Source organism: Ipomoea nil, unplaced genomic scaffold (assembly GCF_001879475.1).
Source record: "Ipomoea nil cultivar Tokyo-kokei standard unplaced genomic scaffold, Asagao_1.1 scaffold0382, whole genome shotgun sequence".
NCBI lineage: Eukaryota > Viridiplantae > Streptophyta > Magnoliopsida > Solanales > Convolvulaceae > Ipomoea > Ipomoea nil.
This window is the reverse complement of record NW_017616810.1, coordinates 173615-298110: the sequence shown is the minus strand read 5'-3', so window position 1 is coordinate 298110 and position 124496 is coordinate 173615. Positions and strand designations below refer to the sequence as shown.

Below are 124496 nucleotides of genomic sequence, written 5' to 3'. Positions count from 1 at the left end.
GGATTTTCTGTATATCCACACTTCCCTCTTCCACCTTCTCACGAACAAAGTGATACTGAACTCGTATGTGTTTCGTCTTGGAATGAAATGCTGGATTCTTTGTCAAGTACAAAGCGCTCTGACTGTCACAAAATAGAGTCATTTTCTCTAATTTGTGCCCGAGCTCCTCCAATAACATTTGCAACCATATTGCTTCTTTACTAGCTTGAGTAGCCGCAATATATTCTGCTTCCGTCGTTGAAGTTGCCACAACCAACTGCAACTTCGAGACCCAGCTTACTGCTCCGCCAGCAAGAGTAAACACATAACCCGTGGTGGATTTACTACAATCAAGATTACCTGCATAATCTGAATCAACATAGCCTTTAATGACGAAGTCTGATCCTCCATAACACAATGCAATATCCGAGGTACCCTTGATATATCTAAGGATCCTCTTCACAGCACTCCAATGCTCTCTACCAGGATTCGCCATGTATCGACTGACCGCTCCCACTGTCTGTGCAATGTCTGGTCTAGTGCAGATCATAGCAAACATTAAACTACCCACTGCTGATGCATATGGTACTCGAGACATCTCCATCCTCTCTGCTTCGTTGCTAGGACTCATACTTGAGGATAACTTGAAATTAATAGAAAGAGGGGTAGAAATTGGCTTACAATCTTGCATGTTGAAGCGCCGCAAGATTTTCTTTAGATAATTCTGCTGAGAAAGCCAAATCTTCCTATTATTTCTGTCTCGGTGAATTTGCATCCCTAGAATCTTGTTTGCTGGTCCCAAGTCCTTCATTTCAAATTCCCTAGCTAGTTGAGCCTTCATCTCCGTGATACGATTATTGTTGGGGCCTACTACCAACATGTCGTCAACATACAACAACAAGATGATAAACTGATTATCATCAAATCTCTTGCAATACGCGCAAGGATCGGAATTAAACCTGTTGTATCCAAGGCTCAGAATGAATGAATCAAATCTCTTATACCAACATCTCGGCCCCTGTTTGAGACCGTATAGAGATTTGGTCAACCTGCAAACCAAGTTCCCTTTTCCTTCTTCTTCAAAACCTTCTGGTTGGAGCATAAAAATTTCTTCTTCAAGTTCTCCATGTAGAAACGCAGTTTTCACATCCAACTGCTCAAGATACAAGTCAAACACAGCACACATCGCTAGGATTGCTCGAATCGTTGTAAGTCGTACAACAGGAGAAAATATCTCGTTGAAATCAACTCCTTCCTTTTGAGCAAATCCTTTCACAACTAATCGAGCACGATACCGTTCCACTTGGTTGTTGCTATCTCGTTTGATCTTATAGACCCATTTGTTTCCAATAGCCTTCCTTCCTTGTGGTAACGGGACAAGTTCCCATGTTTTATTCTTATGGAGAGCTTCGATTTCTTCTTGCATTGCTGTAATCCACAGAGATGCATATGGACCTTTAATAGCCTCATGGTAAGTTAAAGGCTCACCATCTTCTGTTAGTAGACAGTATGCAATATTTCCCTCCATAGAATAATCTGAGTGCCAAGCTGGTTGCTTCCTCTCCCGAGTTGATCGTCGAACTTCAGAAGTTGAAGACTCAGCTTGCTCTTGTTCATCATGCTCTATTGTTGTCTCAGGGGAAACTGGAATTTCTTCTTCCTTCCTTCCCTCAACTTGTACTGTAGCTATCACTGGTTTCTCTTTCCCAGTGCTTTCACCTTCTTGTACCTTCCATTCTACAAATAGAACATCCCTGCTGATGATAACCTTGTGGGCAGTGGGATCCCACAGGCGATACCCCTTCACTCCATCAGCATACCCCAAGAAAACACATCTTCTTGATTTTGGATCAAGTTTTGATGTTTCTTGGGCGTTGTATACCACATATGCCGGACTCCCAAATGTATGTAAGTGAGAATAACTAGATGGCTTACTCGTCCACATCTCCATTGGCATTTTCAGATCAATTGCGGTTGATGGTGACCGATTGATCACATAACAGGCGGTCTTGACTGCTTCAGCCCAAAATGAATTTGCCAAATTTGCAGTCCTCAACATTGCTCTTGTTCTTTCCAACAAGGTTCTGTTCATCCGCTCTGCCACTCCATTTTGTTGTGGAGTATACGCCACTGTGAACTGTCGTTTGATACCTTCTTGCAAACAGAACATACCAAATTCATCACTAGTATATTCTCCTCCATTGTCCGACCTCAAACACTTGATCCGTTTCTCGGATTCAAGTTCCACACGCGCTTTGAAGAATTTGAAAACTTCAAATACATCCGCCTTCTGTTTGATTGGATACATCCAACATCTCCTCGAGTAGTCGTCGATGAAGGATACAAAATATTTTGCACCTCCCAGGGATATAACTGGTGCTTGCCAAACATCAGAGTGGATCAGCTCCAAGATAGCCTTGCTCCTTGCTTTAGAGCTCTCGAACTTCAATCTATGCTGCTTACTTGTAACACAATGCTCACAAAAGGGTAATGATACCTTTGTTAGCCCTGGAAGAAGATGTTGATCAGCAAGAATCTTTAGACCTCGTTCCGATATGTAGCCAAGTTTTTGATGCCACAACATCATTGATTCCTCTATAAGATTGTCTGCTGCAACGGCCGCTTCTCCTTGTAGTTGTGTTTCTCCTTTAAGCATGTATAGATTGGCTGCTATCTTCTCAGCTTTCATCACAACAAGCGCGCCATTGATTACTTTGATGATCCCATCCTGAATGTGAATTTTACATTCACGGCTATCTAATTGTCCTAGAGACAATAGATTTTTCTTCAGGCCCTTCACGTGTCGTACCTCTTGGATAGTGCGAACCATACCATCAAACATTTTTAGTTTAATAGTACCTAAGCCAGCAATCTCTAAGGCATGGTCGTCTCCCATGAACACAGATCCTCCAGAGACAGGTTCATATTCATGAAACCATTCTTTCCGTGAGGTCATATGCCATGTTGCTCCCGAGTCCATTAGCCAGACATCAGCTAGACTTTTCCTGCCTTCAACAATTGTTGCTGCTTCACCAAATAAAACTTCGCATTCATCCGATGTACTCACAACACATCCCTGAACATTTGATGTCTCGGGATTTTTGCCTTTGGTGTCATCCTTCTTGAGTTGCCAACACTCATTCTTGTAGTGCCCCTTTTTGCCACAGTGAAAACACTTGACATTCTTCTTACCCCTTGACTTTGATCTACCTCGGTTGTGACTCCCACTAGAGCCAGGCACCGTTGATCTTCCTCTCGTCACTGTCAACGCCTGGAATTGTTGTGAAATTCCAACTTTGTCTTCTTTGTTTTTGCGCCGACTTTCCTCTTCAAGAACCGCAGCTGCAATATCATCGAAGACAAGTACCTCCTTGTTGTTGACCAAATTGATGATGAGTTGATCATATGAATCCGGTAGACTTTGGAGCAAGATTTCAGCACGTTCATTCACTTCTATTTTATAACTCAAAGCCGAGAGTTGTGAAAATAGAGTGTTTAGAGTGTTGATGTGCTCAGTTACTGAGGATGTCTCCATCATCCTGAGAGTGTATAATTTCCTCTTCAAGAAGATCTTGTTGTGTAGTGATTTGGCCTCATATAAATTTACGAGAGTATCCCATACCTCTTTTGCCGTACCTTTTTCCGCCACACTTGACAAAACTTCATCAGCAAGTGCTAAGTGCAGATTGGCAATAGCGTTGCTATCCATTTCTGTCCACTTCGCATCGTCAGTGAAATCGGCCGGTCTTTCTTCAATTGCTTCTACGCAGTTATCTTTCCTGAGAACTGCTTTCATTCTCATTTTCCACAAAGAGAAATTGTTCCCTTTGAACTTTTCAATTTCGTACTTGGCCGCCATTATAAGTGGTGTTCTTGATTCAAATCCTTAACAATATATCTAAATAGTATTGTATAATATAATAATACCGGCCTTGAGAATTTACCAGTATTTATTCTAACATAAACAATACAAAAAGATATATCTATGAACCAACCTGAGGCTCTGATACCACTTGTTAAGATCGAAACTGGTTCACAACACCAAATTTACAATAGCAACTTGAACTGGAAAATATTGAGAATAAATTCTAGTGTAAGATTTAAAATAAATCATACACAGAGCAAAGAAAATTGAAGAAGAATTTTTTGTTTTCTGTATTGGCAAAAGGATAAAACAATAGGAATTACAAATATAACTCTCTATTTTTCTCTACAGAATTTTGCTATACTCTCTGTATATTTCGTATGAGATGAGAAAGAATGGGATGGGATAATCTGATGAAGGATGCTGCCTATTTATAACACCAGGAAGGTCTAGAGAATTCTTAAGCATTTAATATAATATTAAATGCCTAGAACTTGCCATGCAAGAAAAACTTCTCCTGCAAATTTCCCCAAGGCAAATCTAGCCCCTTAGGAAACCTCCTCCCAAGTCCCTTAGGCAAACCTCCACCCAATTCCTTTGGAAAATCTCCTCCCAAAATTATCCCAGGCAAACTTCTGCCCATTCCACATTATGAATTTAATATTTACAATATATATATATATATATATATATATATATATATATATATATATATATATATATATATATATATATATATATATATAATTACGTTAAAATGCGGATGGTCCGCCCAGGTGCAATGAGATAAAAATCATTGATCTTGCCTAATGATTAAAAAAATGCGGTGGCAATTTGGTCTTCTTGCATCTAGCCATTTAGGTCAAATTTAAGATGCATGGTTTTCCTTCTTAAGGTGTGTGGTTTTTGTGCTTAAGCAGCGTGGTTTGTGTGCTTTAGGTGTGTCAGTTGTTGAAACTTAAGGTGCGTCAGCCTAAAGCTTTAGGTGCGTTATTTTCTTTCTTAAGGTGCGTCGGTCTAAACATTTAAGTGTGTGGTTTTCCTTCTTAAGGTGCATTGTTTTTCTTCTTAAGATTTTTTATTTTTCTTTTTAAGGTGCGTTGTTTTCCTTCTTAAGGTGCGCAATTGTTACAATTTTTTTTTTCATTCAACAGTATAGTGGTGTTTTTTCAGTTTTGGTTCCCAAATTCATCAAAATGATCTAATTCAAATGAAAAAAAAAAATATGATAACAATATAATAACAAATAATGGAGTTGTTATCTTTGGGAGTAAACATGATTTAAATGCTGTAGGAACTTGGAAGTTTACTGTATGAACTTCTACTGTCTTGTTTTCTGGCGTTGCAACTTTGGTAAGATTATGAAGAAAATGCATGATTTAAACGCTAAAAGTGTATTATAAAATAATTAAAAGTGCACTGTACAAATAATAAAAGTGCACTTTGATAAAAGTATACGATGAGAAAATTTAAGGTTCATGGAGAGAAAGTTAAAAATACACATTTCGAATTTTAAAAGTGTATCATGAAATAGCTAAAGCTGCACTATAAGAATTATAAAAGAATATATATGTATAGTGAAAAACGTGTATCCTTCAAAATATATATTTTTAAATTTTCTTATTATGTGCTTTAAACTATTTTTATAGCGCATTTTTAATACTCTTACAATGTGTACTTTTAATTATTATGTAATGTACTTTTATTTTTCAATATTGTCAGGGACGGACCCAAAAAATTATTGAGTGGGCCAAAGTTTAAATAATATTTACAGGGTGTTTGATTCATTGTAAGAGAAAATTTCAATTCTGGTCCATTGACTATTAGGGGTCTATTAATTGCAGCACTTGACTATTAAAACTGTTAATGTAGTACCTTGACTATGCGATTTCTATCAATTTTGGTCACTCCGGCCAAATCAAAGGCGAATTTCCACCGGAAATATTTTAGTCAAACATTTCTCCAATTTGGCAGGGGCAAATAAGACTTTTCACGTGCTAATATGGTATGTGTATCCGGGTTGTTGACACCCGACCCGTTTCTATTTTATAAACCCGTTAACATCTCCACTTTTCCTCATACTGTTCTGCGTTTGGTATCTGTGGTTCACCGAATCGAAGAAGACTGAGTTGCAACGAAGAGGAAGCACTAAAGTGGTTCAACGAAGAAGGAGATTTCAGGTCTGCGTTAATCCGTACGGGGGTATGAGTAGTGTGAGTTATTCTTCTTCTTCTTCTATTGGTAATCAGTACAATGAATTTGGGGAAAGGTTCCCAATTCTCCATTGTAGATGTGGTCACCAACTCAAGATTCGAACCTCATGGACTAATGACAATCCAGGTCGACGATTTTGGCATTGCTCCGGTGGTGGTGTAAGGAAATTATTGTTTTTTTTTTTTTCAGTGTTCGTGTATACACAAATTCATTTTGTTTTCTGTTGGTTTGTGAATTTTGTATAATCAGAGTCACAGGCATGTTGGATGTGGATTTGTGGAGTGGTATGACCCTCCGATGTGCTACCGTTCCAAGCGAATTATTCCGGGATTGCTTAAACGCATAAATAGACTGGAGGAAGATGTAAGAACTCTAGACATGAAGAAGATTGAAGGCGACAAGAAAGAGGTTGGAAATGGGTTGAAGAAGATTGTAGGAATAATGCTTGTAATTTTTGTATGTTACATTGCTACCAAGTACTGTGGCAGTAATTGCCTTTGATTTGTGCAGTGGCTTTTGAGTTGTAATGGTATGAATTGGTAATGAATTGTTGTTTTGGTAAAGAATTGGTCTTTTGGTAATGAATTGTTGTTTTGGTAATGAATTGGTCATTTGGTCATTTGGTATTTACTTTGAAGATCTGGTTATCAAATGGTCATTAACTAATTGCATCTCTATCTTGGTAATGAAACTTTGCAATTCAGTATGCATTTCAAAGAGGTAAAAACTTAACATTAGCACATTTCAAATTCGACTGTCAATACATACCCTTAGAAACCAAAACAGACAACAACATAGCTTTGTGCATTGACTATACCAAAAACCCACTACTGAAGCAGTCTACCAATACATTCTACCAAAACCATAAACATAGCCAATACTACTGAAGCAGTCTACCAATAAAGCTAATTCACTCAATGTTGATAGGGTCATCATTGTTTCCATGGAATTTGGACTTGAATGTTGTCTTACTCCTTGTATAGTAGGGCTTCTTCCGGTTGGACTGCCTTTTCTTTGAGGCCCTGGTGTTGCCTCCTTGTTCAGAACACACCTCCATCTTAATTGGAACTGATTCAGTAACTTCTCCTTGCTGCTGCCTAGGTGGTTGATCAGTAACTTCTCTTTCCTGCTGGCTAGGTGCATTAGCACTGCAATCTCCTTGTTTGTGGCTTGGTCCTTGATCACTACCTTCATGCTGTCTTGGTGCTTGATAACTACATTCTCCTTGCTGCTGGATTGGTCCTTTAGCAGTACCACTTTGCTGCCTAGACACCTTTGCTTTCTTCTTGATGGGGATTTGCTTGGTGGAATAGATGACCTTTTTTTTTTGCTTCAAGTAAAACAAAAACAAACAGTGTTAGTACCATATGGTTTCAAAACAGTACACTTTCAAATTATGTAAACAGTAAAACATTGTAAAGTACCTTTTCTTTATGGTTTGGATTGTCAGGACATTTTCTAGCATTGTGACCAGCTTTCTTGCAAATTGTGCAATGCAGTAAGATATGCTTTCTAGACACTTTGAAGCCATCTTCACTCAGTTTGTTCTCCACCTCTCCACCAGATCTCAATCTCTGTTTTTTTGGTCTTCCAACCCTTGCAGTGTAGATAGGTGGCAGTGGGGGTTCTCTGCTAACCATTGGCCATTCTTCAGGGCCTGCCATGGGGTTAATCGAGCAACTGTAAATCTTAAGATAAGTTTCCTTGGAATAGCAGGGATGGACATAATTATAGTGTGCTCCTTGGCCATATTTCTTCCAAATACAGCAGATTGCATGCTTGCAAGGAATCCCAGTCAAATCCCAAACCCTACATGAGCAAGTTTTCCTTTCCAGATCTACCTGATGTTGGGGCCCATATAACTGTTGCACCTCAAATTTGAAGAAGTCACTTTGAGTGGCCAAACACCCTGAAGCATGCCTCTCTATTTTCTTCAATTTCCCCACAATTGATGGACAAATCATTGACTTCCATTCAGCTGCTTTTTGTCTGTTCTCAAAAAACTTGGCCATTAACATTTTCCTTATACTCTCTAGGCAGTCTATGATGGGTTGGTCCCTAGCACCAAGTAATGCTGCATTGAATGACTCACATATGTTGTTAACCAACATATCACAGTGAGTTTGGGTTGAGAAGTGAGACCTAGTCCACTCTGTGGGAGACTTGTCACCCAACCACTGATAAGCTGCTTCATCTAATTCCCTAAGCTTCATTAGTGCAATTGTATATGAATTTCTAGTTGTTGCCCTTGCACATTGCCACAGAGCATCCTTCAAAGCCTTCCCTTGGAAGCCTGCAACTTTCATGTTTGCGTGCAGATGCCTCACACAAAACCTGTGCTCCACACCAGGTATAATTTCTTCAAATGCAGGCAGCAATCCTTTCTGCTTATCACTTATAAAGGTAAACTCCTGTTCTCTATCCTTTGTTATCCCCAAGTCTTCAGCTAGGAAGTTTAGAAACCAAGACCAAGACTCCCTCCTTTCCCCTTCTACAATAGCATAGGCAAGTGGGAAAATACTGTCATTAGCATCAACACCCACTGCAGTGAGGAGCATCCCACCAGTTCCACTTCTCAAATGACAGCCATCCAATCCTATTAGAGGTCTACAATGTCTGAATCCTTGTTTGGAGGCATCCTAGCAAATGTACATCCTTAAGAATCTTTCCTGGCAAGTAATCCCATCTTGCAAGTCACTCAGCTTCACTTTATACCTAGTCATAGGGTTTGTCTTATCCATTTCAGCACAGTAGCTCCATAGCTTCTTGAAGTTGTCTTCAGCATCACCAATTCTCTGTTTCTTGGCTTTCCACATTGCCCTGTAGGCTTGTTGATCACTTAAATAAAACCCCTCTTCACTTGTTACTGTATCCCTAAATTTTTTCATCATCCATTCAGGGTTGTTATACAGTTGTTTGGCCCACCTCTTTGCAACCACAGCAGCTTTTACCATTTTGTTCTCCCAAACCCAAGAACAACCTTCATGCACATCAACCATGTACAAAATCCTCCAAGCATGTGAGTGAAGCACTTTCCTCAGTCCTATTCTCCAAGGACAACCATCCTGTGAACACTCAACTATAACCCTCAAAGCATCATTTCTAACAGTTCCGATATCTTTCCCATTTTTGAAACCATAATTCTGCACTGCTTCTCTAAACTGTTTCTTAGAAGCAAATGTCATGCCTAATTTAAACTCTGGATCACTCATGTCAGTAGCTTCTCTGAACACAGGCCATTTACTTTCCCCATCACTGTCAGATTCAACTACAGATGCTTCATCTGAAAACTGAATATCATCCCAATCATATGACACATTTTGACAGTGTTCTTCCTCTTCTTCTGTTACCTCTGGAACAATCCTGGGGGGTGATGTAGAAATGTGTGCTTCATTCATATTCACCTCTGGGTCACTCATGGTTAAATCTGGCTCACTCATTGATAACTCAGCCTCACTCAAGGATAACTCTTCCTCAATCATGGGTAAATCAGCCTCACTATTCAAACACTCAACCTCAACCTCTAACTCACTTTCCAATTCACCCTCAAACTCAACTTCAGCTGGAAAAAAGTCATTTTCATCCATAGTTTCTACCCAAATCTCCAACATTTTTCCTTCAGTCTCTGCTTCTCTTAGACAGTTTTCTACATCAATATCATTTTGTAGTAACTTACAAATACCCTGTCCACCATGATAAATGTATGCTCCTATTGAAGAATACCCTAGATCTTCAATCTTATCCTTAAAAAATTGTATACACAGATCCTTAGCTAGCACCTTCTCATAGATTTCTACATCACCCCCCATGTATTTAGTTTCTCCTTGCCAATTTATTACACCATTGTGGAAGATAAACACATCAAAAGGCCAAGATCATCCCCTGGAAAGCAGCAAAATAATAAAATAACTACTTAAAGAGCATATAAGTACTCCTAAATTAACAGACATAGTGGTCCCACTTAGCTTAGCATATACACAGAACACAACAAAGGCATAAACAATTTGGTCCCCACCAACAAAGGCATATATGAACACATTCCACACCACCCACTCAGCACTCAAATGAACACCCAACTTTAAGCTACATATGGTCCCCACATGTAATTTCCAGAGAATGCTAAAAGCACAATAACAACAGCTGAAAACACTGAACTCAAAAAACAACTCCAATCTCAAAATTGGTCCCCACATGTAGTATAACGAGCATATTTAAAGCACCACCTACCAAATTCAAACAACTTCAGTAAATGAAAATGAAATACTAACCACTGACAGCCATTGAAATGCCTCGTATGCAGCGCGTCCTTCTTCCTGAAATACTTCCTGGTATGCACCACGACTGTTTCTTCTTTCGTCGTTTCACTGGAGGTTTCTCTCAACTCAACGTCGTCTTCACTGGTCCTTCCTTCCTTCTTCGATTCAATTAGGTTATTCAATTAGGGTTCAGAGGTTGGGTTATCGGAGGGAAAAGTGGATATTTGAACGGGTTTACAAAATAGAAACGGGTCGGGTGTCAACAGCCCGGATACACATACCATATTAGCACGTGAAAAGTCTTATTTGCCCCTGCCAAATCGGAGAAATGTTTGACTAAAATATTTCCGGTGGAAATTCGACTTTGATTTGGCCGGAGTGACCAAAATTGATAGAAATCGCATAGTCAAGGTACTACATTAACAGTTTTAATAGTCAAGTGCTGCAATTAATAGACCCCTAATAGTCAATGGACCAGAATTGAAATTTTCTCTTCATTGTAATTTAGCTGTAATTGAATTACAATTCAGTGGATGCCTCAATTACATTGTTTGGTTGGAGGGAATTGCAATTCCACAGAATTGCAATTCCCTCCTTTTGTTGAATTGCAATTCAATGAATTTGAGAAAGGAAAAACATATGAAATGACATTACTAACCTTAGTTGTTATTACTATTATTATTACACAAAGGTATTTTAGTCTTTATACCACTTATTTCATTCTCAATTCCAATAATTATATTTCTCCCTACCAAACACCGTAATTTGAATTCCTACTTTATTCCCAACTTATTCTTTTCCCACCGAATTACAATTCTTTTCCCCTCTAATTCCTTCCTTCCAACCAAACGCCCCATTAGTTCCGCTTTTGAGTTTACATTTTTACTATTTAGGAGTTTAGTATTTATATATATTCTACATTTGAGCTTATTCTTTTGATTCAGTTTTCAGGATTTATCGATAAATAATGCACTATGTAATTTTGTTTAATTGTACTCTATAGTGTTAAAAATTGCACGTACTCTATAGTGTTGCTAATTGCACTTTAAATTTCAAATTATTTATACAAATGTTGCCGCTTTTTATTTTTTCTAATTGCTTCAGATCCATTAGATCTCTAGTTATCTCATGGGGAGTACTGGGTTTCATATGGGGTTAGGAATGGCAATGGGGCGGGGGATATATCCCCCCCTCCCCCACCCACATTCCCAACCCATTCCATGTACTTGCGCGGGTAATGAAATTCCTACCCCATACCCGTCCCGCGTAGATTTTGCAGGTGCGGGTAATTCCAACCTACAACTATAATTATTAATATTACACTTAAATCTAATAAAAATTTTATATTACAATTCTGATTATTACATGGATTTTTTTTTATAAGTTTGAACATATATAACTCTAAAATTTAATAAAAACCAATGAAGTTAGCTCTTAATTGGAACTAAAATTGTGTTGGTAGTAATAATTGTATTAAGTGTTTACTCATTATGTTATTTCTGTTGTTCCTATTCAATTTTCATAAACAAAAAACTAAGAAGTTTAATTCATTATGCATTTTTAATTATAAAATATAATAAACTTATATAATAAATTAATACTAATAACAATATATATAAGTGCGTCCCCGTCCCCATACTCGCGCGGGTATACAAAATTCTCCTCATACCCGCACCCATTACCCAAATTGCGTGGGTATTTTAAAATTCGTAGGGGCGGGAAACCCATTGGGTGCGAGTAGAATTGTCATCCCTATATGGGGTAAACATAAAGCAAATTATAGTTGATTTTGAGTGAATTTGCATCCAATCTGTTAAAGATAGAGTTAAGTTAAAAAAATCTCATCTGCATTGACTAAGGGTGCACATGTAATCTAATCCAATCTGTTAATGGCAGATTTGGAGGATTAGATGTAGAACAAATGACATATTTTAAGGTTAAAAAATAAAATAAATTATAATACAAAATTTTAAGCATTCAAAAATTAAAACCACAAATTTTCAAGCTTACTATTCAAGAAAAAAAAAAAAAAACTAAACATTCAATTTTAAAAAAATACAAATAGTGGGCTGGCTACTAGGATGAGAATCAAATGACGAATTTTAGATTTGAATTGCACTTTTTGTTTTTTAATTTAGGAGTGACTAATAGAGATAAGTAGTTATAAGGAGTGAAAAGTACTTTCTTATAGAAAAATATGGTTTGCTAACAGGTTGTAAAATCTTTGGCATAATTAATAATTGATAATAAAAATCAGTATTTAGTTATATTTGGAATAAAAATTCATATTCATAATTGTATTATTGTAGTTATTATTTCAAACCAAAAATAGTAACAATTACGTCAATTTAAGCAACTGTTTAAATGGCTCTCTCAAGTCTCAAATACATGCACAATCTAATATAAGATTTTTTGGATTTAATTTGCAAAACATATTATTCATTATATACACGGGTTCATGCACTCTGCTTTATACCCACCATATTTTCATTAAAATCACACTTCCCTTTTATAATAATAATAATAATAATAATAATAATAATAATAATAATAATAATAATAATAATAATAATAATAATAATAATAATATTATTATTATTATTATTATTATTATTATTATTATTATTATAATATATGCATTAAATATGGAATATGTGTGTGTGTCTGTCTTATATATTAATGATTTATTGATTGATTTATTTATTTATTTATTTTGATTCCAATTACTATTTAGTATTTACTACCAAACAAAGTAACTCCTTCTGCTTAAACGCATTATCATTACCAAATGTTTGATTCTTATTATCGTCTCGATTCCAATGTTTTTGAACCAAACACACCCAAAATTGTTCCAAAAAGAGTGGCCGAGTAACTGGAGCATAATTTTCGTACTAACAAAATCCAAGTTTGATTTTTATAAATATCTTTTTAGTTCATCCTGTTGCATAAAGTTGTTCTAATGTAATTTACTTTTCTTAGGTATAATGACTTCGAATTGCCGAATTTCTCTCATCCCTAAAAAATAAACTCAAAGCGCAAACAAATAATTTTGAGCATCGATTACTAGAATACAACTATGTTATTGCTAGAAAATAAAAATATTGTATTTTACATAGGAACAAATGTCTCTATAAGGACATGAATATTGTCACCATAATTACATTGTGATTCAAGTCTTCATCCTTGCACATTACTTGCCTCTCACTAGGAAAACATCATATATGACAACCACAACTCTAAGAGCATTATCACCCATAGACTTTTGTGAAGTCCACTGGTTGAGAAAGAAAAACAAAGTATTCTGCATGGCTTCGCGTGCTGGAGACGCAGGCGGGGCTGTGTGTCTTTTTTTTTTTTTTTGGCCTAATCTTTTTTTCTTTTTCTTCTTCTCTCCCTCCTCCCTCTCTCCGTGCCACTTCAAAAACAGTGTAAAATTTTATGCTAATGAGTAATGAGGGGATGCTCTAATCAAGACAACACGGAACATAATTTATGTAATACATACACACATTAAGATTTAAGATAATAATTACTCCGTATAATTTTTTCCGTCGAAAAAAAAAAAAAAAACCCTTTTTCACAATCAAACTCAGATAATATAATTCTTCCTTCACTAGCCGACTAGGCTAGCTCCTAGCCTTGGTCTAGTTCTACTAGACCCACTATAATTCTTTAGATTGGCCAATATTCCGGCACATTTAGCTCTGCCACATGCATTGACAAATTTATTCATTAGTTAATTGGATATAATAATCTAATAAAATATAATTTTTTACTCCGTAATATCTATATGATTTTATTAAATATTATATTAAAAATAATTACCAATAATACACATTACAATCATGATATACATAATTGTATTACATATAATTAGTGTAAGAATTTGAAATTTATTTCCAAAAATGATTTCCTCAAAAATCCACAAATTATTGCATCTTCCGGCACACCCATGATTTGGAGTCATTATGAGGAAAAAAAAAAAAAAAACCCTTTAAACAATACATGTTAAATAATTTAAATTAGTTTTTTTTTTTATTTGAAAAATAATTTATATTAGTTTAAATCCACATACTATTATCCTATAAAGCCTTTCAAACTCCAACTTCCCAACTTAACGGGTACACTTTAAAAATCAATTTGTTATTCATTTATTAACCATTTTAAGTGTATAAATACTCAAAATGCATCTCCACGGACCACAATTAGGAAAATCTAAACCCATTCAAAACCAACCCTAACTGATAGTGTACTCTACCAAAAATAATGCCTCGAAATGTCATATTAATGCAAAATTTTCAACAATCAGTACTGATGTCAATCGTCACAGTAAAATGTTGTTATATATAATAGGGATAAGTTTTACACGCGCATTACGCGACTGATTTAATAGAAGAAGTTCATTATAGTTGGCACTAAAATTATTGTTTAATTTATAATTTTCTAAAAACAATTGCCTAAATACTTATTGTAGTTGGTAGTGTTAGGTAGTAGTCTAGTAGACACTACTTTTGGTTAGAATTAGTCTAAGTTTTCTTAATTCGCTTTTGGATAGGTTTGTCATTGTCTTCGTCTTCATTGTTTGCCCGCTTATGTTTTTTTGATAGTGTCTCATGTGCAATTGGGTTACTGGTGCTAGTTTGCAAAAGAACAGATTTAGTCCAATTTGTTTTGTTACATTAAAGAAATAGATGCATGGAATCGCTAAGTTAAATCCCTTATACTAATATTTATTGATGGATGGTATACTAGGCCGACTAGATGGACCGCCCTCAAAGTAACCAGGTCGAACTAGCCAAAGAGATACCCAGCACGAGACAGTCAAGGAGTTTGATAAGATTATGCTTATTAATTATTCATAATGCAATAGGGATTGTGCTTATTATTCATAATGTAGTTGAATTAGATTCTTTATTCCCAATGTAACAAAGACTCCCAATATGGGACAATATATGATTTCTATTCTTTGTAAGGCTCTTAGCCTAAAATATGCATAAATATAATAGACCCCTGTACATGAGGAGGGAGAAGCAATTTACACTATTCACAAGCAATATTCAGCAATACAATACTCGTATTCTCTCTATATTTTCTATAGTTTCATATATTCGTTATTTTAACAGTTGTGTTGGTCAGCCATGCATTGACTGCCCAAAAGTCATAAAATCAATATTTATAAAATTGACCCCGTCATTTTTTGACCATTGATCATCCTAGATGGATGGATCAAATTAGTCCATACTTATCCCAATAAACCTATTTAACACACACACACACACACACATATTCAAGAAAATGATTTTCAAGTCTCCTTATTTGTAATCTTTGATGCTCAACTTTAAATGCTATGTATATAGTCTGATTAATTAATTGAACAAAGTTTATGTTAAATTTTATATTGTATTTTTAATACACTCTAACATATTCATAGTATATATATATATGTTCAACAATTATGCCAATCCTGATTGGGATTATGTTCGAACCTAAGACCTTCCTTATAGAAGTCAATGATAAAGTTAAAAATAATAAATAGTTAACGGAATATTACGTTACTAAAGTTTACATTAACGGAATGCAGATGCATTTAGAAAAAAAAATACTAAAATCAAAATAATATAAACTTTTCATTTCAATAACCAATTGGACCAACATTTTTTAATTTCTCTCTAATTTTATTGGCTCTTATTAAATTTATAATATAAATTAATAGATATGAATTTTCGTTGTGGGTCCTGAATTATCGAATCAAGTTGAAATATATATTGTTCTAGAGAAGATAGGGAGGAATGGAGGGAGATGTTATGCATGTGGTAGATAGCAATATTTATTAGTAGGGAGTATGATGGCAGAAAAAGTCATATAAAATGTGAAGTCACATGTGGCCGGTGCGATTCTGCCATTTTCCTGCCCAAGATTTTCGTTACCAAAAACCCCCTTTTTAAATGTCAACTTTATTCAGATCACTGAACCACACAAATTTTATGTAACGATTGAGCTAGCCTTGACCTGGTCACTGGTCACCTTTTCCGTCGCGTTTACTATTCCAACTCCATAAACTAATCCCAATTACTGCGCCCTTCCCATGCCAAATTATTCCTTGTTTCAAAATCATTTTTTGTCTTCACATACTACGAGTTAATAAGGTGAAATCAAATCTGAGTATGGTCGAGTGGAAGGGACTCATCCATCATTAACCAAAGGTCAGTGGTTTGATCATTGACTTTGGGTGTGGAACAACCTTAAATCTTCAGCTCAGTGTCCCACCAATAGAGGTGCCTACAATTCAGCCAGGACAGTGGAAACCATAGGTACACCTAAAAAAAAAAGGAGCTGAAATCATGTTAGATCTTATCAAAATAGTATACATAATTGTATCTGGTAGTATCGAAATTGATGCGGATTGGTACTATAGAAAATCATGAGCTAAGTAATCAACTATGAGTTAATTAATAAGCTGAAATCACATTAAATTGTACAAATCTTGATATAAAAAATGGTTTAGTGTATATGGTGCTCAAATAAAGCCTAAAAATAACTTAACTTCAAATTACTCAAAACTTAATATAACTGGTGAACCAAATTAAAGTATAAAAATAAAATTACTTGTAGCAATTACACAAGAAGTTATACAATGAGATTGGTAGCTCAGTAATAAGGCACGTGCATAGGAAAACCAGTATATGTGTAGATCAGTTGGTTACCTACGTAAGTTGTAAATTGTCTACAATTATCCTCTTAAGCGTTCAAACTCAATTTTTTGCTAGTATGATTAGAGTTTGTTTATTGTATAGTAGTCTCATTTTATATACTTCTTGTTTGATACTTTTATAATTCTCCTTATATTAAAAAAAAAAAAAATATATATATATATATATATATATATATATATATATATATATATATATATATATATATATATATATATTTAGGTAGTTTTGTATGTTTTCTTAAAGAGAAAGAAAATGGGAGCATTAAAAAAGTCTGGATTCTGGAACCGGCCATGACGACCGGATCCATTTCGGCGCAATAATCATTCATTCATACATTAAATAACGCTAAGAAACGTTCCAATGTAAGGGTCATTTTCGTCACAATTGATGTCTCACTGGCTTCTGCCGGAAGGGGAAGACCGGCGGTTCCTTTTCTTATTTATTTCATTCCAGAAGAACCCCAATTTTGGCCAATCATAATCATTTTAATTATTGCATCATCATTATTATTATTATTATTATTATTATTATTATTATTATTATTATTATTATTATTATTATTATTATTATTAAATAATCAGTCAGTTAATTAACCACCTTTCAATCCCCACTTTGTTATTTTGGGAGGGAGATGGGGGAGTTGACATTTGGTTAGAGGTTGCTTGGATGTGGGGACTAACCGACTAAGACAAACAAGATTAATAATGACACTCATTTATTAGTTAAAGGGTATCATTCATCTATTAACTATGATAAAAAATTTTGAAGTAGCTTCATTATATTTTATATTTTGATCAAGGTTGCAAAATACACTAAACGCTAATCGAGCGTTAGAGGCCCACCTAGCGCCTAAACTACTTAGACGGAAGACTAAAAAAAAAAATTGTGCGTGTTTGTATTGTAATTAATATATATATATATATATATATATATATATATATATATATAATCACATGAGTCTTGGAATTGCAAATAATAATAATAATAATAACTTGGTCGAGTCAATCAAGTTAACTCGGTTGACTCGACAGAGTTAGGCGCCTAGTCGGTCGGCTGACAAGGTGGGGCCTAAATGGGAAAGCGTCACAGTTGGACAGTGCCTAGGCGCGATTTTACAATCATGATTTTGATATATATTCATTTGTAGTGCTCACTACTCGAAGATGCACTCTCGCCAAGTAACTTTAAGTGGCAAAGGACCACAAAAAGGTAAACCAATCTAGGTTGTTCATAATTAATCGACTCAAACTAATAAAATCGAGCTGTAAGTAGTTCAATGACAAGTCAAACTTGAAAAATTATTGTTACCTAACTAATTATATGAGTAACTACATCTTAATTATAAATGAGATTTGTCTTGTCAAGAAGATGAATGTGTTAATTTTGTTTGAAAGAATTACGGCTTACAAATAAGCTATCAGATTTATTTCATAAATAAATGATATTTTATATGGGAAGTTTAAAATCTCACTTCAAACAAAATATGGGAAGTTTAAAATTTTGTCTTCACTGGGATCATGTTGTAGGCATGAATACTGGTCTGACAAATTAATTTTATATAATTAAAGATAGTCTATTATTTCATTTAAATTTCTTTTAAAATAAATATCCCTCTTGAAGAACATAGAAATAATGCGCCCTGCCTAACAGACCATCGGGTGGATACGTTAGGCAACAACTACGAAAAGCAATTAATTGTATTCACATGCATTATTTTCCCTTTTTAATATTTTAAAAAAGAAATTTATATTTTTTTATTTTCGAATTATAAGACAATAACAAATTCAGTCTTTATATTATAATCGAGAGGGTGCTCTCAATAATCAAACTCGTAACTTTCAAAAATCATATATATTTCATCCACTTAATTAGTCGCCCCGCCATTTTGAGGCATATAAACGTTACTACTTTTAGCCCTTAGATTTTAATGTAATTTCTTATGTTCTTCCATTGACAGTTTGTTAAAATTTACTGTTACTCTTCTAACATCTTAGTTGAGTATGTGACTAGTACCAAAATTTTACATCTTAATTATTTCTCATTTTTCACCTAAAATCATACTCAAACTTCATGGCTAGTAACAAAAAATGCAATATATATATATATATATATATATATATATATATATATATATTAAATTGATGGAAAAAAAAATTAGTGTAATGAAGATCAATTGTTTACATTTTAATTCATCAAGTCATGAAGTTAAAGTGCGATTTTTGGATAAATTAAAAAGAGAAAAGAATATGAAGTAAAATTATGTTAGCTACTAATTCTAATTAATTATTTTTTTTTTAATGAATAACAATAAATTTCTACAATTTTATTTTAAAAAGGGATCAATAGCATCACTTCACTAACAGTTTAAAAATTAAAAATGGTGAAACTTATAATATAGAGATTAAATATGCTAAGACTTTATATTCCGAATCATAGGTGCAATTATTTTTCAGATTTAAACTCTTGATTTTTTTAAAATATGTATTTATTTTATATTTATTTGGTGTTGTAATAATATTATAATTATCATCTGCACTTCTGAACTAATTAGATGGCCGCGTGGACTTCCATAATGACATTTTTGCAGAATCACCAATGATTAAGGAAGCCTTAAATATAGCAGCAATATTTGACAATTTCACGTTAGAATAAATAATAAATAAATAAATACAGTATTTCTTCCGTCCATTTATGTGGTTTACTAATTTAAAAATACTCTAGTTTTCTAAAATATTAAAATACCGAATTTTCTGTTCAACTGAATTATTTATAAAATTTAATTAATAATATTATTTCTTGATTTTCTTCACATAAGAAAAGAATTTAAAACTACAAAAGATGTATTTTCCTTGCAATTTCTTTTGGACTCTGTTTGTCACACTTCATTGAAAAGTTGTAAGTTAACTAAAAGCTAAAATAATAGTTGTTATAAGCGGAATATAATAAATAAATAAATATAAACACACACACACACACACACACACACACACACACACACACACACACACACATATATATATATATATATATATATATATATATATATAGCATTTTTGTAGTTGTCTGCACCAAGTATATTTTTGTGATGTACTAAGTGCATGTGATGCACTAAGTGTTGATCTATGGTCCACATTCTCCACCCTTAAAAATTTGCAATAATGTAGAATGGATTGGATAAAGTATGTTATTTTTGTAAAATAATAGATTTTTATTAGCATAAAATGGCAAGGGTTTTTTTTAGCCATGATGAAAATTAGTGTATATATGAAAATATGAGCTTATTTTATGGTTTTATTTTTTTTATTTATCAAATACAATTAAATAATTATAATTTAAAATAATTTATAAACCCTTAAATAATTCTTACGAAGTAGAGTCTTTGATACATAAAACTCATTTAATTTGTTGATAATTTTTTTATATATGAAAATGCTTAAATGCACATGAGTTTTCATTCATTACCATCACCTCCAACCTACCCTTACTTGCCACCACAATAATTTGTAATTTTTTTATATTATTTGAAATGATTTTGGATCATGTGGTGATTATAATTAAAAGTGAGATATGTACCAAAAACCCATTCCCAAAATATTTAAACAATATAAAATTTATGTTAACGACGTATGAGTTTTAAAACTAAACACAAAATTAAATTAATAACCAATTGTAACCTTAAGACATTTCTAATGGGGGAGATTAAATAGAAATAAAGGGAGAAAAAATGAGATAAAACAATTAGAAGGGAGGGAATTGAAGCATACTCTGTAGAGACAACTTTGTCTCGATCTGTAAGAGTATGCTCAATTACGCATGCCGCTCATACGCCACAATTTACTCACAGAGTTGGGGAACGGCCGACCACACCTTTGCTTTGTGTGTGTATATATATATATATATATATATATATATATATATATATATATATATATATATATATATATATATATATATATATATAAACAATAGCCTCATTATGGTTGTTATAATTTTATTATTATTATTATATTTTTAAAATTCTATTTTTATATTTTGATTTTAATTTATTTTTAATTGTATTAATTGTTGTTATATTTATTATTTAAAATTTTTATATGTTACTAAATGTTAATTTGTTCGGTAGATTGATTTTAAATATGAATTTTAATTTATGAAATTATATTTTATAATTCAAAGAATTTTTATTTTGTCATTTATAATATATAATGTGTTGGAGTGAAAAAGAGTAGGACTCACCGAAAAGGGAGAAAAGGGGAAAAGGGTTGAAGAGAAAATAGGAGGTCAGGGAAGATTATAAGGTGATGTCGATGAATTGGACCCACCAAATGAGAAGATAAGAGAAGGACCATTGTGGATGACCTTATAATTAAGCTCCCATTTTGTGTAGCAATTATGTGATCAAGCAAGAAGTTTAATGAATAGTCGTGAAATGGTCGAGTTCAATTCTTGTCAACATTTTTTTGGTTGAACTTGTCACGCATGGCCTTCTTTGTGTATTTTCCCTCTCCGGTATGATTTATAAGTTATTACATATGAATAAGTTTATTCAAGGAACACTTCATAATGTAGTGTATTATATACAATATATTCAACATTTTAATTTTATTTAAAAGAATAAAAGATTTTTTTTTTTAAAAAAAGGTAGTGTGGCCTTGGAAGAATTTCAGGATACCTTGCTTGAGAATATATGTGTCCCGTTTTCCTTTTCACAAAGATTAATTCTTAGGCTATCTGCAACGCTGTAATTCTTAGGTAATTTGAAAGTGACTCCGTGAGATTACTTTTAAAAGAGATGAGATAATTGTATGCATGGTGAGTGAATGGTGACTAATTACAATTTTTTTTTTTTACCATTTTGAAAGGGAGAGAAAATTGTATGAATGAGAATAGTCTTATCCTGAAAAATTAGACCTGTTTGATAAATAGATGTTAGTTGTTAGCGGATTGTATTAATTAGAGGATATAATTAATTGATAACATTAGCTGATTGTAGAAATGTATTTGGTAAATTAGCTATTCGTTGATAGCTGTTTGGTAAAAAACTGGCCTATAGGCCAATTTTGACTTATTTGACTACTATTAATTGTTTAATTTAGTTAAAATATCAATATAAATGTTTGGTTAATTAGCTTTTTGCAACTCCAAAAGGTTAAAATTCAAAAAGCTACCCTAAGCAACTTTTTCAATTAGTTTTTTGAGAAAGGAAATTATACCAAACAGCTATCAGCTAACAGCTAATTTACCAAATATTTTTCTACAATCAGCTAATGTTATCAACTATTTATACCCTCTAATTAACACAATTAGCTATCAGCTACTAGCCATTTTACCAAATAGGGCCATAATTTCTTTTCTAAAAAAAAACTAATTGAAAAAATTGCTTTGAGTAGCTTTTTGAATTTTAACATTTCGGAGTACAAAAAACTAATTAACCAAACATTTATATTGCTTTATAAACCAAGTCAAACAACTAATAGTAGTAAAATAAATCAAAATTAACCTATAGACTAACTATTTTACCAACATGACCATAGTTGACCTTACAATTGCATTTTAAGTTGATGCTTAGTCACCAAGGATTAAATTCTTGCTTTAATATTTTGGCTAAAGTATTATAAAATGTTACATAAAAGCTTACTTGTCACGTTTTGCTTGAAAGAAGTCCATTTGTGACGGTGACGAGAGTGGGAGACTTTGAGAAGCAACAAAGAAGGCCGCATATACGCTAATACGCAGCTCTTATTAGAAGCCACTATGAGCCGAGCCGCGTGGCGTCAGAGTATAAACTGCGGCCGTCAATTTCTCCCATTCGCCTCGCATCTACGCATCCACGGTGTTTGTTAACGCAATATTATTTTATTCATTTATTATTATTATTTTTTTAATTTAAAAAAAAAAAGAAGAAGAAAAAAGAAAAAGAAAAAGACGAGAACCACAATACAAAAACGCCCACCTTTTCGTCGCCCCTCCCAAACATCTATTTAAGCCCTTTGCCTAACCCCTATCCCCCACAACATCTCATTCCTATCCTATCTAAAAACCAAATTTAGCAAACACGAAACCCATACTAAAAGCCATATCAAACAAGCCAAAAACAAAAAGAGTTTTTTCTGATCATTTTTAGCGACGTTTCAATCTTTTGGGGTCGTTGCAGCTTTCTTTAGCAAGTTTGATTAAAATCAAAGGGTTCAATTCGTCACAAAACAAAAAAAAAAAGAAAGAGAAAAGATGGTGGTGTGTATGGTTTCTCGTACGGGACGGAATTTGCAGAGGTACAACAAAGGTCAGCGTCTCGTCGTCGGGTATGTTCTTCAATTCGTCACAACTAGTTTTTCGTCGATTTCCTCAAATACCATTTGTCGCAAATCGTTTCGCCGCGCATGGGTGTTGACTTTCTTTCTGTTTTTAAAAATTTGTCGCAAATGCAGATGCATACCTTACAGATACACAATTAACGACGAATTGGAGGTCCTGATGATAAGTTCACAAAAGGGTCAAGCAATGATGTTCCCCAAAGGAGGCTGGGAGCTAGATGAATCCGTCGAAGAAGCCGCCTCTCGTGAATCCATCGAAGAAGCCGGAGTTCTTGGCATTGTTGAGGTTCGTCAAATTTGAAAAAAAATCGTCACAATTAACATTCCTTGTTGTATATATATAAAATCAGATCTTAACGTTATTTTATTCTAATTCCAGCCTGAGTTGGGGAAATGGATAGTCAAGAGCAAGAGCCGCGCAATCTATCACGAAGGCTACATGTTCCCTTTGCTCGTGACCGAACAACTCGACCTTTGGCCTGAGAAAAATCTCAGAAGAAGAGAATGGGTAAGTTCAATTCCCCTGTCACATTTTCAATTTTTAAGTTACCAAAAAAATAGCTTTACGTTACGTTCATCAAACTAACTAAAAATTTTGCGGGGTGCAGATGTCTGTGACGGAAGCCAGAGAGGTTTGCAAACAAATATGGATGAAAGAAGCATTGGATATGTTAGTTGAAAGGATCAATTCTAGGGAGGACCAAGAAGCTGTATTTCCAAGCTCTCCTTGACCCAGAATATAATTATTGAAGCAAATTTTATGGGGAAAAAAAACAAAAATTTTGATTCAGTTTTTTTGGGTTCTATTTTTATTTTTATTTTTTACTTTTTTTTTTTTTGAATGAAAGTGTTGTACATATGCCAGCACTTCTTAATTACAGCCATCATAGGAAAGATGTTTAAGTTGTCCCACGAATCTCCATACTAAATTCAGGGCAGATTCAGGGAAGTTTAATTTTCTTCTGTACTCATGCTGACAAATTTCATATAAAACAATCAAAAGCTGTTGATTACTCACTTCCTAACTGTTTGATTTGATTAACCAATTAATTAGCTTTGTAACAATTTATTGTTTTAAAATGTTAAAATTTAAAAAGCTAAAATTTAAATCAGTTTTTTTTTTTTTTTTAAAAAGTCATTTCGTATGTAATTAGCTATCAGCTAACAACTAATTTATCAAACATTTTTCTATAATTAGCTAATAATTATTTATCAAATACCCCAATAACCTGCAGTTATAATTGTACTAAATTATATTATAATGTAACAATCTTATCGTGTTTCATATATAAATGTTTTATTCGGACAAACTATGGGCTTAATAACATATCTGGCCACCTTATGGGAAAATTTGATCATGGGACCTCATCTTGTTCCCTTCTTGGCTATGTTTTGGATCTTTGCATTAATGTGGAAAACTTATTATGCATAGAGAGATTTTCATATCAATACTTGGAAATTATGGTTTATCATAGCTCATACATAAATCACCAACATTATACAAGAATTTTCTTACTAACTATTAGAATCAGTTTTTTTTTGTTTTTTTTTTTTTTTGTTTTTTTTTTTTTTAAATGTACCCATTTTTCTTTAGGTTGTACAAGTATTATCAATACTTATCATTATTATAATATATCAGGTGATTGAGTCATATAAGGTATTATCAACACTTGTCCTATTATATTTGGCATAATAAGACATACCACACTTGTCCTATTATATCTGGTACAATAAGACATACCATGTGTGATTGTAACGAAAGAGAGCAACTATTATCACCCATGCCTTTTTTATTATTTACCATATATATACAACCAGAGTTAATTCCACCAATGATCCTTTAGTGGTAATTTCAAATTTAGTCTCAGACTATCATTTTTGTCATTTAACATTCTAGACTATTATTTTTTGGACACTTTTAGTCCTTTGCATGACTTTTCCTATTTTTAGTAAGGACATTTTTGTCTTTTCATAGTTTTCTTTTGTTATTTTTTTGGTTTCAACCGATTTAATTGGTTTAGAGCTTTATGTAACATCTTATTTTTAGTAACCATATTTTTCAACTGGATTTTAGTAAAGTCCTAAACCAATTAAACCGGTTGAAACCGGACAAATAGCAAAAGAAAACTATGAAGAGACAAAAATGCCCTTACTAAAAATAGGAAGAGTCATGAGAAGGACTATAAGTGTACATCCAAAAAATAATAATCTGAGATGTTAAATGACAAAAACGTTTAGGACTAAATTTAAAATTACCACCACAGACAAAAGACCTCTTATGAGATTAACTCTATACAACCATGTATATTACTTTGTATTTTAATTGTTCCGAATATTATCAACACTTATCTCTTTTCCTAATATCTATACAATAAAACAAATCAGGTGTGGTTGTAATAAAAAAAAAAGGTAATAATATTAATTCACACCTTAAAAATTCCAAATAGACTGAAGAGTGCATATATTCATTCTATAATAAAATAATATATACAGATGTAGAAATGAAATGATTATAAATTGACTGATACCTGCAGAATGCATCCAAAATGTTGTCCCTCGGCTCCAACAGTGTTAATCGTTTTGTTTTTTGAAATGTTGTGTGCATTTTCAAAGCCGGTTGTATGTTTTCAAGGTTTTGCCGTCCAACTCTCCAACTCCTTCGAGAAGGACATATACAAATTGATAGATTCATGTTTGCTGAGTTATTAAATTATCGAATCGTGATTTACATCTTTTTAGATGTTTTGTTAAGTCGGAATATAAGAAGCTTTTAAAGTTGAGATTCAACCTTTTAGAAGAAAAATATTTACAGATAGTTAATGTCTATCTTATCATATGGGATAATAGTTTTGATATTAAAAGGAAAAAAAAAAAAAAAAAAAAAGAAATCACATGCATTAGAGATATGGCTCTCTTGCTAAGCACCTTGTGCATAGATAGCACCCGGGTTCGACTTTCCTATAGGATTATAGGAGATTGTGAGTTCGAGCTTCAGTGGAGGCATACTCTCATATGGAAGATTGTGAGTTCGAGCCTCAGTGGAGGTGTTATCGGCTCTTTGTGCTTCAGTAGGTTAATTGTAACTTTGTTTTTTGTACGGTTGTACCAATACGTTTAGTTGAATTGGAAAGAGAGAATTATAAGGAAATGAATTTGTAATTTTGTGGAAAAGAAATAATATGGGAATAAATTAAGAATTTAAAATTTATTGTTTTGTAGGTATGAATATAATTACTAGAAATTGAAAGGAAAAAAGCGATATAAAGAAAAAAAATACACTTGTGTAATGATAATAACTACAACAACAATTAAATGCAAATTTGTTAATACACACTTCTTTTCCTTTTCCATGCAATTCCATGGTTGGTGTGAAACTGTAAAGGAAAAGAATTGCAATTTATGTATACCAAGCAGGCCATAAAAAGTGAGATTGATTTCAATCATCAATCATAGTTCATCAACGACCATAGAATTGGGGTTTTAGTATATGTACAAAGTGGTTCAAGTGTGAAGATACTCTCAAGTGAAAAATGAGATGATATATGAGTCATTGATCATTAATAATCTTATACTACACGTCTACATTTACTTGCCAATTTAGTTTGGAAAAAATAAATATTTTCTTTTCTCCCTTTTTCTACCTTGCTTTTTTTCATTTTCCATTTTTCAAAAAAAAAAAAAAAAAGTAGGTTTCATAATTTTTTTTTTTTTTTTTTTGCAAGTATACGCCGAACTACTGAAGTTTACAGCGCGTTTGGTTGAAGGGAGTTTAAATTCTCTTCCCACTTAATTCCCACCTAATTTTAAAGGCCACAAAATTCCCTTGTTTGGTTGAAAAGAATTGCAATTCTCTCATTTTCATTGAATTAAAATCCCATGTCCCCCTGGGATTTTAATTCCTTAAATTTTAGGAAGAAAAACAGATAGTGATGAGTCAAAATTGCCCCTCCCTTTTTTAATCTAAAATTAATGCTTGACAACACAATGGACATTTTGGACTTTATATTACTTATTCCCTTTAAATTCCCATGTATGCCAAACATTGGAATTGAAATTCCCAGTAATTCTATTCTTATAAACCAAACACTAGAATTTAAATTCTCACTTTATTCCCAGTAATTCATCTCCCATGAAATTGCAATTCCTTTCCCACGTAATTCCCCCAACCAAACGCCCTGTTAATGGTAATTTAAAATCGAATGGTTCCGACAATAATACTATTAATGATCTTACACTACACGTCTACACTTGCCAATTTAGTTTGGAAAAAAAAAAAAAAAAACTCCCTTTTCTACCTTGCTTGTTCATTTTCCATTTCTTCCTTTTGTTTTTTCAAAACAAGTAGGTCCACTTGAAATATAAAAACGTTTTGAAAAAAATTAAAGAGTAGAAAATAGTAATGAATAATCTTGTAGATACATACTTAACCCGTGTTTTTCCATTATTTTACAAATGAAAAACAACTTTAGTTTGAGTAGAAAAGTAAAAAACATGGAATTTAATATTTTTCATTTTTAGATGGAATTATGAAAACCAAACGTTGAACACAAATTTCATTCCCCCACCCCCTCTATTTTTTCTGGAAATATTGAAAAGTTTTCATTCAGTGAACATGCCTTAGTATCTCGCAATTGCCTGGTCAACCAATACAAAATTTGGTGCATTTAATGTTTGGACAATTCTCATACATTGCTTCCTAAATCTTGTGTTTTGTCTTCATTCCATTTCATATCAAACACATGTTTCTTGCCAATTCTAAGATACCAACATTGGATCTATGCGAGTATATTGACTTGTTTATTTAAACTCACATCCATATAATCAAATTGACATTCGAATTTTCTGAATGAACATGACATTTTAAATTTAAATCTAATCTCATACATAGTACGAACGTCCGTGTTGTTCTTGGATTTTTCTTCAAGATGCATATATACTTCATAATTTGAAATAGTTGTAAAATTATGAAAATAGATTGCAAATCTTGTTGTTTCTATATTTAAAAAAATAAAAATGAATCTAAATTTAGAATAGATTAGGTCATTGGGACCATCTATATGCAATTCTGTATACACCACACAGGAAATGTAAACTGCATTGACCAGGATAATATTAATAGAACTTATAATTTTTAATACGTGAATTATGCTCCACATATTCGACCACCATTTTGATACAAATGTGACAAGTTTAACTCATCTATTATCTTTTTATTTTAATTAATTTTTTTTGTACTGAATTCAGTTTAGTAAAGGCCCAAAAAACTTGGATTGAAGAAGCCCAAATTCACCTCACTCAATAGTTATGTTGTGGAACTGTGTTCACCATGTGCATGGTGAACACGGGATACATACATAATTTCTAAGCTGTAGATTCATAATTTAGATTCATAACATCTATACAGTAAATTCATAATTTTTGTACTGCGATTGCGAAGAGAGAAACGTCGTTAACAATAAATAAGAAACAAATTTATGAATCTACAACATAGAAATTATGAATCTACCCCTGTGTTCATCATGCGTATGGTGAACACGTTTTCCACAGCATAATTTGCGCACCTCACTGTTCCTCTTAATTTCAGGCTTCACATTGTTTTCACTTTTTTTGCGTTGCCCACAATTTAATTGCAAATTCAAATCGAAAACTCACTTTAATTTAACCTTAAAAAGTAAAACGTAACAAATAATTTGACCGTATTTTTACAGGAGGACCATGGTCCTCTTTTAAACCCTTCTATATGTTATGAAAAACGAAAAATTGAAGACAACAATAACAGAAATTACAGAGAATATAGAGAAGAAGAGATTTCTTATTCACATCATTACATAGGGTACATCTTACAAAGAAAGATATAGGCCACCTATTTATAGGCAACAAATTTGATTCTTAGGCAACAAATTTGATTCTTCAATACTAATCTATGGTATACTTGGCCCTTTATTTATCCAGGAATATAATAACTGAGATAATGGACACACACTATTAAAATATTCATAACATATACATGCACTATATAGATTATTTGATAGCCATAAAAGTTTGAATTTTTTAAATAATTTAAAATGTGAAAAAATTATTCTCACATGGATGAAAATTGTTAGTAAAATAATAGTCGTAGATAAAAATTGGTAGGAAAATAATAGTCGAGGACGAAAATTGGTAGAAATTAAATATGTGGACAAAATTATCATTTTGCTAATACTCGTGAGCCTAAAATTGGTATTTGCTCGTAGAATATGATTACATGTGGTACGAACAACCTTTTAAAAAAATATATTTTTTAATGTGGGGGATAGTTAGAGATGTTACATCTTACTATTTTTTCTCTTGATCAAATTTAAGAATATCGGGTAGTGATTGTGAGTTTCTCCTACCATTGAAAACTTAGGAACATATACCACTGGATGTATATATATATTGATGGAATTAATTAAACCGGGGATCCAGATTAATGAACTCGAATAGATAAATAAATGTAACGAATATGTGATTAAAACGATAATAGGGATATGAATATAGGTACGAATATAGTCATGGGGACTGATACTGTATTAATTGAATATATAACGCTATTACAGAGGTTCAGGACTTGTAATAACAAGATAATAAGAAGTAAATTAAAGACACAAGATGCCTTGATTAGGACACCGAGGAGAAATTTTATAGCTCGCGTCGCCATAACAACTCCAGGAGACGCGGGTGTCGCAACTATCGCCGCGCGACTCGGCCAAAGGGCGGCCGAGCCCAGGTGATCGACCCCACGGGGGTGCATGTTCCTCGTGGGTCGCTTGCCCGGATTCGTTGCTTCGAGTCTGGTTCGCCCCAGATTCATCTGTCATTATTCCATCATATACATAGTAGTAGTTATAGTTTATCATGATGATGAAATTATTTTGCAATTCACCGAAAAACTTAATTTTAATTTATATTTTGCATGGTGCAAATTCCAACATGCAATTGATTAAGGCCTTAAGGGTCAACGTAATTATGAGACAACTCAATTTAGATATTTATATTACTCCTAATTCAAAATATTAATGTCGTAACCAATTAACGTCTTGATTGTCCCTTCGATTGTAGCGGGAAAGAACCATACATAGTGACGCTAGAACCGGGAGAGAAAGAGGAAGAAATCATCACTAACTGTCTCAGCGCAAAACACTCCCAGCCATCCACGTGTCTCCCAACCTCAACTGAAATTTTTTCCCACTATTTCGTCCCAAAGAATGCATGAATATGGAAATGTGAATGCCAACGTATAAAAATGCTACTTATCATCTTCATCATATTTTGATTTACTTTCGCATTGATGCGATGTTAGCTAGAGCGCGCGAAAGGAAGGAAGAGGGAGTTGATGAAGCTGTTTGGTGAGGTCGTGTAAATGATCGAATTGAAGAATTGGTAGTGAGCTGAGGGAGAGATCAGATCGAAGATCAGAGAGAAGTAACGAAAATGACGTCGCCAAGAGGTATGGACCCGGCGGGGCTACAGTCGACGCTGATGCGGCGGGCTTCGCGCAATACCACCATGACCACCTTCTCCATGGGGGAAGTGTTCGACAACGAAGTCGTGCCCTCCTCCCTTCAGTCCATTTCGCCTATCCTCCGCGTTGCTACAGAGATCCAAAACGAACGGCCTCGAGTTGCATATCTCTGTACGTATACAAACAAATTAAATGAATGCGATGTGAAATAAAGCTTCTGATCTTCTGAATTCCAGTTTTGAAGCTGACTGTTCGTTCCTATTTGGTTATTTTGTTACGCTTATTATTCATCAGGTCGATTCTACGCTTTCGAGAAGGCGCACAGATTGGACCCAGGCTCCGGTGGACGTGGTGTGCGTCAATTCAAAACCGCTCTCCTTCAACGATTGGAGCGTGTATGTATTTCATCTGCATATATGCATTGCTATCATATCATCACTTCCTCATTTTCCTTTCACTTGCTTCAATTCGGATAATATCACCTTAGATTATTCAATTCTCAACTTCTTTAATTTAAATTAGTAATCCTTTAATTTCAGGACAATGCATCAAGTCTTGCTTCTCGAGTGAAAAAGACTGATGCGCGAGAAATAGAGAGTTTCTATAAGCAATACTATGAGCAATATGTTGTGGCACTTAACAAGGGTGAACAAGCAGATAGGTATGCAGAGACTTATACAATAGTTTCCCTTTCACTATGCAATCCCAGCTTGTTGGAAAGTGTACTTGCTGTTAATTGTTATAATATTTTGGCAACAGAGCTCAGCTTGGCAAAGCATACCAGACTGCTGGAGTGCTATTTGAGGTTCTTTGTGCTGTCAACAAGACTGAAAAAGTTGAAGAAGTTTCTCCTGAGGTTAGTTTGCATACTTATTGTTCAGATATATTAGTTTGCCTATGATGCTTTCATGCTTTTGTGAAAGAATTATATTCAGAGATCATAACGAATATTAATTATTGTTTAAACAGATTATTGCTGCAGCAAATGATGTTCAGGCAAAGAAGGAAATATATGCTCCCTATAACATCATCCCCCCTGATTCTGCCGGAGCTTCACAATCTATCATGCAGCTCGAAGAGGTGAAATTTTGCATCCAAACATATAGGGTACAGATTCTATTAAACAAGTTAGTCTGAATGATGATGAAAGTTTTTTGCTTTCTCCAGGTTAAAGCTGCTGTGTCAGCTCTTTTGAACACAAATGGATTAAGTTGGCCAGCCTCTTTTGAGCAGCAAAGGCAGAGAGCTGGGGAGCTCGACCTTTTAGATTGGCTAAGGGCCATGTTTGGGTTTCAGGTACAATTCAAATTGGTCATCCAAAAATGGGTACTCATCATTTAGACTGAGTTCCATTCTTTACGAATGTCAAAGTTTCATTGCTCTATTTGATGCATACAGAGAGACAATGTAAGGAACCAACGGGAACATCTAACTCTACTGCTTGCCAATAACCATTCAAGGCTGGTTCCAAAAGCGGAGCCACAAAACAAGGCAAGAAAAACTTATCATGTTAAGCTGCAAATATTTTTTGTGCTTTAATTTGAAATTTACTACTTCTGGTTTGCTGCACTAGCCAGTATATTCAGAATCTAAATATTGAATGCTCATTACAAATCATGTTTCCATTTTTATACCAAGATTTATGTTCGGTGTTATTTACATCCTTAGAACATGTGTTGGAAATTTGAGCAAAACTGATATTGTAAGTGGCTATTTTGTGATACAAATATCGGTGGGTTTATTTTCGATTTGGATCGGGTCAAAGTGAATTTGGGTTCTACTAAGTGAGATGAAGACATTGATATATTGTACGTATGGGTGAATGAGAAATTGATTTTCATAGTAGAGAACAAGTATATCACAACGAAAGAGTTGTGGGAATCCTTGGACCATAAGTACAAAAGCAAAGATATCGGCACAAAGAAATTTGTTGTTGGCCAATTCCTTGACTTTAAGATGGTGGATTCCAAAATTGTGCTAAGTTGAAGAGATTCAATTAATCTTTGGATCTGTGATGAAGGCATGGTGATGAGTGAATTCTAAGTTTCACAAGATAAAACGAATTTTGATTTAAAAGTTGAGGACTCAACTATTAAATCACAGCAAACAAGAACACGGGAAGAACACAGAATTTTTGGAGGAAGAAGAGCAGAATTTTGGGAAAAAGAATTTTCGTAGTTTTTTTTTTTCTCGGTGTATATAAAATACTCTGCTCAACCACGATATATATAGGAGAAGTGGTCAAATTAGTCGTTAATATAGGAGATGTGAAAAACGCAAGGTACACCCGAGAAGTGGTTTCCACTTCTCGATCACAACCTAGTAGTCATTCTCAGACAATGCCGAGAAGCTCACTTCTCAATCACTACCAAGAAGCTCATTTCTCGATCACAACTGAGAAGTTCTCAGACAGTGCCAAGAAGTGTACTTCTCGGTCTGTACGAGAGGTGGTTTCTCGACCCACATCGAGAAGTTACTTCTTGGTTTATACCAAGAAGTCACTTCTTAGTCCCAAGTGGCTGAGAGATATCTCTGTTTACAAGTTGGAAAATTTATTCAATGGACCATAAGTATAAAAGTGATGATATTAGCTCAAAGAAATTTGTTGTTGGCCGATTTTTTGATTTTAAGATAGTGGATTCCAAAACTATGATGAGTTAAGTTAAAGAGATTCACTTAATCTTCAACTAGATCCGTGACGAAGGCATGATTGTGAGTGAAGCCTTCCAAGTGGCGTTTATAATCCACTTATTACTCTAGGTTGGGAGGACTTTAAGATACTTTAAGCACAAGCGAAAAAACATGAACCTGGAACAATTTATCCTCCGGCTCCGGATTGAGGAGGGCAACAGGAGGACGAATGAGAAAGTTCCTGTCACGGGTGGCGCTAAGGCCAACAATTTGGAGCATGACAAAAACTCCAAGAATGGTAAAAAGGATGAGAAAAAACTTAGTCCTAAAGGAGAGACGTTTCTTAGAACAAGTTTCATGAAAAATGCTATAACTGTGGCAAGATGGGCCATAAATCGTCTAATTGCAAGGTTTCGAAGAAGAATAATAAGCATTCTCAAGCCAATGTAGTTGAACAAAGCAGGCAGAAGGAAGTGAAGATTAGCCTATCGGCCATGGTGACTGAGGTAACCCTCATGGGCTCCAACTAGCGCAAATGGTCCATTGATAGTTTGATACCGGTGCAACAATGCACATTTATTGCAACCGAGAGCTATTTACCACCTTCTAGATCATTGATGGCAAGGTGGCAAGGTGGGGATGCAAAACTCATCTTAGTCGGTTGTGGAAGGCATGAGCAAGATGATTTTGAAGGTGACCGAAAAAAAAATTCGTCGCCTATTCCTGGGTCACCTGAGTCCCCTCTCCTCAGTTGACTTTGTTTGGACCATTGCTTTTTGTTTTCCGGTCAGGTTGTATCGTACCCCTTCCGGCTCTCTTTTTTGTGTGTTTTGTGATTTGTGTTGGTGGGTATGGCTGGTATGCTACTGCCTCGGGATCTTATGATGAAGAGGGTGATTGGTGAGGGGTTTGTGACTGGAGGTCTCTACGTTGACCTGTAGACGGATGGAGTCCGTTGCGTGTTTTGGTGTTATCTTGTTTTGTGTTTTGGTGCTGTCTCGTTTTGTCCTATCTCGTTTTGGTGCTGTCTCACCTTTGCTTAGGTGATGTCTCTCCTTTTTTATGCTCGCCATTTGGAGCATGCTTCCCTTTTGTTAGTCAAGATGCTTCCCTTTTGCCATAAAAAAATTGTGTCCTCCAGTTTGGAGTTTGTCTTCTTTACCTTGTGTGTCCAAGCTTGTTCGGTCCACTTTGTGTTCACCCGGAGTTGAGGTATTGGTGGCGTCCAAGCTTCGTTTTATGGGGAGTGTCCAATCCCAAGCTTGTTCGGTCTACTTTGGCTTCACCCGTTGTTTGTGGTATTAGTAGCGTTCAAAGCTTCTGTTGCAGGGGGAGTGTCCAATCTCAAGCTTGTTCGGACCACTTTGAGTTCACCCGTTGTTCGTGGTATTTGTGGCGTTCAAAGTTTTAGTTTCAAGGAAGTGTCCTAATGGATTTGAGTTAGTTCGTTATTTAGTTATTTTGTGTTATCACTTATTTGTGTAACAAATTGGGCATGATTAAAATCTATGCTCCAACTTAAGGGGGAGTGTTATGGAATATAGATATACTATTTGGAATCTCAATAGATTAGGCCGTCTTAGGGATTTAGGTAGGTAGGCATAGAAACTTGTGTCCTATTCGTAGTCTTCTAGCACCTTGAGACAATATATGACAGCACATTAAAAAACTCTCCCTTTACTTTTGTATTCTCTTTATAACTTTTATTGATGAAAGATGAAAGCTTTAGAATGGTTAGAAGCAATGGGCTAGGGTCACTCAATTGAGTTATAATGCACATGTGCCAAATCACACTAAAAGATTGAATTCAACCAATTAGCTAGTCTAACTCATAGCCTTATAAACCCATATGTTCTCTCTTATTTTATTGATGTGGGACTCTTAACACTTAATGGTGATTTATGTGCAAGCTTAGATATCCTACATGCCGCATGATACCTTATGCACCTTAATCGAATGGTGTTGTCAAATGTAATAATCACACATTGAAAGAACTGATGAATGCGATATTGATAAGTTAGGGCTTACCTCAAAATATGTGGGGCGAGGCTATTCTAACAAATAATTACCTTTTAAATAAGGTATTCCGTAAGAAGCTCGATAAGACCTCTTACGAGATGTGGAAAGGTAGGAGGCATGTCTACCAATACTTGAAAGTGTAGGGATATCTTGCCAAAGTATTGGTACCAACACCTAAGAAAATAAAAATAGGTCCTAATACGGTGGATTGTATTTTTATTGGCTACGCACATAACAACCATGCTTATCGATTTTTAGTACACGAGTTTCACGCTTTAGATGTACATAAGAACACAATAATTGAGTTGAGGAAAACATCCTTTTTCGAAGATGTATTTCCTTGTACGTCCAACGAGGAACCTAGTACGTCGAAACAGACACTTGACGGAGCTATGGATAATGAGAGTGGACAATTTGAAAAGGAACCCAAGCTAGAGCTTAGACGTAGCAAACAGGCTAGAGTAGAAAAATCATTTGGTCCAGATTTTCTAACTTGTTAAAATATGATTCTAATATTCTAACATGTTTATTAGAAAATAAATCAAATTTTCTAACTTGTTTGTTAGAAAATGAGTCTCGTGCATACGTAGAAGTTATGACTTCTATGGAAGGACCAATGTGGAAAGAGACCATTAAAAGTGAATTTGATCCTATTCTCCAGAATCACACTTGAAAATTGGTAGATCTTTCTCCGAGCAGTAATCTCTTGGGATCCAAATGGGTCTTTAGAAAAAAAAAAAAAAAACTGATGGTTTCATCAAGAAGTATAAGATTAGACTTGTAATTAAATGTTACAGTCAAAGTGAGGACCATGAATACTTTGACACTTATTCTCCGATGACGAGAATAAATTCCATTAGAATGATACTTGCCATGGTCGCACTGCAAGACTTGGAAGTGCGCAAGATACTCGGAAAAGAACTACCTATGTGAGAGAGAAGTGGATTGCTTCAAAAGAGAATTGATTTGGCTCAATTCTTTAAAAGCTCTTGCAGAACTAGGAACGTTGTTTCATGGCCAAAATAGACACACCCATGAGAACACAACAATGTTGGAAGGTTCTTGTGTAAGATATATCATCGTTTATACAAATGATAGTACGGTTCAAAGATATCGCGTTTTACCAAATAGTCAGTAAAGTAGATATATCTTTAAAGGGAATGTTCAAAGGATTGCACATACCTATCTTATGCAGAAATCGACCGTTGAACACAGTCGTGTCATTTTCTAGTCCCGAAAATCAATTTTATTCATTGGAAATGTTAGCAAAAATGACATTGTAAGTGGCTATTTTATGGTACAAATATCAGTGGGGTCACTTTCGATTTGGGTCGGGTCAAAGTGGATTCGGGTTCTCCTAAGTAAGACGAAGAAATCGATATATTATATGCTCAAAATGAACAATGAGTGAATGAGAAATTGATTATCAAAGTAGACCCATTTGAATTGGAAAAATGGAGATGGGAAGGCTTGGAATAAGACTTTGTTCCACATTGGAAATGAGAAGTGGGATTGCACTAGTATAAATACAAATCCCTTTTTAAGGGAGTTTGAATTGTGAAGCATAAAGGTTCTCTCTTGTGGTTTTATATACACTCTGGGAAATAAACTTTAAAGTTCTTTCTCTCAAAGTTCTATGTTCTACCTGTGATAGTGGAAAGTGTGTGTGACACACGACTCGAATTTGAAACCTTGACCTTTCGTATTTGTGCTTGTTAATTTTGGGATTTTATAAATTACCCAACAATATGTTAGATTACTTAGTTATCCTGTTGGTTAATATTCTGTATTTAGTTATTGAAATTGTGCAATTCTCAAGATATAGTATGAAATTATGTTTTCTTTTTTACTTAAGAGTTATATTATGGCTGTTTAGTTGAATAAAAAAGCCATATATTAATATAGATACACTAAACTGTATATAGTTTTCCTTAATGTGTCTTGACTTTGTAACTTGCTCCACAAATCTCCAGAGTATAGCTAGAAAGTGTACTGAAAAATGTGGTTTTCACACAGCTTGATAATCGAGCTGTTGATGCACTCATGAACAAGCTTTTCAAAAACTACAAAAGTTGGTGCAAATATTTGGGGAGGAAACACAGTTTAAGGTGAGGTAGTAGGAGTTTCGACTTTCAACCAGTTTTCTTTCCAATGGACTTCTTTCACATCCATATCTTTCTGAATTAAACTATTATACAGATGTGCATGGGGCTATAGATATGAAAGTTTATATTGTAAATAAATTCATTTAATGTGCCTCTTGGTGATTTTAGGCTCCCTCAAGGAGAGCAGGAAGTGAAACAAAGAAAAATACTTTACATGGGCCTTTATCTTCTAATCTGGGGTGAGGCAGCTAACGTTCGCTTCATGCCAGAGTGTCTATGCTATATCTTCCACAATGTGAGTTGTAGTTATCTTACTCTTGGACTGGCACCATTTCAATTTTCAAAATATACAGATAATTATAAAAGAATGTACAGTAATTATAAATTAATACATGTAATATCATTTTGCAAATATTTGTTTAGATGGCATATGAACTTCATGGTCTCTTAGCCGGAAATGTTAGCATTGTCACTGGTGAAAACATCAAGCCTTCTTATGGTGGGGATGATGAATCTTTCCTGCGGAAGGTCATTACTCCCATTTATCATGTGATTGACAAGGTACTATTTATACAATCCTGTAATACTTTATTAATTATTGGGCTTATCTTGTCAAAGATAGTGAAATGGTGATTATATTTCTCCAGGAGGCTAACAAAAGCAGAAATGGAAAATCACCACACACCGCTTGGTGCAACTATGACGATTTGAATGAGTATTTCTGGTATTTAAGAATTCAAGTTGAACAGTGTATTTCTTGTTTAAGAATTAAAACATGCAGTGATTGCTTGAATTTTTTTTTTTTAATGCTTTTACATATTATTATAATTTGGTTGAGTTTGCCCAGGTCTTTAGATTGCTTTTCTTTGGGCTGGCCAATGCGTGATGATGGAGAATTCTTCAAATCTACACGAGACACATCTAAAGTACATTCACACTATTTATCCATCAATTGCTTCATATGGATGATAATATTCCTCATTACTTTATACGACTGCTATCCCAGGGCAAAGGAACTCCCGACAAAAATCATGCAAAGATGGGTAAATCGTATTTTGCAGAGACCAGATCATTTTGGCACACCTTTCGAAGTTTTGACCGCCTCTGGACATTCTTCATTCTTGCTTTACAGGTAGCCTGTTCAGACATTAATTTTGCTGAATCGACTGCCCTTTTGCTAATATCAGTAGATGCTTATGCCAGTAACTATTGGACTGTGCTGTTTTTTTAGGCCCTGATTATAATTGCATGGGATGATGTTGAACTATTGGATATATTTCGGAAGGATGTGCTATATCGTCTGTCAAGTATTTTCATCATAGCAGCCTTTCTTCGATTACTTCAAAGTATGCCCTTCTTCTTTGCTGCATTAATTACATTCAAGCATAATAAGGTTTATTAGATTTTTCTGTATGTCTGTAGGCACTAGCTCTCTTTCTCCCTACCTTTTAGTCCTAAGATTTGATGCTTTGAAAAAGGTGTAGGAAGATGACAATTAGAGTTCTCATTAACATACACTCTGTATTTGTTTGCCAACTATTCTGTTTTCAGGGGTTCTATTTCTATATGTTCTAGGCATCTTCCATAGCCTTTTCTCTCAGCTAATATATAATAAACCAATAATACTTGAGACTGAATTCTTGGTTTTGGAATTCCTGGCAGAACAAGTTTGATATGGTGGTGGTCTTGAATCTAACATATGTAGTTTTTAGTCTTGAGTTGTGTTGATTGGAAAATTAATTTTCTTTTCCATTCTTCTTAATCTATGAAACTAGGTATTTTGGACCTTATTTTGAACTTTCCGGGCTATCATAGATGGACGTTTACAGCTGTTTTGAGGAATATTTTGAAGATCATTGTTAGCCTGGCTTGGTCTATCATCCTTCTACTGTGTTACGTCATTCAAAACAACTCCTTCAAATTTGTTGACCAGTTTAGGGATATATTTCCATTTCTAAAGAGAGTTAAGGGCATTCCACCACTCTATCTCATGGCTGTGTCTATATACCTGCTACCAAATTTACTTGCAGCAGCTTTATTTTTGTTCCCAATGCTTCGACGTTGGATTGAGAGCTCAGATTGGCTTGTTGTAAGATTTCTTCTATGGTGGTCACAGGTATGCTTTCCTAATGCAAACATAGTACGTGCTTTTATGACTATCCATCTATGTGCATATAAACATAGAACGAACTTAACATGCATTAAATTTGAAGTAAAATTGTATAAGATAGATAGACTTGTGTGTTAATTTCTTTTAGTATTGATTACTTTGTAACCTTATATTTGACCTCAATGACTTTTTCTTTGTTTTTATCCTTTTTTCAGCCTAGAATCTATGTGGGAAGGGGGATGCATGAAAGTCAATTTGCACTGATAAAGTATATTTTATATAAATTCTAAGTACCTTCTTTTCTTCTGTTTCATTTTGGCATCTGCCCTCTTCATTATTTTTCTTCCCTTGCCAGGTATACTTTATTCTGGTTGCTGCTTCTGTGTTGCAAATTTTCATTTAGCTATTTCGTCCAGGTAGTTGCCACATCTCTTTGGTTCTTTCCTTGGACCAGGATACATATATAGTTTCTACTAAGTATAGTCTCTTTGTTGCACCAGATAAAACCTCTGATAAAGCCAACAAAAGATATAATGAATATTCATCATATTCAGTATGCTTGGCATGAGTTCTTCCCAAATGGTATTTGTCCTAATTTGTTTCTTCTTTTAGTTCATTTCCATTGACCTCTTTAATTATTCTCTTACTAAAAGGTGTTGTACCAATGCAGCTGATGGAAACTATGGAGCTGTTGCTGCCCTTTGGGGCCCAGTGATTTTGGTATATTATCTTCTTTCTTTTATTTTCTTTTTCTCTCTTATATTCAATTTTGTTAAAAAATTTCATACCACCTGTTTCCCATAGTGTAAAGAATAGAGATTAACTGTGCTAAGGCAATTGTGTACTCTTGCAAATGTTATTGCAGGTGTACTTTATGGATACCCAAATTTGGTATGCAATTTTTTCAACCCTGTGGGGTGGTGCTATTGGGGCATTTGATCGGCTTGGCGAGGTAATTCATTATCAAAAAAAAAAAAAAAAAAAAAAAAAAGAGTTGCAAGCATGTGTGAATTGGGATTAACTTGGTTATTTGAAATTGTTTAGAAGCATAGTAGTGAATTCTGTAGAGGTGAAGCTATTGCCAATTACATGAATATATATCCTTCACAGGCCATGGTAATCATTTGAAAAGTAGTCTTTTAAATCATAATTACTTTATCCTTGTAGATCCGAACTCTTGGCATGTTAAGATCAAGATTCCAGTCTTTACCTGGAGCCTTCAATACATATTTGGTTCCTTCTGAAAGAACCAGGAAGAGGGGATTTTCTCTGTCAAAACGTTTTGATGAGGTTTTCTCTTGTCTTTTTATTCTTTTATATTCTTTAACAAGGTTTAAAATGGCAACAAATGTCAAATTACATGAGATATGCATGTTCAGGTTTCACCAAGCAGAAGAACTGAAGCAGCCAAGTTTGCTCAGTTATGGAATGAAGTAATTTGCAGTTTCAGGGAAGAAGACATTATAAGTGATAGGAAAAGTCTCTAAACTCAATTCTACTGTTCTTAACTTTATCCCTTTTTGTATTTTACCTTGTGCCTGCCTACACATGGAACTGAAATAGGTGTTTGATTAAAAAACTCAGAGAGATGGACCTGATGCTAGTTCCTTATTCATCGGATCCTAGTCTGAAAATAATTCAGTGGCCACCCTTTTTGCTTACTAGTAAAGTAAGTGCATTCTACTATAGCACTTGAGAGATTTTTGCATGGACCTATTAATGTTGAATCTGAGTGTTTTAACCTTCACAGATCCCAATTGCAATAGACATGGCTGCTCAATTTCGGCCAAAAGATGCAGACCTTTGGAAGCGTATATGTGCAGATGAATACATGAAATGTGCAGTTATTGAATGTTATGAATCTTTAAAGCTTGTTTTGAATACCCTGGTTGTGGGGGAGACTGAGAAAAGGTTTCTTCATTGTCATTTCCGTAACCAGTCAACTTGTTCAGCATCTTTAAATTTACTTACAGATCTTACATCAGTATCTTCTAACCCTAACCCTAATTCTAATTTATATGTGATAGAATAATTGGAGTCATCATCAAGGAAATTGAAATTAACATTTCAAGGAATACATTCCTTGCAAATTTCCGGATGGCTCTGCTCCCAGATCTTTTTAAGAAACTTGTGGAGTTAGTTGAATTATTGGTGAGTAAGTTTGGATACAAGTTCTCTGTTGTAGATGCAATATTATTCATATACAACAAAATATATACTCTACTTTCATGTTACGTTGCAGAAAGTTGGTGATAGATCCAAGAAAGACAATGTTGTTCTAGCACTGCAAGACATGTTGGAAATAGTTACCAGTGACATGATGGTGAATGAAATCCGGTTGGTGAATTTTGTGCAATATAGAAGGAACAGTTTTTATCACCCTTAAACCATAGTGCTTGTTCTTGACTCAATTGCTTTCTTTGCTAATTTCATTTCAGTGAACTGATAGAACTTAGCAAGGATTCTGGAAAGCAACTCTTTGCCAGTCATGACTCAGGACCAGCAATAATCTTTCCCCTTAAAATGACAGCACAATGGGAAGAGCAGGTATCTTAATTGTTCACTGGATGGTGATAATATTTATAAACACATGCTCATGTCTAACTAATAAAGATCATTTTTATCCTTATCAAAGATCCGACGTCTCTGTCTCCTCCTGACTGTCAAAGAATCTGCTGCTGAAATCCCAATGAATCTGGAAGCTCGGCGAAGGATTACCTTTTTTGCAAATTCATTATTCATGGATATGCCACGTGCACCTCGAGTTCACAAAATGCTTTCATTCAGGTGGATATATACTGTAACTCCTTCCCCTCATGCATATGAGAAAGGATACTAGGTCCCCCCCTCACCTCTATTTATTTTCTAATCATAGGATTTGTTATATATGCAGTGTAATGACTCCATACTATAGTGAGGAAACTCTATACTCCAAGAGTGACCTTGAGATGGAAAATGAAGATGGTGTATCAATTATTTACTACCTCCAAAAGATTTATCCAGGTTTCACTTCTCATTTCTTGTCTTATATTATCTTCTTTTTAGAGTAGTATTTCTTTTCTTTGATTTCTGTTGTTTCCTTGGCAATCATTATGATATGAAATAGATGAATGGAATAACTTCATGGAGCGTCTTGGATGTAAAAAGGAGTTTGAGATCTTGGAGAATGAAGAAAACATATTGCAGCTACGCCATTGGGCTTCCTTAAGGGGACAGACTCTCTGCAGAACTGGTTAGTCATTAATGTTTATTTTCATATTCGTTATTTCTTACTGCATTGCATTGTTTTTTACCAATACATATTGGGCTTTTCTCAGTTAGAGGGATGATGTACTACAGAAGGGCTTTAAGGCTTCAAGCTTTTCTTGACATGGCTTCAGAGAGCGGTAAGAACTGTTATCGATACATCATTGTTTTAAAGGATTGAGGATGCTTGACATACATTTTAATGCAGGCAGAGCTATTTCCCGTTACTTCCTCTTGGCCAATTTTCTGCATTCTAATTGTCATCTTTAAATGCACAGAGATTCTTGAAGGCTACAAAGCTGTCACAACTTCATCTGAAGAAGACAAGAAAAGTCAGAGATCATTGCATGCACAATTAGAGGCTGTAGCTGACATTAAATTCACATATGTTGCAACATGCCAGAACTATGGGAATCAGAAGAGAAGTGGAGATCGTCGTGCAACGGATATATTGAACTTGTTGGTCAAGTACGTTTCTGAGTGATAAACTATAAACTTCTACAAATACATTTCAGTCAAAGGCTGTAGTTGATTGTTTCGTCATACTTTCTTTGTCACAGCAATCCATCTCTCCGTGTTGCTTATATTGATGAAGTTGAAGAAAGGGTTGGTGGAAAAGTTCAAAAGGTTTATTATTCTGTTTTGGTAAAAGCTGTTGATAACCTTGACCAGGTAGTGGTTGTTCTTGTCCTAGGATATATACTTAATTTGTTAATTTGTTGTATTCTACTTCTGACTTTCTTTTCTGTCATTTCTGATTGAAGGAAATCTACAGAATAAAATTACCAGGATCAGCAAAGATAGGAGAAGGAAAGCCAGAAAATCAGAATCATGCTATCGTCTTTTCTCGCGGTGAAGCCCTTCAAACCATTGACATGAATCAGGTGATCTCTCAATCCTCTTGATTTTTTTTAATCATTAGAAGGATGTTGTCAGGTTTTTAAATAATTATTGCTTCTTCCTATTGTAGGATAATTACTTGGAAGAAGCTTTTAAGATGCGTAACCTTCTTGAGGAGTTCAATGAAAATCATGGTGTACTGCCACCTACAATTTTGGGTGTCCGGGAGCATATCTTCACTGGAAGGTTGGAGATTTTTTATTTTCCCCCTTGAGCTTTTGGGTCACACCTATACATACAATCCGATTTTAATTATATCTGATGAACTGCAGTGTTTCATCTTTGGCTTGGTTTATGTCGATGCAAGAGACCAGCTTTGTTACTATTGGTCAGAGAGTTCTTGCAAGGCCTTTGAAGTATGTTCCTTCTTCTTTAACCACTTACCTATTTACTTGTATTATCAAAGTGTGCATCTTGTATACTGAAGTGATATCCAGGTGACTGTCATATACATGGATATAATTTCTTTCTTAAATAGTGTTAAGAGCCCCACATTGAAAAATAAGAGAGAAACATATGAGTTTATAAGGTCACGGATTATACTAGCTAATTGATTGAATTCAATTGTGGTTTGACTCATGCACATTATTATATCAAAGCTTGTTCTGTCCATCTAGCAACGCACTCATTTTGTTGTTATGCTCTCTACCTTGTACACAACTAACGTATCTATGGGCTTGAATTTACTTTTGATTAGGGAAAACCAAAATTTATTTGTTAAAAGGATAATTTGATGTTGTTGTTATGCTCTCTACCTTGTACAGCTAACGTATCTATGGGCTTGAATTTACTTTTGATTAGGGAAAACCAAAATTTATTTGTTAAAAGGATAATTTGATGTTGTTGTTATGCTCTCTACCTTGTACAGCTAACGTATCTATGGGCTTGAATTTACTTTTGATTAGGGAAAACCAAAATTTATTTGTTAAAAGGATAATTTGATGATCTGCCTTTGGTAAGATTTATCAGAAAAGATTGTCACGACTTAGACCTAAATATTTAGTGTTAATTGTTCTTTATTTGTTGGATTCAGGGTTCGATTCCACTATGGACATCCAGATGTCTTCGACAGAATTTTCCATATTACCCGTGGTGGCATCAGTAAATCTTCTAAGGGCATCAATCTTAGTGAAGACATATTTGCAGGTAGTATCTTAAATTTAGTTCTTTTGTTCATACAAAACTTCAGAAAATTTCTCATTAACATGTTTAATTTAATAGGTTTTAACTCAACACTGAGGCGTGGAAATATTACCCACCACGAATATATCCAAGTGGGAAAGGGACGAGATGTTGGTCTTAACCAAATCTCTCTTTTTGAGGCAAAAGTTGCATGTGGTAATGGGGAGCAGACACTCAGCCGTGATATCTACAGATTAGGACATCGTTTTGACTTTTTCCGAATGCTATCTTGCTATTTCACAACCACTGGCTTTTATGTCAGTTCAATGGTAATTATATTGTTTTTCATTAATCATTGGTATTGCTACCTTTCTTAACTTGGCTGATTTGGAGTGGAATTGCTACTGTAATTGGAAAAAGGGGCTCACAAAATGAAACTAAGGCTTGTTATTATCTTAATAGATCACTAGTGTTATTATATCTATAGCCTTTTTAATAAAAGAACAGGAATAATAATTATGATTGCAGGATATTGCTCTTATAGATTACCTGAAACAGTTGTACATTTACAGTTACATTTGATTTGAATAGTAGATTGCTTGGAATTTGGAAATTCATTCTAATTCTTCAAACTTCTTTTATACAGTAATTTGTTTTGGTAATGATATGAGTGTGTTGTTTATGTTGCAGATTGTGGTCCTTACTGTTTATGCATATTTGTATGGAAAACTATATCTTTCATTGAGTGGAATGGAAAAGGCAATAGTTAAATTTGCAAGATCTAAGGGGGACGATGCTCTTAAGGCCGCCATGGCTTCACAATCAATTGTTCAGCTTGGTCTATTGATGGCTTTGCCCATGATTATGGAGATTGGACTAGAAAGAGGGTTTAGAACTGCTCTAGGTGATATGGTCATTATGCAGCTTCAACTAGCAGCTGTATTCTTCACCTTTTCTCTGGGAACAAAGCTTCATTATTTTGGTCGCACTATTTTACATGGTGGAGCTAAATACAGAGCAACTGGGCGTGGTTTTGTGGTGCGACATGAGAAATTTGCTGAAAACTACAGAATGTATTCAAGGAGCCATTTCACTAAAGGTTTGGAAATACTGATTTTACTCATATCTTATCACATGTATGGCGCAGCAGCTCCAGATTCTGTATCTTTCTTGTTCCTCTCTTTCTCAATGTGGTTTTTCGTAGTTGCATTACTGTTTGCTCCTTTCCTTTTCAATCCTTCGGGATTTGAATGGCAAAAGATAGTGGACGACTTTGATGACTGGAGTAAGTGGATTAGTAACCGAGGTGGAATTGGTGTTCCTGCAACCAAAAGTTGGGAGTCATGGTGGGAGGAGGAACAAGAGCATCTCCAGCACACTGGATTATTAGGACGTACCTGTGAAGTTCTGCTTTCCTTACGCTTCTTAATTTACCAGTATGGCATTGTTTATCATCTACATGTTGCCAACAACAACAAGAGTATCTTGGTAATTAAGTACATTTTCTTCTGCCTTCTGATCGAGTTTACTTATGTTAGATCGATTACTGACCCATCATGAATCACATTTTAATGTTCGTTTCCGGCCTATGGTTATTACAGGTCTATTGTCTGTCTTGGCTAGTTATTGTTGCAGTCATAATCATATTGAAGGTAGTATCATTGGGCAGGAAGAAGTTCAGTGCAGACTTTCAGCTAATGTTCAGGCTTCTAAAGTTGTTCCTTTTCATTGGGTTCATAGTAACCCTAGTCATCTTCTTCACATTCTTGAGTCTCACTGTGGGAGATATCTTTGCGTGCTTACTGGCTTTCATGCCAACAGCATGGGCTATTCTCCAGATAGCACAAGCATGCAGGCCAGCGGTGAAGGGCGTGGGAATGTGGGGATCTGTCAAGGCATTGGGAAGAGGGTACGAGTACATAATGGGGTTGATTATCTTTACCCCTGTGGCTTGTCTCGCATGGTTCCCATTTGTGTCAGAGTTCCAGACTAGGTTGCTTTTCAACCAAGCCTTCAGTCGAGGCCTTCAGATTCAACGTATTCTTGCTGGTGGGAAGAAGAACAAGTGATCAGAATAATAACTCAGATCAGATCACCACCTCTATGCTATATATGCTTAGATGGTGAGTGGTGACAATACACTCATTTTTAGCTAGCTGCAGGTAGGTGTTGCGGGCTTAAACCACATCTGCCTCAAAATAAAACTCCCATCAAAGGGATATATGGTCAAATAGGTAGAATGATATTTTGTACAAAGTTAAAAATTTAGATTTTGTCTTTGTAGTATAATCTTTTTAGTCTAATTTTTATACAAAATAAAATGTACCATAATGTATATTTCCTTTTCATTAAAAAAAAAAAAAAAAGCATTCTAATTGCGTCTTGCTCAGTTTTGTTTTCTCTTTGTCTGGTTTCTCAAGTCGTGTTGTTGGACAGGGTCGGTGGTGACGGCACAAGCCCCTAATTTTTGGATCTAATTTTTTTTTTTTTTTTATATATGCAATCCTTTATTTTTATACTTGATAATTATGTTTTTATAATTAATTCTTAATTGTAATTAAAAATAAAATTTTAGAAGTGATTGATATTGAAATTTTAATAAATAATTTTGTATTTAAATATGTAAGAAAAAATCACTTCTAAATTAAATTAAATTAAATTTTGAATTATATTTTTTAAAAAATTTTTATACATTATATTTAAAACACATTTTTTTATTAGGACTCAATCACCTTAACTATAGAGATTTCTATCCAACTATACTTCTATTATTATCTTTTAGAAATTTTTGTGATTATGTTTCTTGCCTCCCAAGTCCCAAGTCCCTAATTTTTTATGGAACGGCTCTGCTGCTGGAGTTTCCTTGTCTGCACCTCTTCGATTCAATCAATCGCTTGAGGTCTTCACAGGTTCGTCGTTTTCTCCTTCTTCAAATCGGAACTTTTTCTCTTTCTTTAAATCGGAGCTAAAATTGATGTATGTTTTTCAAATTAAACACCTAAATAGGTAAATATTATAAATTTTGTTGATTTCTATAAATTTCGATTACATTGCCTTCATGCCCTTCTGTGAGAATATAGCGATTTGCTTATTTAATTGCCAAAATCGAAGCTAAATTTGCTATGGTGTTTCACTTTAATTCATATTTGGATTGCGAAAGAATGAAGTTACAAATTGTTTATTTAATTAAATTATACCCTTTGGATTGCGAATGATGTTTTGTATCTTTGTTTTGCTTCATGCCCTTTGCTTCAAATTGCTTATTTAATTAAATTATACCTTTTGGATTGCAAAAGAAGTACTATATCTTTGGATTACTTAATGCCCTTGGCTTCAAATTGCTTATTTAATTAAATTATACTCTTTGGATTGTGAAAGTGCTGTATCTTTGGATTGCTTCATGGCCTTTTGTGAAAATACTTCTTTGCAGTAGAAACATGTTCATTCGTCTACAATTTTTATGCAAAATTGAAAGCTGTAAAAATTTGGCCTCGTATTCCTTTTTTTTTTTTTTTTTTTGCAACTAATTTAGTGGTAAATTATTCTTAATTAATTGTTTTTTATTAGTTTAATTTGTGTAAATATTTCATTTTGATAGGGTGTTAATGTGTAATGGCTTGTTGTGGCTAGGACCAAAGAATATCCCCATTTTGCAATTTAAACCTAAGCTGTAGTAGTAAATGTAATTGTCTATAGAGTTGGCACAAAAATTAATATTATGAAATATGAAATGTTTATCTCCATTTTTAGGAGAACATATGGCGCTAAGAGAAGTATATGAATGAACTGGGAATAAGTCTTAACTGGATTTACTTGGAGTATTTAAATTGTAGAAGTGTGTTACTAGCAATTTGTTTTCTTCAACTCAGCCATTTTGCAATAAGAGGACTTTGGCTCTGTAATCATCTGCTTTATTTGATGTCATGGTTCTCACATGCTAATCAATTTCAAGTTTTAGCTTACTTTGTAATTTTTCCATCATTAAAAGTGCAAAGGAGTATTCTGTACTATTTAGCTACTGGTTGTGAAGAACAAGAAGGTTGTAGATGCAATTTAAATGACAAAAAAATCTGAATTTATGTAACGTTTTTGAGTTTTTGAACATGGAGTTATACTTTCAAGATGGCTTGTTAAAGAATGAAATATAATTTGGGAATCGGGATCCTTCTAGTTTGTTTTATGAGGGTGGATTAGTAATTTTGCTTGCTGTAAAACTATAAATAATACTCCGTATTCCGTAATACTAACAATAAAGTGATGGACAAGCCCTAAGGCCCCTAATTATTCTTCATTTCTCTTGCTACCGTATCTCTCAACTTATCATGATGGATGTTATTGGCTTCAATTGTCACAGATAATGACCGCACTCTCCTAAAGATCATAGAGAAGAATCTTTGATACTGTTTCTACATGGAGGTATCAAATCTCTTTTTCCTATCCATGTCTATGCAGTATATACATAACTTTTTGTAAGCCGAGTAGACTTAATCTTATGCGTTTCTCAATATGTGGGGATGATTTTGGACCATCTCAATTGCTGGAATTGATTTCATCTTTGGCTGTTTTCAAATCTTTATTTGTCGATTGAAATTGTTTACGGATGTTTGTAACATGAAGCTTGTAATTGAATAACTGAATAAGTGGAGAAAATCTTGATGAATTTGAGTCTGCTATCATATCGCAAGCATGAGATACTCTAGTTTTTGGTGAAATATGCGGATAATTGGGCCATGCATTCAAAAGTTTAACTACCCGCACTTTAATTGCAGAATCATCCTTGTTAGGAAATATCAATCCATTATTAGTTATAAGAAGTGTAATTTATAAATACTTGGATAAATAGATTGATTACTTCTTCAATTTGGTTGAATTTACAAGACTTTATTTGACAGTTGGGATTTGATTATTCTTCTCATTAAAGTCTAATGTAATACCTAATTAATTGCAATTTGTTACGACCAATGAATTCCTATAATTTCTTATTTTCATTTCTATCTTCTTGATATTACCAATGATTGAATGAGTATATTCACTCCATTTCAGTTTCATAGAACATATTGTTTTATTTAATTCATTGTTTTTCTGATAACTACACATTTTGGTTGCCATGTCTAGAACAAGCACAGTTAAATGAAATGTGATATTACATTTATAATGTTGATGGAGTATAACGATAAGCAATGTTATTTCCATGTGTACACTTGTTGAGGCCGGATTAATTCTGGTGCCACTTTGCCAGTGGGGCACCACATGCACCAAAATGTCACAAAATTATCACTCTCTGCATCAAGAATTATATATGATATACTCTGTATATGTTATGGTATGATTTGAAATTACTTTAGAAATTAGGGCTTGATAATACATGTGACATTGATGGTGAGTGAAACATAGTCCAAAATACTATTTCCTACCTTATGGTGGAACTGTGGGAGCTTGGGAGGTGTTTTGCCTGACAATTGACTTTATGAAATTTAGCTGAAAGATTTGAATAAAAGGTCATTTAACAAAAACGATGTTGATATGTGATTGATTTATGAAGCAAACAGTTTGGCCTTGAGCCTTGTGCATTCAGACCCACAGAAATGGTGGTTATGGTTTGTTTTCTTTTTAATTTGTTTGTATTTAGTAAAAGGCTGGTATTTATCATTCAGATGTGGTTGGTGCTCTTGTAAGAAATGAGATCCTTATAGTTGCTTAAATAGGTTTCTTTATGCCTAAGTTCTTAGTTTTAGTAATGTGAATCTAACTGGTTCAGGTTGGGTTGCGGCTGCTTCTTAGTCCACTAGGTTCTAACATTGTTGTTCGAACAGCAAGGTGAGCTTTTACAGGTCTTTTTATTTATTTATTATTATCTCTGTTTTATATTTATTTTGTATTTACCTATCAGTATTCAGTACAAGGCATGATTTTCTTTAAGGTGATCCATTTCTATATACTTAACTGTGTATATTAGTAGAGTGATTATCAAATATCAATGTTGCTTGCTGCAATGATCAATAGAACTCCTGATAAAAAGTAGTAGAGCAAAGAAATTATCTATGTAATTCTAATTGCTAGAATTAGAATATTCATTTCATGCATTGAAGATTAGGCAACTCTTATTTATGAGGCTTCACCAATGTGTGGTTTCTGCAGCTGTTCTGTAGGTGTTGTTTTACCTGTTTATTCTACATTTAGTGCAATTGAACGAAGGGATCAAGAGGAGCAAAAGAAATGGCTCATGTACTGGGCAGGTTGGTGGTGTTGTTTAATCTTCTTGATGAATGTTGTAGTGGGTTACAAAATTATGTTGCTGGTGTTGGTTATTTTTTCATTTATTTATTTTTATGGCTATAGTTTGTTGCTTTATTAAGTTATTAACATCTGTAGCTAGCAGCAGTTTTTCCCTCGCATTATACTCTGGGTTTTTTTTGGGTGGTTTGGAGGGAGGGGGGGGTTATTTTCATGTTACCACAGTTTAAGCGATGAAAGGGAGCAGAAACAATTATATAGTTACTGTCTAGTCACTAAATATATAAAATAAATCAAGGAAAATAAATGGAAAGGATTAGCAAGGCTAAGTAACCTTAGTGAATCTAAACTAATTCACGAGCAGTTGTTACCTGCAGTGTTTTGACAATTTTACTATGCAGTTTGTAGTGTTCTTTCTTGTGTATATCTCTTAGAACTGAAGAAGACTGTTCATTTTGCTTGCAGCTTATGGATCTTTTAGTATGGTAGAATTGTTCACAGATAAGCTTCTTTACTGGTACATGTTATATCCTGTTTTCCTGTCCCTTAAGCTATTGTATTTACTATTCTATGATTTAGTAATTAGAAATTTCAGTTTTCTGACAATCCAACCTTTAATATGTGGACAACTCGTTTTCAATATAATCAGGTTTCCACTATACTATCATGCCAAGTTTGCATTTCTTGTTTGGCTTCAACTTCCATCTATTGATGTAAGTCCAGTCAATGCTCTCTTTTTTTATGTGTTACTATGTGAAGCCACTTGAAACTTGTAGAAGTTGCTTAGGAAATTTACGTATGGCAGGGTGCAAAGCAAGTGTATATGAATCATCTTCGGCCTTTCCTATTGGAGCATCAGGCTAGGCTTGACCAAATTGTTGGATTTTTATATGGTGAAATGGTAAAAATTTACACATTTTGATCCTTTTATGATATGTTGCATGGTCCATATTTAGCAAACTCAGAACACTTCTCTTTATCCTATAATGTTTTGAATATTTCTCTTTTTACATATTAAGAAAACCCTGTTCGACATTTGATTAGACTTACATTTGCAACCTTGGATGACCCGTTATGTTTCTGGATTTTCAGTCTAGGTTTGTCAGTCGACATCAGGAGGAATTCGTGTTTGTGAAGACAATTCTGATGAAGATTTTAGCGTCTGGTAAAGGTGAGGAAACCTTGGTATTATGCAGGAAGCCTTATGCTCAGATTCAACCTTGCACGTTGAATCGGATATGTGTCACACCCATTAATCCCCAACCTCTCTTCCACCCTTTCAAAATAAATACATAAATACGGAGTAACAAATATTGAATTTGTTTCAGATAACACTCGCCGAGAACAAAGGCAAGAAAGTGCTGCAATTGAAGGAGCAAATAGAGAGGACGATGTAGAATCCGAGGATGATGATTGATTAAAGAGTTCTCAATCAAACTTAGCCAAGTAGTTCTTTTTAGTTAAATTTTTTTTACAGCCAACTGAATGGATAGATGCACTTTCTGGGCTGAGGTGAAAGATAATTCAGTGCAAAAAAGTGCAGAGATCCTTTGAATGTGATGATTTATTGTTCTAATGTTCTACCCAACCATATGTCTTTCTACTAGTTTATTTTGCCAAGTGAAATTAGGTATAGTTTCAATGTAAAATTTCCCTTTACTTTACTAATATAAATAGTTGGTTTTGGATTGTATTATTGGAAACTCTGGCGAAGCAGGGTCGTGTTTATGTTTAGTTCTTCAGCATAATTTTAGCCAATTTTTTTTTATTGAATGACTTAATTGTAATTTGATGGCTAATTTGAAATTTTTTTATTTAGAAATTTAAAATGCATTGTTAATATTAACAGAATTTGTTAGTAGTGAATTAAAACTGTCACTACACATATAAATTTTGTATGTGACATGGACTTAAGTCTTTATAATTAATGGATAAAAACTAGTGTACTATTTTTTTAAAAAAAATATTTGTTAGATGGTGTGCTGCTAGCTGTGACATATAAATTTTGCATGTGACATGGACTTAAGTCTTTATAATTAATGGATAAAAACTACTGTACTGTTTTTTTTTTTTTTTTTTTTTTTTTTTAAATATTTCTTAGATGGTGTGCTGCTAGCTGCATACTTTCATGATGTAGCTAATCAATGTCTTAAAATTTACAAGCATATAGAGATCAACACATCGAAGGGAGGATTGACCCAGCAATAAAGTTGTCTTTTAATCGTTGACAACATATCGAAGTCATCATATTTTGAACGTTGACAACATATCGAAGTCATCATATTTTGAAATTTTTTTAAAATACTCTTTTAGAAACATCGATGAATTTGAGCCCTTTTCTATGTAAAAATAATTTCTTAACAAGAAAATTTACCACTTAATTTTATTCTCTAAACACATTTAGTAATTCAGATATCTCCTTAGTGGTGTTGATGTATTTCCTCATCACTTCTTCAGCCCCCTTTGGGCCATTTTTGTCTACTAAAGGGTAACATGGAAATGCCACAAGTCCCATGGAGCAAAATAAAAAAGATAAAACCATCAACCAATTCTCACTTCCAAAGGCCTAAACCCCACATTTTTATTTCATTGTGATATAGCGCACTACTGCACTAGCCACTAGTACTACGTTGCAACACGAGCACGTGACAATATAGATTATAGGTTCGCGTATTTTTTTTTTTACGCGATTCACTACAACATACATCTTTATAATTTATAATGTACATTATTCTAACTCATAAAGTACATTATTGTACTCTAGAAGTTTTATTATTTTAACACATAAAATACATTATTCTAACTCATAAAATTTAACGACGTTATTTTGGACCGTGATCCACACAATAATTTGCTATTGAGTGCTAGTTAGATTTAATGGCAATACATATATTACTCTCTAATCCAATATCTTTAAGCCATTATTCCAACTCAATAAAAGTTCATACTAAATAGTCCAAAGTTCTGCAAAATCAAGAGAAATGCCAACTTTATATTGAAAAGTTACCCAGTCATATGAAATTCAATCCATATACTAAATCAAAAAGTGGCAACACCCATACTTTCAATTCTATCAAATTTATTTACACAAATATCTCTATCTCTATTTACATATGGATTCAGCTTCTCCTTCCTTTATCATCTTAGCACTATTGCTTTATTCATGTTCGTGGATCAGTAAACCATACAACTCATTTACTAGCTAAGACTATGAGTTCTCAGTTTGATTTGAGGTATGAGGTTCTTTTTTTTTTTTTTTTCAAGAGAAAAGATTAATGCATTAAATCAGAAGAAAGACAATCAACAAGACAGAGGCGGAGTGTCCAGCCACTCCCTGCAACTTGACTCAGAAACGGCTTCCCGAACAACAATGTGGACAGCACAATTCGCAGATCGTTTAACAAAACGGAAGACTACACCATTAATCATGGATGCAGTTTCTGTTACATCATCTATAATAAAACTAAAAACCGAAATAAACAAATCCGAAGATAAAACATGAACAACGAGCTGTGAATCAATTTCAATATCAACGTCTCTCATTCCTATTCCGTTAAGCCAACTAAATTGAGGTATGAGATTCTATTCCTCACTTTTACTTGCCATTCCTTTTTAATTTTATGAATTCAGCTTTATTTTATTTTTTTTTTTTAAAAAGGAAAAATTTACTGAATGGCTAAAATTTCAAATAACAAATTCAGAATCCATTTTTACCATCTATAAGCTTATTATCTATCTAGAAAGCACTGGAGTTTGGGACCATTTTTTATGATTTATGTATGAGTCACCTCCTGGGCACCCCACGGCGTTCTCCTGCTCCCTACCCCACCCTGCCAAATCCCTATCTCCTCTACTTTCTACACTCTCTGCTCTGTCCGTTTCTCTCTTCTCTTCCATAGAAATTCCCTTTCAACTACTTCACCGTCGTCTTCACAAGGATCATCTGCCGTTTTAGGTAAACCCCTTTTGCATTGCAACTTCATCTTTAGTTTATCTCTGAGTAATTTCTGTTTTTTTCTGTCTGCTTTCTACTGTTTTAAGTCATTTCATGTCAGTTGATCTTACTGAGCATCTGTTTTGTCGTCGTTGGCTGTTTGTGGTGCCAAGATGAGGGCTTTATAACGGGTTTTTATCTGGGTTAGGGTTTTAGGAAACGGGTGTGATTTTTGTTGCTTTGAAGTGGAGTTTTGTGTGTATATCCCAATGGGTTGAGGTGAGTTTGGGCAAAAGTTCAGTTCATAAATTTCTGTCAAATTTCAAGGTTTTTGGATAAAATATATTGCAGATAATCAGCTTGGTACTGAATTGTACACAGGTTTCTGGTTTTCTTAGTTGATTTTGTATTAAGAAAAAAAAGAATCTTTTGGTGAAAACTGAGAACCCTTTTGTTTGTTCTAGGAGTTGGGACGGATTTGCCCTTCAAAATGAGTCACATGTATCATGTATGTGGTACTTTTTTGTTTGGGTGAATTCCCGCCAAGGTAAAACTGTAACTGTAAAAAATTAAAAAATAAAAAAAATAAAAAAATAAATTTGCCATTTTACCTAAAAATGCTTTACTTCCAAAACTCTCTCCCCAAACCTCCAAAAACAAAAAAAGTGAAGTTCCACCTAACCCACTACCCAGTACCCATTGTCAGAACTCTTTGTTTTGATTCTTATCCCTTTAACAATTTACCCATCTTTCTTCCACCCCAAAGCTCAAATCTTTTTCATATCATTAATTTTTTTTTTAAGCTGGATTTTTTCAGAACTCAGAAGTAGGGTTCTTGAATTTGAAGACACTTTCAAGGTTGATAATTAGAGTGAGGGTTTAAGCAGCAAAAAGGGATGCAGCAACCACCACCAATGATCCCAGTCATGCATTCTTTTCCACCCGCCAATATCACCACTGAGCAGATTCAAAAGGTATTTCATATGTATAGTTAAAACTACTTTTATAATCATTACTATTATTATTCAAAAAAGCTCTTAAGTTTTATGCATTTTTTTTCAAAGTGTTGTAGGGGATTTCTTGCTATAGTATGTGCAAGTTTCTCGATTTCTTTCTTTTTAAATTTGTGTTAGCATGTGATTGTATTTTTTTTTATTTTTATGTTTAAATTTTTTAATCTCTAATGAAAAGAAGTAGATTTGAACTAATTAAGGTGCATGTGAAATTTTAAAACAAAATTGTGCAAAATCCTAAAACAAATGGAAGTTTAACGACAAGTTATTCGGGGGACCAAATTGATAACGTTTGAAACAATTTGAGGGACTGGACTTCTAAAAACTGACAATAAAGGACAATTGCATAATGAATAACAATTGAGGGACCAAAAGTGCAATTTTCCCACAAATGTTTTAACAATAATAATAATAATAATAGATTGCATTAGATTACATACAAACTAAGAAGGCTAGACATGCTTATATAAGGATATAATGAGCCTAACTAATGGGCTAGGTTACAACTAGAGTTATGGTTTCTATTTTCTATATTTCAAGACTATATGACTTGATCATTATTAGAAGGTGATGAATTTGGGGATTTAGTCACATGAATGGTTGCTGAAGTGCTAAGGTTGTCTTATTTGAGCCCTTATGTTTCAGGAGTATCATACCTTAAAATATTGTAAAAAAGGGGAAAAGGAGAAGAACAAGTTGCGTGTGTTGTGTCCAACAATTATGATATTTGGCCGTTTGTGGCACTTAGAGAGTTCATTAATAAATTACTGATTCATTCATTCATTAATATTTTGTCTCTTATAGAATTCTTTTTCATGAATCTTATTGTTCATGTTCCGAACAAACATGACCGAGCTTACTTTACTGGCACTTATGTGGCATAGGTCAAGAATTTTACGGGATGCTTCCTTCTAAAGTGACCTTGGACCACCTCTCATGTTACTCATTTATGCTCAAAGGGAACTAGTAATACTTTTACTATTCTTAAACTTGCGTTTAAGCAACCTTTCTGAACTCAAGTTAGGGATAGTTTAACTATTCTAATAGAAACTTTTACACGGTTGTGATCAACTTAATCGGTTTTTGTTGAGTTTGACTCATATTCCTAATCCCTATATAAGACAAACTCAACAATCTCCACCTTGTCGAATATGCTCTGGCCAGTGGAGAATAGCTTCACTCCCGTGGACGTAGGCACATTTCCGAACCACGTAAATCTTGCCTTCTTTACTTTCTGCCATTATTATTGTTTATTGTTCTTGTTAATCTCAACAGTTTTGAAGATGAAAAGAATGAGCCAATATGGTTGTCTTCAGTGACCTTAGACCTTAGTTCCCATTTTTGAATAAATATTCAATGCTTTATTAGCTATAAATGCAATTCGAACATTTTTTGACATGTCTTTTCTATTGTGTCTTTTTGATGACTAGAGAAATTGTGTATATGCACTCTTGGTTGCGTTTTCCCCGGCTAAATATGATACAGAACTACTAGTCTCATTTCTAATATGAAACCCAGTAGTTTACTCCAGCCCCGTGGCACGTCAAATTGTTAGATCCCGGATTGATCATATTGGTTTTTCCGCTTGTGTTAACTTTGCATATGTTCTTATTTGCAGTATCTGGATGACAATAAGAAACTTATCTTGGCAATTTTAGAAAATCAAAACCTTGGGAAACTCGCTGAATGTGCCCAGTAAGTAGTGCTCTCTCTCTCTCTCGTGCTCTAATTGTGATACTTCGTTAATGCTAGCTGGATAATATGTGGGATTGTCAAGATTTTTTATTTTATTTTTAAATACATTAGGTTTCCTAGTTTAGGCTAGACTAATCCTAAGCCCCCAGAACCCCTGTTGGAGATTGTCTAGAGATTTTGTAATTCTAAAGAGTTGGAGTTTGTAGGTATCAAGCTCAACTTCAAAAGAATCTGATGTACTTGGCTGCAATTGCGGATGCCCAACCACAAGCCCCGACGATGCCCCCCCAGGTGAGCTATGAACTCGACAACTCGGTTTCATCACTTAAAAACGTTGAACGTATGCTTATTTGTTTGCCAAACTCTTGCAGATGGCTCCCCATCCGGCAATGCAGCAGGGCGGGTTTTATATGCAGCATCCTCAGGCCGCAGCGATGACACCACAACCGGGTATTTTCCCCGCAAAGATGCCCTTACAGTTCAGTACCCCGCACCATCAAATGCAGGAACAGCAGCAACTACAGCAGCAGCAGCAGCAAGCCATGCAAGGGCAAATGGGCGTGCGACCCGGGGGCGCTGCTAATAATGGCATGCACCCGGTGCCGCCCAACGAGGTCACTCTCGGAGGCGGTGCCGGCGCTTGCCCTCCCCCGACTTCCGCTCCAAGCGATGCGAGCGGTGGCAACAAGCAAGGCAACCCCTCTACTGGCACCGACGCCCAACCCGGCTCAGCCATGGGCTCGGAAGACGCCAAGTGATGATGGTATCGGCTAAATTATGGCATAGTTGGTAGTATAAGAGAACACAAAAACCGCTAGCTTAGCGTCTCTACTGCGGTGCAAGAAATCGAACTACTAGTCGTGTCGCCCTCTCCTTAGAATAGCTTTAGGTAGGGTTTGTTTCTCTTCTTCTTCTTCCTCTTCCAAGTAGAGATGTTGTAGGATTTACACTTCACTCTCTAAGTCACTCTGTGTTGTAAATTACACCAAGAAAAAGCTTGTGGTTTCTGCTTAAACTACAACAGATTTCTCTCAACCCCCAGCAAGTATGTATTAGATTGTACACTAAAATTTATCATTATTATTATTATTATTATTATAAGTATGTTCAGTGTAAATATGAACAACTAAAACACTTTCTTACCTATTCATCTCTCTTATATTTTATCGTTAAATGAATAATTATGTAGCATAGTAAACTATATATTATCAAGAAGAACTCAACAAAGAGTGGATTTAACTAACAATATAAGTGAAATAAGGGATTAAAACAATACACGAGACTCAATTTTGACTTCTTAATACTAAGAAGTTTTATGATATTAGTAAGATTAATTTTGCTTTGAAAAACAAAAGTCAGGATGGCCGAGTGGTCTAAGGCGCCAGACTCAAGTTCTGGTCTTCGTGAGAAGGCGTGGGTTCAAATCCCACTTCTGACATTTTAACATCTCCTAATATCAGCCTCTTCTAGTATTAGTAAGATTAATTTTGCTTTGAAAAACAAAGGTCAGGATGGCCGAGTGGTCTAAGGCGCCAGACTCAAGTTCTGGTCTTCGTGAGAAGGCGTGGGTTCAAATACCACTTCTGACATTTTAACATCTCCTAATATCAGCCTCTTCTAAGTATTAGTAAGATTAATTTTGGTTCAAAACACAAAAGTCAGGATGGCCGAGTGGTCTAAGGCGCCAGACTTAAGTTCTGTTCTTCGTGAGAAGGCGTGGGTTCAAATCCCACTTCTGACATTTTAACATCTCCTAATATCAGCCCCTTCTATTAGTAAGATTAATTTTGGTTTAAAATACAAAAGTTAGGATGGCCGAGTGGTCTAAGGCGCCAGACTCAAGTTCTGGTCTTTGAGAAAAGGCGTGGGTTCAAATCCCACTTCTGACATTTTAACATTCCTAATATCAGCCCCTTCTGTGTTTTACTATTACTATTTAAACCCCTTCTCTACACATTAATTACAGAATCTGCCGCTTTTCTGTGTTTTACTATTACTATTTAAACCCCTTCTCTACACATTAATTACAGAATCTGCCGCTTCCAATTTCAGCCCTTCCTGGATTTAACCATTCCTATTTTAACCCCTTCTCTTTACATTAATTACACAATCCGCCTCTACGGTTGCATTGAAACAACCATCAACATTTCGACAATAGTTCGCTGAAAATAATCTTTTAGTTAGAACATATTATTTTTGCATTGAAATTCTGATAATAGTTGGTAGAAAACTTGACCAGAAAATTGTGCGATAAAACTAAATGTGATACAAATTATATACTAATTTTTAAAAATTTAAATAATTAAGTAACAAATTCGATATATGTACCATAGTCAAGAGACCAAAAGTGAATTTGAACTATTCATATATGCAATTATCCCTTCCCAATTGTTCCAAAGGTGGTTATTCTATTTCTTATTTGTTATTGCATCTATTTGGACAATCAAATGTAAAAGAATGAAATTTGCAACATCAACTTAGAGTTAAGAAATAAGTATGACCAATAAGTAAGAACGAATTTTACAATTACTTAATAACTCATGAATAAAAAGTATAAATTTTTTAAGAATAGACTACATTAGAAACCAATCACTTTGTGTTCATGATATATTTGTGATCATATTTAAAATATTAACTTTTTAAATTGTAACAGATAGAAAAAGTATAAAATAAATACCACATCGGGGAATAATGAAAAGATTTTTGAGCTGTGAGTAAAGAATGGTTAAATTGCAGTCATAGTCTGGGGGACCATTATCACTTACCTCCTCGCCACCCCACGGTGTTCTCCTATTCCCTACCCCTATCCCTATCTCTACTTTCTACACTATTCAATCTTCATTTCTCTCTTCCTTCCATACAAATCCCCTTTCAACTACTCCAAATGCTCCAGGATATGGGTTCTGAGGGTTCATCTGCCGTTGTAGGTAAGCTTTAACGACCTCAAGCTTCTTTACATTCCAACTTGAATCTTAATTTCTGTAAATAATTACTGTTTAAGTCATTTGATGTCAGTTGATCTTACTGCACACCCTCTTTGTTGCTGTTGTTGTCTGTCTTTGGGCTATTTGTGATGCCAAGATGAGGGCTTTTCTTCATGGATTTTTACCTAGGTTAGGGTTTTAGGAGACGGATGCAATTTTTGTTGATTTTAAGTGAAATCTCATATGTATGCCCCGCTGGGTGGAGGTGAGTTAGGACTAAAGTCAAGGATTTGTTTTAAAAGCGGAATCGAATGGAGTAGTTCACAGATTTATGTTGAATTTAGAGGTTCTAGGACAACATATATTGCAGATAATCAGCTCAGCACTGGATTGTACTTAGGTTTCAGAGTTTCATAATAGTAATGCAATTTTTACCTAATTGATTTGCTTTCCTTTTACTAATTGGTGAGTTTTGGTTTTTATATTCTTATGTTGGGTTCAATTTTTACACAATAATTATTTTATTTACCAACAGTTTTCTCTGATGTAATTACAAATGCAAAAAATTCCTTTCAAGATATGATATTTCAGAACATCTTTGTATTTGTACTTTATTTACTTCCCGTCCAAAGGCAACATCACCAAGAATGGTACTTTTGCATTTGGACTTTAAATTCGTTTAGAATACAGAGGATTTTATTTTTATTTTTAATAATTTCCTACCCAGAAGGATTATCACTAGGTCCCGAATTTTTGTTGCTTGTCAATGCTTCATTCTCAAATTCCATAGAAGTAATCATAATGATTCATTTTTTCCTTTCTCACTAGGAGCTTAAACAGAATAGCATTCTCAAAGATTCAAATTGCTCTGTGTATAATATGAATACAGGTATTTATGAGTTGCCTTGTGTAAGGAAGAATAGTTAAGATGTTGAGTGCAAGGTGGTGGGTGAAAAAGAAGTGGGAAAGGGCATATCTTCATTCCCCATGGGGGTGGAACCCATATAAGGTTTAAACACTTTGGAATGAAGTGTGGCAAGAATGACAGCTTAGCATAGCAAAAGTAATTAGGTGTCCTGGTCCACGAGTGGGGTCTTGCCATGTAGGCCAAGTTAATAGGAAGTCACCATTTGGAGCTAGGTGGGGCCATTAGCAAACAATTTCAACTCTTTTAAAATGAGGAAAATGACAATTCAACCAATTTCCAAGTTCTAAGTGTCGTTTGACATTCCGGTAAGACTTGGTCATTTCCTCTTCTTCTGACCTTTCCCCCTACTTGTAACTGTCCTTAAACCAATTCCTGGATTACGATCAGGATCTCTGGAGATAGATAGTTCGGTAAAATTATCTCATAACTGTATATAAGAATTAAGATAACAATTCAAAGGAAGTGCTGCATGCTAGATATTGCATTTTTGCTTCAAATTTAGATGCCCCTAGCTTAGAATACTTGGTCATGTGAGATCAGTCCCTATCAGAAGGTTAAGACTAAGTAGTGGTTTTTTATTTTATAATTATCTACTCACTAACAACAATAGAGGCAGAGGAATAAAGGACAACCACCATCTAGACAATAAAATCTTAATTATAAGAAAGGAACATTCTACCAGTTAATAAAATCAAATAATTTTTGTAATAAAATTTAGAAATTCTTTTGACAAATTAAAGTTGTGAATAAAAGACTTAACACATTTGAAGGATCTTTAAGCCATTATGAAAGAATCTATAAAAACAATTTGCTTGGTCAAAAGTTAAGCTTCAAAAATCTTGGAGAATCTGGAATATCGTAGGTGAGGGGCAGAGGCACACAGTAAATGGAGAGGAGAGAAGCAGGGCAGAGGAATGAAGGAGCAGCGAATGTCTGAAGCCTCTAAAAGTGGGAAACTATGGTTAATTGTATTTGCCTTCTAAAGAAACAAATACAACCTTTTATACAGACTGCTGTCTGCTGGGAAAGATATTGCAGTGGGGACCCTTTTAATTCAAAGCGATCCATTAATGAACACAATAAAATCTATCCAGCTCCTAATTCAAAACCATCCTAACATTTAGGTTGTATAATTTCTGTGTCCTTAATAGATGTTGTCATAGTAGTGCTTTGACTGCTTTCTATCTTCATTAAAGGGTGCCTTTAAGGTGAGAATTTAAAGTCAAAAACTTGTGCCTGCCCAAGTGCCTCTAGCCCTCTAACACTAACATGTATAAGAAATTATAATTTAATCTCCTCAAATTCTCTATGTACCATCATCAACTCTTTCTACAGAAGTGTTTCACACCCTAGCTGCTGCGAAGCCATTACCTTTGGTTCTATAAGCCACTACATAGTATGTGGTTTTAGTTTAATTTTTTAGAAAAGATTCTTTGTAATAACTAACAAGTACTGATAATTCATTAACTGATTATAGCAACTTCGTATCAGCCACACATTTGAATTTATGTATAACGAGGTGGGGACAACTGGTTGCATATTACATATTTACATGTCTAAAATTCTGAAGACATCTAACTCTTGGAGCACGGGGGCCATTTTGTTCCTAAGGTTTGGGGTTGGCCATGGACTCAATTTTCTCTTGGAGGTTTGTAAGGGTGTACTGCCCTATTCTTTTGTTACAACTTACAACCATAGGGCTTGCCTGTCTCTTAATTGTTCTTCAAAAAATATAGGGAAACTCATTGTGGCGATGTGGCTATTGTTTTTCTTTCAAGCTGTTTTTTGTTTCTAACACTAATGCAGTCAGAAATAAGCAATTGTATATACTCATAGGGCATTATTACTAGTTTTGATTGATTGAATTAATCATAAGAACTTTCACATGATTGGTTCTTGCATTTGTGTAGCACAAACCCTTTCTCCCAATGCTTACCTGGCTCAGTGTTTCAATTAAATTAATGTTTTCTTGCTTCATTTGATATAAATGTAAAATTGCTTAAGTTTTTAATTGTGGAGTTCTAAATGAATTTTGAGTGAAAAAAATAAAAATAAAAATCATTTTGACTGATATCTTGAACTATGGCATGTGGATGGTAATGGAGGCATCATATTGTGTGATCTTCTGATAATTATTCCTGCATGATTTTGTGTGCATTTCCAGTTCCAAGAAACTTCAGATTACTAGAAGAACTTGAGAGGGGAGAAAAGGGAATAGGAGATGGAACTGTCAGCTATGGAATGGATGATGCTGATGATGTTTACATGCAGTCTTGGACTGGAACAATAATTGGTCCTCCAAATGTAGGTTCTTAGTTGACCCTTTATTTAATCGGTTTCATTTGCATGTTGCACTTCTGTTTGAAATATTCATGAAAGTCTTCGCTGCTGAGTTGTAAGCTTTGACTGCATAATGACTTTATAGTTAGTGGATAAAAGCTGTGCTAATAAGTAATAGCATATGGTGCTTTCAGACTGTACATGAAGGGCGAATCTACCAGTTGAAGCTGTTCTGCGGACAGGATTATCCTGATAAACCACCCAGTGTAAGGTTTCAAACCAGGATAAACATGAGCTGTGTTAATCAAGAAACTGGTGTGGTATGTAGTATTCACTGTTTGGTTAATATCATATTATGGTGTATTGGCATGATGTATGGGAAGTTGCTCATGGTTGATGCAATTCTCAGGTTGAACCGATTCTTTTCCCCATGCTTGCTGATTGGAAAAGGGAGCACACAATGGAGGATGTATTATTGCAGTTGAAAAAGGATATGATGTCTCCCCAAAATCGAAAGCTAGTTCAACCTCCTGAAGGTGCGTCACTGTGTCTTTGTAATATCTGGTCCAAATTTTAAAATATCCGGGGAAAAAATGCATGTTAGAAAAACTTGCCAGCATTACAGATCATATTTTTGTTCCACTCATGGCTTGTATTTTGATGCATTTCTGGGAAAAACACATATTTCATACGCGCCCTCTTTCTCACACGCTTTCAACTTCAGCAGGCAACGAAGATGGGCGGGTGGATCAAAAAGGGATTGTGCTAAGGTGTTGCATCCTCTAATTGTGAGTATACCATCGAACATCGAGATGTACATAGCCTTTAACAAATAATCTCTTGGAACCCTTAATATATATTATATAACTATATATATGTAAGCATATGCTGCATGTGTACTTGTACCTGTGGATACTGATGTGATATTCCAATTCACCTTTATCATACACAATGGCTTGAGAGATTCAATATCAAATTTCAAATTCTATTGAATAAGCTGAATGTTAGGTTCTTTTGTACTCTAGATTTTATTGTGTTGTTACACGAAATGTTATATATACACATTTCACATGCAATCAAATCACAGCTTGAGCTATTGTGCAGAACCTTATGAGTCTTTGGTTCAAGTTATACAACATAACTAAGGAAATGTGACATTTTAAGGCTTACATTCTCATGTTTGGTTCAAGTTATTTTACTTTCTCAAAGGAATACAATATTTCCAAGGAATGTAACATACCCTGCACATTGAATTTTGAAGGGAATGTAATTCCTTCACAATTCTCAAGCAATTTAAGATTTTCAAGCATATTTATTCTTTTGCTATTTTAATTTCAATTATTATAAAATATATATATTATGTTAATTTATTATATGTATCATATTTAATTATTTTTGTAATTATATATTTTATTTTATTTTTATTACATCATGTTAACTTATAAAGTAATTTTGTTTCTCAAATTCAAGCTTTTAGTTAATTATTTTTAAATCATGTACTTATATATGTTACCATTATTTTATTTATTTATTTTAATTTTAAAGTTTATTGAAATACATGAAAATATGTTTGGTAAAATTAATGTAATATAAACATGTTTGGTTTAAGAATTACTCTGTGTTTTTTATGTTGTAATTTTTTCTAAAGGTATTGATCACATAGTTTTTGGTATACTCAAGGTTTTATTTGGTAGACTTAGCTAAAAATTAGTAGTTAATGAGCTAATTGATTGAAATTAAAGTGTTTTGTAAAATTAGTTGTTGAATGAGTTGTTAAGTGCATAAAGACTGATAGTGTAAATACACGGGTGACCTAGTACAATCTAAATGACTACTCCGAGAGCCGATTGTCTGCAATCGGGCAGCTCTGTAAGTAGCCTCTTGATCCTTCTAAAAGTCCCCTTCATCTTGTTCGCCGTGGATATTTATAGCCCATCGCCGGGGACAGCGTCCGGCTTATCGGCATGTACTCCACGCGGCATCCACGTGCCAAAACCTGGTGGCCACCCTCTGTCGACGCCTGGCGCTGCCACATGCCCCTCTCCAACGATACCGCTTCCACGTGGGGCAAAGGTATGAAGGTTGAACAGAACACCGGTCGGGAGGTGAATCAGCCGGTCGGGCTCGAACGCCTCCAAGCAGAAGATCAGCACAAGGTTACATGGACGACCGTTACCGACTGTCTTCCCGCTGCAGCGCTCGGGCAAAAGAACTGTACTGAATGACACGGAGAACATCTTAGGTTGGTCGGGATATATCCTACCAAGAGCCCCCAGCCCTGGCCGTTTCGGGCCATCCGGGAGAAACCAGTGCGGGATGAGAAGACCACGTCACCCGGGCCCTCGGCCCCGACCTCCCAGCTGCCCTCACCCGAGACACGTGTCACTCCGCAGTCACCTTGGGATTCGGAACAGTCACCACATGCAAGTGGCTGGTTTTGCCGCCAAAAGGGGTCCTATAAATAGGCCCTTGCAAGGTTCATTTCTACTTTCACTACGCTGTGGAAATCAATCGGAGCTTCTCGAGCCATTAACGTTGTAGATCGATCGGATTCTGCACCTCCTCAACCGTTCACCAAGTTCTATCTATCGGTAAGTCCTTTCTTTCTACTTTCGTTTAAGTTTCTTCTATTTTTCATATAACGCTCGTCCCCGTCGAATACATAAAAGGATAAGATGAGATATTATGATTTTGATTTAGGAATGGTATATGCTGTCATTTTCTTAAATTAATAAGGATAAAAAAGAAAAATATATATATTTTAAAATGTTACTCCAAGTAGCGTTTCAATCATAGTTTACCAAACAAAGCTTATAGTTTATTTGTGATTTTTTTTAAAAACATCCCCTTTGATCATAATATTATTGTGGCATGACTATTTTTTTTTTATCTTTTATCAACAAAACTGTTTAAATTTCGTAAAGTACAATGACATTTAGATTTTCAATTATTTATATAAAAAAGATCAAAATGTCTTTGTATTTAACGACATTTCAATAATTACGTTGGTGCCTTAGTGGCCTGGAAGACAAAATATTACAATAATATTAAGACAAAAAAGGAATGTTATGAAAAAAGAAAAACTAAAAGTGATCTGTCACTTATAAATTTAGGACAAAAAATAAAATTAACTGTTTTAATGCGTGAAATTAGTTTGCTTTTGAAGTAACGTGAAAGCACAAACTAAATTAAAGCATATCTTTATCTGACAGCTTTTTCTTCTTCCTTTGGAATGGATTACATAAACAAGGCAATCAAAAGGGGAAGTAATCCAACCCACAAGTGATTTAAGTTTTTTTTTTTTTTTTTTTTTTTAAGGAAAAGATTCATTACTCAAGTCCGAAGACAACATTAAAGATGATAGGGGAGGATTATAAAATCACTCTGAATAATAAGGTGTAGAAACGACCTGTCTAGCTAATATATGGGTAACTCAATACGCTAGTCGTTTGCAAAAGATACAAACACATTACATTAGAGAAACTACTCCACAGATTTTTGATATCCCTAATAATCATATGGAAAGAAGAGACTCCTCTACTAGAATTAATGCTTTGAATTGAATCACCTGTAGAGAGTCTGTTTCAAGATTCCCTGATGACTACAATTTCTGTTTTCCTGAGTTAGTCGCGTCTCTCCAGTCCCTCAATTTTTTTTTTTTTTTAGCTTTTCTGGTGAAGATCCTTGCAAATTGAACCGTGGAGTTATTCCATACCTTCTCATTTACCAACAAGCTTGTCCACAAAAAGATAATTTTTCATCCCAAAAATCTTCACACTTCGAACCAATAGAATAGTGTTTTGTTTTCAGAACCTTCACACCTAGACTTAACAGGATAGTGGAGGAATAAATCACTGTGACAAATAAGCTTAGCTATTTCTAATGAATTGTCATCTAGTTTGCACATGAATTTATTTCATGATATATGTGTCTAATAGTTCAACTCTAACTTCACGATATCAACACAATAATAGATTTAATAAGATGAAACTTAGGGTTTGGTGCTCGCCTACTTCACTTCATTTCTCAATAGCCACTTGCGACAAATACATCACATCCTCTCTAATTATTTTTATTTTAGAAATTTAATTAAAAGTTTAAAAATAAAAGATGAATTCTTTAAAACCATTTTACTTTTTGTAGTTAAACACCAGCCAGGAAGCCATGTTTTTGTTGAATAGTGACTCTAATTATGTCGTAATCGTGACAAAATATTAATTGATTAAAAGGTGATGGGCATTTGCCTTTCGTAGACACAAAGCTAGTCTTTTATGTCCATCATCTTTTTCTTAGTTTCTTCCTTTTTCTGGAATGCATTATCCAAAAACCCAAAACCAAGGTCACCACCGCCAAGTCGCCAACACGTTAATTGTAGGATTCCCCATTTTAAGGTCATGTCCTGCCCATAATTTTGTCGGTATGGACAATATTTGAGGTTCTTAATAGAAGAAATTATGAAATACTAGTAGTATTTTTTATGTGTTCCTGTCAAAAAGCAATCCTTATACTATGAATCAGGGTTCACAATGCATTATGAATACTGACCGGTACATGTGTATGTTGTCTTATGTTTTGAATTTTTTTGCTTTGTGTTATGAAATTTTGTACCTTAAGATTATGAATTCTGTACCTGAAACAAATTAGTAATTGTATCTTATGTTATGAATTTATGTGTCTTGTGTTATGAAATTTCGTGCCTATGAATACATATTATGTACCTAAATCATATTTGAAAAACAATAAAATATATAATGTGTATGTGACTATGTGCCTTGTATTGTGATTTTTTGTATCTTGTGGTATGAAATTATGTACTTTACGAGTATGAATTCTATACCTTGTCGTTTCGATCCAAGGTTCATAATGTTATTTGGACCCTTGGTCCATGATATAAATTTTGTCGTAAAAAAGGAGAGAAGCTAATAGCAAGAAAGAAACTAATGCATTAAGGATTTGTGTTTGGGTTCGGTTTCTTGTGAGCAAAAATATTTTACAGTTTGATATCGAGTTTTAAAGTTAAATTTACTCAATTTATCTTGACAAATTATATTATGAACCTCGAAAAATTAATGTTACAGAATATATTATTAAAAATATTTTATTGGTGATATTCATCATATTAATATGTTTAGAATTTTAGTTTTTTTTTTGAGTACTACTAACTCTGTTACAATGCATTATCTGTTCAAAACTACTTTCCCAACCTACTGAAGCACAAAGAGTCAATATCGCATCCACTGCGGCTTGAACCTACAACCTCCCATATGGTCTGAGAGAGCAACTTGATGCCGCTAGACCACAAGGTCCTTGGCAATATTGACAAAATGAACTTTCTACATTGTGAAAATAAATCTCTAGTATTTTTTTAATGAACCTATTTTTGATTTATCAATATTATGATGTAGTTGTATTATTATATTATTATAAGGATGAACATTCAGTATTGTAAAAATGAACCACCAATATATTGTGAAAATGAATCTCCTATATTTCATTAATGAATCTAATTGATCAATATCCATCATGTAATTTAGTGGCATTACAATTGTGAACATGAATATGTAGTATTTTAAAATGAACATATTGTGTTTGCTTAGCTTAATGAACTTATTTAGTGTTTATTAGTATATATAATAATATATTGCATTAGTATTGTAAAAGTTAACCTAATTTAATATAGTGACTTAATATAATCGTATGTTAATTTAAAATATTAAAATAAAAATATTAATATGAGTGTCATTTAAAATATCTTAATTAGAGTATTTTAATGATATACAGAGTATTTTTATATATTTATTTTTTGTATTAAAAGAAAAATGAAAAATAAATTTAAGTTGAAAAAGCAAAGAATTTAATTTGGTTCATCTTACCAGATACACCATAGTCTATGCCTTTATGGTATAAGAATTTATTTACCTCTTCATGAATATATGGAAAGTACATGAAATTTAAGATATAGTTCAATGAAATTGAAAATTTGAGTTATCAAAACAAACAAAGAAGGAGAGAGACAGCCTGTTGATTATGGGGGATTTATGGGAAGGACAACCAACGGAGTCTTTTTTTTTTTCAATGCTACTAGCTCTATTACATTGTAATATCTGTTCATATACTTTCTCAACCTACTAAAACACAAAGAGCCAATAACGCCCCCACACTGAGGCTCGAACTCATAACCTTCCAAATGGAAGTCCAACCCGGATACCATTAGACCACATAGTTAATGATTGATTGTATTAGCAGAAATTAATGATAATGACTTGTAATCGATCACACCTTTTAGTTAAACATTTAAATATGAGATCTCATCCATGTTATTTTGTTTGTTTGTTTGTTTTTTTTTTTTTTTTTAATAAAGTAAACGTAATTATTTTATAGAGATTATGTACTATCCCGTATGTGTTGAAAAGGTTTTAGTCTAAAGTTAATTTCAATTTCTTATGACGTCACATAATCAAAATGTTAAATTGTATTTATAACCCAAAAAAATAAATAAATAAGGGTCAAATAGGCCATTAGGCCATCGAACTGCATACCATAATGTAATTAGTTAGGCCACCGAACTTTAAAGAAGTTATTGAATCCCTAAACTAACCAATCTCATGCAATTAGTCTAATTTGCAGGTTATAATAGGTCACCACAAATTTAAAATATTTTTAAAATATAATTATTTAAAAAAAAAAAACAGATTCAGCTTCGTCTCTGTCTCCGGCCATAGATTAATTAGATAGTTTAGGGATTTAATTATAATTTTTTTTAAGTTCGGTGGCCTAATTGTATTATCGTGTGCTATTCGATAACCTATTTAAACCTTATTCTAAAAAAACAAAAAAAAAAAAAAAAAAAAAAGACAAAAAACATAAGTGCATGTTTATGTATGTTATAATAAATATTTTTTACAATCTTGCATAGTTTATTCTTTTCTTTTTTAAACTCTGAGTCGTGCCCGCAAAAATAAATTTATAATTATAGTAATCGTCTGTTTATGGCTTACCCATTATTCTAAGTTATTGGGTTAATTATAGTTTTGAAGGCCGTTTTAGGCTTCACACTCGGCTCTCTTACGATGTATGATATGTGGACTAATAAATGACTAATCTTTGAAGTAAATATAGGATTACGTACGGCCATTTTAGGCTTCCCTTTGCTTCCACGTCTACTGTAAAGCTTGGAGTAGACACCTAAATGGGGCAATCAATTGGATCCATACTCCCTAATTATTAAATCAATACTCATTATTTTATACTAACTTCTCGACATTATTATTTTTTAAAATACTTATAATTCTTTATAAGGTAGTATTTGTTTTATACTTTTTAACATTTTTAATTACTAATATACTGCCAATTAAGAATTAACCACACAATTTAGCGATGTGAAATTTTTTAATAACTTGATTTTGTAAAAAAATTATGTAGCTGAGTTGAGTACTAATGATTGAAGTAAACTTAATAAACAAGATATCTTTTTGTACATATTTATTAATATTGTATTCGCTATTATATTTTTTTAAGTAAATATTGTATTCACTATATTCATTAATTAATTAATGTAATACATTATAGAAATAATTTCACTTTTGAGAATTCAATTAAAAAATATTTTCAATTTTTTCATCTTAAGTTAATGATATATAATTCGACCACATTTAATTACTTATAACTTTTTCAAATCAATCAAATTTAATATGAAAATATTATCAGAGCAAATTACACTTTTTGTCCTATGACTATAGGGGGCGTGTTAATTTCGGTCCGTGACTTTTAAAACTAACAATTTAGTCCTTTAACTATGCTTTTTTTAGTAGATTTGGTCCTCCCGGCCAAATTTCGCCGGAAAAAGATAACCCATTTTAAATTATTTATAATTGGGGGCAAAATGGTCCTTCCACATCATTTCTTCTTCTTCCATTACCACCGCCGTCCTTTTCCTGCCGCCCCGCCATGGCGCTATTCTCCCCCTCCGTGTCCCTGGACCTCTGTCAGTCTGATCAACTTGGATCAGTTGTCCCAAAAATGATATTTTCCGGAGTAATTTTCATTAACTTATAAGAAGATATATATAAAGTATTTGTTAAGTAAAGTAATTTGGACAAATATAGCAACCTTCGTTTTCTTCTTAAGGTACAGACAGAGACGCAAAGCAACTCACACTCCTTATATAACAAACACAGACACCACCACACTCCACAGCATCATATCATATCACACCACGCCTCTGTTGTGGTTCCTTAAAAACTCCGAGAATTATATTCTCAGCCCACAATATAATAACCAAATCTGTTTAATTTCATCTTCATTTTCCAATAATAAGCTAAGCAAACAGCCATGGCCGCCCAAGATTCTACTTCTTCCTCCAACACCACTGTTTACCATGATGGTATGTCAATTATCATTTTCCTCGAAAATTTATTATTTCCAGAACTTTTTTTTTTTTTTTTCTGTTTTTAATTTTGGAGGGTAGTATGTATAGATTAATTAATTGATTCGAGAATTTATATATTATTTTGACAATATTGTTATGGATTTTTTTTAAAAAAATTATTGGCATGTAGGAATGGGAAATTCTTCTGATCTGTCGTCCCCACTGCAAAAGCATGTAGAGTTCTTCGATATCAACAAGGATGGTATCATTTATCCATGGGAAACTTATCAAGGTTTTTTTTTTCCTAATTAATTATTTTCCCTAGATTCGATTTTTTTTTTTTAATGATTTGAGTATATTAGAAAAATTCTACAGAACCCGCATGAGATTAACTCAATGGTTCAGTAGGCAGTATTTGGGAGAGAAGTGATTAAGGGAATAACATTTTGTTAATAGAATAATGATTTTACATCTATTATTTATATATTTACAAACAGTCATTCTTTTTTGTTATGGTCCAATATTGCAAAAATTTATAAATAATTATGTTTATTCAAATTTTTATTTTAATTTGTGTGATTATATAATTATTTATTAGGTTTTCGAAAAATTGGATGTGGAGTGCCTCTCTCGACTTTTGCATCCTTGTTTATAAATTTAGGTCTCAGTCAGAGAAGTCGACCGGTAAGACACATACTCTCTCCATTTAAACGTATATGGATATGCATAGAAAAGCTTATTTGATTGATCTTGTTATTGTGATTGTATATTCAATATTTTGAAACACTCATGATCATCATTTTCAAAAATAGAAAATGGTCCATGCTCCAATACCATGTTATATCTTATATAATCACGTCTATATAGCGAATTTTTGTAGGCAAAGGCATGAGTTCATGTGATTTGTGGGCGTAGTTTTCCAATAAGTATATTGCCCCTAATATATATCTCAAAAAGTTAGGTAAGATATAATCACGTCTATATAGCGAATTTTTGTAGGCAAAGGCATGAGTTCATGTGATTTGTTGGGCGTAGTTTTCCAATAAGTATATTGCCCCTAATATATATCTCAAAAAGTTAGGTAATCTCATGTAAACAATATTTAGGGTAATGAGGAAATTTTGGAATTACTATTTAATAGAAATAGGATGAATTGGGTAAATTTTACTTATGATCTGTGTATTATACTAAAAAGATTTTGTGTGATAAACTTATAATTAAAAAAATATTAATAAAAATTAAACTCGTAACTTTTAAATATAAAAATCAAAGCTCAATTCACTTTCTTACCTTTATTCATACGAGAATAGCATGTCGCAATAACAATGTGACTTATGCTTGAAAATGGCCCACAACGAATCAATACTGCAGGACTGTGGGCACATGTGAGTGCTGTAAAATTGAGATATTTATTTATTTTGATCATTAAATCTAACTTGATTCTTAGGCCAGATTAAAAATACTAAGAAGGTAAACTAACTAGCTTCATTTGTCCATGCATAAGTCATAGCTAATTAGTTTAAACTCAGAAAATCAATCAATAGACAATTCTCACAAAGAATCAAACTTAAAATTTTGTGATATTTAACTATTCGATCGACGTGATTAGGATTGTCCCAATAATAATTTATTTTAATCGTTGCATCTATGCTACGTGACACACATTTGAAAATTTGAATGATGTGGAGAAAGCATGGTGTTAAAGTAGTTTAGAAAAAGATCATTATATTCTTTCCTTATGAATATAGTTGTAGTTAGGTCATATTGCACACAATCTCTCATTCTTTTCTTGTGTGCGACACATTGCATGTTACTACTCTGATGAATATAGTTGTAGTTATGAGGGTCCACAGAATAATTTGCCGGTAAATCTTACTCTGAAGTAATATTGCGTAAATCACACATGAAAGGTAAATCGTACTAAAAAAGTATTATTTGACAGATTTTACCAATTACGTGTTGGCAAGATATTATATATAGTGTGAATAGTAGTAAATGGTTTTTTGCAGGGAAAGTGGCCATCCCCTCTCCTCCCTATTGAGGTGACAAACATCAAACTTGCCAAGCATACTAGTGATTCCGGTGTCTATGACTCCAATGGAAGGTAATTATAAATATTAATCTTATATTATTGTAAAAAGTATTATATTCTTTAATATTCATATATTTGTAACCTATTTTGTAAATAATTATCATTTTATTTACGCAAATGTCATTTTACTCCTCATTCTTGATTATTCATAATAATGTGCACGATAATTTTAAAATTTATATTCTAAAAATTGAAAACGTACAATTTTCATAATTATTACAACTTTGGAAATTAAAGCTAATACAATTTACAAAGTTGTCAATTGTAAATTAAAGAGGTATTTGGTTGGAATAAATTCCAATATGAATTAAATGTTTAGTAATTGGAATGAGTTTGAGTATCATAGAATAGAGTTATAGAGGTATATTTCACGTACTCTACTTTTTTACTTCAGAATTGCACTCTAATATTTTTTACTCCGTACTTATATGACATATACAATCAGTACATATATATGTATGGAGTAATAGTGTGTAATACGTACTCCATAAAAATACACTTAGGACATGTTTTCTTTTTTTTTGAATGCTACTAGCTCTATTACATTGTAGTATCTGTTCATATACTTTCTCGAGGCTCGAACTTACAACCTTCCAAATGGAAGTCCAACCCGGGTACCATTGGACCACATAGTCCTGGTCACTTAGGACATGTTTAGTTCATGGAAAATGTTTTCTAAAGGAAAATGTATTCTTTGAACTTGAGGAAAACTAGATTTTCCTTTGTTTGGTTAATGGAAAACATTTTCCATTGGAAAATATTTTCCTCAAAAATGAGGAAAACATTTTCCAGGTCCCCCCTTGGTATTTTGTTTTCCATGGAAAACAAGTAGGACGACAATTATGCCCTCACCAACTTTTCATTATTATTATTATTATTATTATTATTATTATTATTATTATTATTATTATTATTATTATTATTATTATTATTATTATTATTATTATTATTATTATTATTATTATTATTATTATTATTATTATTATTATTATTATTATTATTATTATGTAGGGGTATAATTGTTTTTATACTCATTATTCCTTACAATTCCAAACTCAACTAAACAATGGAATCGATATTCCCAGTAATTTATTTTCCACCAACCAAACAATGTAATTAATCTTCCCGGTAATTTCTTTAATTTCCCTGGAATTTCAATTCTATTTCCCTTCAAATATTTTCCGCGAATCAAACGGGGCATTAGAATTTTGAATAACATATTGTAGGTTTGTTGAATCAAAATTTGAGGAGATGTTCAAGAAACATGCAAGATCAAATGCTAATGGCTTAACATCAAAGGAATTGGATGAAATGCTGAAGGCTAATAGGGAGCCAAAGGACTATGGTGGATGGTAATTCATTATTCTTTTATTTCTCTCATCATGAACTTGATTTTGACAATGATTATGAAATCTGAATAACAAGATATAACATATGCCTTATATATTAATTATTATTTGTTTAAATTAGGTACAAGGTAACATGAAAACATAATGCATTGCATATATATAGCAGCATAATATTGAGTTTGGTTTGCAGGGTTGCGGCATTGTCAGAGTGGAAGATACTATACCTAGTAGGCAAAGACAAGAATGGGATTTTGCCCAAAGAAACTATAAGAGGAGTTTATGATGGAAGCTTGTTCGAAAGAATGGCAAAGGAGCATGCATCTAAGAAGCAACCCTAATTTTTTTAATCCTTGATTTTATTTTATTACTTGAAGATGAATTTAATATAATGAAATGAACTTGAATTGAAGGGTTGAGTGAATACTTCATAGTAATTTTTAATATTTTATTGATTTTTATTTCAAGTGGTAAAAATTCCCCAGCTTAGAAATGGAGTTTATGAATGTATATATAGTGTGTATTATACTTTTGGAATGTACAAAGTAAATTTTTTTTAAAAAAAAAAGAAAAAAAGAGTACATTTGGTTGATTGACGAGTAATAAAAACTGCATATCTACCAATAACCTTATGATCTAGTGACACGGAGTGATTCTCCTAAATGGGAGGCCATGTGTTTGATCTCTAATGGGGGCGGTATTGACTCTTTGTGCTTCAATAAGTTGAGAAAGTAGTTATAAACAGATACTACATTGTAACAGAGTCATAATGTTGAGCATATAATATAACATAAACATAAATGTGCAATTCAACTAGTAGCTTAGGCTTTTAGTTGAAATGGAGCACATGCTTAAATTTGATATCAGAGTCATACCAAAGGTCTACGTGTTGCTTGGAACCCATCACTTGTGAGGGGGTTAGCTTAGGTTTTTAGTTAAGATGGGGCACATGTTTCAATTAGTAACACACTTATAAAAAAGAGGCCTATATGTTCATATATATACTTAGAAAACTTTTCATATCTAGTTGTTATATTGATTTTTAATTAATTCGTGCCCAGCTATTTCCAATCAAACAAATTTGAAATGAAATTCTATATTTTTCTTTTGTTCTAATATAGTATATGTTCAAATATACTTTCTCAACATATTGAAACACAAAGAGTCAATAACATCTCAACTGCGACTTGAACGCATGACCTCCCATTCGGAAGAGTCACTTCATGCCACTCGACCATAACGTCATTGACCTGTATTTAATTTATTTACGGGAATACTTACAATAGTTACATAAAGGTGCTCTCTGAGAGAGGTAATTCATAATGTGAAATTCAAACTTGAAATATAAATTTAAATTAGTGTTTTACCCGTACGATGCACCAAAAAAAATTGTGTTATTATTACGAATTTAAATAAAAATTAAAAAAAAAATAAAAAGATGTTAAAATATACAATATATTATCACGAAAGTATGAGTATTTAAATGGCAAAAGTGAATATCTGGGACTAAATTTGAAAATGTCACCAAAGATAATGGACATCCGCTAGAATTAACTAATTGCGAAAATAATAAAAAGAAATTGAAGAGATGAAAATATTATTGCCTAAAATGAAATTTCAGCAGAAAAATCATTAGAATGACCAAAAGTGTTCAAAATATGATAGTATGTGGTGTTAAAGGACAAAAACGATAATCTAAAACTAATTTTAGAATTGTTACTAAAGACAAGGGACCTTCGTTGGAATTAACTTTAAAATATATTTTAATAAAGGAATTTCGATTGTTAACATTTAATATCATGTACTTCACACAATTAATTGAAAACAGAAGTAGATCTATGCTTCTAACAAATATTTAAATGCAGTATATTGATTGACTTACTGTCTCTATATTATATTTTAAAATTATTAAAGTATTTTGATCATCATCAATAAAGATAAGAAGGAATAGAACAACGCTGGGCGTCATAGTTTGGACACGACTACACGAGTATGAATAGTGCTTAATTAATGACAACATTCCAACACCCTGGCTGGACCTACTCTTTTGCAAAGTTATTATTACTTAATTGAATAACTAAGCATGCATATGGTTCCTTTAATTTGCTCTAGAGACAAAAATTGCAAGTGGGTAGAGTATGTCTCACGCTTGGATGGTCACAAGCTCAATTTTTATCAACATCTTTTTAGTTGTAGAGAATCTTTTTAATGTATGGCAGTTTTTGGAATTTTGGTGGTCCGGACTTGTAAATAAATAAGACCCTATTAAAATTATAAGTGCGATCTTTAAAACTAATTCAAACCATAAGAAATTAAGAATCTGACTAACTTAATATCTCCAAAGTCCAAACAAATAGAAAAAAAAAAATTTAAAAAAAAAAAACATCTTGAAACTACTTGGCTGGCTGGTGGTTACCTGCTAGGCTGCCGCTATCGTTTGGAATGCAAGTAGAATGATCTATCAGGAAGAAGAATCAATTTCTCAGGCGGTATTGGTGGTGAATTGGTCAATGGTACAAGTTTCAAGTTATCTCTACAGATTCAGGATAAGACATCATATGTGTCGTTGGGGAAACAAAACGGTTTTGTCATGCGGCATACTCAATTACTTAGGTCCTAATTATTATGAGAGATAAGTGATTTGGGGAAGAAATATATGAGTTTCAGAATTAATTGCAGAAATTTTTTTTATTTCTTAAGTAGTTAAGTCAAAAATAAATATTAGACCCCCTAAAAGTTGAGACTATGTATTTTTGCACATTTTGCACACCCTAACAGGGCGTTTGGTTGGAGGGATTTTAAATTCCCTTCTCACTTAATTCCCACCTAATTCCAAAGGCCATTAAATTCCGTAGTTTGGTTGGAGGGAATTGCAATTCCCCCATTTTCATGGAATTAAAATCCCATGTCCCCCCTGGTATTTTAATTCTTGGGAAAAAAAGATAGTGATGAGTCAAAATTATCCCTTCCTTTTGTAACCTAAAATTAATGTCTAACAACAATAATGGACATTTTTTACTTTATACTACTTATTTCCTTTCAATTCCCATGTATACCAAACATTGGAATTGAAATTCCCAGTAATTCTATTTCTGTCAACCAAACACTGGAATTTAAATTACCACTTTATTCCCAGTAATCCAACTCCCATGAAATTACAATTCATTTCCCACATAATTCCCCCTCCAACCAAACGCCCTGTAAAATCTGACCTATCTAATGTGATTTATGGACTATTATATAGAAATAATGTTTACCCATTACATATACCAGCAGATAATATCGTAATCCAAAAGAAAAAAAAAATTACAAGTTACATGATTAATAGATTAAAATTATATTTTTTATTGGACCTGAAAGGGTATTGTCGTAACATACCATAAGAAAAACACTATATTAAACAACTAATATTATTCTTCCCAAAATGTTAAATCTCCAACTCCAAAGACACTTCACACTCATATCTCAACACGACAAAGTATTTGAAAATTGAAAAGATGTAAATTATGGTAATTCAACTGAACTACAGAGACTAGATCTTTGCTTACTATGCACAAGGAGCCCCATGCGGACAACAATTAATATTATTTGGAAGAATATAAGAAGGAACCTTCGTTTTCTGCTGTTGCCACAGGTACACAAGCACCTCACTTGCTTATATAAACATACATACACACCAACAGATCATATCATCACAACTGCAAAACCAGACAACCTAGCTAGCTTAGCTTGCTGCAACCTCTGTTGTTTTTCCTTAAATATTTCCAACCAATATATATAAAATAACCAAATCTGTTTCATGGCCGCCCAAGATTCTACTTCTTCCTCCAACAACGCTATTGTTTACCATGATGGTATGCCGATTATCCTTTTCTTGAAAATATAATATTTCTAGAAAAAAAAAATACATTTTTTTTGGGGGTAGTATACTAGTATATATAGGCATATAGCTTAATTATATTAATAATTTAATTGTGATTCAAAAAGGTATATATTTATTTTGAGAATATTATATTGTTGTGGGAAATAAAATATTTAAGAAAATTTAATGCAGGAATGGGAAGGCCTTCTGAGCTGTCCCCTCTGCAAAAGCATGTATCGTTCTTTGATATCAACAAGGATGGCATCGTTTATCCATGGGAAACTTATCAAGGTTACTTTATTTTATTTTTTTATTTTTATTTTTTATTTTTAATACTTTGGATATACTCCATATTGTTAGGGAAATTTTACAAATGTCAGCTAGGCAGTAACATTTTGTTAATAAAAATAATAATTTGACTCATATTATTTACAAATTTTTGTTTAAAGTCACCATTCCCTTTTCTAATAGTTGGATATGAAAGAAGTTGTATAGTTAATTACGTTTAATTGAATCATTATTTTTTGTGATTATATAATTATTTATTAGGTTTTCGAAAAATGGGATGTGGAGTGCCTCTCTCCGTTTTTGCTTCCTTGTTTATAAATTTTGGTCTCAGTCAGAAAACTCGACCGGTAAGATACACACTCTTTTTAAATGTATATGAAGATGCATAGCGGTAATTGTGATTGTATATTCATTATAAAATTTAATTAAATATTCAACAATATAAAATTCGATTATAACTGAGCTAAATATTCATTCATTAATGTTTATTGTGAGCAGGATTTACAATAATTTGTTTATTTTTTCAAATTAAAAATTAAATTTATAGTTTAATGTCATTTTAGAACAGTATCTTGCTTTATTCAATTATTCGTACGAATAGGATGTCGTTTTAACTATATGTGGCTGTTGCTTAAAAGTGGCCCACAATGAAGTGATAATTAAGGCACTTACTATACACAACAAAAATGAGAGTTTCCACTAAATATCAATCATTATTGGTCCACACAAACACAACAAGGTAGCTCAAGTGGCAAATGAGCTCTCTTTGTGAGGGAGAATTCCGGAATAACCCGGATTTGATTTTCACAACTCACAATTGACGATTCCCTTTGGGCCAGCTTCTGTGCCTCTCAGAGCGAACCGGGTGGACCCGGACCACAATGTGTGGTTGACACCATTATTGGTCCACACAACTATGCAGATTATACTATCAAATAATATTTTATACTAAAATGTACATTGTATTCAGGAAAAGTACATTATTTGAGTACTAAAAATATATTATTTTGTATAATGTACATTCAACACACAAATAATATACTTTTAATATATTAAACATGTACATTTTGTTATTGTTCACATAGCATTATATGGACCATGGTCCATACAATAATTTTCCACTAAATATCAAGCTAAGCCTTTTCTTTTTTTCTTTTTGGAAAAAGAGAAAATTGCATATTATTAATCGTTTGAAAAAATAGTTTATTATTATTTTTTATTTACGAAAAAATTTGCAACTGCTACTCAAATATATATATTTAAAGTAAAATTTATCTTGTGACCCTAACTAGTTGGCAAAGAACTACGGGATATAAAGAAGTAGAATAACATTCAAATTGAGAAAAAATATTGCTACCTTTAATTCATGCTCATTGCACACAATCTCTCTCATTCTTTCTTTGTTGTGAGTTGTGACACAAAATTAAACCTGCACCTTAGACCTACGTGTTACAACAATATGTTTGTAAACACACAAACCGTCACCAATTATTGACTTAAAAAGAAAAAGAAAAAACTACTCATTTTGAATATAGAAAATTACAATTTTAGTCTCACAACTATTATATTTTTATAATTAGTTATTAACATTTAATTAATTTGATCATTTAGTTCCATGATTTTGTTAATATTGCTGCATTTGATCATATACGTTACAATTAATATTCAATTAACTATAATTTTTAATATATTAAAAGTATATAATTTGTATATTGAATGTACATTATTTAATAATATACAAAATAATGTACTTTCAACACTCAAATAATGTACTTTATGTACACAAGTAATGTAATTTTAGTATATTAAAAATGTAATTTTTTATTTACGGTCGACATGGCGGTGTATATGATGGTCCATGGAATAATGATTGAAATACAATTTAAATAGATAGTCTTTATTCAATGTGTAATGAGTGTGCATTTGTTTTTGGTTGTCCTTGTCTAAGATTCTAGCCATTTTCTGACTTTTTCTCCTTTTAAGTATTTTTTTTTTTTTTTACTTTTGATTTTGTCTGGCCAAAAGTACGTAGAATATATATCCACCTTGATATTTAATTTGTACCTAAGCAATGTGAAACCTTGATAGCATTATGTGAGTACTATATACGGCTCCTTGGAATGTCATAAATCACTTGACACTTGTGATTGTGTGGTTTAGAACTTACTGTCCATGTTGTGAAAAATCACCCTTTTTCACTGCATGGTCACATCAACTCTCTAATTGATCTTAGTTTATATTGTAATTTGAATTTATAAATTTTAAACTCTTTAGGTCTTCAAACCTTTAACTCTTTGGTTTGTCAATTCTTCATAGCTTAATGACTATCTAAGTATACACCTTCGAATAGTTACGTTTACTTTGCGTGTAATTTTGCTATATATTCTGAAAAAATTAATTTTATACTTCAAAAATTCTTTGTTTTTTAAGTATGTATTGACAAGAAATTATGGTGTGAATATATAATAATTAATGGTTTATTTCAGGGAAAGTGGCCATCCCCTCTACTCCCTATCGAGGTGGAGAACATCAAACTTGGCAAGCATACTAGCGATTCTGGTGTCTATGACTCCGAAGGAAGGTAATTCTAAGAATAATGATTTTTTTTTTTTTTTACAAAAAAAAAAAAAAAAAAAAAAAAAAACTTTTTAATTAAATTTTCACTTTTATAGTGTCATTGTAATATTGAATTTTGTGTACTTAATTATTATGATTTTTTGTATGTTAAGTTATTTTAAGTCAACCAATTTACATATAACTTATGAAAATAAAAAGTCGATCTGATGATGATTTTAACAGGAAAAATAACTTACAAAATAATTATACTCATTAACATTATAATAGTATTGTATTATTCATTAGTCAAATCCATTTTTCTTTTTTCTTTTCCCAACTATTTATTTTAAAAAGTCTATAATTCTCAGTTTCTCACATTTCACTTCTTGTCTTAAATAAAACTTTTAATATAGCTTTATTATACTAATTTTATTCAATTCACTAAATCTAAATTAAATATTATAAAAAGGTGAATCGTTACTCATTTGAGTAAAGTCTCGTTACCTATATAATACTTGTAATTTAAAACAAAAAGTAGTATTATATTATATTTATGGAATAGAGCTACTATTCTTATTTCACAATTTTTTTTTCCATTATTTTCCATTCTTCATCTAATATATAAAAGTAGGACATGTAAATAAAGTAATACTCTATAAAAATACACTTAGAATATTCGATCTCAATGGATTAATGGTAGTTCGGAGAATGTATAATGAATAACAAGTTACTCAAATTATATACCAATAATATAATAATGTGGTTGACACATTTTGTAGGTTTGTTGAATCAAAATTTGAGGAGATATTCAAGAAACATGCAAAATCAAATCCAAATGGTTTAACATCAAGGGAATTGGATGAAATGCTCCAGGCAAATAGGAAGCCAAATGACTATGGTGGATGGTAATTCATTCTTTTATATCTCTCTTCATGAAATTCTTTGACAAAGATAATGAAATCTAAATAACAAAAAAAAAAAAAAAAAAAAAAAGGTATAAATTAGGTACAAGGTAACATGAAAACATAATTTTCTGAATATTCTTGATACTTCATTAAAATAAAAAGATCTGTAAGGGCACGGGTGATAGTAATAGTTGTAACGATAATCGTCTTCAATAAGTATTAAACATACGTCATATAAAAAATCTCAGATCAATTCTAAAAATAAGTATTGAGGATTTATAATCTGTGAGATGTTTATTGCTTAATATGGGGCCGGTTTGGTTTGCAGGATTGGTGCATTATCAGAGTGGAAGATATTGTACTTCATAAGCAAAGATAAGAATGGGATTCTGCCCAAAGAAACTATTAGAGGAGTTTATGATGGAAGCTTGTTTGAATCAATGGCTAAGAAGCATGCATCTAAGAAGCAAGTATAATTATATTGTTTTTTTTTTTTAAATAAAATAATATTTTTATCCTAGATCTTATGTTATTAGTTATTACTAGAACATGAATTTAATGAAATGAACTTGAATGAGTGTTTAACTACTGCATAATATTGTTTTAATATTTTTTTTTCAGGTGGTAATAATTTCCTCTTCTTAAAAATGCATGGAATAATTTATGAATATATATGTGTATTCTACTCTTGCAATGTATGATGTTGGGGATTAGTTTTGTCCCCTCATGTTTTGTGCATTGTTTTGGTTTGATTAATAAAGTTATGTTGATGTTTTAAAAAAATAAATGCAATTACATTTGGTTGGTTGGTTCACAAGTAATAAAAACAAACCTATGTGTTCATTTATTTTTTGGGTATGGGTTAGGTTAGAAACCTTTTAATATCTTGTAGTACAAAATTTAAATTTTTTAATTGTTAAAAAATTACAAATCATAATAAATTAAAATATTAAAATTTAATCTTCATTATTGATTTTGATCAACAATTAAAATATTTTTCATATCAATTTATTTATTTATTTTCTTATAGAAGTTGTTCATAGGAATAAAATTTTCTATAGATCTCAATATATAATGACATTTAATTATATTTTACAATTACATATATAACAACATAAGTGTGTCGTGAAGTGGTAGTAATTGGAGCATGTTATCCGATTCATCTCAACTAAAAGCCTAACTCAATAGCCATATATGGACCATAGTCTATTTTTTTATCAGGCGACGTAGTCCATTTTTTTATCAGGCGACGTAGAGATGTTTCGAACCCATAACCTTTGGCATGGATGATTTTGCTCAGCTGATACTGAATTGAAATATGTGTTTCATCTCAACTAAAAGTCTAAGTTGATAATTGGATTGTACATTTATGTTTATATATTGAGTTAATTCTAATTTTTGTCTTAGATTTATAAGTGTCAAACCATTTTTAGTTCTTTTTTTTTTTCAAAACATCCATGTTTGGTCATAGTATGGCATGACCATTTTTTGTCATCCGTCAACAAAACTATTTAAAATAAATACAAGGGCATTTTGATCTATTCAGTTCTAATTGTTACATCCCCCCCCCCCCCCCCCCCCCCTTTTTTTTGTCTTACATTTATATGTGTCATTCCATTTTTTTTCCAAAACATCCCACGACAAATATAAATCTAAGACCAAAAAAGAAAAATGACTTAACACTTAGAACTGAATAGACCAAAATACCCTTGTATTTAACATTATTTAAACAGTTTTGTTGACGACAGTGAACAAAAAATGGTCATACCACAATAATACTATGACCAAATTAAACGGGGTGTTTTGTAAAAAAAAAAAAAAAAGTGGGCTGACACCTATAAATCTATGATCGAAAATGGGATTAACTATTTATATATTATATGCTCAAGAGTAGTGGACTAATAGGTAGGTCTTGTTACTTGATAGGTCAAGAGTTTAATTTTTTGTGAGTGGTCATTTATTTTGGATAAGTTAATGTAATCTATTGGTGGTATATATAATAAATTTTAAATACTCGTATTAATAAAATGATACATATGTTGGCACATAAACACCATATTATGATTGATGTGACAGTGATAACGTCATTTAGTAATTAAGAAGAAAGTACATTCAACAATCACACAGAACCTATGAAAAATTACATAAACTTTTAATTTCACTTTCATTGGATAAAAATCTAGTGTATTAAGAAAAATCATCAACAAATATCACAAAATAACAAAATCCATCATTTAACGGCTAGACCTGACGGGTAAAGGTAACCAAACAGTGGCATTAATTATCCCTTCATTTACTTTATGCCTGCAATTTCTATATCACAAAATAACAAAATCCATCATTTAACGGCTAGACCTGACGGGTAAAGGTAACCAAACAGTGGCATTAATTATCCCTTCATTTACTTTATGCCTGCAATTTCTTTGAAGCACTTTGGTAGAGAACACTCAAACTGAATTACAGAAAATCGTATGTGTAGAAAGATTGGTAGAGATTTTTGCATTGGGGATGTAGCTCAGATGGTAGAGCGCTAGCTTAGCATGCGAGAGGTACGGGGATCGATACCCCGCATCTCCAATTTTTGCTGAAAAGGTTCCCTTCTATTTGGTCTTCTTGAGATGTTAAGGCTGAAGATAGTATTTTTTAATCCAACGGCCATATATACACACTGGGGATGTAGCTCAGATGGTAGAGTGCTTGCTTAGCATGCGAGAGGTATGGGGATCGATACCCTGCATCTCCAAATTTTTGCTGGGAAGGTTCCCTTCTATTTGGGCTTCTTGAGATATTAACGCTGAAGATGTATATATAACCCTCCCAACGGCCATATATACACAGACGTAAGGTGGGACGTTATTACTATGGGTTCGATGTGTACGTATATCATCTTCGCATAAGTTTTTTTGCTGTAAAATTTAAAAAAATTTAATGTCATAAGTTATTGAACATTTTGTTTGAGTTAGAAATATAGCGGAAGTCTTTAAACTTATTTTAATTTTGTTTGGCAAATTAAGTGCATAAATAAAGTAAATAAGAGAGAGATTTAGCCAAGGACCTTGGGGTTTAGTGACATGCATCAAGTTGCTCCTTTATATAGGAGGTTGTGGGTTTGAATCAGGCGGACTGTACTATTTATTTTTTATGCTGTATTAGGTTGAGAATACTGCATTGTAATAGAGTCAGTAGTACGCAACTCCAATTGTAGTTTTTATAGAGAAAAAACTAGTTGTGATTTTAGAACATATAGAAATGTTGGGTTTTTCAGGTTTTTTCTCTTGCAAATACGTGATTTTTGCAGGAGAAGAAAAAAAAAAGGGAGGGAGGGGGGGAGGGGAATGCGTGTTTGGAGCGCACTACGCGCCCGCGTGTTTTCCACACGCCAACTGGGGCGCTTCAGAATAGCCGCCAACTGGCAACCACTCTAAAATGGTTCTATCTTTTTTTTTTCTTTTACTTTTGGCCCGTTGCAAATTCTTTTTTTTTTTTTTAAATTTGTTAAACCATTGTTAAATTTTGGCATGTTTCCTTCTTTTTTTTTTTTTTTTTTTTTTTTTTTTTTTTTTTTTTTACCGTTGCATTACAACGGCAAAATTCCTTCTTTTTTTTAAAAAAAAATTCTTTTTTTATAAATTTGTTAAAAAACATTGTCAAATTTAATTTTGTTGTTAAATTTTAACAATTTTATAATAATAAATTTATTTTAATTTTTATATGTTTAATTTCAATATAATAATTATAATTTTTATAATGATAATAAAAAACGATAATTAAAATATAATGGAGTAAATTGGTGGGTCCATAAAAAACATAGAAAAAACTTAAAATTAATAGGGAGAAGGGTTTTTAAAATTGGGTGAAATAGTGGATGATGAGTAGATGTGGGGCTCATAAAAAACTTGAAGAAAAAACCAAACTATTTAATTATCTCCTTTCTTACAAGGAGGAAATTCAATTTAAACAATAAACAGTATTTTAAAGGAATATTGAGTGCATACGCTAACGTTATATATATATATATATATATATATATATATATATATATATATATATATATGAGTACTACCTTACAATGTAATATTTGTTTATAATTACTTTCTTAAACACAAAAAGTCAATATTAATCTCACTCTGAAATTCAAATTCATGACCTCCTATTTGGGAGAGTTATTTCATGTCACTAGCCCACTAGTGATTGGCTACATTATTTAATTATCATGCACTTCACGCCATTATTTAAAACAAAAGTATATATTTGCTTTTGGAAATTGGAACCATAAAGTAAATTGACAAACATTTAAAAGCATACAATTTATTGATTTATATACTGTGTGTATTTTTATTTTTTATTTTTTATTTTTGACAAAAGAAATCAACAATCACTATCTAATGGTATAAGTGTATTGTGTTAATCTACTTTTGTGTAATAGTCCACAAACAACGTAAGAGGTAAATCGTACTAGGAAAATCACATGCGACGAACTTAACCAAAAAAGTATTGATAAAATCAAAGTCATAAATACGAGAATCATGATCTGTCCACTTAGTCACTCCTAGCTTAGTGTTAATTGGTATATTTTTAACTTTTTAAAAGTTGTTGATCTGGAAAAGAAAAGTATAGCTAGGTAAAAAGGAACAGAACCGCGTATGGAGGTGAAGATAGAGTATAAAATTAAAGTACTTTATTAATGACCAAGACTACATATAATAATAATAATAATAATAATAATAATAATAATAATAATAATAATAATAATAATAATAACAACAACAATAACAACAAGAACAACAATAACAACAATAACAACAATAATAACAATAATAATAATAATAATAATAATATAATAATAATAATAATAATAATAATAATAATAATAATAATAATAATAATAATAATAATTGTAGAGGTTCTTCTCAAGAGTCTCTAAAATTCATATCATCAGTAATGTCTTGAGAAGATGGTTTCACATAACACTTCTCTTGTAAATCGTAGAGATAGTTTCTTGGTATTATTCAAATCTTGGAGATTATCGCTTGTAGTTCTTTCTCATGTGTTCAGTTGAAGTATCTTTCTAAATAGCATATATATAATACACTAGAACTTGTAAAACAAGTAATCCTAAGATATTCCATGTAGCATGAATTACTGTCTTACCCTTGATGTATTTCAGTCAGAGATGGTATTCTTGTAAAATAACCTCAAGATGCGTAATTGCTCTACCAGCGTAGAAGAGAAGTCAATGTAGTTCCAACGGCTACTTTCCAAAGACTATGGTGTAGACTTTAATTTGTTCTGCTAGATCTTCAAACAGTATACTAACTAGTACTTAGACCTAACCTATCTATTTTGTCATAATAATTCTATCAATTACAAGTTGGGGTTTACAATACTAAACATTAACAACAATTCATTTTCAGTATAATACATGTTTAATTTGATATGCTGTATACTAAAAACGAATATGTATTAAAATATAACGAATATATATACTAAAACTAAACATATATTATACTAAAAATAAACTTGATAATATATTAAAATAAACTTGTATTAGCAAGATGAACCTAAAGTGTACAATATAAGTTGCCACTAATTTATAGGTAGTAATCAATGAAAATAAAATAAAAGAATATCTTGTTAAAATTTTATAAGTAATGCCATTACCATGGAGTAAAATTATTGCTAGAGAAGTCTATTAGCCTTCTTAGTTTGAGTCGATCAATTATGGACAATCTAGATTAATTTACTTCTTTGTAATCCTTTAATTAAGGACTAAAATCACAAAGCAGAATTTGGTTGATACTTACTCTCACTTAGTGCAATAGATTTTTTTTTTGAAAAAATCAATCTGTCAATTGTATTAATTGATGAAAGCTATAATAGTGTCAGGAGGGATAGAGTCCCAATACATAGAATGTTCCTGAGTAAAAGCTAACGAAGCTAAAGTATGAGCATGTAAATTAATCTGTCTAGGCACATAGCTTATCAAAATAAAATTAAATAAAGACATCATTGTCTTGCACTGGTCTATTATTAACCCAGCATACGAGTGAATGGGTGTAACTTGGTGATGTATGGTGGATCGCAGAACCATACAATCCGTGAGGAGATTGGCCGAATTAATGCTCCTTTCAACTAACCAGGACAATGCCTCTTTAAAAGCCATAGCCTCCGCCATGAGTGGTGAAAAACAAACGGGTGATCTGCCATTCTTAGCTGCCACAAACGAGCCCCCGGGCTCTAATAACACAACTCCATACGTAGCCTCCCCGGTTTCCTGCCGATACCCCGCATCTATATAACATCGCATGTGATTGTTGGACAACACTGGTTCGGCATGTGGGTGTACATCTTCTCGCGTGGAACAGCCGTGTACCGCACCATAGGCTTTCAGCAATGTTGCCGCCCCCTTCACAACAGCCCGCGGCCGTGACATGGCCCCTTCCCACACGGCTGCATTGCGGCTCCTCCAAATATTGTATAGAACTCCCACCAAAAGCTGTGTTTGTTCCTCGGTTAGAATCGTCATAGCCCCAGCTAACCATGCCGCAAACGAATCTGTAATAATATTCGTGATAGGTAATTGTGTTATATTCCAAACTAATGTAGAATATTCACAATAAACTAATGCATGCAACACATCTTCATTATTAAATCTGCACATAGGACATGTCGGGTCAATCTCCACCCTCTTATTAATTAGATTCGTTGTAGTGGGTAAAATATCACATACTGCTTTCCATAAAAAGGTCTTCCATTTTGGTGGTACTTTCAATTTCCACATCTTAACCCATTTATCAAAATCACCTGGGTTATTCTCATAATCACCAACAATACGCCTGTAGGCATTCTTTACTGAATAAATTCCTTTTGGGTCACCTATCCAGTACCATGAGTCATCATAATCAGGGCTAACAGGAATCATAACTATTCTGCTCACATCCTCAGGGATAAATAAATCAGATAAAATATGTGGATCCCATGTTTGTGTTTGTGGGTCAATCAAACCTGCTACTCTTGTTTCTCTTAACTCCTCAGGCATAATTGTTTGTACCAAGGGACTTGGATTATCCTGCAGTCATGGGTGTCCCCAAATTAGAGTTGTCTCACCATTTCCAATCATGCGTCTTATCCCAGCTACCACTATTGGATGTGCTGCCATTATACTTCTCCAACAAAAACTTGGACAATTACCAATAGTAGCATCAACAAAACTAGAAGTGGGGTAATACCTGGCTTTATATATTCTTGCCACCAGAGACTCTGGGTTTGTCAAAAAACGTCATGCCTGCTTGCCCAGCATAGCTAGATTAAAAGCCCTCAATTCCTTGAAACCCAAACCACCAAACTTCTTGAGGATACATAACTTATCCCATGCCTTCTAGTGAATCCCCTTATCTTTGCCACTTCCCCACCAGTATCTATTCATTGCTCTCTCAATGGATTGACAAACTGTTTCAGGCAATAAAAAAACACTCATTGAAAAAGTTGGCATAGATTGAGCCACACTTTTCAATAAAACTTCCTTACCAGCCTGAGATAATAACTTTGTGCTCCACGATCCAATCCTCTGCCTGATCTTTTCCTCCACATAGGAAAAAACTGCTCTTTTATTTCTGCCCACAAACGATGGGAGGCCCAGATATTTCCCAAAATTACTTGCCTGCACTACCACAAGATAGTCTGCCACCTGCGTTCTGACGATGTGGTGGGTATTTCGGCTAAAACATATGTTTGACTTGTTATAATTCACCACTTGTCCAAATAGTTTCTCATACCTCATCAAACAATCTTTAATCACCATAGCCTCATGAATATTTGCTCTAAAGAAAAGCAGGCTGTCATCCGCAAAGAATAAATGAGACACCGGGGGAGCACCCCTGGCCACTCTACATCCATATATAGATCCTGCCATCTGTTCCTTCTGCAACAACATCGAAAGTGCCTCAGCACAGATAATGAATAAATAAGGAGAAAGAGGATCTCCCTGCCTGAGTCCACGAGTCGGTTTGACCCGTCCCTCCACCTCCCCATTCACCATTACAGTATAGCTCACTGTTGTCATACACAGCATTATTAGCTTAATCCATCTATCACTAAAACCCAGCACCATCAACATTTTTTCCAGAAAACCCCATTCCATTCTATCGTATGCTTTTGACATATCCAATTTCAGTGCACTCCAGCCTACTACACCACACTGCTTCCTGTTCAAGTAGTGGCCCACCTCAGCTGCCACCAAGATATTATCTGTAATTAACCTTTCAGGAATAAAAGCACTTTGGGATTCCGAGATAATATCCCCCATCAAAACTTTCATTCTGTTTGCCATCATTTTTGCCATTATCCTATATATGACATTGCTTAACGCAATTGGTCTCAAATCTGTAACAGTCTCCGGGACCTCTTTTTTAGGAATCAATACTATATTCGTATCGTTCAACCCTTCTGGAAATACCCCAGAGTTCAAAGCATGCAATATAAAATCAGACACATCATCCCCCACAATAGACCAAAAATGCTGATAGAAACCCGGATTCATTCCATCCGGGCCTGGTGCTTTATCCGGGAACATACAAAAAAGTGTTGTTTTTACCTCTTCTACCGAAAAAGGCTGATTCAACATCTCATTATTCTCATTCGACACACGGGGGGCAAAATCAATAAAAAGGGGATCATCACAGCTCAAATTATCAGAAGCAAATATGCTCTTAAAATAATCCAGAATCACCGAATGCATATCTGTATCCTCCACCCAATCCCCACCCTCATTCTTAATACTAGCAATAAAATTCTTCTTTCTACGGGCAGAAGCATACCTGTGATAGAACTTGGTGTTAGCATCTGCACCCCGCAGCCAGTGTTGTTTCGCTCGCTGCCTCCAAAATACATCCTCCTGGGCCTCCAATTGCTTTAACTGATACTCATTCTGCTGGAATTCGGCCAATGCGGCCGGATTCGTTACATCACAGAACTTCTCTTGCCGCTTTCGCAACTGCCCTATTCGGTGACCAAATTTATGGAATTTGTCACCCCCCCCCCCCCCCCCCCCCATCGCATCAACTTTATACCACAAAACTGCTGACAGTGCAACAAGCCCTCCGGCCTCCCCTCCTGCCATGCTGTCTCCACCACCTCCTTGCACCCCTCATCCAATAGCCATGCATTTTCAAATCTAAACCTCCTCGGTCCTCTTACTCTACGCGTACTGAGAGCATTCATATTAAGGAACAGAGCCGAGTAATCTGATTCTCTAGTCTGCAGATTCTCCACCCATGCATTCTCATTCACACCACCCCACTCTTCCGTAATAAGCACCTTATCAAGCCTCTCCTGTATCCAATTCACCGTGCCTTTACTCTTGTCCCATGTGAACTGGCGGCCCCACATCGGCATCTGTATCAAACCACACGCATCAACGGTTTCCCCAAACCCTCGTAAGAGGCTATTCGGGTATGGATCCCCCCCCCCCCCCCCCTCCCCTCCCCCTCTTTTCATGTTGATAGAGAAGATTATTAAAATCCCCTATCACCACCCAGGGTAATCCAGATCTTCCCCTCAACATACACAGTAGCTCCCAGGTTTCCTCTCTTCTACTTCGATCCGAACACCCATATAAACATGTCATACGCCATAACTTGCCATTCATACTAACCTCAATATCAATGTGGTTGAACGAATAACTCAACAACCTAGTCGTGTTGTTCTTCTTCTAAAGGAGCGCCATACCCCCACTCAAGCCTTCATTATTCACATAAAACAACCCCTCATAACCAAGCCTGACAGGGACTCTCTCCGCATGACTCCGTGCCACCTTGGTTTCCATCAAAAACACAAACTCTGGCTTCTTACGGGACACTAGGTCCACTACTTCTCGAACTGTGCGTGGATTTCTCAAGCCACGACAGTTCCAGCTTATCGTACTCATGATGCTGGGCGGGGCTGGACACCAGCTCCCGCCATGAACAAGTTTTTTGAACCATCAGTGATTGTTATCTCATCATTCCCACCATCCTCTCCAATCTCCGTCCCATGCCTACGACGCTTTGCCGTAGCCACCACCACCTCATCCTCAGACATACTCGTGGGTGTGACTCCCCCACCTCCCCGACCCCCGTCTACTGCCCCAATCAACCTTTCCTTTACTACCAATGGACGTGGCTTCCCGCCTACCGGCACGAGCCAGCTATCCCCAACCGCTCTAGGAGCGCTCCGGGACGCACCAGCCCGCATATAACCCATAATCATGTAATTTTTTTTTTTTTGGTAGAATAATCATGTAATTTAGATACCATATAAAAAGACATATTTGTTTGGCAAAGTAATTAAAATTATTTGTAGTGAATATAACAACCTTCGTTTTGTGCGGTTGGCGCAGGTTCACACGCAACGCAACTCATCACTTTGCTTATATAAACAAACACACAGACATCATCGCAACTGCAAACTCAGAAAACCTTGCCGCCGCCTCTCTTGTTTTTCCTTAAACATTCCGAAAATTACATTCTCCGATCCTCCCACAATATAATAACCAAATCTGTTAGTTTCTTCTTCATTTTCCAATTATAAGCAAACAGCCATGGCCGCCGCCCAAGATTCTACTTCTTCCCCCAACACCACTGCTTACCATCATGGTTTGTCATCAATTATCCTTTTCTTCGAAAATATAATGTTTTTTTCTGTTTTTATTTATTAATTAATTGATTTGAGAATTTGTATGTTTATTTTGAGAATATTGTTATGGATTTTTACAAAAAAAAATATTATTCGCATGCAGGGACTGGAAATTCTTCTGAGCTGTCCCCACTGCAAAAGCATGTAGTGTTCTTCGATATCAACAAGGATGGCATCATTTATCCATGGGAAACTTATCAAGGTTTTTTTTTTTTTTTCTAATTAATTATTTTCTCTAAATTTCTTGGATATTTTAATTTTTTGTTACTAGAATAATAATAATTTTACTTTTATTATTTTTAACAATTTTATTATAGTTCGGTAATTAATTATGTTTAATTAAATTGTTATTTTGTGTGATTATATAATTATTTATTAGGTTTTCGAAAAATTGGATGTGGGGTGCTTCTCTCAATTTTTGCATCCGTGTTTATAAATTTAGGTCTCAGTCGAAAAACTCGACCGGTAAGACACAAACTCTCTTTACACGTATATAGAGATGCATAGAAAATATTATTTTATTGATCTTGTTATTGTGCTTTTGTATAGTAGCAAGTATTTCTTTTGTAGTATATGGAGATGCATATATAGAAAAGATTATCTTATTGATCTTGTTATTGTGCTTTTGTAGCAAGTATTTTTGAAAGATATTATAATGTTCAATTTTTTTTTAAAGCTCCCACCGATCATGTCACCAACTCATCTGGAATGGTAATAGAGATGTCATCATACTATATAATAGTTGGTTAATGTTTAATTATTTAAAATAGAAAATGATCCATTATTATTTAGGTAACTTTTATGCACATGCACTAATGTGTTGATATCAGTGAGCCAATATTTGTTTTTGTATCTCACGGAATCTAGTTTTATTATTTAGGTAACTTTTATGTACACTTTTATTCAATATTTGCTGTTGGGAAAGAAAAAGTTTATTCTTTCCTTTTATGAATATAGTTCCCCATTCTTTTCTTTTGTGCCACGCATTGCACGTTAGTTCCTAGCATATATACAACATAATATTTTATATTCTGTGACACGAAATCTGCACTTTTTATTTTGTGTGACACATGTTAGAGTGCGTTGTGAGTTGTTAATAACCTTTTACATAGTTGTCACAACATGTTTGTGTCACACATTGCATGTCACCTATTATTCACTTTATAAAAAAGTTATTATCTTTGGCCCTTTGGATATATTAAAAATTTGAGAAACCTATAATATTGAAAGAAAAAAAATCATATCCCAATTGTTATAAATACAAATGATTGATCGGTGTCGTGTTATTTTTTGTAAAAAAAATAAATATTACGGAGTATTTACAAAAATGTTATCACTTGTTTTCATTTATAATCGTAGCTACGATATCCATCCAATATTGACACTTTAGGTGTTAGGCTAAATTTATCATGAAATTTGGGCATTTGCAAGGTGACATGACACCTTTTTTTTTTTTTTTATAAAAAAAAAAAAAAACAATTTTTTTTAACCACCCAGAAAATGATGCCGCTCTTGTTGCTGCGGCAGCCTTTTGTACTTTTTAAAATTCTTTTATTTATTTATTTTTGTTTTGATTTTTTTTTATTTTGTTTTGATGTGATGTGAAAGTGGAATTACTTTTAAAAGTTAGAGAATATTGTAGGGTTGTAGAGAAAATAGTTAAGAAATTATAAATTTGATAATGTGAAAAGATGAACTACTTTTAAAAGTGAGAATATTGCAGGAATAAATTCAGCCTTATATCAAATTTAAATAATATAATGACTGGAATGTCATGTCAAACATGATTTTTCATATAAATCCTACAAAACTACTCTTAATAAGATTCAATCAAACTCATGATTAAGGGATCTAATTTTAAGGTTCTTGAACATAATTATCATGTATAGGAAGTTGTGAGGTTTATTTCGTTCTATTTAAATGCAGCAATTTGTGTGACAATATATTCTCTTGTATTCTGTATTTAATTTTGTACCTCAAAAATTTATTTTTTAAAAAATATTGGCAAGAAATAATAATAATAATAATAATAATAATAATAATAATAATAATAATAATAATAATAATAATAATAATAATAATAATAATGGTTTGTTGCAGGGAAAGTGGCCATCCCTTCTCCTCCCTATTGAGGTGAAAAACATCAAACTCGCCAAACATACTAGCGATTCTGGCGTCTATGATTCCGAAGGAAGGTAATTTTGAAGAATAATATAATGTAAATTTGTTAACAAAAAATAATTCCTAAATATTAACATTTGTGATGTTTCGTTACATGTTATTACATTATAACTTTTACATATAACTTATAAAAATAAAGAGTTTGATAGTGAGAGAGAACATTGGATAAGTTTATAAACTTCATATAAGGTCCAATGCTTGAAGGGGCCCATGGTTAGGCAAGCCCAATAGTGGTTTTTTTTTTTTTTTTTTTTTTTTTTTTTAGTAAAAACAACACAAGATTAATTTTATAATTATTAAAAAAATTAAGTTTATAATATTTATAAAAGTATAAAGTTGACTCTGCAACTTTTTCTCTTACTTTTTAGACGAATTGTTCATTATTCATCATACCTTAACTTAATATATCATGTCCCTTGTATTCACTTTACCTGGTGTCTATAAAATGATACGATCATCTCGTTAACAAGAAAAATAATATTTTTCAATTATAAATGAATTATACTCATTCACATTATAAAAATCATTGTATTACTTATTAGTGAAATCAATTTTTTTTGTTTATTTTTTTAAAACAAATTTCTATAATTCTCAAATTTCACTTTTCTTTTTTGTCTTCAATGAAACTTTTTAATAGATTTTAAAATATATAAATTGTAATATAAATTAAATATAATAAAATGTGAATTGTTAATAGTTTGAGTCGAGTCTCATTATCCCTATGACTCTATGTAATACTTGTAATTTCAGATAAAACGAGTGTTATAGAATAAAGTTAATATTATGTTTACCCCACTTTTTACTCCATTTTTCTTTTAACTCTCTAGTACCTACTTATATGACATACATGGATCTAGAAAAATTGGAACCACAATTTTTTCTTTCATTGCCTTTTTTTTTTTTTTTTTGTCTAATAAAATCAGTACATGTGAATACAGTAATACTCCCTACAAATATATATATATATATATATATATAGAATTAATATAATAAATGTTTATTACATTTTGTAGGTTTGTTGAATCAAAATTTGAGGAGATATTCAAGAAACATGCAAAAGCAAATGCTAATGGTTTAACATCAGAGGAATTGGATGAAATGCTCAAGGCAAATAGGGAGCCAAAGGACTATAAAGGATGGTAAATTCATTCTTTTATTTCTCTCATCATGAAATTGTTTGAATAAGATATTGACATCTAAATTTAAAAAAAAAAATGCAGACTGCAATATATATTATTATGGAAAGCACTTTTTTTCTCTCTTGAATTTTCCGGATGTGACTTTCAATCATTAACTGCTGATGAATTGGTTGACCATACCACTAGTTATTTAAAAAAAAAAAAAAAAAACAAGAAATTTAGTTGTTCAATAAAATAATATCACATGCCCAAGGGGAAGATTTTTAAAGGGGAAATACTGAAGGGTGTGTAGCATTCAAAGGAAACCATCTTATGGGTCTCAACGCATCTGGTTGGCACCATTAATCCCCTTTCTAAGACTGAACTTGGCCCGACCTACGCCCATATCTACGAATTGATTTGTCTCGGTGTTGCACTACGCTTACTTCACTGTTACACATCTTGTGAGTGTTGTAAGTCAAGTACGCTCAATAACATAATTATTTGACTATCTAGTTGTCATATTCTACTTAAAATCAATTGGTGATAAGTAGGTGAATATTAACCATTTAACAACATCCATCCATGGTAAATCACAACGTCACTTGTCTCGATTAATATCTTCTACCTCCCAAATTTACTTTTCGCTTTTCTTTCCAAGTTGTTCCCCTTTCTCATATTCTATTTTAACCGAGACAGTCGTTACTATTTCTCTTCATTTGTGCATATCCTTATAGAGAATTTCCAACTTCTTGTGCAAAATTTCAACGGATTTTGAGCATTAATCTGATAAATTGAATTTTTATCACGACCTTTAATTTAATGTTTAAAGTTTAATATTGAGTTTGGTTTATAGGGTTGGTGCATTGTCAGAGTGGAAGATACTATACCTCCTAGGCAAAGACAAGAATGGGATTTTGCACAAAGAAACTATAAGAGGAGTTTATGATGGAAGCCTGTTCGAAATAATGGCCAAGGAGCATGCATCTAAGAAGCAAGTCTAATTGATTTTTTTTTTAATCCTTGATCTTCTGTTTTTACTAGAACATGAATTTAATGAAATGAACTTGAAGAATTGTTTGAATACTTGTTCATATTTTTTTTTTTTCATATTTGACTGATTTCTTTTCAAGTGGTAATAATTATTTATGATGTGTAATGTATATTCTACTTTTGCAATGTACAAAATATATTTGTGCATACCTCTAAAAGGCTCTTTATATATATATATATATATATATATATATATATATATATATATATATATATATATATATATATATATATATATATATATATATATATATATATATAGGGATGCACTCAGGTGTGAATAAGTGCTCAGGAGGGAAATGCGAACGAATCAGCGCGCGACACGTGTCCAGATCTAATAACTTAAAAAAAACGCGGTGACATTTTCGTAAATAATTGAACATCGAAGTGCAAGTAAAATCACTTACAAGTGCACCTACTTTCACCTAAGTGCATGTAATTTTGGCTTGTTAGCATTCACTTTCCGCAAATATTCATGCACCTGGGTGTGTTTATAACTATATGTGCAACTATTTATAACTATAGGTACAACTACTTATAACTATAGGTGCACCTACTTTCACCTATAAGTGCATGTAATTTTGCGTTGTTAGCATTCACTTTCCGCAAATATTCATGCACCTGGGTGTGCTTATAACTATATGTGCAACTATTTATAACTATAGGTGCAACTACTTATAACTATAGGTGCACCTACTTTCACCTATAAGTGCATGTAATTTTGCCTTGTTAACATTCATTGATCTGAGTTCAGCGGGTAGTAATACCCCTGAAAACCACTCGCAAACATTCATACACCTAGGTGCAACTACTTATAACTATATGTGCAACTACTTAGAACTATAGGTGCAACTACTTATAACTATAGGCGCAACTAAGTATTGATGCTCAGTGTAAATTTTTACTTGCACCGATAATACATTGTACATGCACTTGTAATACATTTTACTTGCACTTCGATGTTCAATTATTTACGAAAATGCCACCGCGTTTTTTTAAAAAATCAGTGTTTCTCATCCATTAGATTTGGACACGTGGACGGACAGAATCCATTCCTATTTCGCGCTTGGGCGAAGCATTCGCACCTGAGTGCGATTATATATATATATATATATATATATATATATATATATATATATATATATATATATATATATATATATATATATATATATATATATATATATATATATATATATATATATATATTGATGGATTATATGAACCCGGGGGTCTGGATTATACAACTCGCGTATATATCAAATGTGATAAACGAATAATGAAATAATAACGATTGGGATGTGTATGAAAATGATATTATATTAATGAACGTGTAACGCTATTATAGAGATTCGGAACGTGTAATAACAATACAATTGTAGATAGGAAGTAGGAGATGCTTGATTAGGACACCGGGGGGTGTTTATATACTCCCCGGTTGCTACGGGCCCTGGGCCCGCGGGAGGAGCCGCGAGACTCGCTCCACACGAGGACCCAGCCCTTGGCCGAGCACGGAGCTCGATCGAGCCCACGGGGCCGTGGCCGAGCTCGTGGGGTCGGTCAACGCCGAGCCGACCCCGGGGTGGTTGGCCGACCTCGGGGCGATTCACCACGCGTGGCGGGTGGTCCGTGGGTGTCGGGTCCGACCCGCTCCGCTCCGATTCTGCTCCGTGATTATTCCATCATATATATATATATATATATATATATATATATATATATATATATATATATATATAGTGGTGCAAACCCACCTCTTAAACAAATGTAGGACAAATGCTTTTACAAAGCTTTTGTACCTTCATTTTCCAACTCAAATGGGTCGACTTTGAGAATCAATTTTTCATTCACTTATTATCCGTTTTGTCTGTTTTGAGCTTACAATATATAAATATTTTTGTCTTACTACGAAAAAATTGAGTCCACTTTGACCCGACCCAAATCAGAAATGGATAGGACATATATTTATACCACAAAATAACTACTTTTTATGTCAATTTACAAAAGGTTTTATGGTTGAGTAATATGGCTCTGGTCCTTCAAATGAAAGGTCTCAGATTCAAACCCTAGTGTGAAAAAAAAGAAAGAAAGATAACCTCATACATAACTATGAGTTTGGTTTTAAAAATTTTACTACTTGTGGGGAGATGAGGAATTCAAATGGTAGGTGCCAACTCGAACATAATAAGACAAACTAGAAATTAAGGGAAAGTTCTATAAAGAATCGCACATTCGCACAAGACATTTTTTAGATGAAAAGTATTCCTGGTTCCATTTTATGGGTTGAATTCAGTTAATACTTGACTAATTTTTTTTTTTTTTTTTTTATGTTCATTTATCATTTAGAATCACAAGATATAATTTATTTAAGGAATAAGGGTCAAATAGGCCATCGAACTGCACCTAATAATACAATTAGGCCACTGAACCCAAAAAACTAACAATTGAGTCCCTAAACTAACCAATTCCTAACAATTCATCCAATTTGAAAGTTTCTAACAGATCAACAACCAAATTAATTATTTTTTAAAAAATAAAATTTAAAAATTAATTATTAAAATTAAAAAAAAAAAAAAAAAAAAAAAAAAAAAAACAGAAACGTCCGGCCTGTTTCTTCGTCTCCACGGCCGGAGACGAAGAAACTCTTCGTCTCCACGGCCGGAGACGACCTTCGTCTCCGGCCGTGGAGACGAAGAAATCGTCGTCTCCGGCCGTGGAGACGAAGAAACTGGCCGGAGACGAAGAAGTTTCTTCGTCTCCGGCCGTTTCTGTTTTTTTTTTTTTTTTTAATTACTTAAATAATTAATTTTTAAATTTTATTTTTTTAAAAATAATTAATTTGGGAGGATGACCTGTTAATCTGTTGGAAACCTACAAATTGGAAGATTTGTTTGAAATTGGTTAGTTTTGAGACCTGATTATTGATTTTTTAGATTCAGTGGCCTAATTGCATTATCTTGTACAGTTCGATGGCCTATTTGACACTTATTCCTTTATTTAATGACACTCTTAAATACGGAGTAGTAACTATTGTTTCCTTTAGAAAGAAAAAAAAAAAAAAAAAAAATAGACCATTCTCTTGAGAAATGTTTTTGTGTGTTATAAATTGAATTGTAACGGCGTGGGCAGCGGGCAGCGCCCTCGTCTACACGCGAATGGCGCATTAAAAGTTGCAATGAAAACGAAATCTGCGTACAGCACAAGATAATAAAGCCAAAACACAAGAATCCCTTTCCCCGAATCCTCTTCAAACCAACAAGACCAGCCCCACTTCTCCGTCCAAACAGTACTCTCATACAGAGGAGGAATGAGGGCCTGATCGAGGGGTCAGCAGGCAGTAATGGAGAAAGCAGAGCAAGAGTTAGAGCGGAGGAGCAAGTTCTTGAGCAGCTTGATACAGAGGAAGAAGGCGGTGGAGGAGGAGGAGCAAAAGAAGCAGGAGAATGAGGTCCTGAATCTCCGCGTCAGGGCCTCCGACATGCCCTTATCGCTTCAGAACAGGGCGTTTAGCTGCGCAAGGAACTGCCTTCACTCCATGCCTTCTGCCAAGCTTGACAGCAAACGCCTCGCTCTTGCTCTCAAGAAGGTACCTAATCTGCTTATCCATGGCCATGGATGGGTTTAATCCACTTTTTTAACTTTTTGTTTTGGAAACAATTTTACTGGGCTTTTCTAGTTCAGCTGCATTGTTACATAAAGATTGAATTTTTCAGTTTTGGGGGCCGGAGGGTGCTGACTGCTAAGGCCTAAGGGTTTGAGTTGGACAATGGTAGTGTAGATTTTCTTGGATTTCTTATGGTACTGGATTGGAGGTGTCCCTTCTTAGTTGCTTTACTTGCCAACAAAAAAGGCGAAATTCCCTCGCCCCGGGCCCATAGGATAGTCGGGGTTAAATTACGGTGATTCTGTGGCCCATTAGTGGGAAGGTTAGTGCCTGGTGCACACACCCCCTATACTATACTATAGTTGCTAGGCTCGATTATGTGTCCTTTCCACAGTTTACAACCCAGGAACTAATTGAACTGATACTCTTAGTTGCTTTTCTTGTCCACGAAAAGGCGAAATTCCCTCGCCCTAGGATCTATAGGATAGTGGGGGCTAAATTACGGTAATTCCGCGGCCCATTAGTGGGAAGGTTAGTGCCTGGTGCACACACCCACTATACTATAGTTGTTAGGCTCGATTTTGTGTCCTTTCCACAATTTACCATCCAAGAACTAACTGAACTGATGCTCTTAGTTTCTTTCCTTATTCTCTAGTTTGTTTTCTTTGCACATTGCATTCGACTTCATCTGAAAATCCTAATTTTAGACCATCATGAGATTCAGCTTGTGCACTTGATGCCTATTAAGCTTCAGCTTTGTCAGTAATTATTGTTGATTTTTTTGAATTGTCCATAGATATGATGCTAGGAGTTTTCATGGATTTGGATGTAGCAATTATGTATGCAGAACCCCTCAACTGAAGGATATTCGTTTGCTTTGGTTTATCGTCGTAGTTCATCGTACTATTTGAATTGTGCCAAACATAACAGTTGACATTGCTGCCAGATTTCCTAGTGCACATATTGTGAAAGCAACTAAAACACAGCTCCATCTTTGTTATCGAATTCTTTTCTGATTACCAAAAAAAAAAAAAAAAAATCTTCATTATAGAATGACTATTTCCCGATAAATCTTGACTGTTGGATAGTAAGCACTTGTCTCTTAATGCCTGATATAATATGAAACTTATGAATATAGAGCTCAGTTACAGTTGTTTCGAGTATCTTTTAATGTTGGGCATTGCTGAATAGAATTCTAACGCTGTTTTCAGGCATTGCAGCAATCTGAATCAATAATTAACGTTACTCGTTTTTTGTTGGCTCTACAGGAATTCGACTCGGAATATGGTCCAGCTTGGCATTGCATCGTGGGGACTAGCTTCGGCTCATACGTCACGCACTCCCTGGGCGGGTTCTTGTACTTTTCGATCGATAAGGTTTACATTCTTCTATTTAAGACTGCTGTGAAACCTTTGGATCAATGAGCGTCGAGTGCTGATCTGTTGATTCCCACGCCCCCGCCCCCCCTGTAATTTCGAAAAACGTTAGTTGGGGAACTTCTTGTTTGTGTGTTGAATTTGACATCTCCAGAAGCTGAAAAAAGCCAGACATCTAGAAATGAAATTTGGAAGCTAATGCATACACTAATGACTAACCTGTCTGAATTCTAAGGTTTTGTGTATCTTTGTTTGAATTCTTAGATTTTTGGAGTACCATACTATGTATTAGATTGGTAGAATTCTTGTGAATACATATTTAAGGTTTTATGATTATTGCTGTCTGTGCTTTCATTCTTTGGTAGATATTGCATTGCCATTCCAATGTATTCTCTCCTTTTTTTTCATAAAGTCACTATTTTTATAATCAGTCCGCATATGTGAAGGAGCGTGTTGAGCATATAATACATCTCCAAAAAGCTGTTCAGGGCAACTTTTTTGAACGGCTTTTTGAGAAAGTCATTTGGCTGGTATTAATTTACCAAACATCTTTTTACAATTAGCTAAGATCACACAATATTACAACATGAATAAATCAATTCAACATGGAAATGGAAAAGCATATTTCCTGACCCAACTTCAGCACAAGAGAATATTTCTTTTATATGAATGAACTGAAGAAAAATACAGTGCAGGCACAACACAATACAGTTCCAAATGCTTCAAAGAAAAAATGACTCTAAACCCTAAAATAATTACAGTGATTATCACATATCATCACTGCCTTGATTTCGATTCAACAACCCAATGGGAGCACCACTTAGCTGCAAAACTACTTGCAACCCGAGCTTCGAATCGCATGCTGCCCCATAAACTCACTTAGGAACCAAAATTGGGGGCGCCCGATGTTAGCAAAGAACCCGAGAAACCAAATGAATAGAATCTATCGACTCAAGGAATAATACAAATAAGCACGTCAATCAATATCCTTCTACAAGAAAGCTGCACACCACAGTGTCAAGCCGACTATAAGAGAGGAGACGAGAACATTGCTGTCATATAAGTACTGTGATCGACATCCAGAGGTCGTAGAGTTTGATGATGGCGCGAGAGAGGTGCCATTTGTGAAGGTTCCATTTCTCCCACCACTAAATGTACAAAAGGTTAAAAAAAGAATTAGTATAGCTGAGACTTAAGAATCATAATAAACTAACGATTAATCAAACACGAATACATACCTTCCTGGAAATATACAAGAACCGTGACCTGCATAGGACAGAATTATCAGCGTTCCACTAGTCCTCTAGACCAAAAAATCGAATACTAATTCAAGAATACGTGATCAACTAGAAAGTCCCATTTTATCAATACCCGTGGACCGAATAGGCTCTGATACCATGTTATAAATTGAATCCAATCAATTAGCTAGTCTAACCTAATAACCTATGACCTTAGACCTATATATCCTCTTTTATTTTATCAATGTGTGACTCTTAACAATTTTTAAATTTGTTTTTTTTTTAATGTTTAATAGTACTTTTTTAATGTAGTTTCTAAATATATAAATTTTATATACTAATACTAAACTTAACATTATGAAAATTTGAATTAAAAATAACTTCAGTCAAACCATGTTAATCAAACCAGACACATAAAATGGGACGAAGGGAGTATTACTTACTTGGGTCACTGGTAGTGATGGTGCCGACTCCATTGAAGTTGCAGGTTCCATCGGCCATGCCCATCCGATGATAATACGCATCGAAAGCATATGAAGCATGCCCGGCTACAGTATTTGGTTCAAAGCACGGGTTTCCTTGCAACAAAGGCGAGCAGTCCACTTTCCCGGGGCCACAAGCCCAATCCAATGCTGCTTGAAGCATCTTTTTGTCAGCATTGTCCCGAGCCACACAGTACGTTTGATTCGTAGTGTCGTTTGCCAACACGGTCCCGGAACCCGTCAAGTGCAGGGTATATACCGGCATTCCACTGGGGTAAAAGAGCCCCCAGTTCTGTTCGGAAATAGCACCGGGCCTCTGGTCTTCGTTGTACAGCTCGTAAATGTAAGTACTAACTGCAATCCCGGGGTGCTTTGGTGTCCCGGTGCTATTAAGAACATGCCTAATCAGGTTACTGTTGTAAGTGTTAGCGTTATCGAGCGTAGCATCGGGCTCGGAGGAGTCGCCCTTCGAAGGCCAACCCGATTCGGTCACCACAACGGGAATATTCGTGAAGTTGAGATCAGCCATAGCGAAATACGCCGCATCAACTATCGCATCGAACACGTTAGTGTAGTGTAGGAGCGTGTTGGAATCGACGGCTTCTTTATTAGGAGGAAGGGGGCGGAAAAGAGCGTAATCCAAAGGGATTGCGCCATTCGACAACCGATAAGCATAGTAGGGATACACATTGAGCATGAGATACGAGCTCGTGGATTGGAGAAACTTGAGCAAGGGGACCATAACCGGGTTCCACGAGCGATTGAAGAAGGCTTGTGAAGGGGGGAAAGAGTCGAGGATAATTGAAAACGGGTGTGGAGTCGAGACTTTGATTTGAGAATCGAGATTAGCAGCAACGAGAGCAGAATGAATGAACTTCATGGCGGATACCAAGATAGGGGCGGCATTTGGAAGGGTGGTTAGGACTTCGGATCCAACCGCTATGGCAGTTATGTTGGTGGCGGGGATATGAGTAAGAATATTGCGGGAAACCCAGTTGGCTGCAGTGGCATTCGACTGCCCAATACCTAAGATCTGGTCATTTGGAACCGAGACGGTGACACGGATTCCAGTATTAGCGAGTGCCAGTAGCATAGCTCGGTCAGTATCGAAGAGTCTAACATGGTGGATTTGCTGTGCCTTGAGGAGGGCTACCACCTGACTCGGATTGGGCATATCAGAGAGGTCCGTACCTATATTTACCCCAATGAAAGACTCTGCACAATGAAAAAAATATTACAGTTATTTGCGGTTTAGCGCCATTACACCCTTATAAGATGGACTCATCCTCTTTATTATGTTCTAGAACTAGTAACAATCAAATTTATCGATGATCAATAGCATACAAACTATCAAACAATGCCTCTTAGTTTTCTAACCCCACCCCCATCCCTTCTCCGAAAAACCCACCTAGTTGTGGCAAATTCCTTTTTTTTCGATTACGGGGAAACCCAGCACCACTACCTGAGGGTGTGCACTGGTAAACCCTACCTTGTAACCCTAGCCAGCAAAGGACCGACCACAAGGAAGTAAATCAGCCTAAGTTGTCCATAGCTGACCAGCTCAAACCAAGAAGGTTAATTGGCCACTCCCAATGCCATTCAAATTCAATGGCACATTGAGTGAACTTTCTTCAACCAAGACAAAATCACATTTCGAACTTTCGGGCTAAGCTACAACTACCCATTACATTAGAAGAACCACGAAGAAACAAATTAGCGAGTTCCCATATACATCAACGAACTAAAACCACGTGCACAAAAGAATCATCAGACATCATGGGCAACACAACATATAATACAAGAGGTTGCCTACTCCATGTGTTAGAATTGTAAACCTCGAACTTTATGAAAAAAGACAGAACTACCCTGCAAGTGCATGCCCCAGATTCCATGAGTCCACTCACCCCTATTAAACAATGTTGTGACTGAATTTTATATACCAATAATTAGAAGAGAAGGCACATGAGCTGTACCACATCTTGAGAGAAACTTGGTGGCCAATTAGTCGGTTTCAACATACAAAGAAGAACTTATGAGAAAGACACCCAATGCTTTGAAAAGAGCATAGAAGAATACCAATGAAAAAAAGATTCTCTCTTTCTCTACAATAATCCACATTTTTTACAGTCCAAAGTTTAAACAGTAATTTAAGGTTTCCTCTAGGGTTTTGACTTTTGCAGCTCTGAACACCTTACCTCTTGTTCATACAATAATGGCTTATATATCAGAAGAAATCATTCAATAAATTCTCACTTCTCAGTAATATATACCCACAAAATTTTTAAGTGCAAAGAACAGCTGAGTTCAATGTGTGAAATTCCTAACTAAGAGCTCAAGAAAACTAAAATGCATAAAAGAAAGTATACTAAAAAGGGCAATTTTTTTTCTCTCTGTATCTCTGTTTAAATTTATTTTTTTTCCTTCAACAGATAGGGGAAAAGAAAAGAATGATAAAAGAACAAAACCCATAAATGAAATGATAAAAAGATTGCAAGAAAAGAAGAAAAGCACTGACCTTCACCAGAAGAAGCAGCAGAAAATACTGAAAGAGGAAGAATAAGAAGAAGAAGAAGAAGCAGCAGAAATGCAGACTTGGGCATCCCCATCATCTTCTCCATCCAAAGCTTCAATCTTTACAAAACTACATAAACCCCCAAATTGCAAAAAATGGATCTTTTTTACTTAATGGGGAGATGGGTTTGGGGGGTGGGGGGATTTGTACTTTTATTGAGGAAAATGGGAAATCTAGCTATGGAAAGTGAGACTGAGAGAGGAAAGTGAGTGTGGAAAGGGAGAGATTAAGGGGGAATTGTTTTTAGATTTAATTCAAGTTTTAACGTCTGTTGGGTACAGATCATCATAGGCTTTGTCAGACAGATCGACGGCTGAGATCGATTCATTGGATGCCCCTTCAAAGTTCAAACCCATTGCATGAAGTACTAGTTAGCACTGCAACTCTGCAAGTAAATGAGTATCAGATTTCAAAGAAATAATTATTTCCATTTTAGCCCCACAACTACTAGAGTAATAATATATTTTCTAATTTTCACATTTGATTTTCAAGTTTCATTTTCTTTTCTTTTTTCTTTTAATAGGTTATCTTGCCCTTTAGCACACACAAAGATTTTCACCACTACTAAGTACACTTCTAGTGCAATCTTGCCCTTTAGCACACACAAAGATTTTCACTACTAAGTACACTTCTAGTGCAATTCTACCTTATCGCCAGAAACAAGATTAAACGTTAATTGAGTGACCATTTGAACTGCTTAACAAGGCTTCAAGTTTCATTTTTATCATATTGAGTCATGAGTGTATAGTCCCGTGGGAGTAGCTCAAGTGGTCGACCATTCAATATTTAGTCTTGCTTCTATAGATAATCAGTAGTAAAAATGATCTCTTTGTGCGCATTAGTGTACAAATAACGAGAGAAACTTAGAATTATTTGAGCAACTCGAGATTTACCTCATTTGTAAGCCTTGAGGTGAGTTTATGAGATCCAGATATACTGAGGTGAAATTAGAAAATTTGGATTATTAAAAAAAAAATGAGTGTACAATTTTTATTTTTTTATATGGAGTATCATATTTAGTCCTTTTTTTATGGAATCTTTACAAAATAATTAAAATGCATCAGACTTTAAATTGAGAATCATATTGGCTTGAACATTTCATTACTCCTAGAGAGAATAACGTTATAATTTAGAAATAGAAACATGATGGATCTTAATTGTCTTTTACTACAAATTTGACCAGATGAGCCAAATATGACAATAATAAATAAATAAAAGTTATACACTAAATGTGTCAAAAATAATACTTGAGATTAAACGTGAAAATAATATAATCACAATAGGAGCCAAAGTGAAAATAATCATTGAATATAGTTACTAAACAATGACTTCGATGAGAGAAGGAGAAGAGAAGATTAAAGAAATTAAGTTTGCAATGTTTTGAAGTTGTGGGACACACACAAAAATAACTGAGTTTGTGTTAGGTGTGTTAGGCACCTTAGGAATAGGGTGGTCGCCAACTTGGTAGCCACTCTAAGTAGGTTTTTTTTTTTTTCCTTTTTTTTTTCTTTATTTTGCTTAAAATGCGGGAAAAAAAAAAAACCTAACTTTAAATTAATTTGTTAGAATTATTCTAAATTATTTGAGTTAAATTCCGTTAATCGAATAAGATACATTCTGGGCAAGGAGTTTTACATAATAGTTGCTTATTATGAGTTGGAATATATATTAAATTTTTCTTATATATTTTAAATCCTTACATGCATCCATCGCACCAATGAAAAAAAAAAAAAAAAAAAAAAAAAAAAAAAAAAAAAGAACTGTGCGCATGAAACAAAATAACATAAAAAAGTGAATAGATTGTGTTGACAGTGGAAAGAGACGTGTTAGAGAACAAAGATTTCGAGGCCCAAGAAGTTGATGACGTGGCATGTTGCCATTCAACGGTCATATTCCAGCTCAGAACGGGCATTTCCATTTATATACTCATTTACGTTACATTGCACCACTCTTTTTTCTTTTCCCTTTTTTTTTTTTCATTTTATATTAGAAAAAAAAAAAAAAAAAGAAAAAACATGTCACATTGTCACCATGTGGATCGCATATAATTATTGAATGAGTTTTAAGATAGACGAAGGGTGTCAGTGACTTTGTGGTCTAGTGTCATGAAGTGACTCTTTCAAATGAGAGATTATGGATTTAATCTCTAGTGAGTTGTGTTTCACTAGGTTGAGAAAGTAGAAGACTAAAAAAAATATAGAAGAAGGGTTAAATAGCAATTAAATTACACACAAAAATTAATTGAGTTATTCAAAGAGTTGAATTAGCTATTAAATTGCACACAAAAATTTATTGAGTTATTCAACTTTTTTAAAAAAATTATAATAAACTATTTGAGCAAGTTAAGTACGTGCAATTTGGTGCATTTGGAAGATCAGAAGACTCAAAATTCGTAAAACTACGCGGAGTATCAAGTTCTTTCCACCTCTTATTGTTGTCCATCTCACGAAAAGTATCTAGTCACACCTCCCCCCCCCCCCCCCCCCTCTTATTATTATCCAGAAGGTGGGTAATACAATAGTGGTGGGCTCGTTACTAGACTATTACAACCCCCCCCCCCCCCTCTTCCCCCCTCGGGTGCTTAGAAGGAAGGCCCAGACAAAGATGAGGAAAAGGAACAGTTCCAGGGTGCACGACCTCTTATTATTATCCAGGAGGTGGATAATACGATAGTGGTGGCCTTGAGACTAGACCATTACATCTCCCCCTCCCCCCCGTGGGGGTGCTTAGAAGGAAGGCCCAGACAGAGAAGAGGACACGAAACAATTTAAGGGTGCATAGAATGTCATGTTGGGCACAAATATAGGGAAAGCACACTAAGATGCGGTGGACGTTTGGACAGATCTAGTCGGGAAGAACCCCATAGAACTCAAGGAAATAGTTTAAAAGGGGAGAGAATGGGAAAGTTAACGAGGCTTTTTAGGGGAGTCCAGATGGATTCAAGACTTTTTTTCCGATGGTGTTCTATTATACCCTTTAGACTACGCCGAGTATCAAAAGTTACCTGACTAGTCAAGAGGGAGGATTTTTCCTCAACCTCGGGGTGGGTGAGAAGGGGCTTGTATTGTTGGGCGACCTCACTACTAAGATGTTTGTGTGAGTAGGGGCTTGTATTGCGCAAGGTTGCAAAACTCGGCCGCCTAGCCGCTAGGCGGCATCGAGCCTTAGAGTTTTGGCCTAAAGGCGGCCAAAACTCGGCCGAGTGGACCGATTTCGTCCGATTTTGTCTGATTTTGACTGATTTTGTTCGATTTTGACCGATGTCGTCTCTCATTAATTATTGATTTTAATATTATTATGACATTATGACTTATAAATTATCATTATTTCATTTATTTAGATGTGTTATTTGAGTGAACGTTGAAAACAACCTCATTAAAATTGTCGAACTACAAGTCTGTTACTATTTTTTTTTTTTTTTTTGGTGCCCGCCTAGCGCCGCCTAGGCGCCACCTAGACCGCCTAGGCACTAGGCGCTGCCCGGCCGCCCGACTAGCGCCTAGCGCCTACTGCAACCATGGTATTGCGGCATCCGATACCGCAACAGTTGGTAAATTCATTTTCCCTCTCTCCTTTCTTGTTGTACTATATGTGTAATTAGTAAATCACTACACTTAAAGAGTATGCAATCAAATCATCCTAAAATATGTGTAATTGAGACATCTTTTAATTTTTTTCATATAGAATTCAATCACGGTGCATACATGATATATATTAAGAGTTGTCTTTTCCTCTACCATACTTGTTGGGAATAAAAATTAAAATGTTTTAGAAAAATGTTATGTTCTAGCTAATTGAAGAATACTTTGCTTTTTTAGTGGTTCAATTGTACACTTTTTAAGTTCAATAACTCAATTGCACACAAAAAATAAGTTTAGTGAATTTTGAATGACAGAGAAAAACTCAACCACTATTTGAGGGTGTGCATGCATTTGTATGAATTTGTAATTCTAGCCGACAAAGAATTATTACAAATAGAATAAATTAACTCGGGTGGCAAGAATTAATTAAATCAATAATTAAAAGATATATAATAAAAACAATAATATTGTATTAAGACTTGTGTAATGTGATTACAAATTGAATTGAGATATCTTGAAAAAACAATTATGACCGAATTTATACTAATCTTGCTCCTCAACCACCTTCGCGAGAAAGGGTGGGTAGTTACACCTGCTTTGACCACGTCCACGCCTTGCCCCGCTTGGTTGCCAAGCTCCAGCTAGCCAAGCAGAGCACCGAGCTTGCCCTTGGTGCCCGAGACCAAGCTTTGGGCTCGACCTCTAACTGTCGAGGCCAAGCGCTGGGCTCAGCCATTGGTAGCCAAGGCGGCTCGGCCTTGGGGGCGAGCGTGAAGCTTGGCCTACGTGGTTGAGGTTGAGGGCTGGGCTTGGCCTTGGTGACCGAGGCCGAACACTGGGCTCAGCCTTTGGCAGTGGAGGTCGCAATAGTTATGCCATGGACAAGGTGGACCCAGGTCCCAAACTACGCAGTTTGCGCGTGTGAAAATAATAGTGCCGTTAGTGGCACTCTCTCTGCAGCCAATGATTTAAAAAAAAAAATTATTGAAAACAACTCAGCGAGTAAATATTTAGTTATGTAATTGTGAATACAGAGTTATGAAATTGTGAATATAGAGTTCAAAAATTGTGAATATAGAGTTCTTCAATTATGAATATTGAGTTCAACAATTTTGTATATTGAATCTAAAATTGTGAATATTCAGTTCTAAAATTGTGAATATAGAGTTCAAAAATTGTGAATATAGAGTTATGCAATTGTGAATATTGAGATCTGTAATTTGATGTATTGAAATCTAAAATTGTGAATATTCAATTTTAAAATTGTAAATATAACCCAAATCTATCTTGCAAGGTGAATTCGAGTCCATAGCAGAATTTGGCTCTGGGTCGAGCGCAGGCTCGGTCTCATGGCTCGAGGTCAATTGGACCCATATTGCTCCACCTCATTGGGTCCATTTATTTCAGACACATCTCTAATATATCCATCAAATAAATCAGTCTAGGCGTCTAATATGCTCAAAGAAGGAAGACCAGTAGTATGAAAATGGAAAACCAGTCCCTATATTTGACTTGGTTAGTGTATATATGCAGCTATTTCCGCCGCAGGTTTCATAGCTAATGACATGGGATTCGAGAACACTGCCGGCGCTGCAATGGGGCAAGCGGTGGCGCTGAAGGTGGAAGAAGACAAGGCAGCATTCTACCAATGCAAAATCGCCGGCTACCAAGACACCCTCCTGGCAGAAGCCAACCGCCAGTTCTTCTACAAGTGCCAAATCTACGGCACAATCCTCCTCCGCAACCCCGCGCCGTATCCGGGAATACGAGCCGACGGCCATCTCCGGCTTCTCCTTCATAAACTGCAGCATCTCGGCGGCGGAGGATATCAGAAATGTCCCCACGTTCCTAGGCCGGCCCTGGAAAGATTACGCCACCACGGTTTTCTTGTACTCCGGTATGGGAAGCCTTATTGATCCCAAAGGTTGGTCGCATTTCTTGTCCCGGCGACAAGCCGCCGGGCACGATTTACTACAGCGAGTATAAGAACTCCGGCCCCGGATCGCCAACCGGGCAAAGGGTACGCTAGAAGGGAGTGCATTCAAGAATGAGATTTGCTGAAACTATCAAGTTTAGTGTCGATGCTCCTATTGATGGTGAGAATTGGCTTCCAGGAACGGGTGTTCCCTATACTACTAAAATATTAAAGGGAAAAGTGTCAAATTGGCCCCCTAAGTCAAGTTGATAGTGCAATTGGGTTTTTTAAATGAAAAAAACTCCATTCAGTGACGGAGCCAGGATTTATGTTGAGTGGGGGCGAAAAAGCAAAAATAAAATGAATTAAAAAAAATGTTCAAATACAATGTTCGATCAAATGCAAAATATCAAATACGAATAAAATTGTTAAACAAGTATATCCTAACTGATACTGCTAATTCTACGTAAGCAATATAAAATAACACGAGACCAATTAAAGCAAGTAAAATCTTTATTGATCCCGGTAAAGGCCCTAAGTACAATCTACTTGGCTGCTCTGAGTACCGACTGACTGCGGTCGGGATTCTCTAACAACAACCTATCGATCGTCCAAAAGTCCCTTCCACTGTAGCTACTGTGGGTATTTATAGCCACTAGGCCGGGGACAGGATTCCAGCCGTTCGGCATGTCCTCCACGTAGCCACCACGTGTCATCCTCCCGGGTGCCCTGCCTGTCGATGTAAAGAGCCGCCACGTGTCCTTCGTCAGCTCTTTCGCCGAAGGGTTACCGCTCGGTGGTCGACAACGTCGCTCGGGCAACTCCGGTCGGTCTACGACCGGGTTCTTCTTGTGGAGCCCGACCTGTTACCTGCAAAGACAAGGAGAAAGAGACAAAGGCTCCTCGGTCGTGGTGAAGCTATGTCGGTCGGGATATTCCCTACCAAGAGCCCCCCAGCCCGGGCCTTTTTGATCAGTCGGGAAAAAACGGGACGGGATGAAGAAGCCCAACCGTCAGCCACCAAGCCGACCTGCCAGCTGTCATTCCCTCCTACGCCACGTGTCGGCCTCTGCCGGCCTCGGCGATCCCATCCGTCGCCTCGGATTCAGCGCGGGTCGTGTCAGGCAAGTTGGCCCATTTCCCACCTAAATGCCCTCCTATAAATAGGCCCTTGAGGCCCTCATTTGAACTTTCCTCACTCTTTTGCTTCAGTCGGTATCCTCTAAGAATCCCGAGCAGAGCATCTCAGCAAGGCGATCAAGCAAAGTAAAACTTCAGACCTTCCTCAAAGTTTCCTCACTCGGTAAGCTCTTAGTTCTTTACTCTTTGTTTACTCTTTACTTAGCGTAGAAGTAGGATAGCACTAACTTCGAGCTAACTCCCCGAACCCTGTACTAACTCCCGACCGACCTTTAGGTAGAAATATGTTGGACTCGGATAGTCAAAACGCCTCGATCGCGGATTGCGATGAGGAGGTCGAGCGTATCAGCGACGAGGAAGTGGACATTATGTCCTACACTCCCGAAGCCAGCCCCGAGCAACGCCAGCCCCCGATCGAGCTGTCGAGCATAACAGCGCATCAAGCTCCTCCGGGACATCGAGCTCTAGCTCCAGCGGATCGGGGAGCTCCAGCGAAGAAGAGGAAGGGAGGACCACGCTAAGCGGGCGGGGCTCTCCGATTGAGGGCGTTAGGGAAACGCCTACCCGGGTGGTTGGGGACCACCCGGAAGCTGCTCCTCGAGGGGGCGATCGAGAAAATACCCCCGAGCAGACCGAAGAAGACCCGGCCGGGCCGGCCACACCAGCCGTCGAGCTCGAATTCTTGAACAGCGAGAATGTCGAGCAAGAGATGAGCTTGCTGACCAAAGGCGAAGCGGCTCGGATTGCCGAAATACTCCGGGGTCGGGTAGAATTCGACACGAGCCGGCAGCTGGGAAACGTGATTGACAGGCATCGGGGCAAGTGGATCGGGATGCACTACGACTCCCTGATGGCCCCGATCGCCATTCCCTTCACCCCCCTCCTGAACGCCTTCTTGGCCTATTACCGGGTCGTCCCGACCCAGATCTGCCCGAACGCACATCGGATCCTCGCCTGCTTCCCGCAGATATGCACTCGGCACGAGGCCGAGTGCACGATGGAGTTGTTCAACTTCATCTACCAGATCAAGGTTCTCCCGGGCCGCTACGGGGTGGGTTCCTGATGCTGCAATCCCGAGCAGATATGTGCTCCATCAAAGGCCTGCCCGGGAACAACAAGGGGTGGAAGAACTGAATTTTCTCCATCAAATACGACCCCTGGATCCTCCCGGTCGATCGCACTTGGAGCAGCCACTTCAGAAAGCAAGTGGTGCCGGTCGAGACGCAAATGCTGAGGGACACGGTCAGCCGGATTTCGAGCGAGGTGCACGAATACACCATCTTCCGGACGGCTGAAAGTCTCGAGGCGGCTCAACTCCCGCCCCCCACATACGAGCTGCCGGAGAAGTATCTGCCCGTGCCGATGGGCGTGACGGTCGCGAAACCGTCGAAACGAAAGAAGAAAGGTTCAACTCGAGCCGTTCCTCCCGACCTAGCTTCATTTCTTGATCAAACTAACTTTGCTCTTTTATTGCAGCCATGGCAGAATTCGGCGATGAAGACACCGCCCTTCCCCCGCCCACGAAGATCTCCCTCGGCGGGAAGAAGAAGGCCAAGACCAAAGCAGCCGGGGAAAAGGAGATTCCCACTGCCCGACCCCTGAGTGCCTCGACCGTGTCGACGGGCGAGGGCTTCATCGTCGAGCAGCCTGACGTCTTGGTCACCCGGGGCAAGGAGAAGGTCGCCGACCAGGGCGCGATCGAGGTGGGCAGCCTGAAGCGCCGCCGTGAGCAGCACAGCCCGAGCCCTTCGGTCGGGCGAGAGAGGGAGTCTACGTCCGTGCTGGCACGGATCGGCAACGCCGCGCCAGCCCGAGTGGATCTGGGGAAGATGACCCCGACCCAGGTGGCTGAACGGATCGGCCACGACCTGGCTGAGGTGAGTTTCCCAACTTGTTTTGCAGATTTCCCGGGCAAGTGTTTTCGATCGGGCTAACCGAACGTTTCTTGTTTTGCAGATTTCCCGGGCCGCCCAGCTCCTACAAGGTCGAGCCATGCTGGCCGAGGAAGCTGATCACCACAAGAAGACGGCCGCCCGTCGCTTGAAGGAGATCAAGGACCTCCAAGCCGAGCTGGAGAAGACCCAGAAGGCCCTGAAGAAGGGCGACGAGGAGCGGGTTCTTGCCGAGAAGGTCGCCAGCCGGGCGATCGGGGAGGCCAATGAGCTGAAGGCTCAGCTCGAGAATCCGAGCGAGCTGGCGCGGGCGGCCTTCAAAGACAAGGACTCGGGCTCGGCCTTCCTTACAGCAGCCCGGGGAACAGAGATCGGGGAAGAGCTGATCGTCTCATTCGGTCGCTGGGGCTTTACGGTCGGGAAGCGGAAGATGCTCGAACGAGTCCGTTCCCGGTTGGAGCAGGCCCTAGACGGGGAAGACCTTCAGCTGGTCCTCTCGGTATTACCCCCGGACCTCGCCGATCCCGGTCCTTCTCCCTTCGCCCCAAAAGCCAAGGCGTCTGAAGCTGGGGCATCAACGGCGGCCACCCCGAGCGGAAAAGAACCGGCTGCCGGAGCTCGGGAGACGAAGAAGTAGAATAGGCTCCTTTCTTCTTCTTCTTTTTTGTTAAAGGACCATTAATCGGGAGCCCGGTCCCGAATTGTACCGGGCAACTTTTGTTTGTTAATAAAATTTATTTTTTGTTCTATCTTGCGTCGCTCGTTCTTTCTTTTCGCACTTTTATCTTTAATCGCGTAAGTGCTGATCCTTAATGCTCGACCTCGCGGCCTTGTGGCCTGATCTTGCACTGGTTCGACCCACTCGACGCCCGACCTTACGACCTTATGGCCTGGTCGTGCGTTTGATATTACGACGTCAAATCTGGCCAACCGATCGGGTGTACCCGACCCCCGGGCCTTTGTCGAAAAATTTTTGGAAACAAGCCTCTACGGTCGGGAAGTAACCGAGCGACGGGCCTGCGAAAAATTTTTGAAAACAAGCCTCTACGGTCGGGATGTAACCGAGCGACGGGCCTGCGAATACTTCCTTATCCCAGCCCCCACACTATTGTGCGCTCGAGGCACGAGTGGGTGCAATAGTGGACAGAAGTTGGACAGATCGGGGGATAATGCTGAGAGCTCCTGGCTTCCCCGATCAGTGGCATGAGATGGGTGTCCACCAATGTGGAGCGCGTTTTGACCGGTCGATAGATTTCGCCCGGTTGATGAATGTTGAACTGATCTGCATGTACCGAAGGTGAAGGAAAATAACCGATCGGGCCGCCGCATACAGACGGTCGGGCAATCATCGATCGTATATACATTAAACTTTCCCGCTCGCAGGCGGTTGAATTAACTTTACAACCATAAATTTACATAGAAATGACGACCGGGACTAACTCGCAGGTCAAGCCCCCACTTCGTCTAAAAATACAAAAAATAGGCTAATGCCTAAAAAGAACGAGGTGCTCGGAATTCCAAGTCCCCTCGATTAGCCGACCAGTCGTTGTCTCTAGTCGGTATGTACCCGGCCGTATGACAGCGTTGATGATGTACGGCCCTTCCCAGTTCTGAGCTAGCTTTCCGCCCTCTAGAGGTTGGCTGGCCTCCCTTCGTCGTAGAACGTAGTCTCCGACTTGAAAATAACGAGGGTTGACCCGAACATCTTTAGAACTCTTGACGCGCTTTTGATACTCGGCTATGCGTCGAGCGGCTAGCTCCCTTTTTTCGTCGATCCCATCAAGGTCCACGGCCATCGCGTGCTCGTTCTCTTCCGCACTATAGGTTCTCTCTCGATCGGTCGGAATCCAGGCCTCAATCGGAAGTCGGGCCTCGGCTCCGTAAACCAGGGCGAACGGGGTCTCCAAAGTGGCTTCCCTCGGGGTCGTCCGATAAGTCCACAAAACATATGGCAACTCATCGGCCCAACTACGACCGGCCGAGTGTAACTTCTTTTTCAGACCTTCCAATATCATCCGGTTAGCATTCTCCACTTGTCCATTTCCCTGTGGGTAAGCGACCGACGACCGGACGTGAGTCGTCCCGATCGTGGCCAAGAAATTCTGGAAGTATTGGCTCACAAACTGGCGACCGTTGTCGCTAATGAGATGCACGGGCACGCCAAAACGGGAAATGACATTGCGCCAAAGGAAGCGAGCACATTGCTGAGATGTGATCGTGGCTAAAGGCTCGGCTTCTATCCACTTGGAGAAATAATCTATGGCGACGATCACGAACTTTCTCCGACCGGAGAGCTGAGGAAAGGGGCCCAAGATGTCTACCCCCCACCTTGCGAAAGGAATTGCGGTCGTGACTGGCTGGTAGAACGTTGCCGGTCGTCCAGGCATCCGGGCGTACAGTTGGCACGTCTTACATTCCCGAGCTAACTTTTCACAGTCTAGCTGGAGGGACGGCCAATAGTACCCGATCAACATGATACGACGGGCTAGGGATCGACCCCCTTGATGTGAAGAGCAAATTCCCGAGTGTAGCTCCTTCATGACCAACTCAGCCTCAAATGCGGTCAAGCAACGCATGAGGGGGCCTCCATACGATCGCCTATACAGACGACCGTCCAAAACTTGGAACCTTGGGGCTCTTAGCTTGGCTTTTCGAGCACGCTGCGGGTCGTCGGGGAGGCGATCGTGCTCGAGATACTCCTTCAGATCGGTGATCCAATTGTCATCTACCGGTTGGATGGGATTGACCGGTAGACGGTGAATACTGTGTCTTGGGATCACCAAGATCCGAGCTATCTTCGAAATGTGCTCCGGGGCGTCTTGGGCCAGTTTAGACAAGATATCCGCATCGGCGTTATCCAACCGGGGTATGTGTCGGACGGTATACCCCCGGAACTGAGCGAGCTTTTCCATGGCAAGGTCTCGATACAACTGCAAACGCTCACCATTGACTTCATAGTCCCCGAGGACTTGCCCGACCACGAGCGCGGAATCTGTCTGAGCTCGAATGTATTCAGCCCCCAAGTCCCGAGCGCACTGCAAGCCATTAACAAATGCTTCGTACTCGGCTTCGTTGTTGGTCGGGTGGAACTGGTACATAAGAGCAAAATAGATCTTGAATCCTTCCGGGCTCGTGACCACCACTCCTCCTCCTGCCCCTTTTTTGCTACTCGACTCATCTGTAGCCAGCGACCACCACTCAGCCTCGGGATCCGCAACCTCAGGAGGCCGGGTATCCCGGGCGGTGCACTCAACCAAGAAATCCGCAAGAGCTTGACCTTTAATAGCCGGTCTTGGTCGGTATTCGATCGCGTACTGGGTCAACATTAACGCCCATTTGACTAGGCGACCTGATGATGAAGCAGTTCGGAGGACTGGCCCGATTGGCTGATCGGTCAGCACGCGAATTGCTCGACCTTGGAAGTAGGGAGCCAACTTCTTTGCAGCAATGTATAAGGCATAGACGACCTTCTCTAACCGGGAGTACCGGAGCTCGGGACCATGTAGCGCGTGGCTTACATAGTACACCGGTCGCTGGACCCCTTCCGGATCGGTTCGGCACAGAACTGCGCTTACTGCACGATCGGAGACGGCGAGGTACACGTCTAGCTCTTCTCCGAGCTCGGGCTTTGAGAGCACGATCGGTGACATGAGATACTCCTTCAGCTCGTCAAAAGCCGCTCGGCATTCTTCGTCCCAGACGAATCCATTAACCTTCCGCAATACCTTGAAGAAAGGTAAAGCGCGCTCGGCTAGTTTGGAGAGGAACCGGCTGAGGGCTGCCAACCGACCGGTCAATTGCTGGACTTCCCGAACGGTGGAAGGTGGCTGCATGTCCAGAATCGCTTTTACTTTGGCCGGGTTAGGCTCGATTCCTCTCTTGGTCATCATATAGCCGAGGAACTTGCCGGTCTGAACCGCGAATGTACACTTGGTCGGGTTCAGCCGCAACTGGTACTTCCTCATGATCTGGAAGCACTCCCGAAGGTCCCGAGTGTGGTCGGATCGGTCCCGACTCTTGACCAACATATCGTCGATGTAAGCTTCCATCGTTCGGCCCAACAGATCAGCAAAGAGCATGTTGACCATCCTTTGGTAGGTCGCTCCTACGTTCCGGAGGCCGAACGGCATCACTCGGTAACAATATAGCCCATCCGGGGTCACGAAGGCTGTCTTGCTCTCGTCTTCATGGTGCATCATGATCTGATGGTATCCCTTAAAGGCATCCATGAAGCTCATTAACTCGGCCCCAGCTGTCTCGTCGACCATCTGATGAATGCTCGGTAGAGGATACGGGTCGAGCGGACAGGCTTTGTTGAGGTCCGTAAAGTCGATGCACATCCTCCATGCTGGGGGCTTAGGAACAAGGACAATATTTGCCACCCACTCAGGATAGACCACCGGACGGATGTGCTCGATCGCCGCCATCTTTTTGACTTCTTCTCTTACAAACTCGCGGCGATCGGAAGAGAGGTGTCGTGTCTTTTGCACGACCGGCTTAGCTGCGGGATCGACGGTCAATTTGTGACAAATGACCGACCGATCGATCCCGGGCATGTCTTCAGGCCCCCATGCAAAAATATCGGCGTACTCCCGGAGCACGGCCAGAACTTCCGCTCGGAGCTCGGGAGTGAGGGCTCGGCCAATCTTAATCTTCCTGTCCGGGCGGTCCTCGGACAGGGGAACTTCTTCAATTTCTTCGGAAGGCTCAGGCTGCTCCTTCCGTTCCTTAGCCTCCTCCTTGGCTATAGTGTTCACCCGGGAAGACGGACCGGAGTCACGTCTATTGACCGCTCGGGTGTAACACTTCCGGGCGGATTGGACATCGCCACGGACCACGCCGACCCCGTTGGGGGTGGGGAATTTCATGCATAGGTGAGGCATAGAAATTATCCCACCGACCTTCATAATGGCGGGTCGGCCCAAGATAATGTTGTGGACGCAATGGAGGTTGACCACAACAAATTCCAGCTCCGTTTGGATCGACTTTGGAGGCGTGCCGATCTCGACCGGGAGCGTTATTTTTCCCTCGGGGTAGATAAGAGCCCCGATAAATCCTGACAGTGGTACACCGACCGGAGTCAGCTCCTTCCTGTCAAGGCCAAGCTTCTCAAACACGTCCAAGTATAGGACGTTCACGCTACTGCCCGTGTCAACCATAACCCTTTGGACATCCGTCCCCTTGATGTCAATCGTGACCACGAGCGCCTCCATGCCGTGATCACTGCTGGTGGGTTGGTCCTCGAGGGTGAAGGTTATGGGCTCCATCTTCTGCCTCTTCCCGGTCTCCCGGGAATCCACTACTGCGACCGGGCAATTTGTCCGCGGTCGGGAAGCATCTTCCAGCCCACCAAAAATGACATGGATGGTTGGTTTTCCGGACGGGCGGCTACCGGACGGAGGGTCAGGGTCCCGTCGGTCATCATGACGATCGTCCCTTCGATCGTCTCTTCGGTCCTGGCCCGACCGATTAGAACGGTGATGAGATCGTCTGTGATCCCTCCGATCGGTATTTCTCTTGCTGTCTTCTCTCTTTCCCACACACTTGTCCAATTTTCCCAAATTGAGCAAATCTTCCAATAATTGGCGCAAGTGGGTACACTCCTCAGTGTCATGCCCGGCGCATCGATGGTAAGCACAGTGCTTACTCTTGTCAGGGCCGTCTCGATCGGGATGGGGGAGTTTGATGAGATTGCAGGACTGAGCGTACTGCATGGCCTCCGCCGCGGATCGGTTTAAGGCCGTAAACTCGCCAGGCCTGGTGCGGGATCGGGGATGGTCATCTCCCGACCGATGTTCCGCCCGGCCGGCCGGTTTACGGGACGAAGAGCCGACCTCCTGCAAGCGCTTGACGGCGTTCGCCTCACCTGCGTTGGCGTAGTCAGTGACCCTTCGGAGGGCCTCCTCATATGTGGTCGGGGGTGGAGGATAAAATCCTGGTATAGATACCCCGCCCGGAGGGAGATGTGAAGCATGTGAGTGGCGGTCGCATCATCCATGGGCTCGACCTCCCCGACCGCCGCTTTCCACTTGATGAGGAAGTCGGTCAAGCTTTCCCCTTCGAGCTGCTTGGCCTTTTCGAGGTACATATAGGACTTCCTCACCACTTTGGAAGTAATGAACTTCCATACAAACTTGATCGCCAGGGTCTCAAATTTGTCGATTGACCCCGGCTACAGGGTTCGGAACCATTCTGCCGCCCGACCGGTGAGGGTTGAGTAGAAGGCCCTGCACATCACGGCGTCTGAAACGCCCTTCAGCATCATATTGCTGAAAAAATCATTCACGTGAGCCTCAGGATCTGTCCGACCGTCGTAACTCTTTTCTCCCGAGACCTTTAAGTCGAGCGGGTAAGGCTGAGCCATTACCGCTGCTGTGAAAGGCGTCTGGTGTAGGGTCGATCGGTCGGCCGGGGGTGCTGTAGGATACGCACTCCTGAGCTGCGCAACTTCCGCCTGGAGGTTTGTAGAGCAATCCTCGGGTTTCGTTGAGCTCGGCGGCTTGAGCGGCTTGGGCTGTATCCCGAGCACGTCGCCGTCGGTGAGATCTCGACCCGCTATACCCGGATGAAGCCTCGTGGCTAGCTTCCTGCATTTGTACGTCCTCTTGCCCGCGGTTCGGGTCTTGGGGTCCCAAACGCTGGCGCATCTCTGGTCGGAGACGATCGAAAGCTACCGCTCGGGCAACCTCTTCAGGGTCCTCCGCTTGAACGGCCTGAGCTGGTGCCTCCATCGCATCAGCACCCCCGACCCCAACCGCGAATGAGCCGAGCGTCGAGCCCGGGAAGTGGACTGACGCTGCGGCTCTACTTGTGCGGTCGGCTGTACTGGAGGGCGGCGGCTGGAGCTGTATAGGCAGGCGTATATGGTGGATAACCAACCGGGGAAGTGTAGCACATCGGTTGGCCTGGCCAGTACCCATACGGTGGAGGTGGGACCGGGTATGGATACTGGGCGGGATACATCATCGGCGGCTGCTGGTATGGCAGACCGGGTGGTGGGTATCCCGGTTGTATGTAATTCACCGGCTGCTGGGGGCCGGGTATGTATTCGACAGATGTGGTGGTGAAAGATTGAGGTTGAGGTCCATTGTTTGACCCTGCTGTTGGGTAGCGTAGTGGTCGGAGGAGCTCGCCGCATCCGCCTGGTCGTCGGCGAAGTTGTTGTGTGCCCACGGATACATGTCGATATGGTGATCGGGTGCTCGTCAAGACGTTGGTTTCTTGCACGGGTCCCCACAGACGGCGCCAAAATGATACTGCTAATTCTACGTAAGCAATATAAAATAACACGAGACCAATTAAAGCAAGTAAAATCTTTATTGATCCCGGTAAAGGCCCTAAGTACAATCTACTTGGCTGCTCTGAGTACCGACTGACTGCGGTCGGGATTCTCTAACAACAACCTATCGATCGTCCAAAAGTCCCTTCCACTGTAGCTACTGTGGGTATTTATAGCCACTAGGCCGGGGACAGGATTCCAGCCGTTCGGCATGTCCTCCACGTAGCCACCACGTGTCATCCTCCCGGGTGCCCTGCCTGTCGATGTAAAAAGCCGCCACGTGTCCTTCGTCAGCTCTTTCGCCGAAGGTTACCGCTCGGTGGTCGACAACGTCGCTCGGGCAACTCCGGTCGGTCTACGACCGGGTTCTTCTTGTGGAGCCCGACCTGTTACCTGCAAAGACAAGGAGAAAGAGACAAGGCTCCTCGGTCGTGGTGAAGCTATGTCGGTCGGGATATTCCCTACCACTAACTAACATTAACTCATTATTCCAAATAAACAACTATGTCAATTAATATTAACGAATTTCCAGTAAATGCATTCGTCATTGTATTAACATAACCATTAAAGTAGTGAAAAACAAATGAAAAATAAAATGACAACTAAACACGATTACAAAGGACATATTTAATATTAATATTGCAAATGGCAACTAAATTACTAGATGGAAAAAGGAAATGGCAACTAAAACTAAATTACTAGATGGATAAAGGAAATGGCAACTAAATTGCTAGATGGAACAACTAGAGGATTTGAATTGCTGCCTTTTCATGTCATATAATAAAGAAACAAAAACATAACCATCTAAACTAAATTAAACTTTGTTGAAATCTTGGTATGTTTAATATATATCCAATTTATATGGGGTAGGGTACTGGGGGCAGCTGCCCCCACTGCTCGCATTGTGGCTCCGCCACTGACTCCATTCAAGTCTTCTAAATCGGTAAAATTGTTTAATTAAATCCAATATGACTTGTTTATCAGGTTTAAATTGATATGATGCTGACAC

The 124496-nt window shown here is 35.9% G+C and overlaps 9 protein-coding genes, 1 long non-coding RNA gene and 5 other non-coding genes across 22 annotated transcripts; 14 read left to right on the top strand and 1 right to left on the bottom strand.

Moving 5' to 3' along the window:
* The first annotated feature begins 23018 nt into the window (after positions 1–23018).
* LOC109171875 (nudix hydrolase 17, mitochondrial-like) lies at positions 23019–24358 on the top strand. Its single transcript, XM_019320958.1, has 4 exons — positions 23019–23329; positions 23456–23627; positions 23721–23849; positions 23950–24358. The coding sequence occupies exons 1-4, from the start codon at positions 23256–23258 to the stop codon at positions 24070–24072; spliced, it is 498 nt and encodes a 165-aa protein (XP_019176503.1). The 5' UTR covers positions 23019–23255; the 3' UTR covers positions 24073–24358.
* Positions 24359–30785: 6427 nt separating this feature from the next.
* LOC109171878 (callose synthase 5-like) lies at positions 30786–47185 on the top strand. The gene is made up of 40 exons (XM_019320962.1): positions 30786–30998; positions 31122–31222; positions 31367–31488; positions 31587–31683; positions 31797–31907; positions 31995–32123; positions 32226–32318; positions 37494–37585; positions 37751–37877; positions 38006–38143; positions 38230–38306; positions 38430–38508; positions 38589–38714; positions 38814–38928; positions 39358–39698; positions 39908–39960; positions 40048–40108; positions 40193–40274; positions 40363–40412; positions 40558–40644; positions 40860–40982; positions 41072–41166; positions 41277–41361; positions 41443–41603; positions 41720–41843; positions 41935–42029; positions 42131–42239; positions 42328–42479; positions 42586–42695; positions 42799–42924; positions 43010–43078; positions 43217–43406; positions 43499–43610; positions 43703–43822; positions 43909–44024; positions 44111–44194; positions 44872–44984; positions 45060–45289; positions 45651–46448; positions 46562–47185. Exons 1-40 carry the CDS (start codon positions 30797–30799, stop codon positions 47027–47029), a joined length of 5763 nt encoding a protein of 1920 aa, XP_019176507.1. The 5' UTR covers positions 30786–30796; the 3' UTR covers positions 47030–47185.
* A 548-nt stretch (positions 47186–47733) lies between these two features.
* On the top strand, positions 47734–52920 carry LOC109171874 (HVA22-like protein k). Of its 2 annotated transcripts, none has more exons than XM_019320956.1 (9): positions 47734–47869; positions 49315–49376; positions 50719–50777; positions 51099–51196; positions 51660–51711; positions 51844–51907; positions 52000–52095; positions 52287–52411; positions 52442–52526. In XM_019320956.1, the coding sequence occupies exons 2-9, from the start codon at positions 49371–49373 to the stop codon at positions 52488–52490; spliced, it is 549 nt and encodes a 182-aa protein (XP_019176501.1). In that variant the 5' UTR covers positions 47734–47869; positions 49315–49370; the 3' UTR covers positions 52491–52526. The 2 variants fall into 2 exon arrangements, with proteins under 2 accessions (XP_019176501.1, XP_019176502.1); XM_019320957.1 differs by having other exon boundaries at positions 47741–47869; positions 52287–52365; positions 52523–52920.
* Positions 52921–54981: 2061 nt separating this feature from the next.
* On the top strand, positions 54982–58898 carry LOC109171870 (GRF1-interacting factor 2-like). 3 transcript variants are annotated; one of them, XM_019320949.1, is made up of 5 exons: positions 54982–55149; positions 55976–56102; positions 57760–57836; positions 58043–58127; positions 58208–58898. In XM_019320949.1, exons 2-5 carry the CDS (start codon positions 56025–56027, stop codon positions 58592–58594), a joined length of 627 nt encoding a protein of 208 aa, XP_019176494.1. In that variant the 5' UTR covers positions 54982–55149; positions 55976–56024; the 3' UTR covers positions 58595–58898. The 3 variants fall into 3 exon arrangements, with proteins under 3 accessions (XP_019176494.1, XP_019176493.1, XP_019176492.1); XM_019320948.1 differs by having other exon boundaries at positions 54983–55149; positions 55932–56102; XM_019320947.1 differs by having other exon boundaries at positions 54984–55149; positions 55946–56102.
* On the top strand, positions 56109–57529 carry LOC109171881. The gene is made up of 2 exons (XR_002052664.1): positions 56109–57220; positions 57417–57529. It is a non-coding gene; the product is annotated as an uncharacterized LOC109171881 (long non-coding RNA).
* A 292-nt stretch (positions 58899–59190) lies between the features above and the next one.
* TRNAL-CAA lies at positions 59191–59274 on the top strand. Its single transcript has one exon. It is a non-coding gene; the product is annotated as a tRNA-Leu (tRNA).
* A 67-nt stretch (positions 59275–59341) lies between these two features.
* TRNAL-CAA lies at positions 59342–59425 on the top strand. The gene has a single exon. It is a non-coding gene; the product is annotated as a tRNA-Leu (tRNA).
* A 68-nt stretch (positions 59426–59493) lies between these two features.
* Positions 59494–59577, top strand: TRNAL-UAA. Its single transcript has one exon. It is a non-coding gene; the product is annotated as a tRNA-Leu (tRNA).
* Positions 59578–59641: 64 nt separating this feature from the next.
* On the top strand, positions 59642–59725 carry TRNAL-CAA. Its single transcript has one exon. It is a non-coding gene; the product is annotated as a tRNA-Leu (tRNA).
* An 848-nt stretch (positions 59726–60573) lies between these two features.
* LOC109171876 (ubiquitin-conjugating enzyme E2 variant 1A-like) lies at positions 60574–64964 on the top strand. 2 transcript variants are annotated; one of them, XM_019320960.1, is made up of 5 exons: positions 60574–60763; positions 63853–63992; positions 64163–64288; positions 64378–64504; positions 64696–64964. In XM_019320960.1, exons 1-5 carry the CDS (start codon positions 60721–60723, stop codon positions 64752–64754), a joined length of 495 nt encoding a protein of 164 aa, XP_019176505.1. In that variant the 5' UTR covers positions 60574–60720; the 3' UTR covers positions 64755–64964. The 2 variants fall into 2 exon arrangements, with proteins under 2 accessions (XP_019176505.1, XP_019176504.1); XM_019320959.1 differs by having other exon boundaries at positions 64693–64964.
* Positions 64965–72271: 7307 nt separating this feature from the next.
* LOC109171872 (probable peroxygenase 5) lies at positions 72272–84193 on the top strand. Of its 2 annotated transcripts, XM_019320951.1 has the most exons (8): positions 72272–72318; positions 79596–79628; positions 79829–79927; positions 80186–80271; positions 82411–82505; positions 83260–83385; positions 83714–83855; positions 84007–84193. In XM_019320951.1, exons 1-8 carry the CDS (start codon positions 72300–72302, stop codon positions 84028–84030), a joined length of 624 nt encoding a protein of 207 aa, XP_019176496.1. In that variant the 5' UTR covers positions 72272–72299; the 3' UTR covers positions 84031–84193. The 2 variants fall into 2 exon arrangements, with proteins under 2 accessions (XP_019176496.1, XP_019176495.1); XM_019320950.1 differs by lacking the exon at positions 72272–72318 and having other exon boundaries at positions 79532–79628.
* On the top strand, positions 72293–98443 carry LOC109171873 (probable peroxygenase 5). Of its 3 annotated transcripts, XM_019320953.1 has the most exons (7): positions 79410–79535; positions 93904–94016; positions 94160–94258; positions 94436–94521; positions 96157–96251; positions 97251–97376; positions 98212–98443. In XM_019320953.1, the coding sequence occupies exons 2-7, from the start codon at positions 93962–93964 to the stop codon at positions 98357–98359; spliced, it is 609 nt and encodes a 202-aa protein (XP_019176498.1). In that variant the 5' UTR covers positions 79410–79535; positions 93904–93961; the 3' UTR covers positions 98360–98443. The 3 variants fall into 3 exon arrangements, with proteins under 3 accessions (XP_019176500.1, XP_019176498.1, XP_019176497.1); XM_019320955.1 differs by lacking the exons at positions 79410–79535; positions 93904–94016 and adding an exon at positions 72293–72356 and having other exon boundaries at positions 94165–94258; XM_019320952.1 differs by lacking the exon at positions 79410–79535 and having other exon boundaries at positions 93785–94016.
* On the top strand, positions 85890–85962 carry TRNAA-AGC. The gene has a single exon. It is a non-coding gene; the product is annotated as a tRNA-Ala (tRNA).
* Positions 98444–101588: 3145 nt separating the features above from the next.
* On the top strand, positions 101589–103745 carry LOC109171877 (dynein light chain LC6, flagellar outer arm-like). The gene is made up of 2 exons (XM_019320961.1): positions 101589–101994; positions 103281–103745. Exons 1-2 carry the CDS (start codon positions 101749–101751, stop codon positions 103434–103436), a joined length of 402 nt encoding a protein of 133 aa, XP_019176506.1. The 5' UTR covers positions 101589–101748; the 3' UTR covers positions 103437–103745.
* A 281-nt stretch (positions 103746–104026) lies between these two features.
* LOC109171869 (glucan endo-1,3-beta-glucosidase 3-like) lies at positions 104027–107919 on the bottom strand. Its single transcript, XM_019320946.1, has 4 exons — positions 107624–107919; positions 105070–106323; positions 104627–104654; positions 104027–104536 (listed from the first exon to the last, which is right to left on the bottom strand). The coding sequence occupies exons 1-4, from the start codon at positions 107724–107726 to the stop codon at positions 104380–104382; spliced, it is 1542 nt and encodes a 513-aa protein (XP_019176491.1). The 5' UTR covers positions 107727–107919; the 3' UTR covers positions 104027–104379.
* Positions 107920–124496: the final 16577 nt, after the last annotated feature.

What these genes read in the sequence shown, in the direction of transcription:
- LOC109171875 (XM_019320958.1), top strand. Translation starts at nt 23,256, where the DNA reads ATGGTGGTGTGTATGGTTTCTCGTACGGGACGGAATTTGCAGAGGTAC. An exon ending in GAGTTCTTGGCATTGTTGAG is followed by an intron (nt 23,628 to 23,720) that starts GTTCGTCAAATT and finishes TTCTAATTCCAG; the next exon opens with CCTGAGTTGGGGAAATGGAT. An exon ending in ATCTCAGAAGAAGAGAATGG is followed by an intron (nt 23,850 to 23,949) that starts GTAAGTTCAATT and finishes TGCGGGGTGCAG; the next exon opens with ATGTCTGTGACGGAAGCCAG.
- LOC109171878 (XM_019320962.1), top strand. Translation starts at nt 30,797, where the DNA reads ATGACGTCGCCAAGAGGTATGGACCCGGCGGGGCTACAGTCGACGCTG. An exon ending in CATTTAGCTATTTCGTCCAG is followed by an intron (nt 40,109 to 40,192) that starts GTAGTTGCCACA and finishes TTGTTGCACCAG; the next exon opens with ATAAAACCTCTGATAAAGCC. An exon ending in ATATTGAACTTGTTGGTCAA is followed by an intron (nt 43,407 to 43,498) that starts GTACGTTTCTGA and finishes TCTTTGTCACAG; the next exon opens with CAATCCATCTCTCCGTGTTG.
- LOC109171874 (XM_019320956.1), top strand. An exon ending in ATGGCTCATGTACTGGGCAG is followed by an intron (nt 51,197 to 51,659) that starts GTTGGTGGTGTT and finishes TTTTGCTTGCAG; the next exon opens with CTTATGGATCTTTTAGTATG. An exon ending in TTCAACTTCCATCTATTGAT is followed by an intron (nt 51,908 to 51,999) that starts GTAAGTCCAGTC and finishes TACGTATGGCAG; the next exon opens with GGTGCAAAGCAAGTGTATAT.
- LOC109171870 (XM_019320949.1), top strand. Translation starts at nt 56,025, where the DNA reads ATGCAGCAACCACCACCAATGATCCCAGTCATGCATTCTTTTCCACCC. An exon ending in AAACTCGCTGAATGTGCCCA is followed by an intron (nt 57,837 to 58,042) that starts GTAAGTAGTGCT and finishes TGGAGTTTGTAG; the next exon opens with GTATCAAGCTCAACTTCAAA. An exon ending in CCCCGACGATGCCCCCCCAG is followed by an intron (nt 58,128 to 58,207) that starts GTGAGCTATGAA and finishes AAACTCTTGCAG; the next exon opens with ATGGCTCCCCATCCGGCAAT.
- LOC109171876 (XM_019320959.1), top strand. Translation starts at nt 60,721, where the DNA reads ATGCTCCAGGATATGGGTTCTGAGGGTTCATCTGCCGTTGTAG. An exon ending in TTAATCAAGAAACTGGTGTG is followed by an intron (nt 64,289 to 64,377) that starts GTATGTAGTATT and finishes TGCAATTCTCAG; the next exon opens with GTTGAACCGATTCTTTTCCC. An exon ending in GCTAGTTCAACCTCCTGAAG is followed by an intron (nt 64,505 to 64,692) that starts GTGCGTCACTGT and finishes TTTCAACTTCAG; the next exon opens with CAGGCAACGAAGATGGGCGG.
- LOC109171872 (XM_019320950.1), top strand. Translation starts at nt 79,574, where the DNA reads ATGGCCGCCCAAGATTCTACTTCTTCCTCCAACAACGCTATTGTTTAC. An exon ending in CGCTATTGTTTACCATGATG is followed by an intron (nt 79,629 to 79,828) that starts GTATGCCGATTA and finishes AATTTAATGCAG; the next exon opens with GAATGGGAAGGCCTTCTGAG. An exon ending in GTCTATGACTCCGAAGGAAG is followed by an intron (nt 82,506 to 83,259) that starts GTAATTCTAAGA and finishes CACATTTTGTAG; the next exon opens with GTTTGTTGAATCAAAATTTG.
- LOC109171873 (XM_019320953.1), top strand. Translation starts at nt 93,962, where the DNA reads ATGGCCGCCGCCCAAGATTCTACTTCTTCCCCCAACACCACTGCTTAC. An exon ending in CACCACTGCTTACCATCATG is followed by an intron (nt 94,017 to 94,159) that starts GTTTGTCATCAA and finishes ATTCGCATGCAG; the next exon opens with GGACTGGAAATTCTTCTGAG. An exon ending in GTCTATGATTCCGAAGGAAG is followed by an intron (nt 96,252 to 97,250) that starts GTAATTTTGAAG and finishes TACATTTTGTAG; the next exon opens with GTTTGTTGAATCAAAATTTG.
- LOC109171877 (XM_019320961.1), top strand. Translation starts at nt 101,749, where the DNA reads ATGGAGAAAGCAGAGCAAGAGTTAGAGCGGAGGAGCAAGTTCTTGAGC. An exon ending in TCGCTCTTGCTCTCAAGAAG is followed by an intron (nt 101,995 to 103,280) that starts GTACCTAATCTG and finishes TTGGCTCTACAG; the next exon opens with GAATTCGACTCGGAATATGG.
- LOC109171869 (XM_019320946.1), bottom strand. Translation starts at nt 107,726, where the DNA reads ATGGAGAAGATGATGGGGATGCCCAAGTCTGCATTTCTGCTGCTTCTT. An exon ending in TGCTGCTTCTTCTGGTGAAG is followed by an intron (nt 106,324 to 107,623) that starts GTCAGTGCTTTT and finishes TTCATTGTGCAG; the next exon opens with AGTCTTTCATTGGGGTAAAT. An exon ending in TCTTGTATATTTCCAGGAAG is followed by an intron (nt 104,537 to 104,626) that starts GTATGTATTCGT and finishes TTGTACATTTAG; the next exon opens with TGGTGGGAGAAATGGAACCT.